The following is a 144,179-nucleotide window of genomic DNA, read 5'->3' as shown; positions in this document are numbered from 1 at the left end:
GAGCCCATTATATTGGGTCCTTAGTCTACTTCCAGAACACATTTCCTATGCCGAGCAGTCCCTAAAGCCATCATTGCCGTAGTGATCCCTTCTCTTTCCCAACTGCCTTCTCCTCCAGCACTTGAGGCAATTTTACAGCTGTGGACCAATCTTTCTTGCCCTTGTCTTTACTGTCCTTGGATGTTAGTCTCATATTATATTATCTTATATTCCACAAATGAGTGCATTCATTCTATGACTGTCCCTCTCTTTCTGACTCATTTCTCTTAGCATGATACTCTCCATGTACATCCAAGTATAAACAAATATTTAGATTCCATTTTTTACTAACAGCTATATAGTAAACTATTGTGTAGATGTACCAAAGTTTCTTTAACCAATCGTCTATTCTCTGGCACTCTGGTTGTTTCCAGATTCTGGTTTTTGTGAACGGTGCTGAAATAAACATACAAGTGCAGATATAATTTCTACTGTGTTTTTTTGCATCCCCCAGGATATATTCCCAGAAGTGGTACTGCTGGGTCACATGGAAGCTCAATTTCTATTTTTATTCGAGGAATGCCTGTATTCTTTTTCCAAAAACGTTTCATCAGTTGGCATTCCAATCAACAATAAATGAAAGTCTTTTACTCGTGCCCATGCCAGCACTGTTTGTTCTTGTTCTTTTTGATGTGTGCCAGTTTCTTCGGTGTAAGATGATGTTTATTTATTTAATAAATTAATTTTATTGAATCACCATGTGGAAAGTTACAAGGTTCTCAGGCTTATGTCTCAGTTATACAATGCTCACACACCCATCCTTTCACCAGTGCCCATATTCCACCACCAAAAAAAAAAAAGTATACCTCCCACCCCCCACTCCCCCTGCATAACTGATAAATTTCACTTCCTTTTCTCTTTACCTTGATTACATTCCATATTTCAACACAAAACTCACTATTGTTGTTGGAGTTTCAACACAGAACTCACTATTCTTGTTGGAGTTTATCCCTCAAGAATATGGCCCTATTGATAAGGAAACATTTGATAATTAGTTTTCCACTAATGAGAATGAAGAGATATAAAGTCTTCATTTAGGATTTCTGTATTTTAGTAATTAAGGATTTCTGTATTTTAGTAATTAAGTCAAGGGAGATTTAAGTTGGAAATTGCATCATTTCCCTTCCTGGAGCAGCATGGAGCAAAAGCTTAGTTCACAGTCTGGAGACATGACTGCAAGCACTCGCTTGGACCCCAAGTAATATATCTGGCTCTGAATCCTGGTTGTTCAGCAGCAAAGCAGCTGTGCAAAGGCATGACCACCCAGGTCAAATCTCGGCGGAGCTCGAGCCAGCACCGGCCCCGGCCCGAGACTGCCCAAGCGTCTAGCTGTTTCAAGTTCAAAACACATTTTTTTTCTCCTGCGCCACCAAGTTCATACCTGTTTAAAAGTTCCATAAAATGGCGGACGCCATACCGCTTCTTCCCGGAGGCAAGAAATATTAAGGGAGAAGGATATTTCCCCCCTTAGCTGGCATGGGGCAAAAGCTTAGTTCACAGTCTGGAGACATGGCTCTAAGATGATATTTAATTGTTGTTTCGATTTGCATTTCCCTAATGATTATCAATGTAGAGTATTTTTTCATGTTCCTTTTGTCCATTTGTGTTTCTTTTTGGAGGAAGTTTCTGTTCATTTCTTCTGTCCATATTTCATTGGGGTTGGATTTTTTTCTTGTAAAGTTCTACAAGTGTCTAATAAATCTTCGATATTGACACCTTATGTGATGGGTATTGGGTAAATAATTTTTCCCGTTCTGTGGGAAAAATTTTGGTACAAAGAAAAACACAAACCACTACTTCAAGAAATAAAAAGAGGACATGAAGAAATGAAGAGACATTCCCTGCTCATGGATCAGGAGAATGAACGTTTTCAAAATGACAATGTATCCCAAAGCATTATACAGATACAGTGTAGTTCCTATAATGTTACTGATGATAATTTTCAAAAGAATAAAAAAAAACACTCCTGAAATTCTTATGGAAAAACCAACCCCCACAAATAGCTAAAGCAATCCTTGGAAGAAAGTAGATGGGTGTCATCACCTTCCCCAGCTCAAATTGTACTATAATGCAGTAGTAATTAAAACAGAATTGCATTGAAATAGAAATGAAACTGAAGACTAATAGAATAGAGCTAAATAACCTGACACACACTCTCAAGTATATGATCACACAATCTTTAATAAAGGAGCAATAAAGGTAAAGTGGAGCAAGGAAAGTCTCTTCAACAAGTATTTCTGGGAAAACTGGACAGATACATGCGAAAAAATGAACTCAGGACTCTGTCTAATGCCAGGTACAAAAGTCAGATCAAATGGATTATAAACTTCAACATCAGGTCTGAGTACAAAATGTACATGGAGGGAAAATGTAATAGAACCCTCTATTTCATTGAAGCTAAAAGCATCTTTAAGGATGAAACATCACTGACCTAGCAATTTGCAACAAAGATAAACAAATGGACAACATTAAAGTAAGAACCTTCTGCACCTGAAAAGAAACAGTGATCAAAATGCAATATAATATTTTTAATTGTAGCAACACTAAGTGCATATAATAAATGAACTGGAAAAGTCTGGTTTCTTATACCAAGAATAGGTTGTCATATCCTCCGTATTATAGGCCTTATAATGATCTTTTATTAGATTTCTTTCTTTCTCATATATATGTGTATATATACATAAATATATTTATGTATATGCATATATATAAATATATAAATATATAAGTATATATAAAAATATTTGTGCTACACACACCCATGGACAGGGCTTTTTCCTGACTCTGTACTCAGCAACAGGGTAGGTGCTCAGAGGACCTTAAGGGTTGATAGGATCAAACCCTAATTGTTTGCATGCAAGGCAAGCTCCCTACCACCTGAATTATCACTCTGGTCTCTGTCTCAGCCATCATAAGCCCAGAGATGACTGATGTTTTTGTTTTATTTATAGGAAAGAGAGAAGAACTGCCCCATAGATACTCTAGTTCTTAGCCACATTGACTTGATTATTTTCACTCTTACATCCTCCAGCTTCAAAATCAAAATGATAAAGTTGTCTTTTTCAGTTTTATTCAGACCCTTGGTGGGATTCCTAACTAGATATTTGAATTAAGGCCAATTCTAGAACAATTAGTAATAGGGTAAATAAATGTACCAAGAACCTAGGGTTCTATAAAAAGTTTTTCTGTAAACAATCAGGATCTACAAATAACAACTATGTTTTAGGATTCATTTTACAATTCTTGTAGTTCCCTCAATGCACTGAGTTTCTGGTGGTACCAAGGGCTACAGTTGGTATCTTCTTAATATATTCTATTCCTGACAGTAAAATATTAGGGTAGTTCTTTCTTTTTTTTTAGTGTAGGTCAATATTAATTTCTAAAGCAGTTCATCTTTGGTCTTCCAGTCAAGGTCTAAGTAATGCAAACAGTTTTCAAGTTATCTAGTAGAGAGAAATATTTCTTCCTGGATTTTAACAACCAATAATTCTTATGTCATATAAAACAATTACATTTTCTGAAAACGTCACAAAAGAAAAGACAGTATTTTAATATTTCTCACTTTAAAATATAATCTGCCAGTTTTCTGAAGGTCATAGCTCAAAAAGAAAACATTTGAGTTCAAAAAGGAAATGTTTATAAGTCAACAATATGGATGTATAAATACATAAATAGACAAGGATTTTTTTCTATTTTCAGATGTAATTTCAGTTTTGTGTTTTTCAAATCATTTTAAGTACTGTGGTTTAAAAAACTGTGACTGGTATGTTTCATATATAAAACTTCCAGCACCACAACCTCCACCTATGTTTACTTCCCTCCACCTTACTCCCAGTACTTTCCTCTGCCGCACTCCACTTTTTTTCCGGGTGGTAAGCTTCCTACTGGAAAAGGTTCTGTTTGTTTCCTTTGCAAATATGTTATCACACTACTTTGTTTCTTCATATCCCACATACAGCAGAGATCACTCTGTCTGTCTCTCTCCTTCTGACAAACTTCACTCATCTAGAAAAAAATTCAGCTATTAGCAAAATAAATCTTTTATTTAGAAGGGTGTGGCGGCACTTGGTATGCTCAAGGGTTTTCCTGGCTCTGTGCTCAAGGTTCACTACTCCCCAAGGGGTCCAGATGCAACGCCCTGGGATCGAACCTGGTCAGCTGTGTTCAATGAAAGTGCTCCACCCACTGTGCTATGTCTCCAACAAAAAGTCATTAAGATTATACTTATTGTAAAGAATTTAACTTAGTTACACATAGAAAATCTTAATTTTATTAAATTGTGCTTCATAATCTCTATAATTATTATGTTGTTTCATGACAAATCTATACTCAAGTGGGTGGCAAATTATTCTTATAGACATGACAAAGAATTTGAATAGTTATGCAAATGGAAATCACTTTATAATGTTTACAAGTAAATATTTACTTTAATTGTTGTGAAATACAATTATCTAGAATAATACCCAGAATTAGCTAGACCATATTAGACCTTCAAGAATTCCATATAATTTTATGGAATTTATCTATAATGATAATGTTGCTCTGTTAAAAATTTAATTCATTATAATATTATTTTATTATAATTAGTTTTTTATTATAATTATTATAATATTAGTTTCCTTTCTTGAAGTTCTATTACATTAAAAAATTATGAAAACAGGAGAAAATGAACACATTATTCTTTTTTTAATTCATAAGAAATGTCTATTCAAATTAAATGAATTCCAGAATATTGTTACTGTCATGGTCACTGTCATCCCATTGCTCGTCGATTTGTTCAAGCAGGCACCAGTAACCATTGTGAGACTTGTTGTTACTGTTTTTGGCATATTGAATATGCCACAGGTAGCTTGCCAGGTTCTGCCGTGTGGGCGGGATACTCTCCAAGAGGGGCGGAGGAATCAAACCCGGGTCAGTCGCATGCAAGGTGAACACCCTACTCCAAGCAGCCAACCTGGGTTCGATTTCCAGCATCCGATATGGTCCCCTGAGCACCACCAGGAGTAATTCCTGAGTGCAGAGCCAGGAATAACCCTGTGCATCGCCAGGTGTGTCCCAAAAAGCAAACAAACAAAAAAAATCCCACAATATTAATGAAAACATTTATCAGATGACCCCACTCATGAGAATTTACCGAAGTGTTCATTTCTTTAGAGGTGAGAAAATAAAAATGCTAAAATTATGGGGCAATCCCCAATTCTCCCAGAAATTTGTAAATAACACAGTAGGACATATGAACACAAACAGCAGTTTTGATATGCACATGTCTTGTAAAATGTACTAAAAATGATTACTTAAGAGTTTATTAATATTTATTATGGCATGGCTTATTAAGAAAGAGGAACAAAGTTCAATGAGATAGTACAGCAGATATCTTCCCTGCACACAGATGGTGACATGCACACATGTAGTCCCTAAGCACTGGTAGGAGTTATCTCTCAGAACTAGGAGTAAGCCCTGAGCATTACCAGGTATGGCCCAAAATAGAAACAAAAAGGGAGAGAGAGCCAGAGAGCCAGAGTGAATACAGTTGCCTTGCATGCGACTGACCCAGGTCCAATTCCCAGAATCCCACACAGTCCCTTGAGCACCACCAGGAGTAATTCCTGAGCTCAGAGCCATGAGTAACCCCTGCATATTGCTGAGTGTGGCCTAACCTACCCCCCCCTGCAAATCAGGCATCAACAAACTATGTGTATGAAGATGATATATTTTACGTTAAGAATGAGGGGGGGGTTACTGTGGTTCTTGGTGGTGGAATATGTGCACTGGTGAAGGGATGGGTGTTTCGAGCATTGTGTAACTGAGACTTAAGCCTGAAAGCTTTGTAACTTTCCACATGGTGATTCAATAAAAAAAAATAAATAAAAGAAATATTCATTTAGATTAGGGTATATATACAAATAGTATTATGTCCAGTGTTACCATGTATCTTAGAACTGTAAAGGACATTTTACAGAAAAGGGGACATATGTGATTTGGAAGAATAAGTCTCTCAAATAGTGCTCAGTAAGCCATTGAGCCTGTCCCCAAAACCCTTGGTCAAGTGATGCTCAAGCTTACCCTTACTGCATTCTATCAGTGCCACCCTAAAAGTGTTAAATGGAATTATGTGGTGTAAGAAATATAGTGCATGTCAGATATGCATTCCAGCCCTTTGAGAAATTTCCCCAACCTCATATGAGAATAAAAACAAAAAGTTCAAGTCTTAATTTTATCTGAACAATTAAAATTATTTTATTTTTCTTTTAGGCCACACCTGGTGGTACTCAGAGGCTACCCCAGTTGGTCCTTAGGGAGTGAACCGAGGACTCCAGCATGCAAAGCATTCACTATAGTTCTTTGACTATCTCCCTGGTTCCAGTGACAGTTTTATTAATATGCATTGTGCCAAAAATTTTCATAACCACTAAACTTTTCTTGAATAAGTTTATATTTGAGGTTTCCTTCTATTCAGTTATTTCAATATAAAAAGCAAAGGGTGTTTTACATGGCTATGCATATGCGGGAATAAATCTATTGAACATTTTACACTTGTGGTAGGAAGGAGTTAGAGGTTTGGGAGAGTAGAGAACAGAACATTCATAAATGCTTAGACTGAGAAAAAAGTTAAGAATAACATGTTAGAGGATAAATATAATGCCAAAATATACTTATCATGTGAACTGGCAAACACAACTTTGAGCATTGTACTATTCTTATAGGGAATAGAAATTAGGAAGATAAATATTTTTAAACATTTTATTGTACTTGAGGTGGCATTTTAATTATATGATATTTATAAGAATTTGAATACACTTTATTTAAACAATCTTCTATAAGAAATGTAGATGATTATCATTTTGAGAACTATTTTGTGATGTATTTTAGCTATAATGTACAGATTGGATTTATTTTTTTTCTCTAACAAAACAATCATTTAAGCATATTAATGAATTATGGAAATACTATTTCCCTCTATAGTTTTCATTTGCAAATTTCATTATAACATGATATGGTTATAATCTGCTGTTTCTTATATAACATTATAGTCAGGTTTTCCAGCTTTGAAATGACAATATTTCAAAGCAAAACAATAGCAACCTGAGTGCGCAAGGACAGACAAATGGATAAAGAAACCATGACACGTCTACACAATGCTATACTACGTAGCTGTTAGGGAAAATAAAGTCATGAATTTTGCCTATAACTGGATGGTCAGTGAGTGAAATGAGTCATAAGGAGAGGGACAGATATAGAATGATTGCATTCATTTGTGATATAAAAATGTACATAGTAGAAAATTAATACCCATGACCAGGGAAAACAGGGGTCAGGAGAACTGTTGACCAGTTGGAACTAATCATAAATGTGTGTGTTGGGGGGTGAGGGTACGTAAGATAGAGAAGAGACCAACTTGAAAATAATTGCTGTGAATGATCATGCTGGACAAGATCTGATGGTTAAAAGTAGGCAAAGGGATATTCCTGATAACCTTTCAGTATCAATATTGCAAACCACAATGCCCAAAAGGAGAGAGAGAGAGAGAAAGAAAGAGAGAGAGAGAGAGAGAGAGAGAGAGAGAGAGAGAGAGAAGTGCTTACCATAGAGGCATAGAAGCAAGCAGGGGATGGGGGTGGGTGGGTGATGGGAGGTCAGCCTGGAGACACTGGTTCTGGGAAATGTCCACACTGGTGGAGGGATGGGTGTTGGAATACTGTATGACTAAAATCCAATCATGAGCAGATTTTTAAGGGTCTATCTCACAGTGATTCAAAAAAAGTTAAAAGAAATTATAGGACTTTAGACTTTACGACAACTAAGTTAAAAAGCTAATTTGATAAGTTTGTAACTAATCTCTTAAAATCCAATATAGTTTAAAAATTTATGTGAAAATTCTATCTTTATAATTCCAACATGAATAATAAGCATAAATTAAACTATACTTGTATTTTACAAATGTGTTATTTACATGAAATCATGTTCTCAGAGAGGACATGAATTATTCTTCTTATATTTTACCATGACCCTGAATTATACATTTTAAGTAGCATTCTCAATCAACACCTTTTAAAGATAAGTTATGAAATTGTGACATGTTTACTTTAAATATTATCATTGTATGGTGCATTTCAGAATGATGTTAACTGGAAAATTGCATCATCAACCCGGATTCCATCCTCAGCACCCAGTGTGTTCCCTGAGTCTTGCCAGGAGTGATACTGAGCACAGAGCCAAAAGTATGCCTAGTGCACAGCCTCCTGTGGCCCTCAACCCCTAAAAATGTCATAAATAAAATTACAAATATGATGCCATGTTGAGAAGTTTATTCACACCATGTTGAAACAAATTAAGAAGAATAATATCGGGACTGTAGTGATAGCACAGCGGGTAGGGCGTTTGCCTTGCACTCGGCAAACACTTGTTAGATTTCCAGCATCCCATATGGTCCCCTGAGCACTGCCAGGAGTAATTCATGAGTGCATGAGCCAGGAGTAACCCCTGTGTATTGCCAGGTGTTATCCAAAAAGAAAAAAAAAAGAAGAACATCACAACAGTGTTCTAAGGTGCACTGAATTTTCTTCTCACTAATGCACTTAATTTTCTTCTCACTAATTATTTCCCAAGTAAACTTTACTCTGTCAAATTTTTGATTAGAGCACAAGGCAAAAGAAATAGAAGTAGAAATACACATTTTTCTATTCTGAACTATAGCACAGTAAATTTATGTTGGAATATTAAACATTCCTGTAGTTTACAAAATATCTTTTCTTTTGGTAATAATAAACCTCAACTTTGATACTTTATATACAACACGTTGAAAAGTTTGTTAACAACATGTTGAAACAAATACACTTGCTCTACCTTAGTAACATTTAATTTTTAAATGGTGACAAATATTTTTTGGAAAATTTATTATTTCAAAAGAAAAAATAAAGACATTAAAGAGACATTAAAGACATTAGTGTCTTAATTTTTCTACTTTGAAAAATATGCATAGTGAAATGGGTATATTGTCAATATTATGCATATTTACCCATAGTTTGGTTAGATTGTATGAACCTAGTAAATAAGTAAATTTAGAAAAAAAAATACATTCCTTTAATAAGCACCAGAGGCTACACATAAATACATAGGAGCACTAAATTGGAAGGAAATAACCTTGATAAGGAAAGACGAGACCACATCCCACCAAGATCTCTCCAGAGTCCATCTTGGCAGTAAGTTGAGGAGGAGAGATTCAAGCGACATTCAGAGTGTATTAAAATAAAACACCGTTAGACTACCTTGGATACCATGGGATAAAGCACAGAACCTCACCATGAGGAGTGGATGAATATCGGAACCCTCAAGCCTCAACAAGAAAATACCCACATATACAATTTCTCTGATATAGATTTCAGAGACAAAACAAGAAGTTTTGTGAGCTCAAAGAAATAGTGGAATGGACATCCAATAAAATATATGAGGATATGAGAAAAACAGTGGAACAAGCAGTCAATAAAATATAGTAGGAAATGAGAGAGGAAACAAGAAAACTACAAACAGAAGTATCATTAACAAAATGTTATAGATGAAATGAAAAACTCAGTGAGTGTCTTCAATAGTAGAGTTAAAAACAGCTAAAAAGAGAATCAGTGAGCTTCATAATAAGATGCAGAAAACATCCAGGCAACAACATTAGATAAACTAAGACCTCGAAATAATTCAAGGGTTGACAAAAGAACTACAGGACAAATTAAAGAGAAACAATGTAAGAATCATTAGAGCTCCTATGTGGTAACAATAGTTAAAGACATCATTGCTGAAAATTTCCAGGAGCTGTAGAATGCAGGCATCCAAAACCAAAAAGCCAAAAGGGAACCATCTAAAAGAGATCCCTATAAAAAAGATTCCAAGACATATCCTAATCAGAACAATGGATACCATAGATAAAGATACAGTACTGAAGGCAGCAAGATCAAAGAAAGAAATTATATACAAAGGAACATCCCTTAGATTTACTGCAGACCTATTTAATGAAACCCTCCAGACCCTAGGCCAATGTCAGGATATAGTAACATAACTTAATGAAAGGAAGGCCTCACCAAGAATACTTTACTCATCTATACTCTCATTCAGATATGAAAGAATAACCACAATTTCATGGATAAACAATAGCTAAGGAAGATGATAGGGTCAAAACTAATTTTGAAAGAATTACTGACAGGGCTACTGAAAGTCAAGACAAACCCCACAAACACAACATACTATAAAGAAAGATGGCACAAAACCCCAATTATCTCGCTCAACATCAATGGTTTAAAGACACCAATTAAAATACAGAGATTGGCAAAATGTATTAAAATATTGAATTCAACATTATGCTACATACAAGAAACACACTGGACTAGTAAGAGCAATCAGAGACTCAAAAATCATAGTCTGGAAAACAATTCCTCAAGCAAACAATTCCATTAAACAAATCGGGATGACTGTAATAGTATCTGATGTCAAAGATTTCAGGCTAAAAAAGCTCAGAAGAGACAATTAAGGTCATTTATTAATAAACAAGGAATATGTATATCAGAAAGTAATTATACTCCTAAATACACCCAAAGAGAGACCAACAAAATAGTTAAAAACGATTGTTAGTAGAATTCAAGAAGGACATTAGTAGCTACACAATAGTAATCCGAGACTTCAGCATCACTTTGCCACCCCTTGATAGATCAACGAGACTGCCCACTGCACTATCATTCCAAACCTTCTGTCCCCCAATTTTTAAAATAAGGGCCTTTTACAAATTATTAAATGACTGAGAAACAACTCCTATCTGTAACTGACCTGAGAGTGCAGGCCCGATGATTTTGTACTGAAGCCTATATGTGAGCTTCTCTAGGGTAGTAGTACTTGTGGAACATCATAGCCATTTAGAAGTGAACCTCTTAATGGCCTTAATCTTCACTGCCCTAATTACATTATTGCTATGAGACATATTGCTCAAGGCCATATAGTTTATCATTTTTAAGATAGTAAGCACAAATAAATTGTCAAAGAAGACCACTATACTGTGAATAGCCCTTCCATGAATTCAAATTTAAGTAGCGGGTTTTAAGTCAAAGACTAAGTGGACAAATCCCTAGATGGTCACATTTATGATTCCCAAATTCCCAAAACTTGGAAGTTAATATATCTATGTTATTTATAATTCATAAAATCAAAATCATAATTTAGTGCAGGATAATTCAGAACTAGATAATTGATATATGAAAAATGTGAATCAAAATATGATACCAAGGTATCTAAAATTATTAAAAATGTGTGAACAAACTTTGGGAAGAAAATCAAAAAAGAAAGATACTGAAAAATTGCTTCCTAAATGAAATAGCCTTTAGATTTTTGCCAGTTAGAGAAAAAGTGAAGCTTGTCCAGACAAAAAGTTAAAGGAATATTGGTTTTCTACTACTAATATATGTATGTATATATCTGTATATATATATATATACAAACTAATTGAATGACAGATGAGATGATGAATGGAGTAAGCTCTGTTTTTCAGTGTTGGAATGGGAGGTTAAAGAAGTTTAAGATAATACCTGTGTAGTAACTGGAATTGGAGATTTGTATTCTTTTATGGTTAGATTCTAGGCTAAAAAGTACTTAAGAAATATAAGCATTGTGATTAGCTTACATTTATAATTTAAAGGTTATAAAAGCATAACACCAAAATTTAGTTGTGTCAGTCAGAACCTTATAAGAAAGTACAAGAATAAGAGTGATAATAATGGCAATAATGTTAATGATGATGATTATGATGATGATGATGGTAAAAAATTCCATGAGAACTTGTTAGCATAATTCTTCCATCAAGTATGCTTAGAATTTAAAAATGTTATAAGGGGGAAATAAAATATTATAAAGAAGTGTGTATTCAAAAAACAAATATGAAAACCCATGGCGCTCTCTCTCGAAGCCTGTGTTTGGTGGTCTCTAGCAGCTCCCCCTACCCCAGGGCGGCCGATGGTGGTAGCAGATGAAGGAGGGAACAAAGGCAAGGCTGGTTGGTCTCAATTTCAGTTTATTCCATCTGCATTCTCTCCTGATTCTCCTTCCCCTGATTCTCCTTCATTCCTCTCCCCCAACCCTGTTCTTTCATTCTTCTTCCCAATTTTTGCTGATTCTTCTGGATTCTCCTCGATTCTCAACCCCTACCACTTTTACAGACCTAGTTATATCCCAAATCATGAGGGGTTGGGATTACACATAGGTGTGGTCATACAATTACAATTACATAAAGGTTTGGTCATAAAATCAACAGATGTAAAGTCCTTCCCTCAGGGGAAGCTCTTTCTAGGACAGATTCTCATTCAGCAAGATGACCCACCTAAGGGTAAAATACCATCTGTGGGTGTGTTTCTCCTTCCCTTAGTCCAACAATCATATAAACATTCATCTTTTTTCTACTTCTTAATAATTTTAGTCATTTATTATGGGCACAGTAAGATATACAATAAGCTTATAGGGTGACTCTCCTGGGGACATCTCTCTATAGATACTACAGTGCTCAGGCCAGGTTTATCTCCCATAACCCTAGCAGGGTCCTAATCCAGTTGTTACTTTTTGGATCATGACAGAATTTGTCCATGATCATGATATTAGCTTATAGCTAAGTATTATGGTGTTTTGGTCTGGCCCATTTTGATGCCAGGATAGCTCACAGCTTGCCTTGGGTCCATCCAGTCCCTTGTTAGGATCCTGCTTTTGGGGTGCTAGAAACTAAGGCAACTGAGGCTCAAGTCGATAGAACAGATGCTCGGGAGTGAATATTATCTGGAGTCAATTAACTCCCAAGTTACAAAAGCATAGCATTAACTGTCTTCCTGTGTCTATACAAAAAGGACATTTCTCTAAAGTAATTATGCAAAGGACATAATAAGAAAAGAAAGTCAATATTTCACTTATGAATACAAGTCCAGTGTTCTTAGAAGGATATTACCTTACAAGTTAATAAAGTCTGATTAGGGGATACAAGTGATTGACAGGTTGGGGAAGCAGAGCACAAAGAGGTTACAGATAAACAAAGAGGAATGGGAGTATTTCATGGATATTACTCAGTAAACCTAACTCTCTGTAGCTAGGGAGAAAGGACATACCAATGTTAAGCCTAAAATGTTTACAGCTATATTCCAACAAAAAGTAAAAGAAAAATACAGTAAAAAAGAAAAATATTTTTAAAGATGAGAGGATAGCTCAAAATAGTAGAGTATTTGCCTTGCAAACATGAGACTCCAAATTCTATAACCAGAACCCCATAGTACTTGAAGAGGCACACATATATATTTATATATATATACATATGTATATACATGCCATCAAGTAAGAAACATAATTTCAGTATCTGTCTCCCTCCCCTGTCACCAGGTTTTCTCATTCTTATATAGGCCCTGACAATTTTATGCCAAACTGATATCCATCCTGGCCCAGATCTGGAACCAATAAGTTTTTAAAAAACTAACTCAGGATCACCATCTTGGTAGCCTATTCTTGTTTATTTGCAGTATAATTTCTCCCATTCAGAGGTGTCCTCTTGGGTTGGAGAAATGAAGACTCTAACAAGTATCTAAGCCCAAATTTTGATTCTTCTCACACCAATGGACAAGATTGTCTACCAGTCAGGCAGATATTTCAGTGACATTAGTATCACAATCAACACAGAATGAAAAATGATACATATAGAAGGTAATTGAGGAAAAGAACTAAAATAATGTGTAAAGTATAAACTGTGCTAAAAGAGTAAATTTTCAAATTATTTCAATTTAAAAATAAAGTATAATACATCCTAAGATATTAAGCAAATCTATTTTCTTATACTTTTCTTATTCCATTTATAGTTTCTTCTTAGTTTCTTAGTTAAGTATATCATAGTTTATAAAGATGCATAATTTACTGAATCATTAGCTCACATACACTTGTGTTGCTCACATATGAAATTTTTAATTTATTCATTGCCATTTTAGCCTATATAAATTTGGAGTTTGAAAAAAATATAATTATGTGATACATAATGTATGTGCTTCCTTTCTGTGCAGAAGAGAAAGTAACATAAATGTTTGTTTATTCTGGCTTGCTTACATGTCTGCTACTTTGTTGCAAACTGTGAATCTATATCAATTACATTAAAATTCCATGTATTAGTATTTATGTGGATCTAAAATAAAAGAACCCTGAACATAATTTAATGGAGACATGTAGATTTTATACAATGTTTTCAAAGTAGTTTCAAAGTAAGTGCACTTACTACTCTAAGTCAGTCTTTCGTGATTATTGCTGAGGTTTTCAACATTTTTCTCATTAATAGATTTTACCTGAGGACTATGTAAACAGAAAAGCAATCAGGATGGCAAAATATTAATATAGCAAATATCCTATTGCTTCACATATGTTAGAAATAATAGAAAACTAATTTCTTAAGTTAATCTATGCCTAAATTATTTAAGTTGTATTCTTGAGCAACAAATATAAATTCTTTTTTAGATATTATTTCCTACCTCTGGTGTATGATAAAGATTAAGACACTAAATGACCTTCCGCAGAATGTGTATCATTTTTTTTTCATGAATTCTATCTGCTATTAGATCAGTGTATCACTGTATAACTGTCATCCTATTGCTCATTGATTTGTTCGAGTGGGCACCAGTAATGTTTCCATTGTGAGACTTGTTACTGTATTGGGCATATAGAATACACCATGGATAACTTTCCAGGCTCTGCTGTGCGGGCAGAATACTCTCGGTAGCTTGCCGGGATCTTTGAGAGGGACAGAGGAATCGAACCCTGGTCAGCCGCGTGCAAGGCAAACACAACTTACCTGCTGTGCTATTACTTCAACCCTGCTATTAGATATAAGCTCATATCAAATTGTGATATTATCTTATAATATCTTATCTTTAAGATAATATATTATCTTATAATATCACATTGTGGAAACATTCTTTCAATTTTTTGGCTAGGAGATAACTTAAAGCATTGAATATCATGATTTGCCTGCAGGAGTCCAGGTTTGAACCCTGGAACCTCATGTCCACTAAGAACTGCTGGTACTGACCCTTACTCACCAAATCAGAAATACTTACTGGGAACTGTCAGGTAGTATACAAAAACAAAAATTACCTTGGACTGTAACATCTTTTACTTTAAGGGAAAGAGATTACAATATCCATTCTATATAATAAAACAATTACATTATGTAAAACATTAATTTTCACAAAGATGTGTTTTAAAATTTATTTGTGAAAAAAATGCTAACCTAATCATTATTTTTATTGCTTTAGCTTATATTTCAAGTATAATTAAATATTTATTTTGTGAAAGGTGTAATTCCGGTTCAATGGCTATGACTCCATTTGAATTCTTTTACTCCAAAAACTAAAGAATGTTATAACATGAAAAACTAAAGCAAAACAAACAAAAATAAATAAAAACAACAAAAAGAATAAAGATACTGGTTGTTATTTGGGGCAGAAATTCTTGAGTTGAAATTGGAAAATTATCTTTTAAATTATCTAATGTCTCTGAAAACTAAGTGAGTTTATTGAAAGGAACCAACAGCTAATGGAGAAGAACAACTAATTAAGAGGCGAATTGTGTGTAGTTTATTCCCTGAAAAGCTCAATCTGCTTTTCTTTAATTAGGCTACTACCCTTTTAAATACTTGTTTTTCTTTCAAATTTTGGGCTGTTATTATGGCCTTTCAACTTTTCTTTATTTAATTAAAGATCCATGATTAAAAACATTGATAGTTAGGTTTAAGCATATGACATTTCTTAATATGTGAAGATATATTACCCACCACCTGAGCACCAGTGTCAACTTCCCTTGACCAGCGTTCCCATACCCCGTGGCACCCGACCCAACCTGTCACCTTTTCAGGCACATTACAAAGTTCAGTCATTTCACTTAGATTTCCTGTGTTCAGTGTTGTTGAGTTCTATATAGTGTTTTCAATATATAGTTTTGCCACTGTCCCTCATCACCAATATGCTGAAGGCCACTGGACCCTGTTCCTTTATTCTCTTCTTCATCTTCTTCATTCCTATTTTTACTTTTCCTTTTCTGTCATTTTTCTCATTAAACTCTGGGGTAATGGTGATCCCTAGGTACCCCTTCTTTACTACATTACCTTTTCTCATCCAGTTATTCCATATTCACAGGTATTTGAGATTATCCTGTCTCTGTCTCTTCTGGCTTACTCCCCTCAACATAATATCTTTGAATTCCAACCAAGTTTCATCAAATTGCAATGACAATATCATTTCTTGCAGCTGTGTTTACCACATCTTCATAATCAATTCATCTGATTTTCAACACCTGGGTTGATTCCGTATCTTAGCTATTGTACTAAGTGCAGCATTGAACAAAAGCATGCATATGCTGTTTTGTATTCAACATAAAGGGTTGATATCGATGTATATAAATTACTCACAAAGGTAAAAGAAGCCAAAAACTATTAAAAATGGATATAGTTAATAGACCCTTCTCAAATAAAAAGAAAGACAGGTAGATTGCCAGTAGGCACATGAAAAAAATATTCAGCATCACTTGTTAGGGAAATCCAAATCAAGATGTCAATGGGATTTCTTCTCACATGACTGAGAATGCCACACACCAGAATAGTAGGAATGATCTGTGTTGGTGGGTATGTGGTGAAAGAGAAACTCATCTCTGCTAGAGGGAATGTTGCCTGGATCAATCCCTGTGAAAAACAGTATGGAGACTCCTCTATAAATAGAATTGATCTGCTATATGACCCATATATCAGTTCCACTGTTATGTTTAGGACAGAGTTAGGTCTTTTAGCTTATTTCTGGCTTACTCATTTTTTCTGGTAGATATCAAAGCTTGGGCTTGTTATTTTGTGAAATATAGGAGAGGTTTGGGCATTTCAAGTCAATATTTTTCTATAGGTTGGAATACCTGTCAAAACAGGATAATTTAGAATCTCTACTTGTCTATGTATTGATGCATACTTGACAAACTCAAATATACATATATATATATATTCATACATGTAGCCATATATATTAATTTTAAGAATGCCGGTTTTTAATGCTGTTTGGTAAGCTTTGTGGTAAGCCAACGTTGTAGTAAGCTTTCATGCATAAGATATTCCAGCATCACACCCTCCACAACAGTGTCTGCGTTTTTCCAAATTGTTCCAGTGTCTTCCATGGGCCCATCCTATCTTCTGCTTCCATAGCACCTGTTTTGATAGGCTTCTCACTGAAAACCAGTGTTCAGTTTCTATTGCATTTGGGCATTTGCTATTTCTCTACTACTTCTCTTTATATCAAACATGTGAGAGATTATTCTGTGTCTTTTCCTCTCCTTCAGACTAACTCCTCAGTGATAGTCTCCACTCTGTCATCTCACACCAGAGAGACTGGTGTCTCCTGAATAAATTTTTATTTTTTTAATTCATGAAATACAAATAATAAAAACAAATATGACACAATAAAACAAAAAAACAATATGGACAATCTGAAAAAATCTAGAAATTAAGTTGCATATGACCTAGAAGTTCCATTTCTTCTCATATACCTGAGAACTCTATTAAATAAAAAGACATTTATAACTGTAAGTTTATTTAAGCACTCTTCACAACAGTTAAAATCTTGAAACATTCCAAGAGTTCAAGAACAGAAGAATAAATAAACTGTTGTAAACATACACAATGGAATATCACTTGAGTATAAGAAAAAATTCAAAAATCATGTAATTTCTTGTTACATGGTTGTATCTAGATAGTATATTGCTGTCTTTTTAAACAGGACAAGTCTACTCAAAACATCATTTTCTTCTCTTAATTGTGAAAATTGCATCTCATTTTTCTGAAAAACATGAAAAATCCTTATTTTTGCCACATTTTTCTAACATTAAAGACTTAGATCTTTCAATATTTCCTCCAAATCTATAAGATAGTTTTATATCTGAGATCTGATCTATAGTGTTATATCTATGCATAATTATTTTATCAAAAACATTTGGATGAATATCTAATTGACTGAGAAAAGAAAGTTCAATATGGAAGAGTATAAATAAATGCTAACAAGTTTAAATTTATGCATTTACTGTCATCATTTTTTTCTATTTGGACAACCCCATGATTATTGCAATTGCTTACTCTCCACCTGTCATACACTGTTTTTTTCTTTTTTGGTTGACTCACCTTGAATTACAAAGTTTAAAAGATTTGATTGAGTGTAGGAGTTCATTATTCCAACACCAATCCCTTCACCAATTCCCACTGTCCCCAGTTTCCCTCTGACTCTACAGCTGCCTCTGTGGCAGGAGCGTTTCCCCTCCCCAGTGTGTTAGTATTCCCTTCCTTAACTTATCCCCACCATCCCAGTCCTAGCGCCATGCTTCCTACTGAAGTTCAGTGTTCCTGCACTTCATTTCTAATGCTATAAGGCATTTAAAAACACCCTAAGAGGGTTTATTATATCCCACATCTGAGAATTCATTCTGAATATATTCCTCCCCCCTGATAATTTCACTCATTATGATACTCTCCAGATTCATCCACTTTGCAGCAAATCCCATGACTTCACTATTTCTAGAGGTGGAGAAATATTCCATGGTGTATATGCACTATCATTTCTTTATCCAGTCAGATACTTGTGGCCATTTGGGTTGTTTCTGTATTTTACCTACTGTATGTAGTGCTGCAATAAATGTAGAAGTGCAAATGGCATTTCTGCTTTGTGCTTTTGGGCCATTGGGAGCATATTCCTAGTTGCTGGGTCAAATGGAAGCACAATTCCTTGGTGGTCTTTTTTGGCTGAGAGGTTTGTATTTGTTATTCTCTTATTTTGAGCTTTGCAGTTTTGAAATTTTTTTCTTTTTTCTTTCATTATTTTTTGAACTGCAGTGTCTTATGTTTTTTAACTTTTTTGTTGAAACACTGTGAAATAGACCCTTACAAAGCTGTTGATGATTGGATTTCAGTCATACAATATTCCAACACCCTCAGCAGTGTACATGGCTCATAACCAGTGTTCCCAGGTTCACTCCACCACTTTCCGTCCCCCACCCCTGCCTGACTCTTTGGCAGGCACACTTTTCTTCTTCTCCCCCTTCTCCTTCTCCCTCTCCTTCTCTTCTCTTCTCTTCTCCTCCTCCTCCTCCTCCTCCTTCTTCTTCTAATTCTTCTTCTCCTTCTCCCTCTCCTCCTCCTTCTCCCTGCCCTCCTCCTTCTCCCTCTCCTCCTCCTTCTCCCTCTCCTCCTCCTTCTCCTTCTCCTTCTCCCTGTACTTCTCCTTCTCCCTGTCCTTCTCCTTCTCCTTCTCTTCTCCTCCTCCTCCTCCTTCTTCTTCTCCTCCTCCTCCTACTTCTTCTCCTTCTAATTCTCCTTCTCCCTCTTCTCCTTCTTCTTCTCTTCCTCCTTCTTCTTCTCCTTCTAATTTTCCTTCTCCTTCTCCTCCTCCTCCTCCTTCTTCTTCTTCTCCTTCTTGTTTTTCTTCTCCTTCTTCTTCTTCTTCTTCTCCTCCTCCTCCTCCTCCTCCTCCTCCTCCTCCTTCTTCTTCTTCTTCTTCTTTCTTCGTGAGATTCAGCTGCAATCCAACCTTTCCACACGTAACGGTCAAAGTCGGCTAGCATTCATGCCGCTTGGCTGATATTTCATATTATGAGACTGATGTCACCAGTGAAAAGGAGGTACTGTAGTTGCTGACCATCTATCTTCACTACCATTCATTCCCAATCCAGTTGTCGCACGATATTCTCAAGGCTGGCACTGAAGAGTTTTGGTGAAATGGTGTCAACCTGCTGAACCCCTCTCTTTATGTTGATGATCACTTTTTTTTGTAGAATGGTGAGATCCTGGTGGTGAATCCATAATAAAGCTCATGGCAGATCCTGATGTACTGTTTGAACACCCTGTTTGGCTAGGGCTTTGATGACTGCTTCAGTCTCAACAGAATCAAAGGCCTTCTTTAAATCAATGAACATTAGACAGAGCAACATCTTGAACTCTAGAGAAACCTCAATGAGCTTGGTCACCATGTGGGTATGGTTGATCGTGCTGAATCTTTTTCGGAACCCGGCAAGCTCACATGGTTATCCTTTGTCTAGTGTTCTGGCAATCTTATTCAGAATGACTTGAGTGAACAGCTTGTAGACAATGGACAACAGGCGTATCGGGTGATTGCTGATTTCGTGGATGTCTCCCTTCTTGTGCAACAGAAAGGTCCTGCTGGTTTTCCATTGGGATGGAATTTTATATTTAGACAGGTACGTGTGAAGAGCCAAGCCAGTGTATTGGCTCAAGTACTGGCAGCAGATTATTCAGGTTTTCGCGTCTGACCTTGTCTGGACCAGGTGCTCTACATTTCTTTACCGATGAAATGGCGTGTTGGATTTCAGAAGTGAGAACACTGGGAACGACATATCCATCCTGTGGAATTTGGTACGTGGGCAGGTGGATGTGGCTGTCAAAAAGATCCCAGTAGAAGTCGTGGATAACCTTTTCCATTTGCCCTTCTGCAAGATGTGATAGATCCATACAGTTGAATATTCTTCCATCACAATCTCAAATATATAATGACTTAGTCTTCAACCCTATTCCATTGGTCTGGTATCTCTCTTTATTCTAACACCATGCTGTTTTATTTATTTATTTATTGCCACTTTGTATTACAGTTTGAAGTTGGGGAAGAAGATGCCTTCCCTCTTTTTCATTTCCAAAAATTGCCTTAGCTATTTATTGGGGCCTATTGTTCCATATGTATTTCAGGAGTGCTTGATCAATTTCTTTGAAAAATGCCATTGGTGTCTTTACAGGGATCACACTGAATCTGAATGCTTTGGGGAGATTTTGCCATGTTGACAATGTTTATCCTCCCAATCCAAGAACAGGTGGTGTGTTTTCATTTCCTCCTGTCCTCTTTTATTTATTCAACTATTGTTTTGTAATTTTCTTTGTACAGGTTCTTTATCTACTTCGTTATGGTAATTCCCAGATATTTGATTTTCTGAGGCATGATTGTGAACGAGACCTTTATATATCACTTTATTTGCATATAGAAAAGTTATGGACTTTGGATATTGATTTTATAACCTGCAATTTTACTATTCAAGTCTATTTTTTCTAGAACCTTCTTGGTAGAGGCTTTATAATTCTCTTAACTATAGTATCATGTCATCTATAAATAGGAAGAGCTTGATTTCTTCCATTCCTATCTGGATGCCCTTATATTTTTTTCCTGCCTAACTTTTATGGCAAGTACTTACAGTGTTATATTGAATAGAAGTGGCAAGACTGGGTATTCTTCCCTCAAGATATTAGAAAGAAGAATTTTAGTTTCTTTTCCCATTGATGATAATGCTTTCTATGGACTTGTATAGATGGCTTAGACTACATTGAGGAAAGCTCCTTCAATCTCCATTTTGCTGAGAGTTTTCATCATAAATGGGTGATGGATCTTTTTTTTTTGCTTTTTTGGTCACACCTGGAGATGCACAGGGGTTACTCCTGGCTCCGTACTCAGGAATTACTCAGGAATTACTCCGTACTCAGCAGTGCTCAGGGGACCATATGGGATGCTGGGAATCGAACCCGGCTCAGCTGCATGCAAGGCAAACGCTCTACCCACTGTGCTATCACTTCAGCCCCAGTGGGTGATAGATCTTGTCAAATGCTTTCTCTACATCTATTGATGTGATCATATGATTTTTATCTTTTCTTTCATCATTATGATGGATTATGTTGATCGATCTGCAAATGGTAAGCCATCCTTTAATCCCCAGAATGAATATCACATGATCATGGTGTTTAATGATTTTTTTTTGATGAGCTGTTGGATTCTATTTGCTAATATTTTGTTGAAGGTCTTTGCATCCATGTTCATCAGGGATATAAGCTTGTAATTTTTTTGTAGTGTCTCTGGTATTAGGGTGATATATGCCTCAAAGAAACTGTTGGAGCATGTTTCTTTTTATTGAGTTTCCTGGAAAAACTTGAAAAGGACTGACAATAGGTTCTCTTTTAGTGTTTGAAAGAATTCACTAGTGAATATATCTGGCTTCTGTTTCTGGGAAAACTTTTTATTAGAGTTTCAATTTCCTTGATAGTGATAGGTCTATTCAGGTATATCAAATCCTCTTGGCTCAGCCTTGGGAGACTATAGGGATCCAACTTTTCTTCTAGGTTCTCATGTTCTATGGCATATAGATTTTTGAATTTCTTTGGTTTTTGTTGTGATGTCCCTCTTTTAATTTCTGATTTTGTTTATTTTATTTAATTTTTATAATGGATCCCCTTGAGGTGCAGTTACAGACTTACAAACTTTCGTGGTTACATTTCAGTCATACAATGCTCATGTACTCATCCCTTCACCAGTGCCCATTCTCCACCACCAATGATCCCAGTGTGTCTCCTCCTACCTCATCCCTCCCCCACCCTGCCCTGCTTCTGTGGCAGGGAATATCCTTTTGGTCTCTCTCATTTTGGGTGTTGTGGTTTGCAATAGAGGTATTGAGTGGCCTTCATGTTGGGTCTATAGTCTATTTACAGAATGCATCTCCCATCCTGAGTGGGACCTCCAAGCACCCATCACTTGATGGTCCCTTATCTATCTGGACTGCCTTTCCCCTCAGCGTGTGGGACAAGCTTCCAAGCTGTGGAGCAATCCTCCTGAGGCTCATCTCTACTATTCTTGGGTGTTAGTATCCCTTTCTGTTACTTTATATTCCTCAAATGTGTGCAATCTTTCTAAATCTGTCCCTCTCTGACTCATTTCACTTAACATGATACTTTCCATGTTGATACACTTATATGCAAATTTCATGAATCAATTTTTTCTAACAGCTTCATAGTATTACACTGTGTAGATATACCAAAGTTTCTTTAACCAGTCACCTGTTTTCGGGCACTCAGGTTTTTTTCCAGATTCTGGCTATTGTAAACAGTGCTGCAATAAACAGACAAGTTCAGATATCATTTTAACTATACTTTTTTGCCTCTTTGAGATATATTCCCAGGAGTTGTATTGCTGGTTCAAATGGGAGCTCAATTTCTAATTTTTTGGGAAATGTCCATACTGTTTTCCAAAATGGCTGAACCAGACGGCATTCCCACCAGCAGTGAAAGAGACTCCCTTTATTCCCACATCCGAGCCAAAACAGGATTTCATTGTTCTTTTGTATGTGGGCCAGTTTCTGTGGTGTGAGGTGATATCTCATTGTTGTTTTGATCTATATCTCCCTGATGATTAATGATGAACAATTTTTCATGTGCCTTCTGGGCATTTGAATTTCTTCTTTGAAAAAGCTTCTGTTCATTTCATCGCCCCATTTTTCTGATGGGATTGGATGTATTCTTCTTGTGGAGTTCAACCAGTGCCTTGTATACCATTAATATCAACCCCTTATCAGATGGGTATTAGGCGAATATCCTTCCCCATTCTGTAGATTGTTTTTGTATTCTGGTCACTGTTTCTTTGGAGGTGCTGAAGCTTCTTAGTCTAAGATAGTCCCATTTGTTTATCTCCTTTTCCACTTGGTTGGTAAGTGGCAAGTCATATTTGAAGATTCCTTTAGCTTCAGTGTTGTAGAGGGTTTTGCTGACCCTGTCTTCAATGTACCTTATGGATTCTGGTCTGATGTTGAGGTCTTTAATTCATTTTTATCTGACTTTTGTGCATGATGTTAGGTAGAGATCTGAGCTCATTTTTTTTTTTGCATGTGGCCATCCAGTTTTTCCAGCACTATTTGTTAAAGAGGTGTTATTTAATCTATTTCACATTTCTTGCTCCCTTATCAAAGATTAGGTGATCATATATTTGAGGATGTTTGTAAGGATATTCAACCCTGCGCCATTGATCTGCAGCTCTGCCTTTGTTCTAGTACTATGCTATTTTAATTATAACTGCTTTGTAGTATATTTTGAGATTGGGGAAGATGATGCCTCCCATATTCTTCTTTCCAATAATTGTTTTAGCTATTCGTGAGGGTTTGCTGTTCCATATGAACTTCATGAATGTTTGACCCATTTCTTAGAAGAGTTTCATGGGTATCCTTATAGGCATCACATTGAATCTGTATTATGCTTTGGGGATTATGACATTTTGACAATGTTAATTCTTCCAATCCATGAGCAGGGGATATAATTCCATATCACCGTGTCCTCTTTTATTTTGTGAAGGAGGATTTTGTAGTTTTACTTGTACAGGTCCTTTACCTCCTTAGTTAAGCTGATTCCGAGGTACTTGATTTTCTGAGGCATGATTGTGAATGGGATTGCTTTTTTCATGTCACTTTCTTTTTTTGCATGTAGGAAAGCCATGGACTTTTGGGGTACTGATTTTATAGCCAACGACTTTATTGTACATATATTGTCAATAGGAGTTTATTGGTGGAGGCTTAAGGGTACTCTAAATATAGTATCATATCATCTGCGAATAGCGAGAACTTGATTTCTTCCTTTTCTATCTGGATGACCTTTATATCTTTTTCTTGCCTAACCGATATTGTAAGTACTTCCAGTACTATATTGAACAGAAGTGTTGAGAGTGGGCATCCTTGTCTTGTCTCTGATCTTGGAGGGAAGGTTCTTGGTTTTTCCCCATTGATGATTATGCTTGCCATACAGTTGTGGTTGTGGTAGATGGCTTTGTCTATATTGAGGAAAGTTCCTTCAAAACCCATTTTGCTGAGAGTTTTCATCAAAATTGGGTGTTGGATCTTCTCAAATGCTTTCTACACATCTATTGCTATGGTCAAATGATTTTTATGTTTTCTTTTGTTGATATAATGAATTATGCTGATTGATTTCCGAATGTTAAACCATCTTTGCATACCCGGAATAAATCCCACTTGGTCTTGGTGTATGACCTTTTTGATGTTGGATTCTATTTGCTAATATTTTGTTGAGGACTTTAGCATCCGTGTTCATCAGGGATGTTGGTATGTAGTTTTCCTTGTTAGTGGTGTCTTTGTTTTCTTTTTGGTTTTAGGGAGATATATGCCTCATAGAAACTGTATGGGAAGTTCCTGTTTTTACAATTTCCTGGAAAAGCTTGAGAAGAACTGGCAACAAGTCATCTTAAAAAATTTGGAGGAATTCGCTAGTGAACCCATCTGGACTAGGGCTTTTGTTTTTGAGAAGACTTTTGACGAGTGTTTCAATTTTCTTGATAATAGGTTTATTCAGGTATTCCTAGTCTTCTTCATTCAATCTTGGGAGATTATAGGAATCCAAGAATTTATCCATTTCTTCTAGGTTCTCTTGTTTCATGGATTACAGACTTTCAAATTAGTCTCTGATGATCTTTTGAATTTCTTCAGTTTATTGAGATGTCTCCCTTTTCATTTCTGACTTGGTTTGCTAAGGTTCTCTCTCTCTTTCTTTGTGAGTCTTGCTAGTTGCTTATTAATCTTGTTTATTTTCTCTAAGAAACAGCTCTTGGTTTTCTTGATCTTCGGATTGTTTCTTAGGTTTCCATGTCATTAATTTCTGCTCTATGTTTTGTTATTTCTTTCCTTCTGCCTGGTTTGGGCTCCTTTTTTTGGTCTTTTTCTAAGATCTTGATTTGTGAAGTCAACTTATTTATGTAGGTCCTTTCTTCTTGAGAAACACTTGCAGAGCTGTAAATTTTCCCCTTTACATGGCTTTAGATGCATCCCATAGGTTCTGGTATCTCGTGTCTTCATTGTCATTTGTTTCCAGGTATCTTTAGATTTCTTCCTTGATTTCCTCCTTGACCTACTCATTGTTCAAGATTGATCTGTTCAGTTTCCAGGTGTTTGATTTGGCTCTCTGCTTCTATGCATCATTAACTTCTATCTTCAGTGCATCATGGTCTGAAAAGATAGTTGATGCATTTTTTATCTTCCTGATTCTGTTGAGGCATCTTGTTTGACCCATCACATGGTCTAATTTAGAAAATGTTCCATGTGTACTGGAAAAAAAATGTGAATTCTTTCCTTCTGGAATGTAAGGCCCTGTATAGACCTATTAACTCTCTCTCTTGTATTTCTTCCTTCTAAGCCAGTGTTTTCTTGGTGAGTTTTAATCTTGTTGATCTATCGAGGGGTGATAAGGTGGTATTGAAGTCTCCAACTACTATTGTGTTGCTAGCAATGTCCTACTTAAAATCTGTTAGCAGTTTTTTTAAGTATTTAATGGGTCCTTCATTAGGTGCATATACTTTTAGGAGTGTAATTTCTTCCTGATGTGCATATCCCTTGATTTATAAAAAGTGGCTCTTGCTGTCCCTTCTAATCTTTTTCAACCTGAAATTTATGTTGTCGAATACTTGTATGGCCAACCCTGGCTTTTTTGAAGGAGTTGTTTGCTTGCAGGATTGTTTTCCATCCTTTGACTTTGAACATGTGTTTGCTTTGACCGTTCAGATGTGTTTCTTGTAGGCAGCAGAATTTTGGTTTCAGACTTTAATCTATTTTGCCAATCTGTGTCTCTTAATTGGTGCATTTAGCCCATTGACATTGAGAGAAATTATTGTCATGGAGTTGGTGTCATCTTTCTGTAGGGGTTTCTTGTGCTTATAGGGTGTTGTCTTGTCTTACAGTGTGGGTCTAGTGCAGCTTCAGGGAATTTGTTCCTTTATATTAGGTTTGTTCTGATTCCTGTGTTCACAGTTATTTTGGTGATTCCTCATTTTTTTTTCTTTTTGGGTCACACCTGGCGATGCATAGGGCTTACTCCTGGCTCATACACTTTTACTTTTGGTGGTACCCAGGGGACCATATGGGATGCTGGGAATCAAACTGGGTTCGGCCACATGCAGGCAAACACTCTACCCACTGTGATATCACTCCAGCCCCCCCACCATTTAAAAAAAGTCATATTATATTTCAAAATGACTGGACCAGTGAACTTTTCCACAAACAGTGAATACGAATCCCTTTCCCCCCACACCCTCACCAACACCGATTTTTGTTATTCTTTTGTTGAGTACCAAACTCTGTGGCATGAGATTGATTTGGTCTTCCCCAATGATTACTGGTATGGATCATCTTCTCATATGATTTTTGGCCATCTGTATTTCTTTTTTGATTAAGTTCCCATTCACCCCTTCTCTTAATTTTTTGATAGGTTTTGATAACTTTAATAGTTGAGTTCCGCCAGTACTTTGTACATTTGGATACTTAGATTTTGTGGGATGGGGTGGGCAAATAATTTCTCTCATTCTCTTGGATTTCTTTGTATTCTGCTTATTATTCTTATTGAAGTTCAGAATCTTCTTAGTTTAATATATTCTCATTTGTTTATCTTAGCTTCTATTTGCTTGTTCAGTGGCATTCATCCTTAAAGATTCCTCCAACTCCAATATCATGGAGAGTTTTACCTATATTATCCTCTATATAACTTATAAATTCAGTCTGATACCATGGTCTTTAGTCTATTCTGATAATACTTCCCAAATCATTATAGAGAGTCAGTGAAGTCCCTAAAATGGCACACATGACATTTTTAAAAGAAACAGTACTGGTTGTGGAATCAGCAATGCAATATTTTATGTCTAAAACTCAACTATAAACAACTGTATATCTAAAAATAAAAATAATTAAAGAAAAGAAATAGGTCAAACACTCCTGAAATCTATATGTAAAATCCACCTGCATCCTCACTACTTGAATATCTAAGCTATCCTTGGGAATAAAGGAGATGAGGGGCATCACTTTTCCCAATTTTAAACTGTTCTATAAAGCAGTAGTAATTAAGACAGTGTGTACTGGAATAACAACAGACTTTCTGATCAATGGGACCGAATAGAAAGCACTCAGGCATGCTTTCATTTAATCTTTTATAAAGGAGCAAAAAAATATGAAGTGAAGCAAACAAAGCCTTTTAAAAAATTATGGTGATCAAACTGGTCAGTCATATGCCATATACTTTAATTATTGGTTCACAAGCAAAACATTTGCAAGTTCACTTTGGAAAGTTCACAAAATCCACCCATGTACTATAGAAAAATACTGTCATCTGTATTAATAACAGAAAATTATGTTCTCCTTTTAATCCAGGTTATATTTCTTGGGAGTATTTATTTTATTTTTACTGTGTCCCGCATAGATTTTTGTAGAGTGAGTCTGTATTTACATGTATGAGCATATAAATTTTGCAACTATTGAAGAGGCGGTGTTCTTATGGTAATACAATTATCAAATGCAGTTTCATATTTGCCTTGAAGGCAACTTTCAGGTTAGGGAGTCATACAAAGATCTAACATCTGATTTTGTTTGCTACATTTATTGACTCATGGTAATTTCCACTTCAGTGATCCAGCACCATTCAGGAGATCCAGTTATCTAAAGAAAAGTAGTTCAAATCAAAAAAGTTATGACAGTTACACACAAATACATCATTGTACTTGATATGATGAGAATTGTACCAAAAGCATGTATCAAAGTGTAATAAAAATAAAGATTTTTATTAAAGGAAACAATAAAATAATCCAAAAGGATTAGGTATTAGCATTAAAGTGTTATTTGACATTTTATAAAACAATGAAGAAAAGTTAAATCAAATAAGAACAGAGGCAGGCAAAGACAATATCAAAATTAGGGCAAGGGCATCTGAGTGTGTGGAGAAAGTGTTCTCAAACTATGCTGCCTGGTCTAGAGTATCTATGTCACAGGAACTCTAATAGAGATGCAAATTATAATTCATTCCTGACCTACTGATAAAGAAAGTCTTGAAGAAAAATTAATGATTATTGCATTTTACTCCCAAATAATTCTGAAAGTTCGTTAGATTTGAGTACAGTGCATGTGTAAATAAATAAATGTATATATTTTATGTTTCCTCAAATGGGAGGATATGATCCAGAGCTACAGTCATTTCTTTCTTTTTTTCTAATTTGGATCAATGGATTATGGAAGTGAATTTCTTTGATGTAGTATGTCATTTTATGCCCATCCTCTCCAAATAAAATCCCGTTGTTCTGTTGTGGTGGAAATTACATTGGTGAATCTACTCAGGCAATAAATATAAAATTCTTTTTAGGGTGGTGTGGGTGGGGTATTAAATACCTGACAGTTTTTAGGACTTATATCTGGCATGTTTGGAGCCTACAAATGAGGACCCAAGTATTGAACCCCTGCCTGCTGCTGTACTATCTCTCTATTTCCAATGATATGTGTAAATTGTACAATGTAAATTGTACAATCAGGTGAGAAGTTAAAATGAATAATGTATAAAAATAAAAAGAAAAGGCGCAGGCGAGGGAAAGGACGCCTCACCGCACCGAGCCAGGCACAGGGCCTAGGGCAGCAGCTGTCTCTCCCGCCACCCGAGTTCGGTAGTCTCCGGTCGCTTCCCCACCCCGGGGAGGTTGATGGCAATGATGTGGCAGGCGAAGGAAGGAACGGAGCCAAGATGGTTGGTCTCACTTGCAGTTTATTCCAATCTTCCCTCTATACACTCTCCGCCCCCTCACCTTCTCTCTGAACCCCTTTTATTGATCATGGCCCTTCCAAAGGGCGCAATACATTGACATCAACCAAAGGCACCAAAAGATCTTACAGGAAGAACATTGAGGCAACATAATTCTCTTGTATCTGCAGGCCGTTAATCTAGGCCCTCGGAAAGAAGATACAAAACCAAAACCAAAGCATTCCTTGGGCTGAAAGCACTCGGATTTACATCCCAAAGACTAGGCTGGGCCAGAGCCTGGAATCTACAATGTCAAGTCAAGCCTGGCTAGCACCTAAGATCTGCGTGTCAAAGATCAGCTAGGTTTCTGTGACAAAAGGGAAACTGCCTCTGAAATTAAATCCAGAAGGCAGCTGAAAAAGGGGAAATATTCCAACAGAATAATCCCTTTACTAACTCATAGAATATTTTTTATTGGTATGGAATTCTAAAAGTTTCTCATTTTTGGTTAGTAGTTAATACCAAACAAAGAAAATATTTTTCTTACTGTCGTTTATTTTTTTTTCTTTCAACATGAGTGATATAACACACACACACATATATGTACATATATATATGTATGTATACTATGGAACCAAATTTATAAAATTTTGGATAGCAAAATTTAGGAGCATAGTTTCATCATATCAGCATAAAAGTTGTTTCTAGAAAATTCAGATTTCCTAATTTATTTTCCTATGATCTTCAATATATTTGCTTATATTAAAAGCTTAACGAATAAACCTAAATAGCTTTATTTATTTCCTTTTCTTTTTTTTTTCTTTTTGGGTCACACCCAGCGATCTTCAGGGTTACTCCTGCCTCTGTGCTCAAGAATTGCTCCTGGCGGTGCTCAGGGGACTATATGGGATGCTGGGAATAGTACTCGGGTCGGTCACATGAAAAGCAAATGCCCTATCCGCTGTGCTATCACTCTAGCCCCACTATTTCTACTATTTTAGCTTTTATTTAAGTTATAAATTTAAATTCAATTAATAAAACTATTAATTGAATCCTAAATATGTCATATTCAATTACTAACATTCTATTTTTTAATGAATGTATTACAAAAAAATTCTGACCTAAAACAAGTTAGTGAGACTTTAAATATTTGCAATTCTTCCAGACCCCAGACCGGGCCAACAACACAGGGGTGCCAGATGGGGAAGGTATAGCCAGCATGCCTTCTCCAGATGGAGCCCTGGCGACACTGAGCTTTTGCTAACACGACTCCGGTATGCGGGACTGGACATCTCCAAATCTCGGGGGGCGAACTGGAACAGGGCAGCGCCAGCCAAATTTCCAATTTGCCCCGGCTGCCAGAAGTCATGCCCTCGACCTGCCCTTGGTGCCATCTTGCCATAATCAGCAGTGAAGAATCTCGGCCATTCCACGAGAAGGATTCACTGGCGAATTCTTCCAAACATTCAAAGAAGACCTGTTGGCAGTGTTCCTCAAGCTTTTCCAGGAAATTGAAAAAACAGGAACTCTCCCAAACAGTTTCTATGAAGCATACATCTCCCTAATACCAAAAGCAAACAAAGACGCCACTAAGAAAGATAATTATAGACCAATATCCCTGATGAACACTGATGTGAAGATCCTCAACAAAATATTAGCAAATAGGATCCAACAACTCATCAAGAAGATCATACACCATGACCAAGTGGGATTCATCCGGGGGATGCAAGGATGGTTTAGCATTCGGAAATCAATCAACATAATCCATCATATCAACAAAAGTAAAGATAAAAACCATATGATCATATCAATAGATGCAGAGAAAGCATTTGGCAAGATCCAACATCCTTTCATGATGAAAACCCTCACCAAAATGGGGTTTGGAGGAACTTTCCTCAAGATAGTCGAAGCCATCTACCACAAGCCTATGGCAAGCATTATCCACAATGGAGAAAAACTAAGGGCCTTTCCTCTAAGATCAGGCACAAGACAAGAATGCCCACTCTCACCACTTCTCTTCAATTTAGTACTGGAAGTACTCTCGATAGCTGTTAAACAAGAAAAAGAGATTAACGGCATCCAGATAGGGAAGGAAGAAATCAAACTCTCACTATTTGCAGATGATATGATACTATATGTAGAGAAGTCCAAAGCCTCTACTAAGAAACTCTTAGAAACAATAGACTTATACAGTAAAGTTGCAGGCTACAAAATCAATACCCAAAAATCCATGGCCTTCCTATATACAAACAATGAGGCAGAGGAAAGGGACATGAAAAAAGCAATCCCATTCACAATCGTGCCCCAGAAAATCAAGTACCTCGGAATAAGCTTAACCAAGGAAGTAAAAGACCTCTACAAAGAAAACTATAAAACTCTACTCCATGAAATAAAAGAGGACATGAGGAAATGGAAACATATACCTTGCTCATGGATAGGGAGAATCAATATTGTCAAAATGGCAATACCCCCCAAAGCATTATATAGATTAAACATGATCCCTGTAAGGATACCCATGACATTCTTCAAAGAAACAGAGCAAGCAATCCTAAAATTCATATGGAACAACAAACGTCCACGGATAGATAAAACAATTCTTGGGAAAAAGACGATGGGAGGCATCCCCCTCCCCAACCGCAAACTTTACTATAAAGCGGTAGCAATTAAAACAGCATGGTACTGGAACAAAGGCAGACCCGCAGACCAATGGAACAGGGTGGAATATCCCTACACACAACCCCAATTGTATGATCATCTAATCTTTGAAAAGGGAGCAAGAGATGTGAAGTGGAGCAAGGAAAGCCTCTTTAACAAATGGTGCTGGCACAACTGGACAACCACATGCAAAAGCATGGGCTTAGACCTTGACCTGACACCGTGCACAAAAGTCAGATCAAAATAGATTAAAGACCTCAACATCAGACCACAAACCATAAGGTACATTGATGACAAGGTCGGCAAAACCCTCCACGATATTGAAGATAAAGGTATCTTCAAAGATGACACAGAACTAAACAATCTAGTAGAAACAGAGATCAACAAATGGGACTACGTTAAACTAAAAAGCTTCTGCACTGCAAAAGACACAGTGACCAGAATACAAAGACTATCTACAGAATGGGAAAGGATATTTACACAATACCCATCAGATAAGGGGTTGATATCAAGGGTATATAAAGCACTGGTTGAACTCTACAAGAAGAAAACATCCAACCCCATCAAAAATGGGGCGAAGAAATGAACAGAAACTTTCCCAAGGAAGAGATACGAATGGCCAAAAGGCACATGAAAAAGTGCTCTGCATCACTAATCATCAGGGAGATGCAGATCAAAAGAACCATGAGATACTACCTTACACCACAGTGATTAGCACACATCCAAAAGAACAAAAGCAACCACTGTTGGAGAGGATGTGGGGAGAAAGGGACCCTTCTACACTGCTGGTGGGAATGCCAACTAGTTCATCCCTTTGGAAAACAATATGGACTATTCTTAAAACATTAGAAATCGAGCTCCCATTTGACTCAGCAATACCACAGCTGGGAATATATCCCAGAGAAGCAAAAAAGTATAGTCCAAATGACATCTGTACTTATATGTTCATTGCAGCACTGTTTACAATAGCCAGAATCTGGAAAAAACCCTAGTGCCCTAGAACAGATGACTGGTTGAAGAAACTCTGGTAAATCTATACAATGAAATGCTATGCAGCTGTTAGAAAAATGAGGTCATGAATTTTGAATATAAGTCGATCAGCATGGAAAGTATCATGCTAAGTGAAATGAGTCAGAAAGAGAGAAACAGATATAGAAAGATTGCACTCATCTGTGGAATATAGAATAACAGAGTAGGAGACTAACACCCAAGAATAGTAGAAATAAGTACCAGGAGGCTGACTCCATGGCTTGGAGGCTGGCCTCACATTCTGGGGATAGGGCAACTCAGAGAAGGGAACACCAAGTAAAATGTGGTCAGAGGCCATGTGGGGGAAAGGTGATGCATGCTGAATATAGACTAGAGACTGAACACAATGGCCACTCAACACCTTTATTGTGAACCACAGCACCTAATTAGAGAGAGAGAACAAAAGGGAATACCCTGCCACAGTGGCGTGGCGGGGTTGGGGGAGATGGGATTGGGGAGGTTGGGAGGGATGCTGGGTTTACTGGTGGTGGAGAATGGGCACTGGTGAAGGGATGGGTTCTCAAACTTTTTATGAGGGAAACAAGAGCACAAAGATGAGTAAATCTGTAACTGTACTCTCACGGTGATTCACTAATTAAAAATAAATTTAAAAAAAAGAATCTGGGCCATTCTGGCAGCACCGCAGGCCGGAGAACGCTTCAGACCCCAGACTGGGCCAACAACACCAGGGTGCCAGACAGGGAAGGTACAGCCAGCATTCATTCTCCAGATGGAGCCCCAGTGACACTGAGCTTCTACTAACACGGGTCTTGTATTCGGGACTGGATATCTCCAAACTGCATGGCCACTTATGCAGCCGCAAGACCTTTCCTGATACACAAAAAATATATTCAGGAATGGCTCCGCCACCCCTGAGCGTCCATTATCCCAGAGGCACAGAAACCAATCTCAGAATGCATTGGCTGCTGGCAGATATACTCCTGGACTCTGAACTAAGCTATGGCCCCGTGTAGCCCCAGGAGGGGAAGGGTCTCTGTCTCTCGGCCTTTCCCCCCTGCGACAGCATGGCGACCGCCACCATTCAGAATCAGCTGGACAGAGAGGTAGGAGTTCGCAGTGATGGGAGGGGATGCATGGGGAGTCTTGCGATGGGGGAGGCAGAACCGGCCCTTCCTCCTGCCCAAATGAAACCCCGAGCAGTTGCCCATGGACAGCTCCTCCGCTCCTGAACAACCATGATCCTAGTGCCACAGAAACCAATCTCGGAATGCAGCGGCTGCTGGCAGAAATACCTCTGGACTTAATACCAGAATTCCAAATCTGGGCGGCTGCTTCGCGACCGTGCAACATCATATGCTCTTTGTTACCAGCAATAGAACACATGCAATCTAATGATGTCATTCCCACAGGTCTGACTCTTGGGAGTAAAATACCAAATAATGATAGTGAGTTTCCTGTCGAAAATTGAATGTAATCAAAGTAAGGAAAGAGTAAAGTGGTAAGCATCTGCCACACAGGCAGAGAGGGAATGGGGGCGGTATGCTGGGGTTATTGGTGGTGGAACATGTGCACTGGTGAAGGGATGGGTGTTTGAGCATAGTATGACTGAGACTCGATCCTAAAAGCCTTGTAATTGTTCTTACGGTAACTCAATTAAATAAAAAAAATTAAAAAATAAAATAAAAAGTAAAAAAAAAGCATAAAGTAGAAAAGAAAGAACATAGTAGAAGAGAAAGAACATGCCATTCATTCACTTAACTACTTTCTACCCAATTTTATATATGAGGTAGTAATATATGCAAAACCCTCTGCAAGGCGTTATAGATACTCTACTGAGTCAGAGTCATGTGTGTTCAGTCTCTAAGAAACTTGAAATTTACACGCAAGTATTTAGGGTTTGCCAAAACTGCTTTTGAAATCACACTTAACAGACCACAGAAAGTGACTAAATTCTGATACAACTGCTTCTCATTTGTAAAGCAGTACTGCCCATCTGTCTCTTCGGATCACTATGATTTTTGTGTGACATAAAAAAAAATAAAATGTCTGAGATTGAATAAATGGCTGCAATTTTCTTGTTATTGATGTTTGTTATAAGCACATACTCGAGTATCTAACTTATAATTGGGGTTATTGAAAGTGTTTCTTCTTTTATTAATAGTTTATTTTTAATTAGTGAATCAACATGAGGGTACAGTTACAGATATATACATTTTTGTGCTCATGTTTCCCCCATACAAAGTTCAATAACCCATCCCTTCACCAGTGCGCATTCTCCACCACCAGTAAACCCAACATCCCTCCCACCCTCCCAGTCCCGTCTCCCCCCACCCCACCCTGCCACTATGGCAGGGTATTCCCTTTTGTTCTCTCTCTCTGATTAGGTGTTGTGGTTTGCAATAAAGGTGTTGAGTGGCCATTGTGTTCAGTCTCTAGTCTATATTCGGCATGCATCACCCTTCCCCCACATGGCCTCTGACCACATTTTACTTGGTGTTCCCTTCTCTGAGTTGCCCAGAATGAGAGACCAGCCTCCAAGCCATGGAGACAACCTCCTGTTACTTATTTCTACTATTCTTGGGTGTTAGTCTTATAGTCTATTATTCTATATTCCACAGATGAGTGCAATCTTTCTATGTCTGTCTCTCTCTTTCTGACTCATTTCACTTAGCATGATACTTAACATACCGATCCACTTATATGCAAACGTCATGACCTCATTTTTTCTAACAGCTGCATAGTATTCCATTGTATAGATTTACCAGAGTTTCTTCAACCAGTCATCTCTTCTAGGGCACTCGGGTTTTTTCCAGATTCTGGCTATTGTAAACAGTGCTGCGATGAACATATAAGTGCAGATGTCATTTCGACTATACTTTTTGGCTTCTCTGGGATATATTCCCAGCAGTGGTATTGCTGAGTCAAATGGGAGCTCGATTTCTAATGTTTTGAGAATCGTCCATATTGTTTTCCAAAAGGACTGAACCAGTTGGCATTCCCACCAGCAGTGTAGAAGGGTCCCTTTCTCCCCACATCCTCTCCAACAGTGGTTGCTTTTGTTCTTTTGGATGTGTGCTAGCCTCTGTGGTGTGAGGTGGTATCTCGTGGTTGTTTTGATCTGCATCTCTCTGATGATTAGTGATGTAGAGCACTTTTTCATGTGCCTTTTAGCCATCATATCTCTTCCTTGGTAAAGTCTCTGTTCATTTCTTCGCCCCATTTTTTGATGGGGTTGGATGTTTTCTTCTTGTAGAGTTCAACCAGTGCTCTATATACCATTGATATCAACCCCTTATCTGATGGGTATTGTGTAAATATCCTTTCCCATTCTGTAGATAGTCAAAAATATGGAACGCTTCACGAATTTGCGTGTCATCCTTGCGCAGGGGCCATGCTAATCTTCTCTGTATCGTTCCAATTTTAGTATATGTGCTGCCGAAGCAAGCACAAAAGTGTTTCTTCTAATTATTTTTCATTTAATTCTCATTGAAGTTTCACAGTAAGGTCCTACTTCTTATATTCCATCTATATGGATTATGTGTATATGTATGCATCCTTATAACCACAAAACAGCTCAATATATTAGAACATTTTCAATATACAAAGGCTTCTTTGGGGCCCCTTCCTAATCAAAATCTACCATGCCTCTCCTGACACAGTGATTTTCTAACTGCTCTCACTATCCATTAGTTTTGTTTATTTTTAACCTTCACAAAATAGAATCATACGTTTTGCAGCCTTTTAAGTCAGACTTCTACTGATAATCCAGACATTCACCGATCTCATTGTTTATAGCGTTATGTCACCATATTCCTGTATAGTTTTTCAATTTCAGAAAATTAGTGAATTTACAGTAGTGTATTTATCCTTTAATACTGACGGACAGTTGTATACATTGATTTGTTTGATTTGCCTAAATGAATAAAGGTTCTCTATGAACATTAAAAAATAATATTTGTAGTTCTAAGTCAAGAAGACTCAAGATTCCCTTTAAAAAAGGGAAATACTTAGCTGAGACATTAATACACAGCATATTATAAACTTCTGTGTTATTGTTTACCACATCAATATATTTGAAGCTACAATAGTCTTCCTTTGAAAATAGTATATTTAATATTTTTTGAAGTGCTGGTTAATACGTAACAATGAAACTACTATTGCTATCATTCTTAATTTAAAATGTTTCCTTCACCATATTTACTGTCTCAAAAGTATAATGTAGAAGTTCAAAAAATAAAACTCTAATGGCTGTATAGTATTCCACTGTGTCGATGTACTATGGTGTCTTTTACCAGTCTTCTCTTCTCAGGCACTTGGGTTGTGTCCAGATTCTGGCTATTGTGAACAGTGCTGCAATGAACATACAAGTACAGATGTCATTTCTGCTGTGTCTTTTTTTGGCCTGGGGGTATATTCCCAGAAGTTGTTGTCTTTTCACTAAACATAATACTGTATATATATTTCTATGCAATTTTATAGATATCATTATATAGATACTGCTGGAGAGTATCATGTTAAGTGAAATAAGTTCAGAAGGAGAGGAACAGACATAGAATGACTGCACTCGTTTATAGGATATATATTAAAAAATCAAAAACAAAAACAAACATAGTAGGAGAGCTATGTCCAAGGACAGTAGAAACAAGGGCCAGGATGAATGGTCCATGGTTGGAAACCTGCATCAAGAGATGGGTGAGAGGGCAGTTGGCATAGAGAAGGGGCCATTATGACTATGATGGTTTGAAGGAATTACTCTGGATGGGAGATGTATGCTGAAAGTGGGTAAAGGATCAAACATGATGACCTCTCATATCTTTACTGCAAAATCAAAATGCCCAAAATGGGGGGAAGAGATAGAAAGAGAGAGAGATAGAGAGGGAGAGAGAGAGAAAGAGAGAGAGAGGAAGAGAGAGGGGGAGGGAGGGAGGAAGAAGAAAAGTACCTGACATAGAGGAGGGGAGGTGCAGGAGGGATACAAGGGGATGTTGGTAGTGGGATGTACACTGCTGGAAGGATGGGTGTTGGAACATTATATGACAGTAACTCTATAACAAAATCTTTGTGTTTTATGGTGATTCAATTAAGATAATAATAATAATAATAATAATAAAAACTTGTGAGAAAGAAACAGAAGATGTAATTACTGAAAATTTAATTGCAGAATGAAAATGTTCCCCAAATCTCAAAACTATTCATTTATTTAACCACATAATTTTTTGTTGTTATATTTTATTTTGTTAGAAATGATGTTTCATTTATTCTTGGATCTTTTAGCTTCCACTGTACAGTGTATGTTCCATTAAAATCTAAACTGTACCCTAAAGTTAGTAATCACTACAATTAAAATTGTATCTATTGGGGCAGGAGCAGTAGTTCAGTTGGTAAGGAGCTTGCCTTGAATGTGTTAGAGCTTGGTTTGAGAACCAGTAACCCATTTGTTAGTCCAATCCCTCCAAGAGTGATCCCTAAGCTCAGAGCCAGGTTTAAGCCGTGAGTACTGCTAAGAGTAGTCCAAGACCAACAAACAAACAAGCAAAATAGTATCTCTCCAATAACAATGTAACATTAATAAATACTACCACTAATTTAAGTATGAAAATGTAACCCATTGGTGCCTGACCCCCCCCCTCCCACTGTCTTGCAGGTATTTGGCATTTCCCCTTGGAGACCCCTCCCCACATGGAGAAACTCTCCCCTCGTCCCCTGCCAGCGGTTGGGGGTCCGCTCGGAAGCCCCCAGCCCCAGCTGGCAGCTCTCAGCCATCTCGCGCCGCACCCTGTCTGAACCCCGCCCAAATCCTGCAGATTAGGGGCGTGTCCTGTCATCAGGGGGCGAGGCCTATTTCTGGAGTGGCGGCTGCAGTTATTTCTTTCATTCCATGCATTGTGCCTGGGTACAGTCAGTATAACCTATTCCTTTTAAGATATCTGGTCATTTTAGTCACTATATGCTAATAGTTAAATAGCCTATCCCATCCTAATTTCAAAAACTCTTCAGTGAACACATCAAGCGCAACAAAAGGCCATTTTAAAGACATCATAGCCCCACATCTTCAATTGAGATCCCTCATAATCTAAGGTAGTGCGCCTGACATTAAAGCCCATAACAACATGAAGAAACAGAGAAAATCCCCACCAACAGGAGAAATGGGAGAGACGATCTCAGAAATCCCAACAGGGACTTCTGAGAAATATAATCTCCTCTCAGATAAAGAATTCAGAGAGGAAATCGTCAAGATGGTTCACAAACTCAAAGCAACTATGGAACGAATATCCAATAAATTAAGGGAGGATATGGATGCAGCGTTGGAATGGGCCACTAAGATAATCCAGGAAGAAATGAGAGCAGAAATCTCAAAGCTACGAACAGAAGTTACACAATTAAAAGAATCGGTAGATGAAATGAAAAACTCAGTAGGAGCCCTCAATAATAGAATGGCTACAGCCGAAGACAGAATCAGTGAGTTTGAAGATGACTTGCAGAAAGCATATAGGCAACAGCAAATAATGGCAAAAGATCTCAAAATGGCTCTAGAGCGAATTAGAGTCCTAGGGGATGACCACAAGAGAAGCAACATAAGAATCGTTGGAGTGCCAGAACCACAGGAAACCAATCCCAATGAAAAAAACACAGTCAAAGACAACATTGCTAAGAAATTCCCAGAGCTAGACAATGCAGGCATCCAGATCCAAGGAGTCTGAAGGGTGCCAGCTAAAAGGGACCCAAATAAAAAATCCCCAAGGCATATCATAGTCAGAATGATGGATGCCGTGGATAGAGACACAATACTGCAAGCAGCAAGATCAAAGAAAGAAATCATATACCAAGGAGCACCCATTAGATTCACAGCAGACCTATCAGAAGAAACCTTCCAAGCCTGAAGACAATGGTGGGATATAGTGAAAAAACTTAATGAAATGTATGCCTCTCCAAGAATACTTTATCCGGCTAAACTCTCAGTAAAACTTGAAGGAACGATACACTATTTCACGGAGAAACAATAGCTCAGGAACTTCATAGACTCAAAACCAAACCTAAAAGAAGCACTAAGGGGGCTTTTGTAAGACAAGAAGAACCCCTACAAGCACAACAAACCGTTACACAAAGATGGCACAAAATCCCATAACAATAATCTCCCTTAATGACAATGGTCTCAATTCACCATATAAGAGACACAGGCTGGCAAAATGGATTCAGAGACTCAACTCAACATTCTTCTGCCTGCAAGAAACACATCTGAATAGCCAAAACAAACACAGACTCAAGTCAAAGGATGGAAAACAATCCTGCAAGCAAACAACTCCCTCAAGAAAGCTGGGGTGGCTTTACTAGTATCGGACAACATAGACTTCAGGTTGAAAAAATTAGAAGGGATAGTGAAGGCCACTTTTTATTAATCACGGGATATGTACATCAAGAAGAAATTACTCTCCTAAACATCTATGCACCCAATGAGGGACCAGCTAAATACCTCCAACAGCTGCTAAGAGACCTTAAAAAGGACATTGTGAGCAACACAATAGTAGTTGGAGACTTCAACACCGCCCTGCCTCCTCTGGACAGATCAAGAAGATTAAAACTCACCAAGGAAATACTGGCTTTGAAGGAAGAAATAAAAGAGAGAGGGCTAATAGATATATACAGGGCTTCATATCCCCATGAAAAGGAATACACATTCTTTTCCAGTGCACATAGAACATTTTCCAGAATAGACCATGCACTGGGCCACACAGCATACCTCAACAGAATCAACAAGATAGACATTGTACCAGCTATCTTTTCAGACCATGATGCACTGAAGATAAAATTTAATCATGGACAGATTCAGAAAACCAAATCAAACACCTGGAAATTAAACACCTCGATGTTGAACAATGAGTGGGTAAGGAAAGAAATCAAGCAGGAAATCAAAAGGTACCTGGAAACAAATCAGAATGAAGACATGAGCTACCAGAACCTGTGGGATGCAACTAAAGCCATTTTAAGGGGAAAATTTATAGACTTGCAAGCGTATCTCAGGAAGGAAGAAAGGGCCCGCATAAATAACTTGACTTCACAGCTCAAGAACATAGAAAAGGACTAACAAAAAGAGCCCAAACCAGGCAGAAGGAAAGAGATAATAAAACTTAGAGCAGAAATTAACGACATGGAAACCCAAAAGACAATTCGAAAGATCAATTAAATCAAGAGCTGGTTCCTTGAGAAAATAAATAAGATTGATAAACCACTATAAAAACTCACAAAGAAAGAGAGAGAGAGAACACTTATAAGTCGAATCAGAAATGAAAAGGTGGACATTGCAAAAGAAACCAATGAAATTCAAAAGATTATCAGAGACTACTTTGAAAATCTGTATGCCACAAAACAAGAGAACCTAGAAAAATGGATAAAGTCCTGGATTTCTATAATCTCCCAAGGCTGAACCAAGAAGACCTGGAGTTCCTGAATAGTCCTATTAACAACAAGGAAATTGAAATGGTAATCAAAAGTCTTCCCCCCAAAAAAGCCCAGGTCCAGACTGATTCACTAGTGACTTCTTCCAAACATTTAAAGAGGACCTATTGCCAGTTCTTCTCAAGATTTTCCAGGAAACTGAAGAAACAGAAACCCTCCCAAACAGATTCTATGAGGCTCATATCTCCCTAATACCTAAAGCAAACAAAGACACCACAAAAAAAGAAAACTACAGGCCAATATCCCTGATGAACACAGATGCGAAGATTCTCAACAAGATATTAGCAAACAGAATTCAACAACTCATCAAAAAATATCATACACCACGACCAATTGGGATTCATCCCGGGAATGCAAGGATGGTTTAACATTCGGAAATCAATCAACATAATCCATCATATCAACAAAAGAAAAGATAAAAATCATATAATCATATCAATAGATGCAGAGAAAGCATTTGACAAGATCCAGCACCTGTTTATGATGAAAACGGTCGCCAAATTGGGTATAGAAGGGACCTTCCTCAATATTCAAAGCCATCTACCACAAGCCTATGGCAAGTATCATCCTCAATGGGGAAAAACTAAAACCCTTCCCACTGAAATCAGGGACAAGACAAGGATGCCCACACTCTCCTCTTCTGTTCAATATAGTACTGGAAGTTCTTGCAATTGCGATTAGGCAAGAAAAAGATATTAAGGGCATTCAGTTAGGAAAGGAAGAAATCAAGCTCTCACTATTCACTGATGATATGATGCTATACTTAGAAAACCCTAAAACCTCTGCCAAGAAACTCCTAGAAACAATAGACTCATATAGTAAAGTTGCAGGCTATAAAATCAATACCCAAAAGTCCATGGCTTTCTTATATGCAAATAGTGAGAGAGAAGAAAGCAACATGATAAAAGCAATCCCATTCACAATTGTGCCTCAAAAAATCAAATACCTCGAAATCAGTTTAACTAAGGAGGTAAAGGACTGGACTTGTATAATGAAAACTACAAAACGATACTTCAGGAAATAAAAGAAGACACGAGGAAATGGAAAACTATCCACTGCTCATGGATTGGAAGAATTAATATTGTCAAAATGGCAATTCTCCCCAAAGCATTGTACAAATTCAACGCGATCCCTATAGGGATACCCTTGTCATTCTTCAAAGAAATGGAGCAGGTGCTCCTGAAGTTCATATGGAACAATAAGCCCCCACGAATAGCTAAAGCAATTCTTGGGAAAAAGCAAATGGGAGGAATCAACCTCCTCAACTTCCAACTCTACTACAAAGCGGTAGTCATTAAAACAGCTTGGTACTCTTGGTACTGGAACAAAGGCAGAGCAGCAGACCAATGGAACAGGGTTGAATACTCTGACACATCCCCCCAAGTATATGACCATCTAATATTTGATAAGGGAGCAAGAAATGTGAAGTGGAGCAAGGAAAGCATGTTTAACAAATTGTGTTGGCAAAACTGGACAGCTACATGCAAAATAATGGGCTTAGACCTCCACCGTCACCATGTACGAAAGTCAGATCAAAATTGATTAAAGACCTCAACATCAGACCACAAACCATAAGGTACATTGAAGACAAGGTCGGCAAAAACCTCCACAACATTGAAGCCAAAGTTATCTTCAAAGCTGACACGCCACTGGCTAAGCAGGTCAAAACAGAGATAGATAAATTGGAATATCTCAAACTAAGAAGCTTCTGCACCTCAAGAGAAACAGTGACCAAAGTACAAAGACAATCTACAGAATGGGAAAGGATATTTACTCAGTACTTATCCGATAAAGGCTTGATATCAAGGATATACAATGCACTTCTTGAACTCCACAAGAATAAAACTGCCAACCCTATCAAAAAATGGGGTGATGAAATGAACAGAAACTTTCCGAAAGAAGAAATCCGAGTGGCTCAGAGGCACATGAGAAAATGTTCCACATCACTAATCATCAGGGAAATGCAGATCAAAACAACCATGAGATATCATCTCACACCACAGAGACTCGCCCACATCCCAAAAAACAAAAGCAACCGGTGTTGGCGTGAATGTGGGGAGAAAGGGACTCTTCTTCACTGCTGGTGGGAATGCCGACTGGTTCAGCCCTTTTGGAAATCGTCCATATTGGACGATTCCCAATATGGACGATTCTCAAAAAATTAGAAATTGAACTTCCATTTGACCCAGCAATACCACTCCTGGGAATATATCCCGGAGACGCAAAAAGGTATAGTAGAGACGGCATATGTATTTCTATGTTCATTGCAGCACTATTTACAATAGCCAGAATCTGGAAAAAAACAAAGTGCCCCAAAACAGATGACTGGTTAAAGAAACTCTGGTACATCTACACAATGCAATACTATGTAGCCGTCAGAAAACATGAAGTCATGAAATTTGCATATAAATGGATCAACATGGAAAGTATCATGTTGAGTGAAATGAGTCAGAAAGAAAGAGACAGACATAGAAAAATTGCACTCATATCTGGAATATAATGTAACTGAAAAGTACAAGTTGGCAATGATGCAACTTCTGGCAGATATCTCTCTGGATTTAGTTACTAAAATACTAAAATACAGAAACCCAAAACTGAGAGGCCGCTAAGTGTGGTCACTCGACCTCATACCTCTTCATCCTCAGCAATGAAAAACAAATTATCTAATGCTTCCTTTTCAGCAGGTCTGACTTTAGGTGAGAGACTCTCCAAACAATAATAGTGAGTTTTGTTGAAATATTGAATGCAATCAAAGTGAATGTAAAGTGAAATTTATTAGTTACACAGGCGGGGGGGCTAAGGGTGGGGGGCTAGGGGCGTGGGGGGTTAAGGGTGTGGGGGTGCGGGGTGGATCTATACTGGGATTCTTGGTGGTGGAATATGTGCACTGGTGAAGGGATGGGTATTCGAGCATTGTATAACTGAGATTTAAACCTGAAAACTTTGTAACTTTCCACATGGTGACTCAATAAAAAAATTAAAATTAAAAAAATAATAAATAAATAAATCATATATGTTGATTGATAAAAAATAAAATAAAAAAATAAAAATAAATATAGTATCATATCATCTGCAAATAGTGAGAGCTTGATTTCTTCCTTTCCTACCTGAATGCCCTTAATATCTTTTTTTTTTGTCTAATCGCTATGACAAGTAATTCCAGAACTATATTGAACAGAAGTGGAGAGAGTGTGCATCCTTGTCTCATATCTCATCTTGTATGGAAGGTGTAGGATAACATAGCCTTAGGTAGCTTAGGCTTATTTGGGTAGTTCCTTTCACAGTGCTCCCACTACTCTGTGTTTATTTGTAATTTCTTTCTTTGTGTTCTGTTGACTTGTAAATATTGTTTTTCTCTTCTCCTTGAGTCCTTTGCATAGTTTATTCAGAGCCATGTCCTTTTGTATGGACACAGGTAGACTGTAGCAAATGCTATGCTTTTGTAACCTGGGAGTCATTTGACTCTGCATGATATTTTCCTCCTGGGCATCTATTCTCTCAACCTAAGCCTCAGCAGTCCTTACTTGCTAGCACCCCCAAAAGCAGGGTCCGGACATGGGATGGAACGGACCCAGGGCAAGCGATGAGTTGTGTGCTACCCTGGCATCGAAATGGGCCTGGTCAAAGTGCCTAATGCTTAACTATAATTTAAGATCGTAGTTATGGACAGATGCTGTCATGATCCAAAAAGTAATAACTACATTCAGACTCTGCTAGGGTTAGGAATGATTAATCTGGCCTGAGCGCTGTAGTCCGAGTCTGTGGCAAGATGTTCCCAGCAGAGCTGCCCTACAAGCCTCAATGTATCTCTTACTGTGTCCATACAAAAATAATTAGTATTAAGATGTCAATGAGTGTTTGGCTTATGGAAAGGAGAAAAACACTGTAAGAGGTATTTTTCCTGATGGCAGTCAGGAAGGGCTTTGGAATGCCCCTAGGTGGTGTTTCCTTTGAACCCAGTGGCCCTCAGGAAGGGCTTTCTTATGCTGATTTTGCTACCAGACTGTGTGTAGCCTAGAGGACAAGGTAGAGAGAGAAAAGTAGGGGGAGATACTAGGGAAGAGAGGGAATCAAGAGAGCAGGGATGAAGGAATGAGGAGCTAGGAAGAAAGAGTGTGACAGATGAGAGACAGAAGATTGAATATATGGTAACTAATCAGCAACCAGCTTGGTCCTCATTCTTTCTTCACGTGTCCATGGCCAATAGCCGTCCCGATCCAGCCCACATATGGCGGTTTGAGAGCACCGAATTCAGGCAGTGAGACAGAGCCGCCTGGAGAGCCCGCAAACACATACCTTTTGGTGTGCATAGTTTTTATAGGAAGGCTCTTAGTTTTTCCCCAATGAGGATGATGCTTGTCAGAGGCTTGTAGTAGATGGCTTTGACTATATTGAGGAAAGTCCCTTCTATACCCATTTTGGCCAGAGGTTTTTTTTATCATAAATGGTGCTGGATCTTGTCAAATACTTTCTCTTCATCTATTGATATGATAATATTGTTTCTAGCTTTTATATTTTTAAAATTTTATTGAATCACTGTGAGATAGTTACAAACTTTCATGATTGGGTTACAATCAAACAATGATCAAACACCCATCCTCCACCAGTGCACATTCCCCACTACCAATCTCCCTGGTACACACCCCCTTTTCCACCTTCCCCCTGCCTCCATGGCAGACAATATTCCCCCTACTCTCTCTCTACTTTTGGGTATTATGGCTTGCAACACAGACACTAAGAGGTCATCATGTTTGGTCTATTATCTACTTTCGGCATGCATCTCCCATTCCGACCAATTCCTCCAGCCATCATTTTCTTAGTGATCCCTTCTCTATTCCATCTGCCTTCTCCCGTCTGCTCATGAAGCAGGCTACCAGCTATGGGGTAATCCTCCTGGCCCGTCTATCTACTGTCCTTTGATGTCAGCCTCATGTTATGATATTCTATACTCCAGTCCTTCTATGTCTGTCTCTCTCTTTCTGATCCATTTCACTTAGCATGGTACTCTCCATATATATCTATTTATGAGCAAACTTCATGACTTCATCTCTCCTAACAGTTGCATAGTATTCCATTGTGTAGATATGCCAAGTTTCTTTAACCAGTCATCTGTTCTAGGGCACTTGGGTTGTTTCCAGATTTTGGCTATTGTGTACAGTGCTACAATGAACATATAGGTACAGATGTCACTTCTACTGTGTTTTTTTGCATCCTCTGAATATATTACCAGAAGTGGTATTAAGCTTTTATTGACATGATGGATTATGTTGATTGATTTCTGAATGTTAAACCATCCTTATATCTCTGGGATCAATCCCACTTGGTCGTTGTATGATCTTTTTAATGAGTTGTTGAATTCTATTTGCTAATATTTTATTTCATTCGTGTTCATCAGGGATATCAGACTGTAGTTTTCTTTTCTTGTGGTGTCTGTTTACTTTTGATATTTGGGAGATACGAACTTCACAGAAACTGTTTGGGAGGGTTTCTTTTTCTTCAATTTCCTGGAAAAGCTTGAGAAGTACTAGCAATAGGTCTCAAATGTTTGGTAGAATTCACTTGTGAATCCATCTGGACCTGGGATTTTGTTTTTGGAAAGACTTTTGATTACAGTTTCGATTTTCTTGATATTAAAAGGACTATTCAGTATTCCAGGTCTCCTTGATTAAGCCAGGGGAGATTATAGGAATCCAGGAATTTATCCCTTTCTTCTAGGTTCTCTTGTTTCATAGCATACAGACTTTCAAAGTAGTCTGATGATCTTTTGAATATCTTTGGTTTCTGTTGTGATATCCCCCTTTTCATTTCTGATTCGATTTATTAGGATTCTCTCTCTTTCTTTGTGAGTCTTGCTAGTGGTTTATCAATATTGTTTATTTTCTTGAAGAACCAGCTCTTGGTTTCATTGATCTTTAGGATTGTTTTTTGGGTTTCTTTGTCATTGATTTCTACTTTAAGTTTTATTATCTCTTTCCTTCCGCTCGGTTTGGTTTCCTTTTGTTGGTCCTTTTCTAAGATCTTGAGTTGTGAAGTCAAGTTATCTATGTAGGCCCTTTCTTACTTCCTGATGAATGCTTTCAGAGCTATAAATTTTCCCCTTAACATGGCTTTAGCTGCGTCCCATAGGTTCTGGTACCTTGTGTCTTCATTCTCATTTGTTTCAAGGTATCTTTTGATTTCTTCCTTGATTTCCTTCCTGAGCCATTCATTGTTGAACAATGAGTTGTTTAGTTTCCAGGTGTTTGATTTGGTTTTCTGCATCTGTACATGAATAACTTCTACCTTCAGTGCATTATAGTCTGAAAAGATAGTTGATACAATGTCTATCTTCCTGATTCTATTGAGGTATGTTTTGTGGCCCAGCATATAGTCTATTCTGGAAAATGTTCCATGTGGACTGAAAAAGAATATGTATTATTTTTTTCTGGAGGGAGGCATAAAGTTCTGTATAGATCTATTAGATCTCTCTCTTCTATTTCTTCCTTCAAAGTCAATATTTCCTTGCTGAGTTTTAATCTTCTTGATCTATCCAGAGGTGATAGGGCGGTGTTGAAGTCCCCAACTGCTATTGTGTTGCTCAAAATGTCCTTCTTAAGGTCTGTTAGCAGTTATTGTAAGTACTTAGCTGGTCTCTCATTGGGTGCGTACAGGTTTAGTAGAGTGATTTCTTCCTGCTGTACATATCCCTTGATTAATGAAAAATAGCCTTCATTGTCCCTTCTAATCTTTTTCAACCTGAAATCTCTGTTGTTTGATACTAGTAAGCCACCCCAGCTATTTTGAGGGAGTTTTTTGCTTGCAGAATTGATTTCCATCCTTTAACTTTCAGTCTGTTTATTCTGACTGTTCAGATGTGTTTCTTGTAGGCAGCAGAATGTTGAGTTCCGTCTCTGATTCCATTTTGCCACTCTGTGTCTCTGTATTGGTGAATTTTGACCAAATGACATTGAGAGAGATTATTGTTATGGTTTTTTTTTGCCATTTTTCTGTAAGGGTTTCTTGTGCTTGTAGGGCTTTTTTTTTCCTTGTCTTACAGTAGCCCCTTTAGTCCTTCTTTTAGGATTGGATTTGAGTCTATGACGTTCCTGAACTGCTTTTTATCCACAAAATAGAGTATTGTTACTTCAAGTTTGAGTGAGAGTTTAGCTGGATAAAGAATTCTTGGTGAAGCATTCATTTCATTGAGTTTTTTTTCACTATACCTCACCATTTGCCTTCAGGCTTGGAGGGTTTCCTCTGATAGGTCTGCTGTAAATCTAAGGGGTGCTCCTTTGTATGTGATTTCCTTCTTTGACCTTGCTGCTTGCAGTATTGTGTCTCTATCTGTGACATCCATCATTCATCTATGATATGTCTTGGAGTTTTTTTATTCAGGTTTCTTTTAGCTGGCACCCTTTGGGCTACTTGAATCTGGATGCCTGCATTCTCCAGCACTGGGAACTTTTCAGCAATGATTTCTTTAACTGTGTCTTTTTCATTGGGGTTGCTTCCCTATCCTTCTAGTACTCCAATGATTCTGATGTTGTTCCTCTTGAAATCATCCCCTAGGACTCTGATTTGCCCTAGAGCTATTTTGAGTTCTTTTCCAGTTGTCTGTTTTTGCCTGTAGGCTTCCTCCAGCAAGTCTTCAAGCTCACTGATTCTCTCTTCAGCTGTAGCCATTCTACTGTTGAGGACACCCACTGAGATTTTTATTTCATCTACCGAATCCTTTGTTCACGACACTTCTTTTTTGAGCTTTTATATTTCTGCTCTCATTTCTTCCTGTATTTTCTCAGCTGTCCTTTCCATTGCTTCTTTCATGTCCTCTTTTAATTTACTGGATGCTTGTTCTATCGTTTCTTTGAGTTAATTGAACATCTTCAGCATTTCATCTCTGAATTCTTTATTGGAGTGCTCACATTTGTGGGTAATGCCTATTGAGGCTTCTGGACTCTTTTCATCGTCCTCTCCTCGTGGTGGGGATTTGCGTTGTTTCTTCATCTTGTTGTCGTGGTATGGTGGAGTGACCTTCCAGTTTACAATCCCTATCCCCTTTGTTGCAGGTGAGGATTCTGGATGAGCTTGATCGATGGTGGTCCCCTTTTTATTTTCCCCTTCTAGAATATGTCCTTCCTCTCAGGTGTTCCTCTGTTCCTTATGTGAGGACTCCAGTGAAGCTTTCAGAGAATGTGCTCTTTTATATTGGGCTTGTATAGCTGCTTGTATTCATTGGTATTTTGGTGAAATTGGAATAGACTAGCAGCCTATTGGCCCACTGTGTTTGAGAAAGCTAGGATGTTACTCATGGACTTAGGCAATGAAGATGGAGATGTGACACCAGATTACCGGGTATGGGGAAAATAGCTGTGTCCACGCCCACTTCTGTAGAGGCCATGCCCCCTATCATAGTGGCCACCCCTACTGTGTCACTGTAGATGGGGGGCTGGCTAAGGGAGGTCACACACCTGGGCTGGAAGAAAAAATGGGAACAGTGCTGGGGATCCAAGTGCTGCCCACTAGGGCAGCAGTCGGGGAGGAGGACTGGGATGATCTGGGTCTGTAAAACTGGCTGGGACACAGGAATTGAAAAAGATCATTCTTATAATACATTTTTTCACTTTGAGATTATTCATAATATGTAGGATGTATTTCACATTACTAATGTAATAACATGTTATGATTATGTAATAACTATGATATACAATAGTGTTATAACTATATAATTATATAAGTATGCTGTTATAATTCTATCATTGTCACTGTCATCCCATTGCTCATCGATTTGTGGGCACCACTATGGGCACAGTAGCATTTCCATTGTGAGACTTGTTACTGTTTTTGGCATATCAAATACACCATGGGTAGCTTGCCAGGCTCTGCTGTGAGGGTGAGAAACTCTCACTAGCTTGAGGGGCTTCCTGAGAGGGGTGGAGGAATAGAACCTGGGTCAGTCACATGCAAGAAAAATGCCCTACCCGCTGTGCTATCACTCCATTGTTTATCTTTACACTGCAATTATTTTTAAATAAAAATATGGTAGCATTAATAACACATAATATAGAATCAATATATGCTCTAGATATTGAAAGCTCTACATTTTCCTTTTCCTTTGAGAAAATAAGTAATATGTTTCTGTATATGAATAAAAATCAATCAGTATTTAAATTTTAAACTGTGAAGCATAGTGTGTATCTTACTTTCAAGTGTTTCCTTTTTGCAACTGCCAATATCCTAACCTTGAGTTTTAGTCTAAAATTAACAATGAAATCAATTGATCCAAAATGTAAATGACCAATCCTTACCACTTGTCTCTTATAAATGCTATGAAAATAATCATCTTATTTTTCCCTCTTAAAAACTAAAATTTAAGAGTCTCTTGCCCGCACCTTTGGCTGTTTTCCCCGGGGCCACTCGGAGGGGATGGGTTCCAGATTTCCTCCCCACCCCGAGCAGAACTCCTGACAGCCGAAGACCACCGGAACTTAGCCACAGCCATGCTCAAGGCCCCTCTCCACACGTTCGGACAAGCCTCACGCATGAAAGTACTGGCAGAGGAACCCAGGTATGTGTAATCCCATCAATGGCCAACATCCAGAGACTTAAAAGCAAGCTCCCAGAAGCAATATCTTAGAACCTACTTTTTCCCTCTGGGAGAAACTGGCAAGTTACTGAGAGTTTCCTGTCCACATGGTACAGCCTAGAAAGCTTCCCATCGTGTATTCATATGCTAAAGCCAGTAACAAGCTGGATCTCATTCCCCTGACACTGAAAGAGCCTCCAATGTGCATCATTGGGAAATGCCGAGTGGAGAGAGGCTTCTAAAATCTCAGGGATAGGACGAATGGAGAGGTTACTGAGCCCGCTCAAGAAATCAACAATTAACGGGATTTCATGATGTGAAACTAAAATTAGGGGCTGGAGCAATAGCATAGCGGGTAGGACGTTTGCCTTGCATACCATCAACCTGGGTTAGATTCCCAACATCCCATATTGTCCCCTGATCACCGGGAGAAATAGTTCCTGAGTGCATGAGTAACCCCTGTGTATCACTGGGTGTGACCCAAAAAGCAAAAATAAAAGACTAAAATTAAAATAACACAGAAATAAACTCTTTCAATCACTTACATAACTCTTCCTGTACTTCGCTGTTGAATCTGGATGCCCAAAGGATTTTTTTTCTTTCAACATCATAAAGTCTATTTTCTTTTTTTTTTTTAATTTTAAACAATTTTTATTACACAAAGGTTGTCACATAATTGGATAGTTTTCTACTTTGTACACAATTATTCTTACTCTCCACAGAAAGGCTCCTTCTTAACTTCTCATCTGGTGATGGCAAGCACTAAAATCCTGAGTTTAACAGAATAGTAGTAAAAATGCCTCGTGATTTAAGTTGAAAGCAGTACATTGGTACATGGCTCTTGCACTCAGTCATCAGGAATGTACAAATGTCTTTTTATTCAAAAATACAAAATAAATTATCTGTAGGCATGGACAATGACAGCAGTAAACCATTATATGTTGTCAACTGAAACCAGTAACTGATGATTATAGCGATTTTCTTAAAACATCAGCCAGCCTTTTCTTCAGTGTTTTTCCTTCAACTGACTTCTCTGAAGTTATAGATGAGGAGCACCTGCCTTGAGCTTCCTCTCACAGTTCATTAATAATGGTAAAGCACTATTCTATGAATTAGAACATGCCACCTCCCATCCCTCCTCCCATTCCACCCATTCCAGCCATCCCAGGGTTTTTTTCTTCTTTAGGAATTTCAGTAACTACAACTTCTGCTGTAGTTAACAGAGAGGCTACTCCAGCAGCATCCAGTAAAGCAGTTCTTACAACCTTTGTTGGATCAATGATTCCTTTTTCCACCATATTCACAAAATCTCCAACCATTGCATCATAACCAATTTCTGAGGAACTCTGTAAAATCTTCTCAACAATCAATGATCCTTCAACACCTGCATTCTTAGCAATGGTCATTGCAGGAATCTTGAGTGTTCTTTTAATAATGTCTATCCCAATTTTCTGATCTTCATTAGCGGGCGATAATGAGTCCAAGGCTGGAATGCACCAAAGCAGAGCACAACCCCCTCCCAGAACAATGCCCTCTTCAACAGCAGCTCGAGTAGCATTGAGGGCATCTGTAACTCTGTCTTTTTTTTCATTCACTTCAACATCACTTGTCCCACCAACTTTTAGCACAGCCACACCATCGGAGAGTTTTGCCAAGCGTTCATTCAGTTTTTCCTTTTCATATTCACTGGTTGTGATATCTAACTGCTCGATGATTTCTTGAATACGTTTTTCAATTTGAGCCTTGTCACCTTTTCCTTTCAAGAGCATGGCATCATCTTTGGTCACAATGACCTCTCCAACTTTTCCCAAATCATGTGGCTGAACATCCTCAAGATTCAGAGTTAATCCTTCTTCTCCAAATACAGTGCCACCAGTAGCAATAGCCATGTCTTTAAGCTGGTTCTTCCTATTGTCACCAAAACCTGGAGCTTTGACTGCTACAACTTGAAGACCCACTTTTAGCCTATTTAAAACAAGTGTACTCAACGCTTCTCCATCAACATCTTCAGCAATTATGACCAGGGGCTTCCGGTGAGCATTGGCAATTTCAAGAGCAGGTACAATGGACTGGACGCTAGAAATTTTCTTTTCACTCAGCAGAACGTAGGCATCTTGGAATTCACATTTCTGGCCTTTTGAAGTATTAATAAAATATGGAGAAATATAACCTCGATCAAACTTCATCCCTTCAATAATTTCTAATTCATCATTCAGCGTTTTTCCATCCTTTACTGTGATGACTCCCTTCCTTCCAACCTTCTTCATTGCATCAGAAATGATGGTGCCAATTTCTTTGTCTCCATTAGCAGAAATAGTAGCAACCTGAGCAATTTCTTCAGGAGTTGTCACTGGTTTAGACTGCTTTTTAAGTTCAGCAATTACTGCATCTACAGCTAGCATCACACCTCTTCTGATTTCCACTGGATTAGCACCTTTGCTAATCTTTTCGAAGCCTTCCTTGGCAATTGATCGTGCCAATATAGTAGCAGTAGTGGTACCATCCCCAGCCTCTTCATTTGTATTATTGGCAACATCTTGAACAAGTTTGGCGCCAATATTTTTATATTTATCTTTTAAGTCAATGGACTTAGCAACAGTCACACCATCTTTGGTTACTTTGGGACTTCCCCAACTCTGTTCAATAATCACCGTTCTTCCCTTTGGCCCCATAGTAACAGCTACGGCATCGGCTAAAAGGTCTACACCTTGAAGCATTAAGGCCCGGGCATCTGCACCGAATTTGACATCTTTGGCATAAGCCCGAGTGAGATGAGGTGCCAGTGCCCTGGACACCGGTCTGATCTGGCGAAGGACTGCTGGTAATCGAAGCATTTCTGCGGGGCAGCGGCGAGGCAGGCCGTCGGCGGCGAGTGAGGGATAAAGTCTATTTTCATATGTAGTTGTTGGAATAGTTGGAATATCCAGTGGTACAGGCACTTCATATCTCTTATTTTTAGGATCATTAATATACAAAAGGGAATTAAAAATTGATACAATTTTACTTAACTCTGACATATTATAAAATATAAAAGATAAATACAATGATTTTAAATCAATTTTTCAATCTTTCTTATATAATTTTTAATTCTATATGTATGACTCCCAAATAACTATTTTGCAATTTGTTTTTCATGTAATAAAAATTGAAATTGAAATATTTAAACTTAAATCTAAAGGCAAATATTTAGATACATTTTGAAATATTTTGGTCATATGATAACATAATGACACAGATTAATATGTCTTTGTTTGCTTAATAAATTGATTGGAAGTGAGAGTAGCATAATGTAATAAAATATGTAGGGCCTTTAATAACTAATAGTAAACTGTTACCTGAAATTACTCCCGAAATTACCAATCTCATCAAAACTGTATTCTAGCATAAATTTAGGCTAAATATGAACTTTTTAAAAAAATTCATTTATTTCCTTGATGATAAGAATAAAATGACTGTTCAACTTAGATCTTCCATTTTTCCAATACGTCGTAGGCCCAGGGAAGTACTTGTCTTCCATGTAGCCAGGTAAGGTGCAATCCCGGGTACAACATACAGTTCCCTCAGGCCACTAGGAACAATCACTCCTGAGCACAGAGCCATTAGGAAGGCCTGAAATCAGCCAGGATGTGCTTGGGCCCCACTCAAGAGAAAAGGCCTCTTTTCTTCTGGTTATTAAGTTTTCTTATTCATTTAGTTAGTTAGCTACTTAGTCATTATTTTTTTACCAGTAGTAAGAATGATAATATTTTATTTGTAATTAAAATTAAAAACTTACACATAAACTTTCTAAAAGAACCTGTAGAAAATACTATTTAAAATAGAAATATTTTTATCCCAGAGATGCAAAAAAGTATAATCAAAACGACATCTGCACATGTATGTTCATTGCAGCACTGTTTACAATAGCCAGAATCTGGAAAAAACCCGAATGCCCTAGAACGGATGACTGGTTGAGGAAATTTTGGTACATCTATACAATGGAATACTATGCAGCTGTTAGAAAAAAAGGAGGTCATGAATTTTGTATTTAAGTGGATCGGCATGAAAAGTTTCATGCTAAGTGAAATGAGTCAGAAAGAGAGACAGACATAGAAAGATTGCACTCATCTATGGTATATAGAATAACAGAGTGGGAGACTAACGCCCAAGAATCGTAGAAATAAGTACCAGGAGGTTGACTCCATGGCTTGGAGACTGACCTCACATTCTGGGGAAAGGGCAACTCAGAGAAGGGATCACCAACTACAATGTAGTCGAAGGCCATGCGGGGGAAGGGAGTTGTGGGCTGAATGAGGGCTAGAGACTGAGCACAATGGCCACTCAACACCTTTATTGCAAACCTCAACAACTAATTAGAGAGAGAGAACAGAAGGGAATGCCCTGCCACAGTGGCAGGGTGGGGTGGGGGGAGATGGGATTGGGGAGGGTGGGAGGGATGCTGGGTTTACTGGTGGTGGAGAATGGGCATTGGTGAAGGGATGGGTACCCGAACTTTGTATGAGGGAAGCATAAGCACAAAAGTGTATGAATCTGTAACTGTACCCTCACGGTGATTCACTAATTAAAAATAAATAAATTTAAAAAAATAGAAATATTTATACATTGTATAAATGATATTGAAAGAATTTTAAGTTTTACATATAACATCATTCCTACAGTTATCAGTATTATACACATAAACATTAGTGTAGCTAATATGTTAATTGTTCTCATATCACAATGCTTTGTGTGTGTGTATGTGTGATTTTTTAAAAAAATTTTTATTAGTGAATCACTGTGAGGTACAGTAGTTACAAACTTATGAAATTTTGTGTTTGCATCTCAGTTGATACAGTGATACAGTGATGTGTTTTTAATTAATTACTTTTTTATTGAATTGCCATGAGATACACAGTTACAATTCTGTTCATATTTAAAATGTGTACTTCCTTTTTGGCTATGTCTGCTAACAAGGTCCAATATTTGTTTTCAGTAATCTATATGTGAGCTGGATCGAGAGCACAGTGGGTAGGGCATTTGCCTTGCATGTGGCTGACCTGGGTTCGATTCCTCCATCCCTCTTGGAGAGCCAGGCAAGCTACCAAGAGTATCCTGCTCGCACAGCAGAGCCTGGCAAGCTACCCGTGGCATATTGGGTATGCCAAAAACAGTAGCAACAAATCTCACAATGGAGACATTACTGGTGCCCACTCAAGCGAATTGATTAGCCATGGGATGACAGGACAGTGATACAGTGGTGTATATAAATTATATGCAATGACGTATATAATCCTGCAACAATCATGGATGGATCTAGTTTTTTTTTGCTCAAAAAAAGTAGTCAAAGAAACACAAACACCATTATTTCATTCTGATGTAACATATACATAAAACAAGGACAATAAATAATAAAAATAAATTCTCAAAACTCTAAGACCAATTGGTTTTTACGAGAAGTGAAGAGGAATTGCAAGATGGCTAAATCAGGTCAGGTAAAATCAGTTTTCTGATGTAGAGAAAACAATCGAACTTTTATTTGCAAAAATATTTAAAATATTTGTAAAATATTGATAAAATATATAAGATATTTCTTAACAATATAGCATATATGACAATTTCAATGATGAAAGTAACATGTTACAATGCAATGCTATTTTCAAAATAATAAATGAAAAAGCAAAAATTAATAACATAAAAGAACATTCATGTAAATAAAATGAGACACAACTTACTGAATACTGATTTGAATATCAAACTATGAGAGAATTATTGGATTTATACTTTATGTGGTTTTCTGATAATAGCAAATAAAAGCTATTTGTATAAGAGTGACATCATGTGTACATAAAATAATCAGTAGCTTTGGAAAATGAGTAAAAGTAAATAAAATATGTAAGTGAAATTGATTTTTTATCACTACTGTTATTTTTGGAAACTATTTTTAATTTATGAAAAGGCATAAAAAAGAAAGATCTCTCCTTTTTTGTGTTAATTGTAAACATTTGTACCTGTGCTATCATAAAAATTGAAAACTTATGGGGCTGGAGATGTGGCTCAAAGGATAAAATACATGTTGCATGAATAAGGGCCAAAGCTCAATTCTTGACTCATACGTGTAAAGTGTATGAAAATGTTGAAAATCTCCGGTGTAACCCTGCTTATCCCTAACAACACGGGGTTGGAACAGCACCACGTTAGTAGGCCCACACACCTAACACTCAGGTTGACACTGATGGACCTTGTATCACAAAGACTGGTTTCCACGCATAGATAAAACTCCTCCAAGGAAAAAAAAAAAGGTAATAAAATGAAAATGTCAAGATAATCACTTGTTACTTGTATCACTTGTCATCCCGTTGATCCTCGATTTGCTTGAGTGGGCGTCAGTAACATCTCCATTTGTCCCTGTTGAGTGCTAGTGTAATCCAATGATAGCTGCTCATTCCAGGAACAGGAAGAGCCTCAAATCATTCATTCAGGGTTTTGATGAAGAAGTCTGACCATCTCCTTGGTGGGCAGCCACGCAGTCTTCTGACGTCTTGTGAAATCCAGTCGGTAACAGCTCTAGTCCAGCGGTCATCTCTGAATCACATTACATGTCCAACCCATCTGATTTTTGATGCCTTGGCAAACAAGACAGCATCCCTGATTCTTGACCGTCGATGGAGATAATAATAACTTTAAAATATTTTGCTTGAGATTGTATGAAATTAGCTTAAAAGTACTGATTTATCTAAAATGAATTAAATTTTAAAGTATTTTAAATTTTAAAATATCCATTTAGATGTTTAGTACTTTATTTTTTATTCTTGGTGTGGGGGCAACATCTAGCAGTGTCCAGGGCTTATTCATGACAATAATCATGTTAGCAATTCCAGGAATCTAACTAGAGTTGTTCATATGCAAGAACTTAATTCCTGTACTTTTTATCTTTCCTATTAGTGCTTATCTAACATCTATTTAAACTTTAATAATTTCAAGAAAATATTTCTATTGTTATGATTTTTAATCGATTTGATTGATTTCTTAATATGATTTGCTAGTAGAATTTGAAGCTTTAGTTTCTATATATAGAAAAATGCTTAATTATAGCATAGATAATATTGTGGCAATCATTTTAACATTTATATTATTGATATTAAAATTTCTGCAGAAAAACTTCATTTGGATATAATTTCACACTTACCCATTTTGCTAATCTTATTATGTCAAAAATAACATTATTGTAACTTTGCTAAAATTATTATATCAATAGTTTTTAGAAACAGGTCAATGGGAACACTTAAGTTTTATAAAAATGGTAAGTATAACTCTTGAAATTGATTATCTTTTATATCCCATATTCATTGTTCATAAAGTCATGAAACTTATTGAAATAAACATCTTGTTGAATTAATTTTTGTTTTGTTTACTTTAGTGAAACCACCAAAAAATGTCCAGTTGTAGATGGTTTGCTACTTCACAGTATTTTTAAAAAATATATTCTAGAGAGAAAGACTAATATATATTCACAAAATTAACTAAAATAAGAACCTAATTATGAATATTATAGGAAAAACAACCAAAATCCATTGTTTTATTTATTTTCTTTCTTTTTTTTGCCACTCCCAGCAATGATGGGGGTTTCTCCTGGCTCTGTGTATAGAAATCACTCCTTGGGATTGCTCAGATAATCATAAAGTATTCTGAGAATTGAACCCTGGTTCACCTCATGCAAGGATAATACCCTACCTGATGTACTACTGTTCTGGCTCCCAAATATTTTTCCAATAAATAAAACATCATCAAATCAATTAACAATATTACATTAAAAATCCAAGCAAACAATTTATTAAAATATCTTTTTGTTTGCTTATTATACCACTTCTAGTAGTCTTATGGGCTTACTCCTGGCTCTGCACTCATGGATCATTCCTGGCAGGACTTGTGGGACCATATGGGGTGTTGGAGATTGAACCCTGATGGACTATGTCCAAGACAATCTCCCTACACACTGCATTCTCTTTAGTCAAAAATAAAATTATTTTGAAAGATAAGACATTTGTTAGGCAATAGTTTCTAATAAGCACACCTTAAATTTTAGCATGTCACTTTTGTGATATTTCACCTCCACACGGAGAGTTGAGATAGGTTCAGAAGGCATCTTTATTCAAGTATTTGCATTACTCAACTGGAGATCAGCTGTTACACCCATTGTTGAGTAATGAATTGACTTAACTAAGTAAGAGTTGCATTGTCTAGGAAAATAACACTTAGGCACTTTGGATCTGAGATTCTTTAAAAAAAAACAAAAACACAATGTATTTTAATTGTCAGATAATATAAGCATTTCAGTACTTGACTCATAAAAAGATAAGGCAGAAATCTTGATTCTGAGCTTGTTGGACTGATTTGTGTGAAAGCTATAAGAAAGTGCTCACAGCACAGCCTCCTTGATAGAATCCATCTAGAAACATGCAAGTGAAGAACCTGAATAGCCTTGTGCCAGAGCCATTTTAGATTTCCTTCCTGGAACAATGCAGCCAAATCTCACACCTTTCTATACCAGATGGAAAAACATGGGTACTCAGCAAAGTCTGCCTATCTAGACGACTGGTCCTTCTAAATTATGGAACCCAGCTCCCATTGTTTCTCCTTTGAGTTTCTAAGTCCTACTCCCTCCCATCCAACATGCTCAGCAGGATCCTGGGTGGGCATCAACTGTGTGGATTACCATCTTTAACTGCAGGTCTGTTACTACAGACTACTAGAGACTACTGCATCTATCTGACCTAACATGCAGGGATAGCCTGGCTCCCAATCTTTCCAAACCAACTTGGTCATAGAAACTTGAAGAATGAAGTCTGCTGACCTTCATCTCTCATCTCCACCTACATAGTTACTACCATGAAACAGAACAATGAAAAATCCAAGGAATTAGCTTTTATCACACTACACAGCACTGCAGTCCAGGGTATTCCTCAAACCCATCAAAATTTGACATCATTTAAGTATAATGTCAGATCCACTATCTACATGAAAATGGGGGGAATGAGGATAGCTCTAGAATAGAAATTCAATTAATTAAAAGAAAAGCTGATGAAAGTATTTTTAAAATAATTTACCTTGAATCTGCAGAAAACCCAGGTATACGGGACTTGTGACTGAAAACTTCAGGTTGAAAAGAACCAGGGATGGGTAACCCTCCATCTCCCCTTGTTTCCAGCAATATGGCAGTCACCCTCACAAGCCACCTCTGGCTGGTGCCACATAATCTCATCAATGGTCATGGTCCAGAGACTCAACAATACATTTATCAGAAGATACGCTATATTCATGCCTCCAGACCCTGTGCTAGGCTGTTTCATTTGGGAAAACCCAGAGGGGGTGGGTGAAGCCCCTCCCCGCCCCAACAAAGCCAGTTCTGGCAGCCAAAACACTTCAGAACTCAAACTCCATTATGCTCATGTCTGCTCTCCACACGTCGGGCCGAGCCTCACCCATGAGTAAACCTATTCCTGGTCTCATACTTTACACCACTAAATTCCAAGAGCACTTAATTCCAAGAGCAGCATACCATATCTAATGGGGTTTAGAGTAGAAGGCAACCAATCTCATGGGGAAATATGCACATATATGTATAAACATGCATATATATACATATACATACGAAGATATGTATGCACACAAGTCTTGACCTTTAACAACATGCTAGTAATCTCTTATAGAAGGGCTTAATGGCTTCTGGGTGAAATACATCTTCACACACTTTCCTCTAAGAAACCTTTTTTTTTGATCATTTTTAGTGGATTATTCATAACAAACAGTACAAAATAAATTATTTTGGTCTGCTTTGGGGGCAAGGGTTGGGGTTCGAGATGATTGAAACATCCAAAATATGGTGGTGGTCAGGTGTAATGTTGGTGGTATTGTTGTTGAAATATTAAATATAATAAAACACTGTGAACTAGTTTATAAAAATAAAATTAAATTTAAAAAATTATCTGGAATTTAACTAGATAAGGAATGTAGTACCAAGTAATGACAACATAATTCAGAATACTTAACAATAAGAGCACCCCAGAAAGGGGTGGTTGAGACCCTTCCCTGTCCCAAGGAACCCAGTCCTGGCAGCCAAAAACCTCCAAAACTCAACTGCTGCCATGCCATGGATGCTCTTCATATGCTCAGGCCACGTCCTCAACCACAATTGAATCCGCAGAAAAGCCAGGTATGCAGAACTTTGTGACTGAAAAATCTGGGTTCAACAGAAGTGGGTATAGGGATTCTCTTCCCGTATCGCCCTATTTCTGGCAACTCAGAAGTCATGCCCATAAACCACCTCTGGCTGACGCCAGATAATCTCGTCATTGGCCACAATCCAGAGTCATGTCACATGTCTTTCTCTTAGGAGAGAAGGTTATGATACACACCATAACCATGCCACAGGAACCTGCATCAAGCTGTTTCATTTGGAAAGCCCCAGAGGGAGGCCAGTGAGACCCCTCCTCGCCCCAAAGGACTAAGCCCCAGCAGCTGAAAACCTCCAGAAATCAACTGCCGCTATGCTCACAGCTGTTCTCCACATAGTTGGGTCGAGCCTCACCCATGAGTGAACCTATTCCTGGACTGCATGGCCGCTCTTGCAGCTGTGCGACAACTCATATCTTACACCACCCATACTCCAAGAATACTTCACCACTTTTGATGGGTTTTAAAGTAAGATGCAACCAATCTTAGAGGGGAAAACTTTATATATATACATATACATATATGTATGTGTGTGTGAAGCACACAAGGCCCAGCCTTTAACAACATGTTGGTGATCTCTTATAGAAGGGCCTAATGACCCCTGTGTGAAATACAGCAATATTAACAGTCTTTCCTCAAAGGAAACTTTTTTTGTAGCATTTTTAGTGGTTTTTGTAACAAACAATACAAAATTAATTACTTAAATTCTGCTTTGGGGCAGGGATTGGGGTTCAGGATAGAAACATCTGAAATATGGCGATGGCAAGGTGTAATGGTGGTGGGATTGATGTTTGAATATTAAATGTAATCAAATATTGTGAAATACTTTATAAAACAATGTTGACAAGCTAATATAAACTACGAGCCACTTCAGAACACAATTAAAATGCCTACGTATCTGTTCAAATACTTCTAATTCTGTGTGCCTTTTATTGAATGTTCTGTATGTGCTGTCCTTAAAATTTTCTACAGTACAAATAAGCATTCATCATGTGACCTAAAAATAACAATGATGAAAAAAATATTTCCTCAAAAAATAAAAGATAGAAAATCCTTTAACTATACTCAAAGAAAAAATAAAGTGCATAAGTATATGATTAGAGATGAAAGAGATTATATCACCTTTGAAAAATCGAGGTATCATGAAATGGTAGTTTTCATGATGTATAACCTAGATGGGATGGATAGATTCTTAGAATCATCTAACATCCCAAAGGTGAGCAAGGTGAATATATGAAACTTGAATGGGATAATCACAAGCAAAGGAATTTAAAGAGTAATTAAGATTCCCCATAGGCCTACTTATCACTACTTCCTGAGTTATCTGGGAACATCTGTCTGGGCTCCAGCCCAGGGATTAGTGTGGCACTAAAGCAGATTTTTTTTTAAAAAAATAACAAACCAAATCAAACAGTTCATTGAAAAATTCATATGCGTGCTTAATCGGGATTTATACAAGAGATTCAAGTATGGCTAAATATATGCAAATAAATTAAGGTGATTTTCCACATGAATAAAAGTAAACATAGGTATAGGTCATTCACCTCTTAGTTAAACTGTTTTCTAGGTAGCTGATTTTCTGTGGCACAAATGTCAATGGAATTTTTTAAATAAATTTCTTCTCTTTCATTATTTGTATATAGGAAAGCCATGGACTTTTGATGAGATTTTGGTTATTGATTTTTGTAACCTGCCACTTTACTATATAAATCTATTATTTTCAAGAGATTTTTTGTAGATTCTCTATGATTTTCTAAGTATAATATCCTATCATTTGTAAATAATAAAAGCTTACTTACTGCTTTTCTGATCTGGATATCTTTCTCTTGCCTAACTGCTATAGCAAGTACTTCCAGTACTATGTTGAATATGAGTTGCTAGTGTGAGCAAACAATCTTGTACCTTAGTTTTTATCCATTGAGAATAATGCTTGCTGCGGGCTGCAGTAAATGATTTCGACTATAACAAATAAAGTTTCTTCAACTCTCATTTTGTTGAGAATTAATAGAGACATATTCACTACTCATGGACATTGTCAAAAGAATATACACCCATTACACAGATACAATACTTACCCTATAAGGGTAAAAATGGCATTTTTCAAATAAATAGATGTAGAACTCCTGAAATTCTTATGGAACAATATATCTCCACAAATTCCTAAAGAAATGCTTGCGAGAAAGAAGATAGGAGACATCACCTGCTCCAATTTCAAACTATATTACAAATCAGTAGTAATTAAAACAGCATGGTATTGGAATAAAATCAGATACACAGATCAAAGAAATAGAGTTGAACATCATTATACCAACCATCAAATACATGAACCACTTAATCTTGATAAAGGAGCAACAAATATGAAGTAGAGCAAGAAAACCCTCTTCAAAAAGTGATGGTGTACAAAAACAATGAACTAAGACCTCTTTCTAAGGCTAGGCACAAAAGTCAGATTAAAATTAATACAAATTCAATGCAATCCCTATAAAGGATACCCATGACATTCTTCAAAGAAATGGAGCAAACACTCCTGAAATTTATTTTGAATAATAAGCCCCCACGAATAGCTAAAGAAATTCTTGGGGAAAAAAGATGGGAAGAATCACTCTCCCCAACCTCAATCTCTACTACAAAACAGTAATAATTAAAACAGCATAGTACTGGAACAAAGTCAGAGCATCAGACCAGTTGAACAGGGTTGAATGTCCTGACACACACCCTCAATTATATGATCATCTAATCTTTGATAAGGGAGCAAGAAATATGAATTGGAACAAGGAAGGCATATTTAACAAATGGTACTGGCAAAACTGGACAGCTACATGCAAAAAATTGGCTCAGACCTCTACCTAACACTATGAACAAAAGTCATATAATGGATTAAAGACCTCAATGTCAGACCAGAATCCATCAGGTACATTGAAGACAAGGTTGGCAAAACCCTCCAGGACATTGAAGCTAAAGGTATCTTTAAAGGTGACATACCCTTGGCCAAGCAAGAGGAAACAGATCTAAACAAATGGGACTATCTTAACTGAGAAGCTTCTGCACCTAAAAAGATACAGTGACCAGAATACAAAGACAGTCTGCAGAATGGGAAAGGATATTCACCTGATACCCATATGATAAAGGGTTGATATCAAGGATCTACAAGGCACTGGTTGAACTCCACAATAAGAAAACATCTAATCCCATCAGAAAATGGGGCAATGAAATGAACAGAAACTTTCTCAAAGAAGAAATCTGAATAGCAAAAAGACACATGAAAAAATGCTCCTCATCACTAATCATCAGGGAGTTGCAGATCAAAAACAACAATGAGATACCACCTCACACCACAGAGACTGGCCCACATCCAAAAGATTAAAAGCAACCAGTGTTGGTGTGGATGTGGAGAGAAAGGGACTCTCTTTCACTACTGGTGGGAATGCTGACTGGTTAAGCCCTTTTGGAAAACAGTATGGATGCTTATCAAAAATTAGAAATTGAGCTCCCATTTGACCCAGAATTACCACTTCTGGGAATGTATCCCGGGGAGACAAAAAAGTATAGTAGAAATGACATCTGCACTTACATATTCATTGCAGCATTGAACAGCAGCCAGAATCTGGGAAAAAACCCAAGTGCCCGAGAACAGATGACCTGTTAAAGAAACTTTTGTACATCTACACAATGTAATACTATGCATATGTTAGAAAAGATGAAGTTATGAAATTTGCACATAGGTGGATCAACATGGAAAGTATCATGTTATGTGAAATGAGTCCGAAAGAGAGGGATAGACATAGAAAGATTGCCCTCAATTGTAGAATATAAAGTAACAGAATGGGAGACTAACACCCAAGAAGAGTAGAGATAAACCAGAGTAAACCAGGAGGATTACTCCAGAACCTTGAATGATGGGGGAAAAGGCAGCTCAGGTAGAGAAGGGCCCACCAAGTAAAGGGTTTAGGAGGGTCCGTTTAGGATGGGAGATGCGGGCTGAAAGTAGACTCTAGTCCGAGCATGATGGCCACTTAATACCTCAACTGCAAACCACAACACCCAAAAGGAGAGAGAGAGGAAAAGGGAGTGCCCTGCCACAGAGGCATGGTGGGGTGGGGGCATGATGTGGTGGGGGTGGTCGGAGGGATGCTGGAACCATTGGTGGTGGAAAATGGGCACTGGTGGAGGGATAGGCACTCAATCACTGTATGACTGAAATGCAAGCATGAAAGTTTGTAAGTCTGTAACTATCTCATGGTGATTCACTAATAAATTTTTTTTTAAAAATGACAACACCCCCAAAACTTAAAACTAAAAAGCAATAAAAAATATAAAAAGTACACATAACAAAGTTTTTGCTTCCATGCATGGTGTCAGGTCGAGTTCTAAGCCCATTTTTTTGCATGTGGTTGTCCAGTTGTGCCAGCACCATTTGTTAAAGAGACTTTCCTTGCTCCACTTCACATCTCTTGCTCCTTTATCAAAGATTAGATGATCATACATTTGAGGTTGTGTGTGGGGATATTCCACCCTGTTCCATTGGTCTGCAGCTCTGCCTTTGTTCCAGTACCATGCTGTTTTAATTGTTACCGCTTTGTAGTAGAGTTTAAGGTTGGGGAGGGTGATGCCTCCCATCATCTTTTTCCCAAGAATTGTTTTAGCTATCCGTGGGCGTTTATTGTTCCATATAAATTTCAGGATTGCTTGATCCGCTTCTTTGAAGAATGCCATGGGTATCCCTATAGGGATCACGTTAAATCTGTATAATGCTTTTGGGAGTATTGCCATTTTGACAATGTTTATTCTCCCTATCCATGAGCAGGGGATATGTTTCCATTTCCTCATGTCCTCTTTTATTTCATGGAGTAGAGTTATATAGTTTTCTTTGTAGAGGTCCTTTACTTCTTTAGTTAAGCTGATTCCAAGATATTTGATTTTCTGGGGCACAATTGTGAATGGGATTGCTTTTTTCATGTCCCTTTCCTCTGTCTCATTGTTTGCATATAGGAAGGCCATGGATTTTTGGGTATTGATTTTATAGCCTGCGACTTTACTGTATAGGTCAATTGTTTCTAAGAGTTTCTTACTAGAGCTTTTAGGCTTCTCTAGGTATAGCATCATATCGTCTGCGAATAGTGAGAGCTTGATTTCTTCCGTTCCGATCTGAATCCCCTTAATATCTTTTTCTTGCCTGATGGCTATTGCTAATACTTCCAATACTATATTAAAGAGAAGTGGTGAGAGTGGGCATCCTTGTCTTGTCCCCGATCTTAGAGGAAAAGCCCTTAGTTTTTCTCCATTGATGATAATGCTTGCCCTAGGTTCGTGGTAGATGGCTTTGACTATCTTGAGAAAAGTTCAGTCAACATCAGACCACAAACCATAAGGTACATTGAAGACAAGGTCGGCAAAAACCCTCCACGATATTGAAGATAAAGGTATCTTCAAAGATGACACGGAACTAAACAATCTAGTAAAAATAGAAATCAAGAAATGGGACTACATTAAACTAAAAAGCTTCTGCACCGCAAAAGATACAGTGACCAGAATACAAAGACTATCTACAGAATGGGAAAGGATATTTACACAATACCCATCAGATAAGGGGTTGATATCAATGGTATATAAAGCACTGGTTGAACTCTACAAGAAGAAAACATCCAACCCCATCAAAAAATGGGGAGAAGAAATGAACAGAGACTTTACCAAGGAAGAGATACGAATGGCCCAAAGGCACATGAAAAAGTGCTCTACATCACTAATCGTCAGAGAGATGCAGATCAAAACAACCATGAGATACCACCTCACACCACAGAGACTAGCACACATCCAAAAGAACAAAAGCAACCAGAAGGGCTGAACCAGTCGGCATTCCCACCAGCAGTATAGAAGGGTCCCTTTCTCCCCACATCCTCTCCAACAGCAGTTGCTTTTGTTCTTTTGGATGTGTGCTAGTCTCTGTGGTATGAGGTGGTATCTCGTGGTTGTTTTGATCTGCATCTCTCTGATGATTAGTGATGTAGAGCACTTTTTCATGTGCCTTTGGCCATTCGTATTTCTTCCTTGGTAAAGTTTCTGTTCATTTCTTCGCCTCATTTTTTGATGGGGTTGGATGTTTTCTTCTTGTAGAGTTCAACCAGTGCTTTATATACCATTGATATCAACCCCATGAAAAGTTTCATGCTGAGTGAAATGAGTCAGAAAGAGTGAGACAGACATAGAAAGATTGCACTCATCTAGGGTATATAGAATAACAGAATGGGAGACTAACACCCAAGAATTGTAGAAATAAGTACTAGGAGGTTGACTCCATGGCTTGGAGGCTGGCCTCATATTCTGGGGAAAGGGCAACTCAGAGAAGGGATCACCAAGTATAATGTAGTCGAAGGCCATGTGGGGGAAGGGAGTTGCAGGCTGAATGAGGGCTAGAGACTGAGCACAGTGGCCACTCAACACCTTTATTGCAAACCATAACAGCTAATTAGAGAGAGAGAACAGAAGGGAATGCCCTGCCACAGTGGCAGGGTGGGGTGGGGGGAGATGGGATCGGGGAGGGTGGGAAGGATGCTGGGTTTACTGGTGGTGGAGAATGGGCACTGGTGAAGGGATGGGTTCCCGAACTTTGTATGAGGGAAGCATAAGCACAAAAATGTATAAATCTGTAAATGTGCCCTCACGGTGATTCACTAATTAAAAATAAATAAATTAATTAATTAAATAAAAAAATAAAAATTAAAAAAAAAAAGCAACCGCTGTTGGAGAGGATGTGGGGAGAAAGGGACCCTTCTACACTGCTGGTGGGAATGCCGGCTAGTTCAGCCCTTTTGGAAAACAGTATGGACGATTCTCAAAAAACTAGAGGTTGAGCTCCCATTTTACCCAGCAATACCACTGCTGGGAATATATCCCAGAAAAGCCAAAAAGTATAGTCGAAGTGACATATGCACTTATATGTTCACCGCAGCACTGTTTACAATAGCCAGAATCTGGAAAAAACCCGAGTGCCCTAGAACAGATGACTGGTTGAAGAAACTCTGGTACATCTATACAATGGAATACTATGCAGCTGTTAGAAAAAATGAGGCCATGACATTTGAATATAAGTGAATCAACATGGAAAGTATCATGCTATGTGAAATGAGTCAGAAAGAGAGAGACAGACATAGAAAGATTGCACTCATCTGTGGTATATAGAATAATAGACTATAAGACTAATGCCCAAGAATAGTAGAAATAAGTACCAGGAGATTGTTTCCATGGCTTGGAGGCTGGTCTCTCATTCTGGGTAACTCAGGGAAGTGACCACCAAGTAAAATGTGGTTGGAGGTCATGTGGGGGAAGGGTGATGTGGGCCGAATACAGACTAGAGACTGAACACAATGGCCACTCAACATCTTTATTGCAAACCACAACACCTAATCAGAGAGAGAGAACAAAAGGGAATTCCCTGCCATAGTGGCAGTGTGGGGTGGGGGGAGACGGGACTGGGGAGGGGGGGAGGGATGTTGGGTTTACTGGTGGTGGAGAATGGGCACTGGTGAAGGGATGGGTTATCGAACTTTGTATGGGGGAAACATGAGCACAAAGATGTATGGATTTGTAACTGTACCCTCACGATGACTCTCTAATTAAAAATAAACTAATAAATTTTTTTTTAAATTTAAAAAATTTAAAATTTAAATTAAATAAATACATAGTTTAATAAATGCAAAAAAAAGTTTTTGCTTCCAGAATTTCATCAATTTTTGCCTATAAATTTATCAAAGTCTTCCTTGTCGCTAAACTCAAATGTCAGTTTCCAGTTCTTATACTAATGACTTATAAGCATAGATTGCACAGCTGAGAATTTCTTTTCCATTTTGAAATTCTAAGTTATTTACCTTTTAGGACACATTTTCTTTATTTTCAACCTAATTCTTTTACGATTATTTTTAATTTTTTTCCTTTTCATTTTCCTTACTAAATACTGGAATGATTCAGAGTTTAGTTAATTTTTTAATGCTTACTGAATTTTATCTATACCCACTCTTTGCATGATATTATCACATTACATGGTTATAAGCGTCTTTTATATCATTCTAAAGTTTTATTACACTGATACATTAAACTCAGTATGTTAGACTCAATTTAATTCCTCCTTTCCTCTCTCCCTCCCTCCCTCGTTTCTTCCCTCCTTTCCTTCCTCTCTCCCTCCCTCCCTTCCTTCCTCCTTTCTTTCTGATTCTGCATTAGGGTAGACTATAAGCTACATCAAGACATTAAATTCTGTAATTTTGTCCACAGTATCTGTAGTATATTCTCAATAAATATTTATAAAATGAACCCCTAAATAAATAGTGTGGTCTAAATATTTATTAGAAATTTTGTCTATTCCAAGATTTATTACTTTAAATAAACTTTTTATGCCCAATATCTTAATATCATAAAGAGAGTCCAATATAATAAAGAGAGTCTCTTTTCCTCAAGTCTGGCTGTCTTCCCCGGGGTCCCTCGGAGGGGATGGGCTCCAGCTTCCCTCCCTGCCCCGAGCAGAGCTCCCGTGGCTGAAGACCTCTGAACGACCTCTGAAACCCAGCCACATCCAGGCTCAAGGCCCCTCTCCACATGTTTGGATGAGCCTCATGCATGAAGGTACGGCAGAGTAACCCAGGTGTGTGGACCCGGGGCTGAGACCTCCAAGCCTACTTGGATCAGAACTGGGCCTCTTCCCCACAAATCTCCCATCTTCCAGTAGCTAGGTGGTCACACCCAGGGACTGCCCCCAAGCTCTGTGTAATCCCATCAATGTCCAATATCCAGAGACTTAAAAGCAAGCTCCTGGAAGTGCCAGGAGATACCTTATAGCCTACTTCTCTCTCTGGGAGAAACAGGCAAGCTACCGAGAGTTTCCTGCCCACATGGGAGAGCCTTGCAAATTCCCCATGGTGTTTTCATATGCCAAAACCAGTAACAAGCTGGGTCTCAGTCCCCTGACCCTGAAAGAGCCTCTAATGTGGCATCATTGGGAAGGATGAATAGAAAGAGGCTTCTAAAATCTCAGGGCTAGGACAAATGGAGACATTACTGAGATCGCTCGAGAAATTCAGAAATTCGACGATCAACGGGATGATGTTTTGTTTTTACTTCTTTAGTTTTTGTACGTTGGTTCCATACCTAGTTCTCAGGTGTGGAAAATATGCATTTTGTTGTTACTTCTGGCTTTGCACTCAGGAATAACTCCAGATAGTGCTCATGGGACCATATGGAATGCAGGGAAGTTAATCCAGGTGGGCTGTGTGGAAGGCAAATCGCCTACTTGCTGTACTATCACTATAACCTCCAATCACCTATTGTATGATTAAAAAGCTAAGTATAATATCTAATATGAGTGAAATAAATGGAACACACTATTTGATTAAAGTAATTGATAAATCAACGAGCCTGGAAAGCAACTGACAATTTCATTTAGTCTAACATTTCCTTTTATTTATTTGGAAAATTAATTAAAGATAACATGCATCTTAAAAACTTGTCTAAAATCCACGTTTCCAAAGATTAATTTAGCATATATACTATAGAATAAAATTGTTCTATGAATTGGTTAAATTGAAATTCTTATATGAAATTTTAATTCTGTTTTATATTTTCCATAAACATCCATGTTCTTCACATTTTTCTTTGGTTTCAAGGTAATTGTCTGGGTCAAATTTGATTCCATTGAACAGAAAAGTTTCTTCCAAGATTTAACTTGAGATTATCAATTATGAGACTCTAAAGAAAGAAAACATTAAAGAATATTTATCATTACACATTTAAAGATTGCTCAACATTGATAAATATCAACAACCAGAGTAATTCTTAAAATAAAATAATTAATAGTTATAATGTTAAATAGAAGGAATAAAAATATCATGACTCATAAATGACTAAAATTGCAAAGAAAAACTTTGAAAAGTTGCAGAATATAAATGTAAAGCACTGTCTTATAATCTTTACATGAATTCAGTTATCAGTTATGTTATTTAATGCTCATGAATCTCTGGAGAAACCACCCACCATAGATTTACTTTCTGAAAGCCTGGGATTAATGGCCACTACCAGAGTAGATGCTAGACAGAGTCAATGCAAATTTTAATCTGCATAAAAGTACACTACAGGATCACTGTATCACTGTCATCCTGTGTTCATCAATTTGCTCGCGCGAGCACCAGTAATGTCTCCATTCGTCCAAACCCTGAGATTTTAGCAGCCTCTCTCACACTACAGGATACCTAGAAAAATACCTGGGACATACTATATATATTTAAAAATCAATATTATCAGAGCTGAATCCATAGTACAGGGGGTAGGCTGTTTCCCTTACATGCAGTTGACCCAGGTTCAATCCCTGGCATCCCATATGGTTTTCTGAGGACTGCCAGGAGTAATTCCTGAACATCACCGGGTGTGACTCAAAAGTCAAAAAAAGTAGTATTAAGAAAATATATAGAGATTTTGGGGCTGGAGCAATAGCACAGCGGGTAGGACGTTTGCCTTGCATGCGGCCGACCTGGGTTCGGTTCCCAGCATCCCATATGGTCCCCTGAGCACCGCCAGGGGTAATTCCTGAGTGCAGAGCCAAGAGTAGCCCCTGTGCATCGCCAAGAGTGACCCAAAAAGCCAAAAAAAAAGAAAATATATAGAGATTTTATATAAAATATGGAGGAATTGATATTAAAATTCCAGATTCAGAGAAAAAATATTTCTCAATTTCCCCCCCTAATATTTCTCTCACACAACACACACTCATAGGTATTTAATAGGAACATCACAGCAGTGCTGAGTAGGGGATTAGGAATCATTCCTAGAAGTACTCAACTCAGCACTGTGGGTCTGATGGTTTTGTGCTCAGGTCTATCAATAAGGTAGTGTTTGGGTTGATAGTGGTTGGGCCACTAGAGTGTCATAGGCAGTGCAGGAAGATGAGAGACTATAGGATACCTGGGATAAAATTTTCAAATATGAGATAGGTATCTCTATCTTCTTAACTATGCGCACAAAATTTGGAAAGCATAGAGAGGATATAATATGGTATTGCACATGGGAATTATGAAATTGCTTATATTTTAATATACAAATACTTAGACTATTGGAAATTTGCAAAATTATCTATTTATTGTTTATATATCAGGAGTAATATGGATAATCATAACCTATATTTCATTGCATATTGATTTTCATACATATTTATATAATATTTCATTATTATACATTGAGTAATAAAAAGTTATATAAAGATATTTCTAAAATTGAAAGGTTCCTGGATAAATGTTTGCATAAATATAAATAATAGAAATAAAACTGAAAATTCTAAAACCCAATTAGTACATTTTGTGATTATAAATTAGTAACTTTGTTAATGATATATTTCTAAGTTGGTATCACTACATCTATATTAGCTGCAATATAATTTGTATTTTATTATGGTACTAGGAATATTAAATTATAGTATATATTAAATGAAAATGTTTAACCAATATATTTTTAAAAACTGGTAAGGGAACATTTCTAGGCTAGGGTTTGTAGCTATTTAGCCAATATTCTATACCTCAATTATAATTTGTTTGCATTGCCTTTGCCAATAATTTAGCATTTTATGAATAAAAATTTGAAATAATATCATTTTTGGAAGCCTCCAAGTGGTATGCAGTATACTTGGGGATCCTCCTACTGTTCCTCAGAAAATCTTAATACTCAAGCTCTGTGGTGCTGAGCCACCCTCAGAGCCCAGGAGCCTCCAGGTTTCTTCTGGTGATTCCCCGGGGCCACGTGGTGTTGGGAATTTAATCAGAGGTGACTACATGCACAGCATGTACCTTTACCACTGTACAATATGGTCCCATGGAGAAAATAAAATGCCAATCATGGTGATAATGATGTATTAAATTATTTTAAATTATCCTTTTAAAATAGTCAACTTATTTCCACTAGCAAAATTATGATTTAACTATTACATTTTTACAGTGAATAATCATAGATTATTTTTAATCTCTAAACAGATTACATAGCTAAATTTGTGTCCTATTCTGCAATATTTTTCCCATGGCAATACACCTATTAATAGAGCAATTATAAAATAAGAAATTCTCTATAAGGAATAGAAAATATTAATCAAAAATATTGAAGGTAAAATATACAAAAAGGACTCTGACTGTAATCGTTTGTAAAAGGAAGGAGAATGATTGAAAAAATAATTATATTAATAGTTTAAAAATAGCACTGTAGTAGTGTTGTCCCGTTGTTCATTGATTTGCTCAAGTGGGCACTGGTAACATCTCCATTGTGAGACTAATTACTGTTTTTGGCATATTGAATACTCTCGGTAGCTTGCCTGGCTCTCTTAGAGGGATGGAGGAATTGATCCTGGGTTGTCGGCGCTCAAGGCAAACGCCTTACCCACAGTGCTAAACCATTAAGAATCTGTGTTTTATACAGATAAGTAGATTTCAGGAAAGAAGATATTAAATATAGAACATTTAGAATGTTTCAAATAATTTTTATCTGGGATAAAATGAGACAGAGAGGAATAATGAGTCTATTGCTGCCATACATACTGGAACAACAACCTAAAATTAATAGCTAAATAGAAAAGAATGATATAGTCTTCAAAATAAAACACTTAATCTAGAATCTGAATAGCTATATAATGTTAAATGCTATAGAATTCTAGTTAAAATATGTTAAAGTGTTATATTTACCGTATTGGAAGCAAAATAAGTAAAATTGCTATGGGCAATTGATTGATTATTTTCCACCACTGCAATTTGTGTAACGTTTTTTGTCAAACCGAGGACTTTAACAGTCTCAAATGCTAAAGTTGTTCCTTCCTGATATGATGAATGTGTACATGTAATGTCCAATTTGTTCTGGAAAAAAAAATACAGAATGTTTTAATAGCACGTAGAAAACCATTGAATACAAACCACTGGATACAATAACAACAGTGGTGAAAATTAAAAATAACCAAGCATATATTCTGCCATATGTAGGAGTAATTCACACCCAAGTACAATATATAAAAAACTCACTAGATGACTCTTTTTAAATTTTTAAAAATTGTTAAAATTTTTGTATATATTTCAAGAATTTTTCAGAGCTACTTGAAATTTTCATGTGACAATCCACAGAGAAGCGGCAGGCATTCTGGTGAGCAACGCGGCCCGGACAATGCTCCGGACCCGAATCGGGGCCAGCAACACTGGGGGGCCGGAGGGAGGAGGTGCCGCCAGCACACCTTCTCCAGATGGAACCCTGGCGACACTGAGCAGCAACTAACACGGCTCCAGGATTTGGGACTGGGACAGATCCGAGCTGCGCGGCTGCTAATGCGGCCGCGCGACCTTTTCTAAAACCTGAAAACATACAATCTTTGAATGGAAAACTAATTATCAATTGCCTCCTTATTAGGGTTATCTTGTTTGGGGATATAACTCCCACAACAATAGTGAGTTTTGCGTTGAAATATGGAACGTAATCAAGGTGAAGAGAAAATAAAGTGAGGTTCATCAGTTATACAGTTGGGGTGGGGGGCGGGGGGTATACCGGGGATTTTAGTGGTGGAATATGGGCACTGGTGAAGGGATGGTGTTTGAATACGGTTTAACTGAGACATAAGCCTGAGAACTCTGTAACTTTCCACATGGTGATAAAATTTTTAAAAAAATAAAAATTAAAAAATAAATAAATAAATAAAATTAATTTTCATGTGAAACTCATAATGTAGCAACCCAAATGTTGAACAACAAAGCAATGATGAAAGACTGTGACATCTATATCTATATGTATATATACACACATATGTATATAAATTATACATATAAATGAGAAATACAGACTTCTTATTTAAGTCTGAAGTCAGTAATATCTTGGTTTTTATAAAAATTAAATGGTCAAGAAATGCACCTTCTATAAAAATGATCACCATTACTTACTGGAAAATTAGCATTGTAAAGAAGATTTTTATTCCCACATCAAATTCATGCAAATGTTTCTGTGACATATTAAAAATTTTCAAAACCGTTATTGTGCTCCTACAACTTGTTACTTATACATAACATAGCACTTATTTTAAGAATTATAAAGGAAGCTGGAGCAATAGTACAGCTGGTAGGGCATTTGCCTTGCACGTGGCCAATCCAGGTTCAATTCCCGGCATCCCATAGGATCCCTGAACACCACCAGGAGTAATTCCTGAGTGCAAAGCCAGGAGTAATCCCAGTGCATCACCGGGTGTGACCCAAAAAGCCAAAAAAAAAAAAACTATGAAGGTTTTAATGAATCAATTTTATCAGAAGTAATTTCCTTTCCTATATTTTATATATAACACATAAATTATTAAATTTTAATCTAATTTTAATAGAAAATATGGTGATAATATTACAAAAATTAAAATCTATAATGAAGAAAAAATAGCATATTAAATGGTGTATCAAAAGAGAATGCTTACATTTGAAGCAGAAAATGTATAAAATATATAGTTGCCACGTTCTATGGAATCTGAAATGGTAAGAAAACATGAAGTTATCAGGTTAATATATACTAGTTAATTGTCTTGCTTCTTTTTAAGTTACAAAATACATACTTAAAAATACACTAATGAATCAACTAAAATATATCAATTCCTACTCTTACTATTTAATATAAAATAAGTTTATTTGGTATTTCATTGTTCCAATAAATAAACATAGGAAATGTTTTGCATAGTAAATTTCTTCAAAGCTGTCATATATATCTTATATATCTATGTGAGATATATATTATATATATGGTATATATATCACACAAGAATTGTTGCTGGATATATGGGATAAAGGAATCCTCATTTATTGTTGCTGGGAATGTCAACTTCTCAATCCCCTATGAAAATATCATAGAAATATCTCATAAAAAGTAAGAAAGAAGTTTGCATTTGACCCAGCTATCCCACTTCTTAGAGTCTATGCCCTCTCCCCTGCAAACACAAAAGCATCATTTAAAAAAAGACATATGAACATCTATGCTCACTTCAGCTTTTAGTAGCAATGCCTGGATAAGGTAGTAACCCAAATGTCCAACAACAGAGGAATCATGAAAAACTGACATACATATGCAATATATGTACATATAAATAATTCATATATAAATACTAGGTTGTTTCATAGTATGCATATATGTGTAAATGTATATAATACACACATATATATGAATACTATGCAGCCATAACAAAAAATAAAGTCATGCAGTTTGCAGCATCGTTGAAGGAATTTAAAGATATCATGCTGATCAAATAAACCTGAAGAAGAATGACCAATACATGTGATACCATTCATCTGTCATAGATTTTAGAAAATCAAATTTATTGTTAATATAAAACAATAATAAGCCTTGAACTAGAGAACTGAGAATGCTGGGGTGTGTGGGTGGGGGTGTGTGAGAAGAATTAATAGATTGACTGGAATTAACACGAACATAGCATAGGCTAGGGAGCACATGGATAGTGAAAACATATAATTGTGTGCAACAAAACCATAATTGCCAATCAAACCATGGGGCTATTGGAGGGAGAGAATCAAAATCAGACCAGATATGCCTTTCACAGAATGGGTGGAAGGGCATGTACATCCTGGTGGTGTGCAGTAAAACTGAATTGATACCATAAACTTGAACACTATTGTAACCCTAAACTATAATGACAACATTTTAAATTTAATTCTTAGGGAAAAATTTAAATCTAAATTGAATGTAACTTATTCCTTCCAAATCTAAATGTATATAAACATATAGATACTATAGTACATCACTGATTAATCCTATGTCAATATTTTAAACATTTTCTGTATAAAAATTATTAATCTAAATTTCAAATTTTGATATAAATAAATTTGGAAATAATTTTATAAGTAAATATTTGAAATTAATCCCACATCCCACCATTAGAGATGTTATGTCTACAAAATTGCTCACTTGACAAATTTTTAGCTTTCCTGAATTTTTAGCTTTCCCTTACTGATCTTTAATGTAGTAAATGGTCATTAACCATTCTTATGACAAGATCCTCCACATGTGCTCACATTATTGAGAAGTTGAGAAGATGTAAGGCTAGTGTGCTGGACTAATGACAAGGGAAAGCAGAGGGTCACTGCACACTGGAGAGCGCAACCCCATGGTGGGAAAGACCAGGCTACTGATGCAAAATAACACAAGCAATCAATTATAGGTTTTTTTTTTCTTTGTTCTTCTTTTGTTATCCTCGTGTGTGTGTGTGTGTGTGTGTGTGTGTGTGTGTTTGCTTCACATCTGGTGGTGCTCAGAGCTTATTCCTGATTCTGTAATCAATGATCATTCCTCTGGTGGAATTCTGGGAGCACACAGAGTGCAGGGAATTAAACCCTAGTCTGCTGTGCATAAGGCAAGTGCCTATTTACTGTACTATCTCACACAAAGCTCCAACCAATAATATGAAGGAGGGTGACCCACTTGGGGAAACATTGCTTTATAAGATATACTATAAATAGAATAAGAGAGAAAATTTAAGAGTTATTGAATAATAAAAGAGTTAATGAATTATCAAAATCCTTAAAATTGAAAATTGAGTGGCTAGAGGATACAGCAGGTAAGAAATTTTCCTTGCACCTTACTGACATGGGTTCAATACCCAAGACCCCATATAGTTCTCTGAGTTCCACTAGATCTGATCCCTGAGGACAGAGCCAGTAATAAGTCCTGAGCACTACTCTGGGTGTGGGGAAAATGGAAGAAGAAAGAAAGAAAGAAAGAAAGAAAGAAAGAAAGAAAGAAAGAAAGAAAGAAAGAAAGAAAGAAAGAAAGAAAGAAAGAAAGAAAGAAAGAAAGAAAGAAAGAAAGAAAGAAAGAAAGAAAGAAAGAAAGAAAGAGAGAAAGAAAGAGAGAAAGAGAGAGAAAGAAAGAAAGAAAGAAAAAGAAAGAAAGATGAAAGAAAGAGAAAGAAAGAAAGAAAGAAAGAAAGAAAGAGAAAGAAAGATGAAAGAAAGAAAGAGAGAAAGAAGGAAAGAGATAAAGAGAGAGAGAGAAAGAAAGAAAGAAGGAAAGAGATAAAGAGAGAAAGAAAGAAAGAAAGAAAGAAAGAAAGAAAGAAAGAGATAGAGAAAGAAAGAGAGAGAATGAGAGAAAGAAAGAAAGAAAGAAAGAAAGAAAGAAAGAAAGAAAGAAAGAAAGAAAGAAAGAAAGAAAGAAAGAAAGAAAGAAAGAAAGAAAGAAAGAAAGAAGAGAAAGAAAGAGAGAAAGAAAGAGAGAAAGAAAGAGAGAAAGAAAGAAAGAAAGAAAGAAAGAAAGAAAGAAAGAAAGAAAGAAAGAAAGAAAGAAAGAAGAAAGGAAGGAAGGAAGGAAGGAAGGAAGGAAGGAAGAAAGGAAGGAAGGAAGGAAGGAAGGAAGGAAGGAAGGAAGGAAGGAAGGAAGGAAGGAAGGAAGGAAGGAAGGAAGGAAGGAAGGAAGAAGGAAGGAAGGGAGAGTGCAAGAGAGACGAAGAAACAGAGAAAGAGAGGAAAAGGGGAGGGGAAGAAAGGAGGGAGGGAGGAAAAGGGAGAAAGAGAAAAAAAGAAAGGGAGAGAGACAACAGTGGTGAGGCTGATAAAAAAATGAAGTTCAAATTAGACCAAGAGAATCCTAAGGTTGTGAAAGAGAAAAATAATGTCTTCACCACTCCTAAATAAAATTAATATGATCTGAAAAGATGAGAGACAGACTGAATATCTGTGCATAGAGTATTTCTTGTGTTAATGATATCTGGCTGTTTTATGTTTTCCAGATACATAAGATATTAATCTGAGTAGTGAGCAAAAAATAGAGGCTAAGCTATAATTTTGAGTTAACTGCATAGGTAACATGTGTACCTAAGAGATTTTAATTAAAAGATACATTTTCTAAGAGATATGAGATAAAGATTCAGTGATTAAATTTAAACAAATGAGTTTAAGTTTAAATGACTAAATTTAAGTGATATTAAAATTATCTTACTTAGCGACTTTTACCATAACATAGCTGCATATTAATATATACAGCTGATTGTTAGAATTCCCCGTTGTGTTGAGTTCTTCTCAAGGTTAGGGCTCATGGAAGAAATTTAGAAGCATTTGGCACTGGAGTGATAGCACAGCGGGTAGGGCATTTGCCTTGCACACGGCCAACCCGGGTTCGAATCCCAGCATCCCATATGGTCCCCTGAGCACCACCAGGAGTAATTCCTGAGTGCAAAGCCAGGAGTAACCCCTGTGCATTGTCGGGTGTGACCCAAAAAAGACATTTAGAAACAATATTTTATTTCATCTAATTTAGGCTTTACAAAAATAAAATTAAATTTTGGCTCTATGAAAGAGTTATTACTATTTCTTTGGATTTATAGTTATATTTATTGATTGATTTTGGTTGGGGGGGCCACACCTGACTGTGTTAGTGTCTACTCTTGGCTCTGCAACCTCAGTAGTGATTATTTCTGGTGGGTTAGAGACCGTATGGGGTGCTGGGGATCAAAAGGGTTCTGCTGCATGGAACGCAGCGCCCTACCCTCTGTATATTAGCTCCAATCCTGAATTCAATGTTTTATCACAAATAACTTCATAAAATACTATACTTGAAGCTGGAGCGATAGTCCAGTAGGCTTTCCTTGCATACATTGAAAAAAATTGATTATCAAGAGTCCACATGGTCGGAGCACCACCAGGAGAGATTTCTGAGCATAAGCCCAGCATTAAGCCTGAGCATTGTCAGGTATGAACCAAACACTAAAACATACACACAAAATCTATACTTGTTAAAGTTTTTACAATGAACCGATCAATATAAGTATATGCAACTTAAGCAAATCGTTAATTGTGTTAAAGCAATCTAAAATAAAAGACATTTTAGAAAAAAAACTTTTAAAAAATATCCATGACTTTTTAAAGCAACATTATATTAATAAAGGCAATTTTTTATCATCAGTATTAGAGTTTTAAAGCATATGGCTTTGAGACATACCTTTAGATTCTCCATCATCCCAGAAAAAGTCTCCTTTTGCTGTGTTATTATCAGCTAATGTAACGATCAGTCCTAAAGGATTCTTCCGGCTGTTAAGTAAATTTGGTTGCATATTACATTAAAAATGTATTTATAAGATGTGAATCCTATAACTTCGTTTTAACTTATAAAGATTGCAGGGCTACATTCTCATTAGATAATTGATATTAATAAAACTAATAAAATTCAGGCTTATTATTCATAAAGTAACATGATTTATAGCATAGAAAATTACTGATAGAAATCACAGTATCACTGTCATCCCATTGTTCATTAATTTGCTTGAGTGGGCACCAGTAACATCTCCATTGTGAGACTTGTTGTTACTGTTTTTGGCATATTGGATACGCCACAGGTTGCTTGCCAGGCTCTGTTGTGCGGGCAGGATACTCTTGGTAGCTTGCCAGGCTCTCCGAGAGGGACGGAGGAATCAAACCCAGGTGAGCTGCATGCAAGGCAAATGCCCTACCTGCTGCACTATTGCTCCAGTTCACTGATAGAAATAAGAATAAAAATACAATACTGAATTTTTCAAGGATAGTATACACAAACATTTTAAATTTTATAGTAAATGTATTTCATGTAAGAAAAAGAAAATGTATTTTATGAATTCTCAAAGAAATATGCATTTTTGGACATAACCCTAGACTGCAATGTATCGTGCTTGAATAATACATATTGCAAATAATGTATAGAGCAGTGAGATATTTACTACATTCAGTGAAATTTTAAATAATCTTATGTACATAATTCAGTTGTGAAAATGAGCTGCTACTTGAAAGAAAGATAAAATTTGATGTGACTAAGCAGTTGGATTTTTTCAGTTATATTCTTCTATAAAACATTAAACCTAAAATGATACTACTTGATTCTACAGTCCAGGCTATTACTTCATATAGAATTTATTTCCTCCAAGTTTTATTCAACAAAATCATACACTTAGTTTGTTCAAAACAGAGCCAAAATACAAGTATTATTTTAAGAATAATCAAATTTAAAAGAAAAATGCTAAAGTATCAAAATGAATTACTAGAACACAGAATTATTCATTCCAACAAATATTTAGAGTAATTAGCAGTTATTATGGGTCAAACAACTATTTTGGCAGGGACTAAATTCAAATTGCTGTCATAAGTGTATATTTCCAGCACTAAATTCCAGTAGTTGGAAGAAAATGTAAGTAACTTAATTTCAGATATTCTCAGTGTTACTAAGAAAATATAAGCAGGTATGTTTAATCTATCTATTGACATTTTGCAGAATCTGAGAAAATATATAGGAGCAATAGCACAGTGGGTAGGGCATTTGCCTTGCATGCAGTTGACTTGGGTTTGATTTCTCCGTTCCTCTCAGAGAGCCAGGCAAGCTACTGAGAGTATCCCTCCTGCATGGCAGAGCCTGGCAAGCTACCTGTGGCGTATTCAATATTCCAAAAACAGTAATAACAAGTCTCACAATGGAGATGTTGCTGGTGCTCGCTTGAGCAAATTGATGAACAATGGGATGACAGTGCTACAATGCAGATAGGTTCAATTATGATATCTTCTGTGCTCTTGTATCTGAAATGCCTCAAAATGTAGCACCAGAATTTTTCTGTGTTTTTTTTTTTTTACTGTTACTCTAAATATTTCTGGAGCTTTTTTCTTTTGTTCTTACTGAACAACTTTGTTTCTATCTTTACTAAGTAGAATTTATCATCATCAATTTAAACTAAATAAGACAATGAGAATCTATGTATTAAAAATACAAAATGCTTATTTTTGTAAAAATACAAAATACAAAATGATAAACTATTTACTAGCTTATCATGAGAGTATGAAAACTTATTTTAGTATTTCAGATTTCATTAATAGTGAGGATCTATCATACATGCTCTTTACAGATTTTTAATTCATTTTTGCAGAGGAAGTACTTTATAATTACCCTTATTTCTTTAATTATGAAGATGTAATTCATGGTATTTTGATTCTATCAGAGAGGGGACTCAAAAACAGATATCAGGAGGGTCTAGAAGCTATTCCCAGAAGCACTTGACCTGGTTGGGTTGGACTATTTCATCAGTTCTTGGGCCCAGCACGAGGTGCTGCCTGAGTCCAGAGACACTCCAGAACACCAGGACTAAACCTGTCGTGCTCAGAGGACAAGTCAGAGAAAGGATCAAACTTATGGCCTAAGACACACAATTCAGTATACTAACAATGTCCCAAAGACTTGATAGTGGTAGGGCGTTCGCCTTTCACGTGGCTGACCCATGTTCGATTCCTCTGCCCCTCTCGGAGAGCCCGGCAAGCTACTGAGAGTATCTCGTCCTCACAGCAGAGCCTGGCAAGCTACCCGTGGCATATTCGATATGCCAAAAACAGTAACAATAAATCCCACAATGAGAGATATTACTGGTGCCTGCTCGAACAAATTGATGAGCAATGGGATGAGAGTGACAGTGATAATGCTTATAGTTAATAATTATCTCCATATGTGAGCTATCTTCTAGTAAAAATGATCTTTGATTCTGTAAAATATTAAAATAATGATAAGGTTTGGAGATTGAAGAGATGGTATGATAGGCAGGGTGCTGGCTCTTGAAAGGAACCCAACTGGTTTGATCTCTGGAACCCCATATACTCTGAATGCTGAGCCAGGATGAAGCCCTGAACACTGCCAAGTGCGGCCCAAACTTATTACCCCCTCCCCCACAAAAATTAAAGTTTGATTTAATTTTTGCATTGCATTTATATAAATCTACTTTGTAAATACTACTATATGTCATCATTAATTCAAATATTATGCACTATTAAAGTGAATTATATTTTATATTTCAGTTAATGATCTTTTACCTTGCCACTGTAGTGACAGCAGGTTGTTGAGTGGGAATAATATAACCACCTCTAAGATGTAATCCTATTTTATCTGCTGGAAGAGGCATATCAACACGTTGTTTTCTCCAGGGTCGTTTTATACCCTAATGTAAAAAGTCAAAATATTGTTTTGTTATTAGTAACTTTAGTACTTTTTCAAACAATTATGCATTTATAGTTTTTTATTATGAGCAATTATTATCAGCCTAGTTAATAGTATTGTGATATTCTAATTTATAGTTAACCTTTTCAGTACATTGAAGAAGCTGTAGAAAAATAAGCTCTGGAGCAGAGAGGGTACTTGTCTTATACACAGCTGTCTGGGTTTGATGCCTTGCACCCCATATGGTCCCCCAGAACAGCCAGAAGTGATCCCTGAGCACAGAGTCAGGAGTAAACATTGAACATGTGGTTCAAAAACAATTTTTAAGTAAACTGTAAATGCAATGAAAAATTATTTTTCTTTTCAAATCATGTATAATATGCTTATTTATATTTCTATTTTCCATTTTATCATTTTGGTTTAAATTTAAACATGTATCAGGGATATTGGTGGTGGGGAATGTGCACTGGTGGAGGAATGGGTGTTTGATCATTGTTTGATTGTAACCTAAACATGAAAGCTTGTAACTATCTCATGGTGATTCAATAAAATTAAAAAAAAAATTGTAAGCCACTTTTTCTAAAACTAGCAATGTTGTATGGTGGAAGCTCACATTTTGCATGTATAAATCAGCCTGATTTTGATATCTGCCAATTAAACAAATGTATTTTCCTGTAAAAATACTTTATCAAATATGTGATAAACAATGATTTATAAATTTAATATTCTCTTAAAATGTTTTGGTTAGTTTCTAAAAAGTGTTGGTCATCAGATTTTAAAAGTATGGTGTGTATGAATGCTGCTATCTTATCATTTCTAGATAACAATGAAATGTTTTCAAATGTAATCTATAAAGCAGGAATATAATATTCAGTAATTGTTTCTTTTAATGAATAAAATTGAAAGCATATAAATATGATTCCTAAAGTTCTTCCAGACATTCCATTTTGACAATTTAAAAGCAATAAATATATTTATATTAAAAAATAAGCTCATATAAATCACATGTAACACAAGTATACCTGTATACAGATCTCAAATTTGTAATTATCATATAATAATTTGAAGTTTTTCAAAAAACAATAGTAGATATATTTGAAATAGATTTCCTGTATATTTGCAGCTGAGTTTACATGTACAAAATAAAAATTTATCTTACAAAATAAAAATTTTAAGTCTATTTTTATCAGAATTACTTACCGTTTCATAATCATACCAAGTGGCATCAGGGATATATGCATTCATAATTTCTGCTCCCTGAAATAACACAGGGTAAAATATAAATTGAAGAAATAGATATATGTTTATATATATATATATATATATACTCAACACTAAACTAAAATTTCATGTAAGATAATAATTTGAACTTTCATTGCCAAGGAAACTTTTTTGTATTTTTACAGTTCCATATAAATTTCATTCAAACTTAAAACTTACTTGATAATGCAATGAATTTTGTCTATAATAAAAGAGATTATATAATGTAAAATATAAAGAACAGGCAAAAGTGAAAGTTGATTATCATCAAATATATGAGGATTCATTTTCTAAAATACTAATATCATGTATTTTCATCTCCCTAACCTCATATCATTTATTTGAAAAGAATAAATCTCTGTAAAATCTTTGTATATTTTCAATTTTATCATTCTTTAATAATTCAAGTTGTCATTTACTTCTTGAAATATTCTTTTTAGTAAACTGTTAACTAATTTGTAACTAAGATGAATTTGAATATATAAAGTTCTCTACAACAAACAAGTAGAATTAAAATTTTAATGCCTACCTGCCTCAAGACAGGGGTAATAAGTAATGCAGGACCCCATAAGAACTGAAGGTCCTCAACCCAGCTATTTTCATCCTCATAAAATCTAAAAACAATTACAATGTTTAAAAGATGTTAGTTTATTGAAATCTCTGATTTACTGTATAATTTAAAAATTTTGATCCTGTGATCCTTAGCTTTAATTTTATTTGGTACAAAATTTCGAAACTATAATCTTACATATATGTAATACAAGTTTTATATAATATATCATACAAAAAACTATATATATGTTTTAGAACGAGGAATAGAACACAGTAGCTCACAAAAGAAAAGTCCACCACTGAGTCACATCCTTCTTGCCTAGTTCTTGTTTTATTAGGCTTTTTTGATAAAAGAGAAGAGAGGAAAGATGGAAGGGAGGGAGGAGGAAAACTAGGGAGGAAAATAGAAAACAAACTGCTTATCTTTATAGTTTAAGTTTTATAAAAAACTATTATGTTCAATTTGTATTCTCATAAAGTCTCAGAAATATCTTTTGTTTTCTTCCATTTAAGTATTTTTATAATAGATTTTCATTTTAATTTGTATTTGAAAGGTTCTCTAGTCTTTTTTTGAGGGAAGATTCAGTTCTCATGCAGACATGCAAAGGCACAATATAATTTATTTGGTTTCACCTATATTCATACATTTTATATAATATGGATAATATGTTTTCAATAATTCTACATTTTATCTTTCTTAATTATATAATTACCCTAATGAAATCTATACTTTTTACTTTTTAAGATTTATTAAAATTGTAGCATTTCTAACTTAATCTTATGCAATCTACCACATAAGCTTTACTTTCATTCTAGAGCATATAAAATTCATGCATACAAATGTGGAAACAAGTCAACTTGATGTTTTAATTTAACTCCACTAACTTCTCTGTATATTTAAATGCCATTGAAGACTCATTATTGAAAACTCCATTGAACATAGTACTCACTCATAAAGGAATGGCCTCGCTACCGTTTCTCCATAGACATGCGCTTTATAGAGCAAAGTATAGAGGAAAGGCAGCAAGGTATAGCGGATATTCAAATAGTGCCTGGATGTGTTAACCAAGAGAGAATCCTGTCCAAAATATGCTGGGTCTTGATGCTAAAGAAGTAAAATGGAGAATATAAAATAATAAAGAAAAATGTGAGTAGAAGTAAAAACAGAATTATTTTTTCAAAATTCAGAAGTTATTTATAAACATTTAAAATTATTTTTCTTTACCATCAAAATGGGCTGGAGCAATAGCGCAGCGGATAGGGCATTTGCCTTGCATGCAGCCAACCCAGGTTCAATTCCTCCACCCCTCTCGGAGAACCCGGCAAGCTACCTAGAGTATCTCACCCACACAGCAGAACCTGGCAAGCTACCCGTGGTGTATTCGATATGCCAAAAACAGTAACAAGTCTCACAATGGAGATGTTACTAGTGCCTGCTTGAGCAAATCGATGAGCAATAGGATGACAGTGACAGTAACATCGTCAAAATATTGAGCTATTTCTAATTTTATTTTGAATGTATTCTAAAAACACTTTGCTGTATATATATATATATATATCATTTAAATACACTTAATACTATGATTAAAATAATTTAACAAGAAAATTTCATGTGTGATTTCTTGCATATTAAGTTACTGATTCCAATTTTTTCCCATGTACATATCTTTGCTATTTAATTTTGCAGTTCCTACCAGTAAGTGTAATATGCATGCCCTCAATTGTTCTGGGTCCTGGAGATTGAGTATAGTGTATTAGCACACGCAAGTATGAGCATGAAGTATGCTTCTCTGAGGATTTGCTATCATATACGTTGGGATTGTTATTAGAAGAGTTATCTCGGATAGTCTAGTAGCCTAGTAGTATAGAGAACAGAGCTCTTTGGCTGGCCAGGAGACGTGTAACTTGAGAAAATCCTCCGTACACAAATCAAGAAAGATTAGCAGATCTTTTAAAGTAAGTGATACGAGAAAACCAATTTATATCACTTGATCTGAGTAACTCAGCCTCCTTAAATTAGCTGTCACGATTATAGCAAAACCATGTTTCCTTTTGACCTTTTCCAACTAGTCAAGTAGGGACCCTACTCACACCAATTCCTGGGAGATAAGGACACTTTCAATGTTCAAACTTTCCTTGAGGAACCGCCAAGGGGAACATGCACATCAAAATACATTAGAATTTGACTGTATCATGTAACTACAAGTCATGTCCTTCTTGTTCCCTTCATCTTCATCTCTAAAATATGGTGCACACACTTTTTTCTGCTAATTTTGTTTTTCCTTCCCTTTATCTTTCATTACCATTTCATCAAGCTGCCTATAATGTCCAATTTTGTCTCAGTATCTTTTTTGTAAGGCAGAAATTAATAAAAATGAAATGCAACTGACAACAGAATATCAAATGAAAGACCTTTTTGAGAGATTAGAAAGCAGCTAAAATCTCATTTATTTCTGTCCTAGCATGTCTTCTTTCAAGGCGAGTTCTGAATACCTATCCCTTTTCTTAAACAGAGCTAAAGCCCTACCTATAAACAGTTTGTGATTATTAGATACTCAGATAATTTATTCACTAGTATATGGTTAAGTGACAGTGCTTCCAACAGATTTTCCTATTTCTTCTGTAAAATAAGTTGAGAAGTCCTTGAGGGGTGCTGGAATTAAGGGTTGTCTACACATGACCTTGTTCTTCAGTAAAGCACTAGTTCTGATGCATTATTTCAAAGTGTTCATTATTTCCCCAAAACTGCCAAGACTATGGACTTCGTTGACTGTATATATCTATAATTACTTGTGTTTCCCTAATTGCAAACCCAAGAAATTCTTCTCTCTATATATTATTTTTATGGAAAAAAATGTTACCAGGAACTCGCATATCTGAAATTCAAGAATCACAAAATATACTTTGATTTTAATTTAAGATATTGTGATATAACACATGTGGATATGATTTTGATTTTAAAAAGTATATATTTATTTTGTAACTACATTCCTTTTCATTATTCCCTATGACCTCGTTTGTTTGATTTTAGACCAGACACAGTGATGCTCAGAGCTTACTCCTGTTTCTGCACTCAAGGATCACTTCTGAGAGTATTGGGGGGACATATGGGTGCCAGCCTTCAAACCCAGGTCTGTCATGTATGTGAAGGTAAGCTATTTCTGATACTATTGTTCTGGCTTCCAGTGAGTATTTTAAAGATTCAAAATTTTTGTAAGTCGAGGAGGACTTCTATATATTCTTTATTAATTGTGGTACACATTTTCAGATGTTATATTCTGCAGGTGAAACTGCAGGATTAGTTTTATTGATTGAAATTATGTTTTATTGAAAATTATGTTTATTGAAAATTATGTTTTATTGAAAATTAGGTAATAATTTGGACATACCCTATAACCTTCTGCATTATGGTTCCTGGAAAATGGATAAAATGCTCCCAATTGCATCCATCGTCTGCAAAGTTCTTCTGTAGTTTCACCCACGAACCCACAGATATCTGCTCCATTCTAATAACAAAAATATAAATTAACAAATATATATAAATTAATTACAGTTTAAAATTATCCATTTTAAAGCTGCACATTCTATGCATAATATATTACTTTTTTATTACTTACATTACTTTCATCATAAACTTTTTCAAAACCTAACCTTGCAGCTATTAAGTTTGCTATGCATTTGTTTTTACCTGCATTATTTTATCTTTTTCAAGATAGTCTCCTTTTACATTTTCTTAAATTTATGTATTTATTTTCCCTTTAATAAAATAATCATCACCTCAGTGTACAATGGCAAAATCTCTATTTTTATATCTCTATTTTTATATCATGAAGTGTATAATGGCAAAATCTCTATTTTATATCTCTTTGTATAACTCTTTTTATATCTATTCTATATCTATTTTATATCTCTATTTTTATATATTTTTATATCTCTATTTTTATATCATGGAGCAAGATGGTACAAGAGTTAAGGTCCTTTCCTTAATGGCACTCTGAACTGCCATGACTTTGGATCCCTGAGCACAGAGTCAGGAGTAAGCCCTGACTACCACCAAATGGGATACCCTCAATTCCAACAAAAATTGTTATTAATCCAATATTACCACAAATTTATTTTGCCATTTATATGCCATAATAGCAGTAAAAAAGAAAAAAAATTGCCTGCTATGAAGAATTAAAAAAAATGGACTATTCTTTCTAAAAGAATCCTCCAGAAAATCAAAAACAAATAAAAGCACTGTTCTCAGTTTAGGATTAGTGTTTGTAAGTATTTTTTTCCTAAAGAATATGTGTGCAAGTACACATCTCATACATAGTGCTGCTTTTCCATGTTTATGAATTTTATAATGGCAAGTGTATTGCACCGCACTTTTACACAAACTATTATTTTTGTGAGTCAATTTAGTTAATGTGCTTCTAGTTCTCTACCATATGCAATCATTTGATTATAAATTTTTCTAAGAAATATATGTGTTTGTTATGTGTAAAAATTATTTGTGTGTTGTATTTTATATATTGGCTTAATCTCCAGCTACACTGGGCGTTAAGCATAGTTATTATATGTGAATGTTCTCATTGTTCTATATTTCCTCCAAATCCCGATATTTTAAACTATTTGGAATAGGGGGTTTGCCACACTCAGCAGTGTCCAAGGGCTATACCTGGATCTATGATTTAGAGTGACCCCTGATAGTGCTCAGGGAAACATATGTCATGCCAGGGATCAAAACAGGAATGGCTTGAGGTCACTACTTGCAAGGCAAGTAAGTTACCTCCTATACTTTTTCTCTGAAACCTCAACTATATATCTCTTACCGGACCTGCTTATGAAACAAAATTTAGTTTTATCTAATAAAACTATCCTGAAAATTAGAACTTGTTCATATTTTTATCATCCACATTTTCTTATTTCTATAAAATAGTCTGACATATACTTTGCAATTTTCCTTTTCTTTAATTTTTTTTGCAGTTGCATAGTAGGTATTTTAAATTGCAAGCTAATTTTGTATTTTCCTCATATGTGAATATCCAAAATGCTGTATGAATGTTACTGTTATACCCATTGGAAAATTTCTCAAGTTCTCTTCTATTTATTAGAATTATATTGTCTTGCACATGAAGTTTCTATCACTGTCACTGTCGTCCCATTGTTCATTGAGTTGCTTGAGCTGGCACAAGTAACATCTCCATGTGAGACTTGTTGTTACTGTTTTTGGCATATCAAATATGCCACGGGTAGCTTGCCAGGCTCTACAGTGTGTGCAGGATACTCTAAGTAGCTTTCTGGGCTCTCCTAGAGGGATGGAGGAATGAAACTCGGGTCGGTCACATGCAAGGCAAATGCCCTACCCTCTGTGCTATTGCTCTAGTCCGCATGTGAAGTTTAGAAAATTTTATGTTTGTCAAACTTCATTTATTTTAAATTTTAAAACTACTAAATTTGAAGACTAGTTTAGGAGAATCCATATTTCTAATATATTTAAAATTCTTATCCATGAATAAAATTTCTATATTATTAATTTTTCCAGAATAATCCTTAGCTTAAATTTTATACATTTCACATGTTATTATTTAATTAGTTTATATAATATTTATTTTAAAATATACTATAGCCTACATTATTTTAAAATACATTACAACATTTTTTATATTGGGTAAATTTACTATAAATTGTTATATATTGTTCAAATTTTTACTGATATTTGACTTGGTTGTTTCTTAGAATTTTACTCTTATTGAATCAATTTATTCTAATTTCTTTATTAGTCCATTAAATTAATTAAAAAAATTTTTTCATTACAATTTTTGTCAGTTTTGCTTTGCTTTTAGTGAAATAATGTTTAGGACTGGAGCCATAGGACAGTAGGTAGGGCGTTTGCCTTGCATGAGACTGACCCTGGTTTGATTCCTCCACCCCTAACAGGGAGCCCAACAAGCTATGGAGAGTATCCTGCCCGCACTGCAGAGCCTGGCAAGCTACCCGTGGTGTATTCGATACACCAAAAACAGTAACAAGTCTCACATGGAGACATTACTGGTGCCTGCTCAAGTAACTCAATGAACAATGGGATGACAGTGACAGTGATACAGTGACAATTTTTTCCTCCAAATAAATCCATCAATATTCCATTATCTTAAGTGCATTAACTTTTTATGGTTTTCTCCCATTTGCATTCATTCTATTATTTTAATTTTTTGTATTTTTATTTGTTCAGTGCACTGTACAGTCTTCACCCATTGCCTTTGTAGGTATTGAAAAACACAGCATTGCAATGGTTCTCTCACCAACGCTATCAGTGTGGGAAACTAAGAATTTTCAGGGGTAAATTCTGTATTTATGTATTTGTCCTACCCAGGAAAATACAGAAAGAACTTTAAAACTCGGAGACACAGGTGAGGGTCTGGCCTTCCCCAGTCCGGATCTCAGATTTCTCCTAAGGCACCCCAAGAGTGATTGCTGTGCCTCTTTATTACTGAAACAAGCAAGGCTATGCTCAGGGATAATAAATCTATTTTAATAACATTACTTAAGATGTGACTGGAGTAACAGCACAGCGGGTAGGGTGTTTGCCTTGCATGAGACCCAACCAGGTTCGATTCCTCCGTCCCTCTTGGAGAGCCCAGCAAGCTGCCAAGAGTATCTCGCCCCCACGGCAGAGCCTGGCAAGCTACCTGTGGCATATATGATACACCAAAATAATAACAAGTCTCACAATGGAGACATTGCTGGTGCCCACTTGAGCAAATCGATGAGCAACGGGATGACAGTGATACAGTGATTTTTGTTTGGGCCACACACTGTAGTGTCCAAGATTTACTCCTGGATTAGCAGTCAAAGATCATTTCTAGGAGAGGTTGGGGATTTGGGGGAACATCTAGGTGTCAAGGATCAAACTTGGATCCACCACATGCAAAGCATGTGTCCTGTCCTTTGTACTATATTTCCAGGCCCTCCATTTGTTTTTATTTCATGTTCACTTGATAATATGCTCCTAATTTCAAGTTTCAGGACTCTGTGTGTATGTGTGTGTGTGTGTGTGTGTGTGTGTGTGTGTGTGTGTGTGTGTGTGTGTGTGTATGTTTGCTCTGTTTGGGTTTGAGTTTTTAACTCAGTGCATATGGAAAAAAGAGCAATGGGATTAATAAGTATCTAATAGATTTAACATATATTTTCTTTTGCAGTAGACTTCCTTAAGAGTTGACTATGATTATCGCAGAGTTCATGTATTGCTTAAAATGAAAAGACTTGTCAGATGCCTTTGTTTATAATAGTTTTATATAAATATTTTCTATTAAAATTATCAAACTTTCTCTACTCTTTTCCTTTATTTTTGATTAATTATCTAATTATTTTTTTCCCTTCCAGATGTTGCTGAGGACTTTCTCTGGACTCTGTGCTCAAGAATCACTCTGGAAGTGATTGGGAGCCATATGTCATGCTGAGGATTCTAATCAGAGTTAGTTGCACATAATAAAAGAAACCTAAATCCTCTCCAGCTTATTATTATTTTTAAAGCAGAGTAAATTACTTTCTTAAATCCCAAATGAAAACCTAGATTGTTAAATTTATTTAGGATTTGATTATCAATATATTTGAACTTTGCCATCTTATCTAGTGATACTTTTTATTAATAACCCTTTTTTGGTGTGTGTGTGTGGGTGGGTGGGTGGGGGGTGCTTGGGCGATGCCCAGCTATGCTCAGATTTTCTTCTTGGCTCGGAGCTCAGGGATGACTCCTGTCATGACTCCTGGCCCAGGGGACCATATGGGGTGCCGGAGATCGAACCCCAATTGGCAAGTGCCTTACATATTATATGATTGCTCCCATCCCAGAATTATCTTGATCTTTACCCACTCTACAGGCCTGAAACTTAACAGCATTCATATCACTATTTTTCTCATAAATTTCCTGAAATTTTCTCATGAATTTTCCTAAATAATTCTGTGACATATTCTTAATCCTCTTACCAAATATAATAAATGTACTAATATATGCATATAATTCTGAGCTTTTATAAATAACATTGTATGAAACAGCTTACAAAAGGCATTCCAAATAAGCCAAACTCCAGCATTGCTGTGATAGACCATTCCATTTGCTCCCAGGAAGCAGTATTGTCTCCCAACCAATGTGTAGCGTGCCTTCCATTTCCAGCGAAAGTTGACCGAGTTAGAATAAAGCTTCTCTTATTAGGAAAAACTTTCTCAATAGCTCTAAAAGTAAAATAAGAGTAATAAGTAAGAATTGGTTAAATATTAAAATTTAATTTCTAAAACTTTAATTTTAATTGCCCATATTACACGTCCTAAAGCCAATCAGTATTCAAAACTATTTTTATCAGTTTTGATTTTGCTTTGGTTCATTTTTGTTGTTTAGTTGTACTCAGAATTTGCTCCAGTCTCTGTTCAGGGATGACTCCTAGTGGAACTATGAGGTCCATATGTGGTACTGGTGATTGAACAGAGTCAATCACATGTAAGGCAAGCAAGGTAGTCATTGAACTATATCTCCAGTTCCTAATCTCTTATAATAAATTTGGACATACCTATACATTTTTACCTAACTGCATTTTGATAAAAAACAGAAAACTAAACTATTTAGAAGTTATTCTTATTTATTTTACTAATACGAATTGCTTTTTAAAAATTAAATTAATATTGATTATACTATTACATGTTTTAAGTATTACTATAAATCAATTTCTATATGTACTAGATTAATTTCATTTTAATAATTTATCTATATACTTTACCATTGAATTGAAAAAATATACTTCTTTTACCTGAACTATATTACCTAATTTACATACACATCTTTCTTTCACACTTTAGTATCATTCTCATCCCATTGTTCATCGATTTTCTCATGTGGGCACCAGCAATGTTTCCATTGTGAGACTTATTGTTACGGTTTTTGGCATATCAAATACGCCATGGGGAGCTTGCCAGGCTCTGCCGTGTGGGTGGGATACTCTGGGTAGCTTGCCGGGCTCCCTGAGAGGGGTGGAGAAATCTAACGCGGGTCGACCGCATGCAAGGCAAACGCCCTGCCGCTGTGCTATTGCTCCAGTTCACACTTTAGTATAATTGGTAATATAGCTTAAAAGGTGTTTTTCTTTTTAATTGCATTACATTTGTAAAATGCATTTTGATACAATTTTATGACACAAATTCATGATACAATTAAATGCATGAAGACCAGTGTCAGGGTAATAGTTACGATTATGATATTACTTACTATCGAATGAGTTACAAGCATTAGGAAATCAATTTTATTGTAACTTCAATATGTAATTTCTAAATGATTTCTACATGCTTTTTCATCAATGTGCCTCAAAAGTGAAGACTACTATTTATTAAAACTCTTGCATTTGAAAAACCATTTACAATATACTATAGAAGCACTCTTTTACTAGACTATTGTGATATTTTGTGCTGTTCATTTGTTTTTTGTTGGTTTGGTCTGGTTTTTGCCTAGCAGTGCTTTTTCCTGTCTTTGCACTTATTCCCACGGCTTTGAGGGCCATCTGCGGAGCCATTCACTGCAATCCAGTGTGCAGCATTTAAAAGTTATGCAATATGTGGTGCCTGGGACCTAATGCAGGTGAGAATGATACCCCTAATCGTGAAATTTTTGCTTAGAACAAAATCATATGTATAAATAGTAAATTGTATCTAATGATTTTTAGAGAAGTTTACATAGAACAATTTTCTAAAATAATGCAGTTAGAAACGGGAATTGAGGAGTGGGAGGAAATGGGAAAGAGCAATGTAAAGTGGAGGGATTGATGAATACTCTGTAACTTTAAAATAATGACTTTGTTACTATTGAAAACTATGATATCTCAATTTTGGAAAAAGTATTGATCACAAGTAAAAGTGTTGTTAAAAAGTAAAGTAAAATTCCACCTAATTTAGTGTACTGTGAATAATCTACTTTTTATATAGATTTTGCTATGTCCTATTCCTCACAAAAGTTTCATGTAAAATTTTATTAATAAAACTAAAGTAGGTAAAATATTCAACATAAAAATCCAATATGAATATTTTAATTATGAAACAAGTAAATTAAAAATAAGTGAATAGATGCCACATAGTCTGTGTTCTCCAAACTTTGAATGTGTAAATACATGATCTGTTGCTTTCAATGTTCTTCTTTTCATTAAAATATCTTTCTTTGCCTTCTTTATTTTCAGTTTTACATTAGTAGAAAATTAAGTGTTTTGAAAAGAAATGTGAGTGCTTTGGATTAAACTGCACTTACTTCTCTGTGGCTATGGCCATGCTGTACCCGTACAGGCTGTGGACGTCGTACTGCTTTCCCCAGTGCTGCACGGCGTCCATGCAAATGGTCTTGGCATACATGACCTTGTCGAGAATATCTTAGATAAAATGTGGAAAATATTTTAAGGACATATTTTGCCATTTCAAATTGCGTAACTTTTAAATGTTGCACACTAGAATACTGTGAAAGATAACATTTTAAATGTAACATTTGTTTCATTTCCACTTCTGTTGAAAAATCATTAGATTTGTATGTACTAATAATGACCTGCCTCTGAACTTCCGTAGCAAACAAATTTATAAGGAAAATGTTATTAACATTTCTTTACAAATCTGTACATATCTATTTTACTTCATGTGAAAATCTATTGTAAACTATCTTAAAGTTTAGTACAGATTTGTATATTTAAATATAACCTTGGCATTTAGATGTTACAGCATGTAAGATGCTTCTAGACATTTCTTACACTCAGCTGGCCCAGTTTGATACTTGACAGTAAACTCTTAGCATTGCCAGGTCTGACACAAAAAATCGTACACACACACACATTCTACACATGTAGACTTGTTAGTTACAAATCATTCAAATACTGCTGTTTAATTTTTTATTGTGTCTTAATCTTAGTTTTACATAGTATTACAGGATTTGTAAAATTTAGTGTGCCTTAAAGAGATATCTTGCCTTGGTGCCAGAAGGAAAGTACAGTGGGTAAAGCACTTGCCTGCATGCTAACCTGGGTTGAATCCCAGGGCCCCATACGGTGCACCGAGCCCATCAATGAGACTGAACACAGCCAGGAGTAAGACCTGAATGTAGTCAAGTGTCACACCCCCAGATAGAAAAACTACAAATATCTAATTTTCAAAGTACACACACATATATTCATAAATATCTATTACCCACTTTATTGATGAAACTTATTTTAGCATTCTGTGGTTTGTTTGGGGGTCATACCCAGCTATGCTCAGGACTTAATGCTTGTTCTGTGATTAGAGATTTCTCCTGGCAGTGCTCAGGAGACCATATGTTGTAGGAGAGATAGAACAGAACATGTCTACAGGTATAAAACAAGCACCTTTACCTGGCACTGTTTTTTGCCTGGAAATGTTTTTCATTTTATTTATTTATTTATTTATTTATTTATTTATTTATTTATTCATTTATTCATTTGTTTGTTTGTTGGTAGAAGGATAAGGATGGGGGTGACATCCAGTGGTGGTCAGGACTTACTCTTGGCTCTGTCCTCAAGGATCACTCCTAGCAGGGCTCAGAGGCCACGTGTAGTGCAGGGGATTGAAACAGGTATTGCCCAAACTACTTCTCTGGCCCCTGAAACTATTTTAAAGAATGTGCGGGGTATAATTATATTAGACCCCTAGTCAAATACTCATGAAATAAATATGATCAATTAAATTATGATTTTTAAATAATTTAATTTTATTAATTAATAATAGATAATTCACCAATTATAAAGATATCAACATGCTATATTGTAATACTTAAAATTTATATGTAAAATTATCTTTTTTCCTAGATATAAATATTCTCTTCTCTTATAGCCTAGTTCTCCCTCTGGGAGAACCTGGCAAGCTACCAAGAATTTTCTGCCCACATGGGAGAGCCTCACAAACTCCCCATGGTGTATTCATATGCCAAAACCAATAACAATGATGGGTCTCATTCTTCTGCCCTGAAAGAGCCTCCAATGCAACATCTTTGGGAAGGATGAGTAAAGAGAGGCTTCTAAAATCTCAGGGCTAGGACAAATGGAGACATTACTGAGACCATTCGAGAAATTTGACGATCAACGGGATGATGATGATGATGATGATGATGATGATGATGATGATGATAACAAATATTTTGGTCAAAGTTTCATAAGCATTACAATAATTTCAGGTTCTCAAAAATACTAAAGTTTGTGATTACTAAAGAAATGAAATGCAGGGGCTGGAGCGATAGCACTGTGGGTAAGGTGTTTGCCTTGCACGCGGCCAACCTGGGTTTGATTCCCAGCATCCCATATGGTCCCCCAAGCACCGCCAGGGGTAATTCCTGAAAGCAGAGCCAGAAGTAACCCCTGTGCATTGCCGGGTGTGACCCAAAAAGCAAAAAAAAAATGAAATGCAGATAGATCTATTATTCATATGTATGTAAATTTACTATTAATCTAGGAAAATTTTGCATAATCTATAGCAAATACATCAACAAATGAAATTTACCTGGAGTAAAAGGTGGATAATTTAGTTTGTTATCACTGCATCCTTTTGTTGAACCATGAACAAAGCTGGAAACTTCATTCATGTCCTTAATAAATATAAAGTTAAAAAAAGCAATTTTTCACAGTTATAAATCATATAATAAATTATTTCAAACACTTTATAAATAACAAATTAAATAAATGAAGTATGTTCAGTTTCCTCATCACATTATAATATACAGCAATGCCTATTTATGGAGAAACAATTCCATGCTTATTGTTAAAATGAGAGAGAGTCTCTTATTCGCATGCCTGGCTGTCTTCCCCGGGACCCTCGGAGGGGATGGGCTCCAGCTTCCCTCCCCGCCCCTAGCAGAGCTCCTGGCAGCTGAAGACCACCGGAACCTAGCCACAGCCATGCTCAAGGCCCCTCTCCACACATTCAGACAAGACTCACACATGAAGGTACTGGCAGAGGAATCCAGGTGTGTGTAATCCCATCGATGGCCAACATTCAGAGACTTAAAAGCAAGCTCCCAGAAGCGCTATCTTAGAACCTACTTCTCCCTCTGGGAGAAACTAGCAAGCTACTGAGAGTTTCCTGCCCACATGGGACAGCCTCGAAAGCTTCCCATGGTGCAGCCATATGCCAAAGCCAGTAACCAGCTGAATCTCATTCCCCTGACCCTGAAAGAGCCTACAATGATTCCTGAGCGGAAAAAAAGGAGTAAACTCTGAGTAACACTGGGTGTGACACAAAACAAAAAAAAAGGAGGGGGAGTAAGGCTGTTATTCTGAATGCAACTAACTAAATACATCTTTTATGATCAAAATAGGCAGGTTTAATATATATATATAACATATATAATAAAGTTATATAGGGCATGGATTATCTAATAAGTTACATTGTATAATTTCAAAGGCATTTGGTTTTATTCATCTTATTATCACTGAACTTTAGGGACTAGATAATATTTTATTTATACCACCTTATAGATGGACTAAGTTCTATGATTAATCCTATTTTGAATATGACATGAGTGATAATCAGAGAAGTTAAATAAGATGTTTCAAGATTATTTGAAGGAATTCAAACTCGGGTAAACACATATGAATCAATGTTATTGTATATAACATACAGTATGTCATATCATGATTTGTGATTCTTCAAATTATCCTACTGATTATTTGAAATAATGACATTAGGCAAGAAGTATATTTAAGATACCTTGGGACTATTTATTACCTTTATGTTGTTTCATTTCCAAAGTTTACTATTACCATCTAATCTGTACATACACAAAATAGCATCTATAAATAGATTGTATTATGTGAGATTTCATGAGGAAAACATTAAATGTTTTTTATTTTTTCTGTACTTTCTGAAAAAAATTATAAATTTTGGGTGTCCTCACTAGAGCTGTTCAGAAGCTCAGAAACCACCAGATCAAATTTTAAGGTGCTTGTGGAGTTACTTTGAGCCACCTGGAGCGTTGGGAAGGCCGAGAAGAGAGAGGCTTCTAAAATCTCAGCGATAGGAGGAATGGAGGGGTTACTGAGCCCACTCGAGAAATTGACAATCAACGGGATTTCGTGATTCGTGATTGTTAAAACATCATCATTTGAAATAGTCACTTACTTTGTGGTTTGCCTGTCAAATTGATGGGCAGGGCTGGAAGGAATTGGGATGGGGAGAGAATCTGGGATCACTTTTGTACAGAAGTTGATACTAGTGGAGTGATTGGTGTTGAATTATTGTATGCATAAAACTCAACTATTAGTAACTTTGTAAATTATGGCTCTTTAATAAAAAATTTTAAATAAAAGTCACTTACAATCCAAAGTCCATCATATTTCACCTCCTGATGGAAAATGCTGCATTCATTTGCCCACCAATCTATGCATTTTGGATTAGTGAAGTCAGGGTATACTGTTAATCCTGGCCATACCTAGAAAAATGATCATTCATGTCCATGTATTAATAAAACAAAAAAATGAAAATTCAAATTTATTGAATAGAGAATCATAGTTAAATTAGTTTATTGTTATGCGAAGTATGATACATGCATCAGTTGTTTGGAATAATCATAAGATTACTTTAAAATATATATGAGAAAGAGATATTAATGAAAGTGAGTGACATCATGAAGTCTATTGGATGAAAAAATATAAAGAATATGAAATGTGAGGTCCTAGAGAGATAATACAGAGGTCAAGACACATGCCTTGCATGTGACAAACCTTAATTCAACCCTGACACTGCATGTGGTCCCCTGAGTCTGCCAGGACTGATTCCTGAGCAGAAAAAAAGGAGTAAACTCTGAGTAACACTGGGTGTGACAAAAAACAAAAAAAAAAGGAGGGGGAGTAAGGCTGTTATTCTGAATGCAACTAACTAAATACATCTTTTATGATCAAAATAGGCAGGTTTAATATATATATATAACATATATAATAAAGTTATATAGTGCATGGATTATCTAATAAGTTACATTGTATAATTTCAAAGGCATTTGGTTTTATTCATCTTAATATCACTGAACTTTAGGGACTAGATAATATTTTATTTATACCACCTTATAGATGGACTAAATTCTATGATTAATCCTATTTTGAATATGACATGAGTGATAATCAGAGAAGTTAAATAAGATGTTTCAAGATTATTTGAAGGAATTCAAACTCGGGTAAACACATATGAGTCAATGTTATTGTATATAACATACAGTATGTCATATCATGATTTGTGATTCTTCAAATTATCCTACTGATTATTTGAAATAATGACATTAGGCAAGAAGTATATTTAAGATACCTTGGGACTATTTATTACCTTTATGTTGTTTCATTTCCAAAGTTTACTATTACCATCTAATCTGTACATACACAAAATAGCATCTATAAATAGATTGTATTATGTGAGATTTCATGAGGAAAACATTAAATGTTTTTTATTTTTCCTGTACTTTCTGAAAAAAAAATTATAAATTTTGGGTGTCCTCACTAGATGTGTTCAGAAGCTCAGAAACCACCAGATCAAATTTTAAGGTGCTTGTGGAGTTACTTTGAGCCACCTGGAACGTTAGGAATCTAAGCCAGAATCCCCTGCATACCAGACATTCACCCCAACCCTTTAAAAAAGCTAATCTTCTTAGTGTCAAGAGCTAATAATTTTTTAATAAAATTTTTCAATACAATTTTGACTTTGATGAATGCTTTAAAAATGATTAGTAGAGTAAATTTGATACTGGCAATGGGATTGCTGTCAAAATATTCTAGGCCTGAATTTAATCTAATAATAACTTTCTAAATCTTGGTGCCTTCATATCTAAAAATATGGTGTGGAGTGATAGTTCAGCAGGCAGGGTGTTTGCCTTGCACATGGCTGACCCAGGTGCGATTACTAGCATCCCATATAATCCCTTGAAACCCACCAGGTGGGATTCCTGAGTGCAGAGCAAGGAATAATCTCTGAGCATCACCAGGTGTGACCCAAAAAGCAAGAAAAAAATATGTAAATATATCTAAAATACATATTTTTAAAAAGAATAGTCTTTATTGTTGCAAAGAATGCTATAGTAAAAATGTTTTATGTTAATATTTCCTATGGTTATATTTATATAAATTAAATTCCATTTGACTAAATTAAAAGTGAAGTTGTACAAACCAATGTGTATAAGCGTTATAGATTTTAAAGTTTAGAGTTGTTTTCAAAACTATATTCATATTTATTAAAATTTAGAAAGTAGGCAGTTTCTGTAATTTGGCTTTTACTGTTTGATATTAGGAATGTTACTTGACCACTTCTAAATTAAATTTCTTTAATTAAAGTATCTTATTCTTTTATTGACAATGTTAAAAATAAACCAGAAAACTTAATACCAAAAATGCAATTACCCAATTTACATATGCAATTATTTTTATCTTTTTAGATAATATTAATAAATCAAGTTATTGGTTATACTGTGTTAGTTTTGTTTTAATTAGACATACTTTAAATTATACTAAGGTTTGTGATTCAGAAATGTATGCAAGTATTTATATTATTTAGAATTATATTATATTTAGAATTATATATAATTAATATAATTAATATAATCTCTTGCCCGCACGCCTGGCTGTCTTCCCCAGGGCCCCTCGGAGGGGATGGGCTCCAGCTTCCCTCCCCGCCCCTAGCAGAGTTCCCGGCAGCTGAAGACCACCGGAACCTAGCCACAGCCATGCTCAAGGCCCCTCTCCACACATTCAGACAAGACTCACGCATGAAGGTACTGGCAGAGGAATCCAGGTGTGTGTAATCCCATCGATGGCCAACATTCAGAGACTTAAAAGCAAGCTCCCAGAAGCGCTATCTTAGAACCTACTTCTCCCTCTGGGAGAAACTAGCAAGCTACTGAGAGTTTCCTGCCCACATGGGACAGCCTAGCTAGCTTCCCGTGGTGTAGTGGTGTATCCATATGCCAAAGCCAGTAACCAGCTGAATCTCATTCCCCTGACCCTGAAAGAGCCTCCAATGTGGCATCATTGGGAAGCCCGAGAAGAGAGAGGCTTCTAAAATCTCAGGGATAGGAGGAATGTAGAGGTTACTGAGGCTGCTCCAGCAACTGGATGATCAATGGGATTTTGTGATTCGTGATTTGTGATATTATATATGTGCATATGTATGTGAAAATTTATGCCTTTATAAAATGATTTGGGAAATACAGAAACATCCTTATTTCTAAAATTTCTTTCTTAAATTTAAGTACAATATCTACACTTAAAATAATTATCACAAAATATTTTTATGACAAAAATCAAAGCAATAAAACCTTAATTAATATCAGATTTACCTCTCCAATAAGTGCAGTAGTCCCATCTGCTTGATATACCCACACTTGATCTTTATTTCCCCTCTCATAGGTTTCATATGGTGCCCCACTGGTGCGAGGAGTTATGGAAATTGCAGGGTCCTGGTAATAGAAAGGAAAAAATTATAGGAAAACTGTTGACTTAGTAAATATTAAAGTTGTATGAATACGTAAATCATTACCAAAATTATGACATATTTCTGTCCATGGTCATGCAAATCTTTAACAAAATCAGGAAGTCCATTATATGTTTCATTGTCATAAGTAAAGTCTTTCTTGTTTTCCATGTAGTCAATATCGGTGACCTGTGTATCCTAAAAATTGACAAGCATATTTTAATGAGTTGCACTGAGAATACTAAACTTTACTGAATATTTAATATATGTAATTAAAAATTATAATTTTTTCATTTCATTTGTAATAAATAAATTAAGGATTCAATAATATCATTATACAGTTATTTTTCTAATACTATAGTAAAACAAATTAAATGATTATTCACTATATATACTGTGACATATACACTTTAAAATAAAAAAATAAACAATGTAGAAATTACACTGAACTTTTACAACACTGAAATATATATATGCTTTTAAAATAAAAAATATTTGAAAACAAAATATAATTTTGTTCATCATTAACCATATATTCTATTTTAATCTACTTAACAATCAGTCTCAAGATTTTAAATGGACATTGGGTGGCGTTTGGGCATAAAATAAACTTTTTTTATCAAAAACTAACATAATGTAGGATATAAAAAACATAGCATGATATACAACTGTGTATCTCATGATGATTCCATTTAAAAAATAAACAAGAGAAATTTAAAAAATTAATAAACTTTTATTATAATGGATAGTAGGAGAAAGGGTCAAGATGGCCAAGAAGAAGAAACTAGGTATCCATACTTCTATAATACTAGAAAATTTTACAAAGAAATAGATCAATAATACAGAAATCTACCTTGCAAAACTCTTATCAAGGGACACAAGAAAAGACAATAATATGAATTGAAGAAAAAGAGGGTCACCCTTGCCCAGTATAGAGCAGCATGATGTAATAGAGAAAACATTTTTGAAATGAATTTTGTCTTAGAGAATGGAGGGGATAGGTTACAACGAACACTAGAAACACAATCCTACAATATCATACTTATAAAACTGGATTAGTATGAAAGAAACTATGAAGCTACAAGCAGGGATTAGACACCAGCAGGCAATATCTTGGTGGTCTCTCTCAACCTGGCTGATAAGCGCCATGTTAGTGACTGACTCTAAGAGCGAAATACTGAGAACTCCACTTATCCCCAGAACATAACTGAACTAGCTAGCCTGTAAGTCACTTATCATAATTATTTTCTTACTTTAGCAAACAAACAGATCTTTCCTTTTCAGTCCACAATCTCCATCAGCTTACATGGTGTCACTCCTACCAGTAGTGCCCCCTTAGCTCACAATCAGAAATAAGCTCTGAGCACTTCCTGGTTTAGCTCCAAAGCAACTAAACCAAAGAAGTCACCTGTAGAGTTCCCAGTGAATAGCTACTTGATAAGGAGGCATCACTTCCTAATGTATTCCTTAGTATCCTTGGAGATATTCTATGATGGAAATCCCAGCTTCATCTGAAACCCACACAAACTTTGATTCTATAGCTGTTTCCAACTCTGTGTATCCAACTCAGTACTTTTTTTATCTTTGTATAAAGTTGACAGAAATCATAATATGGAGACCTCATCACCTCCAAGCTTGCTCTAATTCCGAAATCAATTAATAATGGACACTTGTGACTGAGTACCACTGGTGACTATCAGACTTATCAATCTTGGTGAACTGGTGGCCCTAGGCACTACAGTTTTGAAACATAGGATCAAACCCTAGGTCAATTTATTTATTTATTTGTTTATTTATTTATTTATTTATTTATTTATTTTTAATGTGGATAGGTCATCTTGAGGATGTTTAGGAACCAGGGATTTTTTTCTTTTTAATTTTATTGAATCACTGTGAGATTTTTACAAGCTTTCATGTTTGGGCTACAATGTCACAATGATCATACACCCATCCCTCCACCAGTGCATCCCCCACCACCAATATCCCAGGTATACCCCCCCCTTTCCCACCCTCCCCCTGCCTCTATGGCAGACAATATTCCCCCTACTCTCTCTCTACTTTTGGGCATTATGTTTTGCAACACAGACACTGAGAGGTCATCATGTTTGGTCCATTATCTACTTTTGGCATGCATCTTCCATCCCAACTGTGAACCAGGGATTTTTGAGATATAAAACTACAAAGTCTTTTTCCCTTAAAATACATATTCCACTGCTATGAACTATCTCCTTGCCTCCTACAATCTGAATGCTTGGAACTTGGTTCATAAGTGTCTCCCAAGTATCTGTGGTTTTTATTTCTTTATACCTCGCTTATTAAGCTATAATTTTGTACTAGTAACACGTCGCACCTATAGTCTTGAATCTTTGCTGTAGCTTGGAGCACCTCAAATTCAGCTCCATCGGCCCAGAAAAAAATATGTTTTCATGACATAGGGCATTTCCAAGGTTAATTATTATGGTACATTTGCTACTAAGTGCTAAGAAATGTAAATTCACTGATTATCGATTCATTGCTACACTTATTAGCACTTTATATGTGAATCCTTTGTTCCTGCATGGACTACTTGATTTTGACACTACAACTGGGCAGTAGAAACTGTAAACTGTGGGCCAATACACATATCTAATCTATAATAATGCTAATAGCTGCATCTTGTGAAATTTGTTACTGCACTTGTGACTACAAACTCCTTGTAGTCACTCAGATCCATTAAAGCAGTGGCTAGCATTTGAGATTTTTGAACCCCCGCTATCTAGCAAAGCCCACTTGAACACAGTTCCTTACCCTGCCCTTTTGTGGCATGAGGCATAGGAGGGGAAATAAAGACAAAACAAAAAACTCACTATAATTGTAGATAGTGAAGACAGTCAGGAAGGAAGGCCAAGAATGAACGAAGGGGCCAAGAAAGGTAGTACTTTCAGAAAGGACCAATGTCCTTTCCCCTCACCTCCTTACAGTGGTATGATTTCAATTAAAGATTGGTTCTCAGTTCCTGTTGCCTTTAAGTATTTATTGTTTATTTGCTATTCAGGGAAAATAATGGTACCTGGTTGGGGAAAGTGACACACTGGTGGAGGGTGTGGTATTGGAATATTTTGTCTGTTTTTTTGTTTTTGTTTTGGCATGAAATTCTGCCATTGTTAGTATTCCAAATCATGTGTCTAAAATAAAAATAAAAAGATGAGATAACAGAAAGGTGATTAAAAAGTAAAGAAGTGAGCCAGAAAGAGAGTACAAAAGAAAGGGTGTTTTGCCTTGCATTTAGCTGATCTATATTCCATCCCTGGCACCCCATATCATCCTGAGACCACCAAGAGTGATCCCTGAGTGTAGAGCCAGGAGTAAGTCCTGAGCACCACCGAGTGTGACCACAAAACAAAACAAACACGCAAAAATAAAGAGGAGAAAATAAGAATGTATTAGACAATAACAAAAGAAATAAACTCTTAGGGACAATAGGAAATACACAAGGGAAGACAGATTAAATAAGGGTGAATGGTTAGAGGAGGTCTTAGCTGGGAACGTTGTTGTTTGATAGGAGAGACACACACTGAGATAGAAGGTCCACAGACTGGAAAATAAAATTAGTTCAAGCAGAACAAGCAGAACTAATACAAATTGCAAACTAAATGATAAATAACCAAAGTGGGAAATAGATTAATTTTTTTAAATTTTATTGAATCACCGTGAGATAGTTACAAGCTTTCATGTTTGGGTTACAATCTCACAATGATCAAACACCTATCCCTCCACCAGTGCACATTCCCCACCACTAATATCCCCTTTCGGAAAATAGATTACTTGAAGTCACAAAATAGCCTCAAATATAAGGGGAACAAAAGAAAATACACATCCCTGGAGAAGAGAAAGGAATTATAGATGTAATTACTACATGAATAGCTAAAATAATCTATTCTCCAAGATTTGAGGGAAAGTTTATTACATTTAGATGACTAACAGGTGAATGAATTTAGACAAACATTTTAAATGCATTTAGCAAGAAATAAAAAACAGCCAAATAGCCTCCTGTTTTAAAAACATTCAAATGACAAAAATGAACTGAATTCTCATAGAAAAATGGCAACAAATTTTTTCATATCAATAATTTCTCAAATGTGTCAGGCTAGAGATATATGTTAATGCCACAAGCCTTATACGCAACTGATCATACGAGTATGATCCCTGGAAGCACATGGCATCCTGAACATCGACGGATGCAGCCCTGAAAGGTCCCAAGGAATGCCCTGGAGATCACTAAGCAGCACCAAGGTGGCCAAGGAAAACCTTGCCATCACAGAGCCCCAAAAACTTTGTTCCACGGAACCTGGCATGGAATTATTGACCCAGTTGGCTATGAATTGCTAATAAGCAATCACAAGCCACCAGAGCTCTGCTTACAAGGTCTCCCTCCTAAAAAGCACTGTAGCACTGTAGCACTGTTGTCCTGTTGTTCACTGTCTCCATTGTGAGACTTGTTACTGTTTTTGTCAGACTGGAAACAACTAGAGTTTGTAGGCATGTGGTAAAGAGAAATTTTGTTCCTTCAGTATTGGTAGGAACATTGTCTGGTTTAATTTTTATTGAAAACAGTATGGACATTTTTCCAAATCAAAAAAATAGACCTTCCATATGACCCAACAACTGCGACTTCTATCATAAACTCCCAGAACACACACAGGAAATAAGTCAAAAAGTCATGTGAGTGGTTAGAGAGATAGAACAAAGGCTAAGGTGTTGTTAATTGCAATTTGATCTTCAGCACCATGAGCACTGCCAGGAGTGACTACTGAGAACAGAGTTAGGAATAAGACTTAAGGTCTGGTGGTGCTCAGGGGACCAGATAGGATGCTGGGAATCGAACTTGGGGTGGCCATATGCAAAGCAAACGCCCTACCTGCTGTACTATTGCTCCAGCCCCCAATATGACTTTAAAATATACACACATTAATACTCTTATAATCCAATATTATCTCTATTTAAAAAATTTAAATAACTGATAATATATTGGAGTAATACATATTATAAATAATAATTTATATTATAAATAATAAATGCTATATATGATATAAATGTGTATGTAAAATCATAGCATTTATGAATATCTTTGATATTTTATATAACAAATAACTTTCAATATATTTTTAAATGCCTTCATTTAACTTACATATGGTATACCGGCATCACGATTTCTTTTTACCACTTCCTTCACTACATCCAGTGACGTATAATTCCAGCGACTCAGTTGGAATCCAAGACTCCAATATGATGGCATTGCAGGTCGTCCAGTGAGCTTGAAATAAATAAATGGTTTATTAAATATAATGCATATAAAATGGAGAAGTATTAATATTTTCCCATTATGTTGTCTCTGAGTGTTTACTAAGTTTACATAATTTATGTGTCCTGGATATTTTATTAGAAATTTTTTCACCTCACTTATAATTTGTTGATCTCACTTATCTGTGCAATATAGACTACTGGATGAGGAAGTGTATTGTAATAAAAGAGAAATGCTTAGAACATCCTTGACCATAGTGTTTAGAAAGGAGACACAGAAGGAAAGAAATTAAAGGTGGTAGAAGAGAAAAAGAAGTAACGGATTAACAGACATCAAGGTTTCAGTTATACCAGTTATCTGATTGAGGGGGTATAGCCATATATCCAAAACACAAATTAAACAGAACTAAAAACACGAGAGCTAACCACTGAAACTTTGAAATCGGCCTGCAAAGTTGATAGATGGGTATTGAATGGAGGTTGGGATGCGAAAGAATCTGGGAGATTAGGAAGGCTGTAGGAGGGAAGGTTGCACTGCTTTCGGGATTGGTGTTAAATTATTGTCTGCCAAGAAAGCAACCTTGAAAATCATGGGGTTTTTAATTAAAAACAATTATAAAATTAAATAAAAAATGAAAAAAACCTAAAAATTGATTAAAAAGTAGTTAGCACTTAAAGTATAATACAATAATGTACGTTTTTGTCAATGTGTATAAAAGTCAAAGAAAATATTATAGCTCAAAGACAGGAGAAAAGGAAATTATACCATCATGTTAGTACTTCTCTACTAAAAAATAAATGAATGAATACTCCATATCTTTACTTAAATGGGGTCCAAATGGGCTTCTTTCTTTTGCTCTCCCTAGGTGACTTTCTCAAACTCACTACCAGTATCAGTGTCTCAACACATCAGAGAATATTGTGCATCTGGAAATATGGGTGCTTTTAATACTAAAATTTTCACTCAAGACTGAATATTAGCTTACCTTAACATAAGGGTGAGAGATTTGTATTCTCTAACTTAGACATCACCACATAACACATGCAAATATATAGAAACAATGATTCTTCATTATGAATATAATAAAAACTAGTATGTTATTGTAAATAAAATAATTCTATTAGCTATATCCTATATGCTATATGTAAATAGTAAACACTTTAAATTAGAGTTGAATAATATAAAAAGACAGGTTTTAAAATTTTACTCATTGGTATATTTTATAAATTATCTTCATATTGTGCATATCTATGTGCATAATTTATTCTTTTAAATTATTAGGAATTGTACATTTTATATTGCCAGGGCTCTCCTTGGGTGGTGAGGGGAACTCAACCCACCCCCTCCAAGGTGAGGACACCTGGTGAGGACAACCAGGTGCAGGGGCAAGAGACCGAATATCCCTAACTTACATATTTTTATCATCTGAGTAAAACTGAGCCCGAGACATGAGAGGTGAAAAATTCAGGAATTACCTTGAGTAAGATTCTATAATTTTGCCCACTCAAGTAAATCTACGAACAATGGGATGACAGTGATACAGTGATGCAGGGATATTCAGGTAATCAATTTTAAGACATATAATTCAAACTCTGTTCAAAATCTGTCTTTCTAAATTAGAGTTTCAAAGTCAACTTTCCTGAAGTTTGACTATTACATATTAACAAGTGAAACTAGCTTTCCTCAGATAGGCACATCCTCTAGGGCTGATCAAAATGGTGTTTGTGCCTTTCCATTATTTCTCAGCAGTCCTTTAGATAATTCACTTTTTTATGTCATCAAAATAAGTTAGATACTAGTAAATGTTTAATATGACATAAAGTAATAGTTTCTGACCTCATTTGAAAGGAGAAAGAAACATCTTAACAACTGAGTTATAAGCATTTAAATAGTTCTACTGTATAGAAAAATATACCAAATATTTAATTAGTCATATGTGAAAATGATGCAAATTACATTCAGTTATGAAAACAAATATATATTTACAAACTAATTTAAATATATCACACATTAATATTTGTGTTTAAAACACAATTCATGAAATAAAAGTAGGTCAAAAACACATTGTATAAAACAAACTTGAATCATACCTCTTGGTACTGTTGAACTACTTGTTCTGGAGTATCTCCTAGAAAGATGTAAAAATCCAGAATGCCACCAGTCACTCTGTAAGTTACGATTGGAGTAGGCTGGATAAAAACCTCTACAAAAAAAAAAAAATCGCAAAAACCACATGTAAACAGTAAAAAGATACATAGTAATATTATTATATTAATATATTATTAATATATTAATATATTTAATTTACTTAATATTAAACTATACATAAACTATACATCTTAAATGATTTTTCTAAATAATTAAGAGAAAAATGTTGAACATAGAAAGTATATAGGAGAAAAATAAAGTATCACCATCTATAAATTTTATTATACATGATTTCAGATTTTTTTACACAGTATACAAAAGTCTCGGAAATTGCATATCAACATATAAAGTATACAACCTTTTAAATTAAAAGGGCTTCCTTATTAAAATATATTTGAATTATTTTATTGCATACGTGCTAATAAATTGCATTATCCAAAGTAACTTCCAAAAATTTTATGAATATTTTAAATTTAGTTTTACTATAAGTAAATTAGTAGCTGTCTGGATAGTCATGCAAAAAATTATATGTAGTACATTTATATTTTTATCATCAATGGTATAAATATTAAATGTAGGAACCACAGTGATATTAATAAAAAATAAAAACTTCTATTATGCTTGTATTATAAACTAAAAACTTATTTTTTCTAGTTCTTAATCTCCATACTGACCTGTTTTACTGTTATTTGTAGAAATGTTAACAAACAAATCTACAGAAATGAAACATTTTTTTCTCTGTGTGTGTTTAAAGGAGCTATCACTGGAAAACAAAGTGACTGTCCCAATATGAACAACCATCTCTGTACGAGAAGCACTGGTGTGCAAAACTCGCTCCTGTATTACAAATTATAAATTGTTTATAATAATTTTAAAAGTTAAATTATTTATAAAAACTATAGAATTGGAATAAAAAGCCTAGTTAAAATTTAATTTTAATTTCATTTAGATATATTGTTAGATAAATTATTCTTACCCATTGCATTGCTGTTCATTAAGAAAACACCAAAAGACTTTCCAGATGTATCTTCAATGCCCATGAAAAATGTTTGATGGCCATATAAGTTATTGTTATTCTATATAAAAAAATTTAAAACTTGACATGTAATCATTTAAATAAGATTGTAGTTTATACTTGTATGATAAACTAAAAACTTAGTTTTTCTAGTTCTTAATCTCATGTTATCTAATTTCATGTCAATTAAAACTTGACATGTAATCTACATTAAATTAAATTGTAGTCTACAGTGATAGATTTAATTTTCTCTTTGTCCTATATGAAGCATTGTAGCAGAATCTTATTTAAATTATTGAATTGTTTTTATACTTTTATTGATAAAATTTATAGTAACATATGCATCCTGCTATGAATAAAATATTTTCATTTTGTTTTGTTCTAATTGAACTGTAGCAAGTTATTCACAATAGTAATTTTTATCCATTATTGCTCATGTTTACCCAGCATCCTACAGAAAATTCAAAGATGATACATGCCACATATAATTTTTACAGTGTGTTGGTGAGAGCTGGTAGTGGGTAAGCTGGTAGTGGATGAATGCAAAATGGAAAAGGCATTGTAAGATGAGAGAAAAGAGCTTTGTTGGTTGATTGAATATGGAGGTTGAAAAGGAAAAATGTGTATAAAATAGTTTTTAGCCTATTATTTATTAAAATAGTGATACTGTAAATAAAAATTGGTAGATTGGTAGAATATTAATAATTATATACCAAATGACAGTATTCAATGCAATTTATTAATTGCAGGAATGTATACTTGTTCACATAGGCACTTAAAATCAGAAACTGCTGAGTAAAAACAATTGTCAATCAACAATTTTTTAAGGTTAGGGTCTTTTTGATGAAGGACCTCACATTGCAGAAGTATATAAAAATATATGTTATGTACTGTCCACTGTCCACTGTGGAAACAGTGACAGTAAAACAGGGAGGGTGCTTGCCTTGCATGCAGCTGACTGGGATTCGATCCTCAGCATCCACTATGACCCCCAAACCTGCCAGGATTCAACCTTGAGCACAGAGCAAACACTGAGAACCACCAGGTTTGCGCCAAAAATGAAAAACCAAAATGAAACAATAACTGATACACTGTGATCATTGACAGTAATATTTCAACGAGGTATTAAAACATAAACCCTAATTCTGCTCTAGGGAGTTTAGGAGACAGTATTATAAGTGAAACATAAAATCAGCAGTAAGTGGCTTATATAAACGATAAAGATGTTCATGTATAATGACTATAAATCAAACAAACTTCTATTTGCATTTTTGGAGGAATACCTACATAGGAAAGAGGAAGATGTGAGTCAGATATACAATAGGATGTACAATTGATGCATATATTAATCAAAGTCATGTAAGACAGGTATTTGAATTATTTTGATATAATTATTAGCTATTACTTGGTTTGAACACAAGGATTTTTAAAAAGTAGATGATAAATCAGGGGTCAGACAGGCAACACAGCAGGTGAGGATCTTGCCCTGCACACGTCCAATACTTGTTTAATCTCTGACACTATATGTGGTCCCTAGAGCCCTATCATGAACTGATCCCTGAGCAGAGAGTAAGGAATAAGCCCAAAGTACCACCAATGTGTCCCCTAAAGCACAAAATAAACAGGTAAAACATTGAAAAAAATCGTAAGAAAATAAGCTGAAATTGGAAAATCTGTTTAAGCAGTCAAAACAATTATAGGTAACTTAGGGCATTGTTATCAATCCCTAGCCCCACAGTAAACAACTTCTGGATCAAGTATCATTGATATCAAATAGTAGTTTGATAGACAATAAAGTATGCTCAAGTTTTGTTACAACCAAAAGTAGCTGAAGGGCAGAAGTGATAGTCCAGGCATTAGGAAGCTTGCCTTCTATGCAGCCTATTAGGGTTCAACCCCAGCTCTCTGTGTATCTCCAGCCCAGCTTCTCTTCCCAGAAGCCCTGAACACAGCCATCAGGTGTGGCCCCCAAACCAAAAACAATAGCAAAACAAACAGAAAAAAGCAACAACAATAAAAGTAGTTCCTTACATCACCAGGTAGTTGATCACGAGTAAAAATCGGCCATGTTTTCCACTGTATATCATGACGAAATCTCTTATGAACATGTTCCCCGAGTCCATACATGTACTCACTGGGGAGTCTGGTTGATATCTGTAAATACTGGTCAGAGTACACGAGGGGGCCAATGCTAGTGTCAAACCTGTGCCAGGAAAGAAAGAAGCAGGTTTCCTATATGTATAAAATGTTTTTCAGAAAACAGGTCTGTGCTTGCATCTCTCAGTATTTCATTCTAAATATATCAATTCATCATTTATTAGAAAGCAGGAATTATGCTATACCCAAATAGAGTATAACTAGCACATGTATAGTTCATATTTATAATGTTTTATCCACAGTATATGAAATTTATTTATCATTATTATCTTCACAAAAAAATACGCTCACTACTTTATGGAAGGAGACATTCTTTCTGGAAAAGTCATGAGTAGTAGTAACAAGATAAAATTGGCGGGTCACTTATATGTAAATAAATGTAAAAAAAGAGGGTTACTTACAAAGTTTTATTATTGCTTTTTCTAGAAACTTTTATGCTAAATGGATTTTCAGTAACTTTCACGTCATACAATGTATTAGAAGCCGGGGGTCCTGAAAAGTCTTTTACAAACTGATGAGGAACTTCAAATCTTTTATTATTTGGATCAGTAATCTGTAAATTTTGAACAAATGAGCATACTATTACTTAAAATAGTAAGCTATAAACTTAGTAATTATATGTATTTGCTATTAATATACTCATAAGCTTGATTTTAATCTTATTCAAAGTAAACTGTATATATTATAAAAATTAAATAGAATATATTGATTTATAAAAGTGCTATATATAAATATTTTATGAAATCATTGTAATTTTAGTAAATATTTGCTGGTAGATCTAGATATTGTGACTATTCTTACTGTCTTTCAGTTCACCCCATTGGAAATTCTATGAGGATGTAGATAGTGTAACAGTTATCTCTTTTCAGACTTTAAATTAAACCATTAAAATTATTAAATGTCTTTGAATATTCTTATCAGGGCTTTGCATTAAATTGCTTACATGCACTGTATTATAATGTTTACAAAATATCTACCAGAGGAACAATTCCTTATACTACATTTTAGCAAACTCAAAAGTCACATGTCTAAATAGGCCTTTAATCATGAATTATTTTTTATTTAGAGGGAAAATGTCTCTGCAGGTAATAGATATGCTCATAGCACGTATTGTTTTTAAATAAAAACTCTGATAAAACGAAAATAGAAAGACAAACCTTGAACCGAAAACGATTTGGTGTCTGACTTTGGGTTGTGAGGAGAAGACTGGTAATATCATCGCCAAACAGTGTAGGTGAAGGTCTTCTTTTTAAATTGGCTTCAAAATCTTAAAAAGATACAAAAATCTGTAATAATTTATCACTTTAATCATAATGACCAATAATTATTACTGTCTTTTATGTTTTATAAACATAAAAGACAGTAATAATAAAAATAAAAACCGATTGGGTTCACTACAAATAAGTTAATTTTTATTTTCAAGATAATCTGCAAAAAAAGTAATAAGATCAATGTAACCAATTAGAGTTTTCTTTCGTGTGTTTGCTTCCTTGGCCACACCTGGCTTCACTCAGAACTTTCTCCTGGCTCTGAGGTCAGAAAGTCACTCCTGGTGGTCTCTTGTAACTCTCTGTTGAGTGACAAGCCCCCTACTTGCTGTTCTCTCTCTTCAACCCCTCCTTTGAACATTCTAATGTATGTGCTTATACTTTGATTCTATTTAGTTTTTCCAAGAAAAAAATTTAAGTTTTCCAGTCTACTTAAAATTTGATAGATCACCATGACAAGAACACTAAATTTAGTTATTCATTGGTTTGGTAGTCTCACCCAGTGTTGTTAAGCACTCAGGACCCGGACTCTAGATGCCAGGGTGAATCACTATACCAGCCAGATATAGTGCCCTGAGCCCACCATGAGTGATCCCTGAGCGCAACAAGATGTGGCACAAAGACCCAAAACAAAGCAAAACAAACAGAACATAAGTACAAAACAGGGCAGTGTCAGTTCTATGTGGGGTGAGCATTTTACCCACTCTACATCTTGCAGAACAGGATCAATTCTTACCTATATTTGGTTTTGAGATTTTTTCAACAATATATCCATGATTATCTGCGAAGAAGCACCAGGGAATAAATGAATAATTCAGGGGCTTCCAGCAACAGCCTCGCTTTGCACAAAGTGCCTAAAAAAGTTTGAAGAAATGATATGGTTTGTACTGTTAGTCTCTATTTGGGGAAAGGGGAGTTGTAATAACACCAGGCAGTGTTCCAGGCTTACTCCTGGCTCTCTGCTAAGGGCTTACTCCTGCTTCTGTACTCAGGAATCACTGCAGTAAAGGCTCAGGGGACCATATTGGTGCTGTGAATCAGAAACAGACTAACTGCTACAAAGTACACACCTTACCCCCATACTATGGTTCTAGTACCTCAGTATGTTTGTTTAAACATCCACTTATTCCAATAAGTTCTAGAGCAAATCCTCTGTTATTTTTAAAGAACCCTTATGTAGTGTTTTTTAATAAAACTATAAATGTAAGTTTTCAAGGGATTAAAAACAAAGTGTATATGTCTCTGCACAATTGTTTATAAAACCCATATACCTACTTCCCTATCTGCCTTGGTAACCTCAGTTCTGACCTAAGCATCTAAGAATTCATCTTGCTTAGACATTGTCTATCAATTTGTTTGGTTTCTTTATATTCTACATATACTGAAACCATTAAATTAATTTTATTTTCCTTTCTGACTACTCAAATATACTTAAATGGCTCTTATTTCTTTTATTTATTTATGTATTTATTTAATTTGGATTTGGTTCTGGGTCCCACCCAGCATGTGCTCAGGGCTTACTCCAGGCTCCGTGTGCAGGGATGACTCCTGGGAACCACGCGGGTAACCTAAATCTAACCCAGGTCAGCAGTGTGCAAGGCCGTCTTGACTAACTCCAGTCCCTCCTTTGCTATGAGATTAATAGAGATAAAACATCTGACTTTCCTAGTGCCATATAGACATATAAAATATAGATGGTGGCTATACTGATCAGACCATAAGAAGCACTTCTGTGTTCAAACCACTGAGAAAGAATAATCCAAATAGTTCTCCTTAGGCAACTTCAAGAGGAAGTACTAAGAACTATGACTGTGCCTACCCACCGTACTAAAACTCTTTCCACTCCAATTAACTGCAAAAAAAATATGTTTATTTGATAAGTTAAAATAATTACACTCTCAGAGTTTGATATTATCAGCTTAATATTTGAATGTACATATCAGTATATACTACTGTTGCTCACATGCTTTAAAAGTTACTGTCCTATGGATACTAATATTATGTAAGGTATCTATTATTTAAGGTATCTATTCCCAGTAATCAGTAGATTGACACACAATTATTTAACTTATTTTAACGAGTTTGTGTGTCAGGTGTTGCAACTAGTTTCTGTTGTTACACACCTAGTAAACCAAAGTACTGAATTCTTAATTTTCTGCTGTCTATGGAAATATTTTGTGAAGGTAAGAAAAATATTTTCTATGAAACGTTTACTCACATGGTGATACCATGTATGAACTTAGCTGCAACTAAAATTTACTTTATATGAAAGTGTACAAACCTTTTAAAAACCATATTTTAACTAGACTGTTTATCTTAAATGATTTAAAATCTCCATGATGTTTTGTAGCTGATGATATGTAACACTGTATATAGAGAAAATTATATATATATAAGTTTCTTCCTCTTTTAACAGTAAATTAAAATGCTACCATACATGCATACCCACGTACACACATGTACATGTATATTGAACATTGCAATAAATTGAATATATTTTAGGAGAGTCATTATCTATTAAAATCTAAAATGTTTGAGGCAATTTTTGTGTAGGTATTTTTAATTCTCCTAGAAATACTTCAAATAAAATAGCTGTGCAAAATTTTCACATTTGGAGGGTATACATCTGACATTTCTTCTGCTTATTCCTGAACCTATACTTAGTGATCATTCCAAGTGTGGCTCAAGGAACCAGATGGGCGCAAGGAATAGAACTCAGATCAGCCATGTGCATGGCGTGCACCCTACTTGCTGTACTATCTCTTTGACCTCTAAGGTCAAAGATTTTATTAGGGGTTGTTAAAAAATAAAAAATCAGAATAAGGCATATGTTTAATATATAAAGGTAGAAAAGATTATAAAATATAAAAGCATTATTTATGCAAAAAGAAAATATCTAATATATATTATTTTATTTTTATCAAAAATTTTATAGATACAAAGTATCATGTCAATAAGGCTTCTCCGAAGACTATTATTTTCATTCTTTGCTTTATCTATACATCTTTTTTTCATGAGTCTTCATCTTTTATGAACAGCTGACATTGGATTTTGTTTACATTCTAATAGAGCATTATGTCATTTATCTAATTACATCTGCAAAAAACTTACTCTCAAACATATAGGATCTTGACAATTCATGTGAAGATGAACTGTGAAAAAATTACTTTTGTAAAACTCACAGTGTGTGGTATTTTATCATAGAATTTCAAGATAACTAACACACACTGGGCCTATTATAGATAGTTCTTACATTAATATTGTAAGTTAATATTCTTTTCTTAAATACAAATATATATTTCAGTTATATGTTCATATTGTAAGCATGATCTAGCAATATAACATTTAATATTAACAGCAGGCAACAAAATCTGAAATTATAGATTTTAGGCATTTGGATTTGATATTATACAAGATTTTAATTTTCCTACTAGATTTAATTCAACATTGTTTCAATCTTGTGTTTGGACAATATTAATAAAAGATAATATCAGGACAATTTTTCCCAGTGCGTCACAGTAAAACCTGATATCTGATTCTCTTTTCAGTAAGAAAAATATAGAATTTACTACTACTGGTAGTAATAGAAGAAAAATATCATTGGTTTGTAATTTTCATGGAAAATTAACTCGAAAAGTAAATATAGAGAGAAGCGGCAGGAATTCTGGTGAGCAACACGGCCCAGACAATGCTCCGGACCCGAATCGGGGCCAGCAACACTGGGGGGCTGGAAGGAGGAGGTGCCACCAGCACACCTTCTCCAGATGGAACCCTGGCGACACTGAGCAGCAACTAACACGGCTCCAGGATTCAGGACTGGGACACATCCGAGCCGCGCGGCCGCGTTAGCTTTTCTAAAACCTTTTAGACCTTTTCTAAAACCTGAAAACATACAATCTTTTAATGAAAACTAATTATCAATTGCCTCCTTATTAGGGTTATCTTGTTTGGGGATATAACTCCCACAACAATAGTGAGTTTTGTGTTGAAATATGGAACGTAGTCAAGGTGAAGAGAAAATAAATTGAAATTCATCAGTTATACAGTTGGGGTGGGGGCAGGGAGTATACCCGGGATTTTGGTGGTGGAATACGGGCACTGGTGAAGGGATGGTGTTTGAATACGGTATAACTGAGACATAAACCTGAGAACTCTGTAACTTTCCACATGGTGATAAAATTTTTTAAAAAATAAAAATTAAAAAAAAAGAAAAGTAAATATAAGTTATGTTACAGAAATGGTAGAATTGAGCAACTTGAGATGTTATAGTTCAATTCTTTGTGTTATGTGTGGTTGAGTGAGTGTAATACAAGTTAATATAGATCATTTACATAGAGTAGGGATTAATATTTTATTTTATCTTCTGTTATAATAAAATTAAATATGGAAAATTATTTGGCAGTTTTGGCATACTCGATATGCCAAAAACAGTAATAAATGATGGTGCTCATCCCCTGAACCTGAAAGAGCCCCCAATATGCCATTGGGCTACACTATTACGTGACAGAGACGAATGGAGATGTTACTGGCGCCCACTTGAGCAAATCGATGAACAACAGGATGACAGTGATATAGTGATGGAAAATTATAATGTTAAAATAAAAAATGATGTATAATAGAGAGTCTCTTGCCCGCAAGCCTGGCTGTCTTCCCCGGGGCCCCTTGGAGGGGATGGGCTCCAGCTTCCCTCCCCGCCCCTAGCAGAGCTCCCGGTGGCCGGGTGGCCAAAGACCACCGGAACCTAGCCACAGCCATGCTCAAGGCCCCTCTTTACACATTTGGACAAGCCTCACGCATGAAGGTACCGGCAGAGGAACCCAGGTGTGTGTAATCCCATCAATGGCCAACATCCAGAGACTTAAAAGCAAGATCCCAGAAGCAATATCTTAGAACCTACTTCTCCCTCTGGGAGAAACTTGCAAGCTACTGAGAGTTTCCTGCCCACATGGGACAGCCTAGCAAGCTTCCCATGGTGTATTCATATGCTAAAGCCAGTAACAAGTTGGATCTCATTCCCCTGACCCTGAAAGAGCCTCCAATGTGGCATCATTAGGAAGGCCGAGTGGAGAGAGGCTTCTAAAATCTCAGGGATAGGACGAATGGAGATGTTACTGAGCCCGCTGGAGAAATTGACGATCAACGGGATTTTGTGATTCGTGATGTGATTCGTGATATAAGATTATGTAGTAAAATGTATGTTATACATATACAAGGAAATTACAAAGTATAAATGTGGGTGTATAATCATTGAACTTTATTTCCATACAGTTTAGGAAAACCAAAGAACAGTTACCTTGAGAGTTATATTAATTCTTAAAATTATTATTAGTTTTCTCCATTTAATTCTCTCTTAATATTAAAATCAAGTTTTAAAAAAACTAATGTTACTTTATTTTCCCGAAGAAAGTTAGCAATACCATCATTAAAAACACTAATAAGAGAAGGGACGAATATGACGATAATAGTTGGAAATGATCACTCTGGATAAGAACTGAATGTTGAGAGTAGGTAAAGGGATATACATGATGACCTTTCAGCACCTGTATTGTAAACTAGGATGCCCAAAAGGTAAGAAAAAGAGAGAGAGATACAGACAGAGACAGAGAAGGAAAATGCCTGTATAGATATCAGCTGGGGCAGGGATGGAGTGACAAGGAAACTGGAGACATTGGAGGCGGGAAATGTGCACTTGTGAAGGGAGAGTGTTGGAATATTATGGCTGCAAACCAATTATAAACAACTTTGTAACTATGCATCTCTCTGTGACTCAATAAAAATAAGGTAAAATACTCTAATGAAATATAAATGTTATTTATCAAATGTCTATGTAGTCAAATATAAAAGTTTGATTTTAAAGTAAGTTTATAGGTATAGAATTTTATGGCGATTAGTAAAATAAATATAAACAATTTATTAAACATAAAAATTAATGCAATTTTAAATTTGAGCTGAACAGAGGTAAAGCAATGTGAATTTAGTAATCAATTATCTCTTATTCATGCAAAGTACAGTGAAAAATATAAATATAGTTTACTTGATGAATTTTTTTAACATACATAACTGATTCAACATTGATAATCTCAATTTCTTTATAATTTCACAGTAGCTATAATAATAAAATATTAATGACTTATGTTACAAACCTGTGTTGGAAATTGATCTGGAATACAATTTATTCTTTTATTTTGCTCTGTTGGACATTTTCCTAAAACAGTGGATTCCACTAAAAAAAAACAGACAAAATAAGATATTATTTTAAAAATATTATTCATGTACTACATATATTAAAGCAAAACATGCTCAAAATGAGAAATGGAAATGTTTCATTATCTAGAATCCACAACTTAACCTAGTTTTTAGAAGAAAATATCTAAATTATACTACAAAGTTGATTACACAGAAACCTCTTGACTGCTCTTTAAAAGAGAAAATAAATTCACATATCATCATGAGGTAAGGAAGAAATTTACATGCCAAATATCTTTCAATTTGTAATTTATGAATAAAAAAGAAGAAACATGGGGAAATGTGCATAGAAAAATAGAAAAAGTACATGAAAAAGAAGGGAAGAAGATTGGGCAAGGTGAACAAAAGAGAACATAGAGACACAGAACAGACAGTAGAGAGCACAATATTGGGCAAGAGCAAACTCTGCATTATGGTATGAGACAATTGCCAGAGTCGGGTGGAGGCTGGGGGAAGCCAAGACTAGCATAAAAACACTGGCAGAATACACTGGTAGTAATTGGGTATAGTAATTCTGCATATCAATAACCCTAATGCTAACAATCTACTAGGTTAAAATTATTAAAAAAATAAGATTATTAAAACAGAATGGAAAACAAAAATACTCTTTAGAAAGAGGAATCTTCTGGAAGTCAAATGTGGGTAAGATAAAATCCATTTATTTCCATGGTAATAAGCACTCAAGTACTCAAGAAGAATGTAAGCAAAAATAGTAGTAAAAAATATTATTGAAGCAGTCAGGTAGGTAGATAGGGACACTGTTCCCCCGCCCCCACCTTCTTGCCTCCACTCATCCACACTCCTCCCCTAGCCCTCCATGGCAATGAATTCCTGAGCAATTCAATGACAAAAGCAAATAGTCCCAAGGCAGAGAGATACCCTCCTCTGGACACAGGAACAAAGGCTTTGTAAGACCTTTACCTGGTGCCTCACAGACCCAGAGAATCTCCAGCAGGAACAAAAGCCAGGAAAGGAATATCAAAAATGAGCAACAGCTGTCCCCAACTCGACCCTTTTGACAACAGCCCTAGCAATGGACTGTTACCTAGGTAGAAAGCCCTGTATGGGCAGCTTGGAAGAAACCCGATAAAAGTCAACTTGAACAAAGGAAATGTGTGCAAATGCTACCCAAGACCATGTGCTGCCTGTACCCATGAGTTGCTGTTGAGCCCAAATGGTTCCGAAGTGTATGTCTTGCTACAACTCCTCTTCTTAAGATGTGTACTTTTATGCTTTCCTAGCTAATGTGAGAAGTGTACTGGGCTCCTGTCCATTCTGGAGAAGGCCTTGCTCTCTTTTGAGCACATTTTCCTCATCCTCCCTGCTGCCCTCATCTGTCCCCACCTTCCTAAACACTTGAAAATAAAATCTGTTATAATTCTCTGCCATCTACTCCTGAAATTTTTTTCTGAGAGAAAAGCAAGAATCAAAAAAAGGCCTGGTGATGCAAGCTGAAAGTAGACTATAGACCAAACATGATGACCACTTAATACCTCTACTGCAAACCACAACACCCAAATTAAGAGAGAGAGCAAAAGGGAATGCCCTACCACAGAGGCAGGGTGGGGTGTGGGGAGGGTGGGGTGGGGGTGGTAGGAGGGATGCTGGGACCATTGGTGGTCGAAAATGGGCACTGGTGGAGGAATGGGCACTCGACCATTGTGAGACTGAAACGCAAGCATGAAAGCTTGTAAGTCTGTAACTATACTTCACAGTGATTCACTAATAAAACATTTTTTTTAAAAAGGCCTCGGTAAGGTTCTAGGATTGACTTTCTTTTCCTGCAAGGAGCAAGAATTCACAGTTCTAGATTTCACAAATTGGGTTGCAAAAGTGGATAGAGAGGAAATAGCAGATTCCCTTCTTGAGACTGATGCCTCTCTGCTTCAAATAAGGCACCTAGGGACCCAAACCATATCATTACTATTAATCTAAATAAATTGCAATAACCTTACCAATTTTAATTTGATCAAAAAAGCATTGAGAATAAGGAGATGCATTAGATGTACCAGAGTACATCAACTCTAAACTGTCATAGATACCTACAGAAACATTTTTTTAAAACTCAAGTTTGTTTCACACTTCCTGTACCTCTTTAATCCCTCTAAATTTATGCAAGTTGTTTTTTTATAATGAGCTTAAAACAAAGAAAGTATTAACCAAATTTCCTACTCCACATATGCAGGCAGAGAGATGAGATGGGACCTGAACATTTTGAAGGAAAGGATGAAACAATGGAGAAAATGCCTAGTTCAGAAGTAGCCTAAAGTAGCCTAAAGGCTTGAAGACCTCCTTTGAGATGCAAATACTGAGCTTTTTAGAGATAGGAAAATTGATCCATATCCCAGATGCAGAAACTGAAATGCCACCCAAAGAAGGAATGGTCCTTTAGAAAAGAAACTAGAAGAGAAACAGAGCAACACGGCTGGAGAGATAGCTCTCCACCCCGTGCCAGGCTGTCTCACCCAGGGCACCTTGGAGGAGGAAGGGTGAGTCCCTCTTCCTGCACCAACAGAGCCCTGGGAGTTGAAAACCTTCATAACCCAATCTCTGCCATCTCATGTCTGATCTCCATAGGCTGGGAGGAGCCTCATGCATGAGAATGAAACTGCTGTAACAAAAGGGAATGCCCTGCCACAGAGGCGGGGCAGGTGGAGGGGACAGGGTGGGGGTGGTGGGAGGGAAGCTGGGACCATTGGTGGTGGAAAATGGACACTGGTGGAGGGATGGGTACTTGATCTTTGTATGACCAAAACGCAAGCATGAAAGTCTGTAAGTCTGTAACTTTGTCTCATGGTGATTCACTAATAAAAAAATTAAAAATAAATAAATAAATAAATAAAAATAAAATGCAGATACATGTTTTTGGGACCAAACTCTCCACTGTCTCAAAGAGTTGGGAATGGGCAACCTCTCCCCATCTCCCTGTACTTCCTGGACCCTGGCTGTTATGAACTGCTTCTGGTGCCATATAAGAAGCTCATTAATGGCCATGATCCAGGGACTCACAAAAAAAATCTAAAAAGAGAAAGAAAGCAACAACCCCAGAGATGCTTCTGCACTCCAAAGTCACCATCCAGTTAAAAATTTAACCTGTCTGTATCACTCTATGTAAATTTTAGAATTTCTGGACCATACAACTGCATTTGCAGCTACTGCTGTGTGACATCTCAAAATCTGCCCCACTGATGTACCAAGAGTAGCACACCACATTTGATGGGGTATAACGTAGAAGGTAGCCTATTTCAATAAACACACACACACACACACACACATATACACACAGGGAAACCTGTAACAACATGTTAGTAATCTCTTATACAAGGGCTTAATGACTCCAGGGTGAGATACAACACTCTTCACATAGTTTCCTTAGGAAATTTTGCATCATTTTAAATGGATTATTCATAACAAACAATGCAAAATAACTTATTTAGTACACAACTTATTTAGTATACACTTTGGGGGCAGGTTTTGGTGATAATGAAAAAACTCAAAATAATGGTGTTGGGGTGGTGTAATGGTGTTGCGATTGATGTTGGAATATTAAATGTAATACATTATCATGGACAACTTTAAAAATAATAAATAAATAAAACATAAAAAATTAAAAGCTCATAAAATTCTTAGGCTCTTGAGGAAAAAATTAGAGGATCATCAAGAGCATGGAGTCCAAGATTGTTTTCCTGTGGCAACAACCAAATTAACTTTTACATATGCAGAGAACTCTAGACTAAGAGAACTTTGAGAATTTCTATATAACATTCCGGGGCTGGAGCAATAGCACAGCAGGTAGGGCTTTGCCTTGCACGCGGCCGACCCAGATTTAATTCCTAGCATCCCATATGGTCCCCTGAGCACCACCAGGAGTAATTCCTGAGTGCAGAGCCAGGAGTAACCCCTGAGCATCGCCGGGTGTGACCCAAAAAGCAAAAAGAAAAAAAGAAAAAAAAGAGAATTTCTATATAACATTCCAAAAGACGGTCTCTGCTTTCCTCTCTGAAGAAGTCATGTTCACAGAAATTTGTCATTCTCTCTTCCTCTCTCTTTACATGTAAATACATTTATTTCTTTGAAAGTTAATTTGCTTCATTATTTTGTCTCTTCAAGAAACTCTTTCCTGTGAGGGAAGCTATGGAACCTGGGATGCCTGTGCGTTCCTTTTCCTACAAGGAGCGTTTCCTCACTCCATCCTGATCTCCATGGTTCCCCAAGAACTCTGAGGGTAGAGACATGCCCCACACTGCACAGAACAAATGGACTTCAGGCTAAGCTTGACACTGTCATAGGGGGCTGGCAGGATGTGACCATTTGTTCCATGTCGTTGCATGTAGCAGAATTGCCAGTTCTTGACACATGGCAGTCATCTCTCTAGTGGCAGATGGAGGTCGAGCAGAAAGGAGGAAGCACTCCTTTCTCTAATTCCTTGTCTAATTTCTTGCTTTTCTGAATACCAGGTGACCTGCAACATTTTGAACCATTTTCCTTCTAGAAGTTTTGCTATTGTTTAAGCAGCACAGTGTGAGGAATTTTTCTTAACACCAAAGCCAATAGAGTACAATGTTGCTTCATGGAAATAACTGGAATAGAATATTTTGGAGAAATTATAGAACTTACCTGAGATCTTTCTTTTTGTTTCACCTCATAGATTACTTTTCAAAGTCCAGTATTTCAGTGGACAAACTATCTTAACTTCACTATAATATTTAGTTATTTTTTAACATTAATTACCTTCAACAGCAGGTGTATTAGTTGCTAATACAGCAACTAAAGCAATAGCTATTATAGTAACTATAGCAAAGAGGACGATCAGAGATATTTCCAATCCAGTAAATTTCTTTCTTGCCATCTAAAGAAAGAAAGAATGTAGACCTGAGTCTGACATCAAGTAAACAAAGAACAATTTTAAAAACATAACTTAATAAAATCTTTAGGGTCCCTAGATATAGCCCAGCAGAAAGATGCTTGTCTTACAGGGAGTCAGCCAGGGCTGGTCCCTGGTACCACATAAGGTTCCTTTAGCCCTGATCGAAATGAGCCATAAGCACAGAATCAGGAGTAGGCTCTGATCACAACAGGCCATGGTCCAAATATCACACTCCAAAAGAAAAGAAAATGCTTAAAGACTATAATTTAAATTAGCATGTGATTTCTGTTACATGTACATTGTTTAATCATATTCAATCTTGGGAAGCATGATTATAAGGTAAACAATAAGAGGTTGTACAAAATAATATATATAGAAATAAAAGATTATATTTGTTAGAAAAAACAGCATAAAACAAGTGTACTAAAATTAAATTATTCACATGAATACTTATAAACAAAGAGTATTGCACTTCTTCATATGATGTATGTAGTAATTAAGTCAACATACTTATATCATAATAATATTAAGGAAACTTTTTTTGAAATTTATACATTTAGGGCATTTGCCTTGCATGCAGCCAACCTGGGTTTTATTCTTCTGTCCCTCTTGGAGAGCCTGGCAAGCTACCGAGAGTATCTCGTCCGCATGGCAGAGCCTGGCAAGCTATCTGTGGCATATTCAATATGCCAAAAACAGTAACAACAACAAGTCTCAAAATGGAGATGTTACTGGTGCCTGCTCGAGCATGTAACATGTAACAAGAGCAACAGAATGACAGTGACAGTGATAAATTTATTTCATTTCTCTCTTTATCTTCACTTTATTAAAAGGTAACTTGATGGCTACTCAGTAAAGAATTTATGAGAAAATATTAAACTTTTATATATTGTAACATACTTCACATATGTATTCTTTTCTAAAATAAAACACATTTAATCACATTTAGAATATTTCTTTGCTTTTAAATATTCAAACTAGTATTCTATTCCTTCTATAGAGAGCAAATAAACTAATTCTGTAGTTATTTAAAAATTAAAAACAGATTATAAAAAGGCAAAGAAAATATTTTCGTGCCTTAAAATTATTTTAGAAAGTTTCTTTCTTCTTTAGTAAAGGATATAGGCATTTAAAATGCATAGGAAAACGTGATATTATTGCTATTTTAAAGAACTTCATAGATACAAATGTTGCTAACATAAAGGGAACACAAAATTATTTATAAACATGGAAGGAACAGAAAATATGATTTGTAAACTTACCTTATTGCATAATGTGTCCTACTAACTCTGGGATAGCAAGTCAAGTAAGACTGTGCAAAAGATATGAAACAGGAGGAACTGCTCAGTTATATAGTGAGCTATAAACTTTTATTGCATCTTTATCAGCCTCTCAAATTTATATTTCTGTTCAACTTGCAATTGTAGTGTATGAACCTGAGAACATTGCTTAAAATTTTTTCGTGAATCTAAATTAATTAATAGTTGTGCTTTCAAATGGTCTTTGATAGTGTCAATAAAATATGGTTTTTTCAAAATTTTAATTTTTATTCTTTTCAATGCTGCTTTAATAAATTTCATGACAACATAAACATTTAAAACTCTCTCCAGAAGGTTAAAAAAACTTATTTGTAAAGTGGAACTTGAAAATATTTGCAGGAATAATTAGAAGACAAGTTTTTATAAAATATAATGGTTAAGTAAAGTTAGATCTTGGATCCCATTATTAAACTTAAGATTGAATAACTAACACTATTAATAAGATTGGACCATAAAAATAGATATAAATAAGTATTTAAGAAATAAAATCATTTTATTTTTACTTAGCACTGATTTAATAATTTAAATTTCATAGTATATTGTAAGCACTTTATTAAATATTATAGAACCAATTGCATTACTGATTTAAAGAATAGGTGTACAAAAAAGGGGGTCTTGCTGTAAGATTATAGGCCTGAGAAACAGAAGAAACAAGAGGTAACACACTTGTCTTGAATACCATTGACCCTGGTTCAAGTTCCTGGTAACACATTTGCTCTCCTGAGCACCACAAAGGTTCATTTTGATATCAGAGTAAACATAGTCTCTGACAACCACTAGATGTGCCCCTACTCAAGAGAGAGCAGTGTGGCAGGCTGGGATCATAGTACAGTGGCTAGGGCCTTTGCCTTCTATGAAGCTAATCTAGACTTTATCCCTGACACCACAAATGTCCTTGGTGCCCTTTCAGGAGTGATCACTGAGTGCAGAGCCAGACGTAAGCCTGAGATACTCTAAATATGTCCCCAAACCCAAAGTAAAACCAAAATTGAAAACAAAGAGAGTGGCTTGCTCTTCAAGCCCTACTCTCCCTTGAACACATATTCTGCTCACTCGACTCTCTGTTTCTTTGCTTCCTTGTTTACACTCCGGAGAAGCCTGTGCTCTCATAAATACGTACTTCTCTCTTTCTCTCGCCTCACATCTTTCTAAACAAATTTCAATAAAAACTATCATGCTTCACCAAAAATTATAATAATGAGAGGGCAACTTACAAATTGCAAGCTGTATTATATATAGCTGGCAAATTATCAGAAAGTTGGCTTATTTTTTGCAATCCAGTCACTTTATTACACTCAAAATGGAACTAGCTAACCAACAGTTGGGAGGTCACTGAAAATAATATGAGCTAACATAGGTTATCATCAGCATTGCCCCTCTGCTTTTATAAAAATAGGTAATATATGAGTTCTGCATAGAATCTTAATGGTATCTTTTAAAATAATTATGTCTTTTTAAAAATGCAAGCTAAATATGCATTTAAAGAGAAACAGTAAAAATAGACAAATGAAATACTATAAGATATGGGGATATGTAAGGAGAATTTTCATTATACAGGACACATCTAACAAGTATGCATAAATGGATAAGCTACTGATCCAGGGGTGCATAGAGGGAGAGCAAGGCACTGTGTTTCAGAAAGTAATAAAATGATCAAAAATAGAAATGCTACTCTATTACCAGCCCAAATCAAATTCAAAGAATAATTGAACATTCTTTAGAGGTCTAGGAACTGAGGACTGATAAAATTAAATGAGCTGAGAAGGCCAGAGACAGTGATTAGGGCATCTGACTTGCATGTTACAAGCCCAGGTTCATTCTTGGCAAGACATATGGTCTCCTGAGCACCATTAGGATTGATTCATGTGATACAGCTGGGAGAAAACCCTGAGAACTGCTAGGTAAAGCCTCTTAGAAGTCAAATAAACAAATAAAATATTCTCTAGATGTTGCCAGCATCAGCATGCAAAAGGATAACTCCTACTCCCTCACAGAGAGGAGAAACTTCAGGAGGAACAAAGACCCTAGTAAGACTACAAGGGCTGAAGTGATATACAGTGGATAGGTGCTTGCCCTGCACACTTCTGACCCTGGGTCGAAGTTTGGGACTTCATATGGTGCCTCAAACCTGCCATAATAAATTCCTTACTGTAGAGAGGAGTAACCCTGGAGCACTGCTGGCTTTGGCGCCCAAACCAAAACAAATGCATAAATAGATGAACAAATAACAAGAAGATTAAAGAGATAAAAAAGTTCAGAGTCATCTTTACAAAATCCTTACAAGAGGTTCTAACCTACAGATAACTAGAAACAGATGTTATTAGCAGTAGACTAACCAAACTGACACTCACCATACACTCACCAGTAAGGAAAACCCTGTAAAACCAATTTTGCAAAATAAATCAGCATACATTCTTATTTGAGGATCACTAGTATTCCAACTTGAGATGTATCAATCCTTTGTTTTACTTTATGGATTACCTTTTCTCACTCTCACATTTTTTAAACAAAATAACTTTTTCTAATTATCTGGCTCCTGAAATTCTTTTTTAGCAAGTGTAAATAATTAACCTGGGAGATATGGGTGAAGGTCAGAATTTACTTTCATTTTCTGCTAGGAGCAAGTACTGGTTCCTACATGAGGTCTCACTTTTTCACAAGGTCTTGATCCTATCTGAGACCACCCCAAAATTTGGAAGCATGGTGGCAAGAAGTTTTCATGATGAGTAGATCAAGTGGACCTCAGCTGATATGGCAACTGCCTTATGCAACTGATGGACCCTAATGTCCACAATTTAAAGGTACTCTTGGCATATTTTTATAAGTTCTTACCACTCTTGCCTTCCCTCGAAAGCCCTTTCTCAGGAAGCAAGGTGAGTCCTGTAAGATGGCAATAACACTTTCTATTATAAAAAGTGCCACCACCTTGACTTCTCACAACTCTCACCAACATCATGGTTATTTATAATAGCGAGAGAAAAGTATTAGGTGGGTTTATATCTCAAAAATATGCAGGAATTTATTATGGAAGAATAAAATATTGAAAGTAAATAAAAAAAAACAAAATGAAAAAAAGATCAGGGATATAGTACCATAAGCAAGTCAACCTATACCCATAGGGCAAGTGCATGAGAAGCTTGATGGTGCCTTCAGGCTTCAGGCTTCCTGATACCCCAAAATTGCCACTGTGCCTCTGGGTGGATCCCAACAACATGAGGCCAAGTTTTTCAAGACATTATGTAGCCAAAAATTAGGTATGTGGTAGTCACACCCATCAGTCACATTCAATGGATCAGCTACACAAGCTCAATTATTGGCCTTGCTTCAGAGATCCCTTAATAAATCTCCAAAGAAATCAAAAGCCACCATTAATCTCAGACCTGTGCAAGGCTGACTAGACAGAGGTAAATTAGTATGGATGAGTCACCCTGGTGCCCACTCAGGCTGAGCTCCCAGCAGCTGCTTGCTCCCAATAATCCAAAATCACCGCCATGCCCCTGGCCAGACTCCACAGAACTTACGAACACATAATCTGCTGAAAATTTAGGTATGTGTTTGTGACTGAAATCTCCAGGCTTCCTTTGAGTTGGGATGGGCTACTTACCCCCACCTCCCTGTACTTTGCAGTTATGTCTACCCAGTTAAAAAAATTAAGTTACTCCAACCTTACCTTACAGATAAAAATACTGAACACCCTTGAACAAACAAATTGACCTCTTAGTAGCTGTATTGAAAACCATAATGCACAAAAGGAGAGAGAGAAAGAAAAGAAGTATCTTCCATATGGGCAGGCTGGAAGAAGGGGGTGTTGAGGAATGGTGGGAGGGAAACCAGGTTCATTGGTGGTGGGAAATGTATATTGGTGAAGGGAGAGGTGTTGGATCATTGTATGACTAAAACCCAAATGGAAACAACTATAATGATCTGTCATGGATATTCAATATTTTTTTAAAAAGAGAAAAAAAAAGTTTAAGTAAATCATAAAGCAATTTTTATTTAAATACACAATAAAGTTAAGCTGTATAACCCCTGAAATTATATCTGTGTAATACAATCCCCCCCAAATTCCATCATCTAGTTATAGGATACAGATGCTGGAATTTTTTTTGCACCAGTGATTGTATTCATACAGACAGGCGGTGGCAGAGAATAGATAGAAAACAGTTTGCAGTGACATTCAGCAGATCAAGGAATGTTTGAAGAATAAATACATGACCTAAAAAGTAGTTTTTCTGCTTCCGCCTACTCAGCAGAATCAAGATATCAGTTTCCGAAATCCAATACACTATTTAAAATGTTGGTAAAGAAGTATACAGCATTCTCCACCACCAATGACCTAGGCACCCTTCCATCACCCCCATCCCATTTGGGGATCATTGTATGACTGAAACACAAACACAAAAAACACAAACAGGGTTCTGAATTCCCACTTAGAGAACTGCATGTAAATCCTTAGAAAAGGAGAAGTTATGGGAGACTCTACAGGTCATGCTATGAATATGAAAGGACCCAGAACCCAGGTGAGGTTCCTGAAGCCGCCCCCCCGCGCGCCCCAGAACCCTGTCTTCAGATCTGACTCTGTAACTGCGCCCGCCAATCAGGTACCAAGACCATCCCTTGGCCAAGCCCTCCTGTCCCTCGCTCCCTAAGAGGAAGACACTGGGGGCGTGGCCTGCGTCTTAGTGGGCGCGGCCTCAAAGTGGGCGTGGCCTCAAAGTGGGCGTGGCCTCCTGTCGGAGCGGCCACAGTTATTATTTGTTACCTCAGCTCAATTGGTACTGTGTATTTCTTTGAAAACTCACTTTTGCGATCTCAACCACTTACGCAAAATAGTTTGACACTATTAAGGCTGTCAGTGAATAAGCGAAGTTTAGCACAATCAGAGCCCTTCTTTCCACAAGAGGGAACAGGAATAAATAACTACAAAGTTCCAACTCTATACTTCCGTGACAATATGAAGAAGCAGCGAAAATCCCCTCCAAGAAGAGAGTGAGAAGAAAAGATACCAAAAACATCAACAGGGGCTACTCACATCTACAACCTCTCAGATAAACAATTCAGAGAGGAAATCTGGAGGAGAGTCGACCTACTCCAAGCAAACATGGAACAGACATCCAATAAATTAAGGGAGGAGATGAATGAAGCACTGGAATGGTCTACCAAGAAAATCCAGGAAGAAATGAGAGCAGAAATTTCAAAACTACGAACGGAAGTCACACAAATAAAGGAATCGGTAGAAGAATTAAAAATCTCACTAGATGCCCTCAATAGTAGAATGACTACAGCCGAAGACAGAATCAGCGACCTGGAAGATGAGCTGCAGAAAGCTTATAGACAACAACAAATCATGGCCAAAGACCTCAAAATGGCTATAGAGCGAATCAGAGCCCTGGGGATGACTTCAAGAGGAACAACATAAGAATCATTGGAGTACCAGACCCACAGGGAAGTAACCCCAATGAAAAAAACACAGTCAAAGACATCATTGCTAAAAAATTCCCAGAACTGGAGAAGGCAAGCATGCAGATACAAGGAGTCTGAAGAGTACCAGCAAAAAGAGACCCAAATAAAAAGACTCCAAGGCATATCATAGTCAGAATGACGGATGCTATGGATAGAGACACAATTCTGCAAGCAGCAAGGTTAAAGAAGGAAATCACATACAAAGGAGCACCCCTCAGATTTACAGCAAACCTGTCAGAGGAAACCCTCCGAGCCCGAAGACAATGGTGGGACATAGTGAAAAAACTCAATGAAATGAATGCCTCACCAAGAATACTTTATCTGGCTAAACTCTCACTCAAACTCCAAGGAACCATACACTATTTCTTGGATAAACAACAGCTCAGGAACTTCATAGACTCAAAACCAATTCTTGAAAAAAGGTCTAAAGGGGCTACTGTAAGACAAGGAGGAGCCCCATAGGAACAAAAATCCCACAGAAAGATGACACAAAACCCCATCACAATAATCTCTCTCAATGTCAATGGCCTAAATGCACCTATCAAGAGACACAGAGTGGCAAAATGGATCCGGAAATTAAACCCAACATTCTGTTGCCTACAAGAAGCACACCTGAACAAACAGAGTAAACATAGACTCAAAGTCAAAGGATGGAAAACAATCCTGCAAGCAAACAACCCCCTTAAAAAAGCTGTAGTGGCCATCTTGGTATCCGACAACATAGATTTCAGGTTGAAAAAGATTAAAAGAGACAGCGAAGGTCATTTTCTATATATCAAGGGATATGTGAAACAGGAAGAAATCACACTCTTAAACGTATATGTTCCTAACGAATGACCGGCTAAATATTTAAAACAACTCCTAACAGACTTCAAAGAGGACAACACTAACAGCACAATAGTAGTTGGAGACTTCAATATGGCCTTATCACCTCTAGATAGATCGACAAGAACAAAACTCAACAAGGAAACACTGACTCTGAAAGAAGAGATTGAAGAGAGAGGCCTAATAGACCTATATAGGGCTTTACACCCTAAAAAGAAAGAATACACATTCTTTTCCAGTGCACATGGAACTTTATCTAAAATAGACCATGTACTGGGCCCCAGAACATATCTCAATAAAATCGGAAAAATAGAAATTGTATCAACCATCTTTTCAGACCACGATGCGCTGAAGATAGAAGCTAACCACTCACAAATACGGAAAATCAAATCAAACATCTGGAAATTAAACAATTCAATGTTGAACAATGAGTGGGTCAGAAAGGAAATCAAGGAAGAAATAAAAAAATACTTAGAAACAAATGAGAATGAAGACACGAGCTGCCAAAACCTATGGGACACAGCTAAAGCCGTGTTAAGGGGAAAATTTATAGCTCTCCAAGCATTCCTCAGGAAGGAAGAAAGGGCCCACATAGATAGCTTGACTTCACGACTCAAGACCTTAGAAAAGGACCAGAAAAAGGAGCCCAAACCAGACCGAAGAAAAGAAATAATAAAAATTAGAGCAGAAATTAATGACATTGAAACCAAAAAAACAACCCAAAAGATCAATGAAACAAAGAGCTGCTTCTTTGAGAATATAAATAAGATTGATAAACCGCTAGCAAGAATCACAAAGAAAGAAAGAGAGAGAACTCTAATAAATTAAATCAGAAATGAAAAGGGAGACATCATAACAGAAACCAGTGAGATTCAAAAGATCATTAGAGACTACTTTGAAGGTCTATACACCACAAAAAAGAAGAACCTAAAAGAAATGGATGGATTCCTTGATTCCTACAATCTCCCAAGACTGAACAAAGAAGACTTGGAATACCTGAATAGACCCATCAATGTTAAGGAAATTGAAACTATAATCAATAACCTCCCCCAAAACAAAAGCCCACGCCCAGATGGTTTTACTGGTGAATTCTTCCAAACATTTAAAGAAGACCTGTTGCCAGTTTTCCTCAAACTTTTCCAGGAAATAGAAAAAACAGGAACTCTCCCAAACAGTTTCTATGAAGCACATATCTCTCTAATACCAAAAGCAAACAAAGACACCACTAAGAAAGAAAATTACAGACCAATATTCTTGATGAACACCGATGCAAAGATCCTCAACAAAATATTAGCAAATAGGATCCAACAACTCATCAAAAAGATCATAAATCATGACCAAGTGGGATTCATCCCGGGGATGCAAGGATGGTTTAACATTCGGAAATCAATCAACATAATCCAGCATATCAACAAAAGTAAAGATAAAAACCATATGATCATATCAATAGATGCAGAGAAAGCATTTGACAAGATCCAACATCCTTTCATGATGAAAACCCTCACCAAAATGGGGTTTGGAGGAACTTTCCTCAAGATAGTCGAAGCCATCTACCACAAGCCTATGGCAAGCATTATTTTCAATGTGGAAAAACTAAGGGCCTTTCCTCTAAGATCAGGCACAAGACAAGGATGCCCACTCTCACCACTTCTCTTCAATATAGTACTGGAATTATGTGCAATAGCTATTAGACAAGAAAAAGAGATTAAGGGCATCCAGATAGGAAAGAAAGAAATCAAACTCTCACTATTTGCAGATGATATGATACTATATCTAGAGAAGCCTAAAGCCTCTACTAAGAAACTCTTAGAAACAATAGACTTATACAGTAAAGTTGCAGGCTACAAAATCAGTACCCAAAAATCCATGGCCTTCCTATACGCAAACAATAAGACAGAGGAAAGGGACATGCAAAAAGCAATCCCATTCACAATCGTGCCCCAGAAAATCAAGTTCCTTGGACTCAGCTTAACCAAGGAAGTAAAAGACCCTACAAAGAAAACTATAAAACGCTACTCCATGAAATAAAAGAGGACATGAGGAAATGGAAACACATACTCTGCTCATGGATAGGGAGAATCAATGTTGTCAAAATGGCAATACTCCCCAAAGCATTATACAGATTCAATGCGATCCCTATAAGGATACCCATGACATTCTTCAAAGAAACAGATCAAGCAATCCTAAAATTCATATGGAACAACAAACGTCCACGGATAGCTAAAACAATTCTTGGGTAAAAGACGATGGGAGGCATCACCCTCCCCAACCTCAAACTTTACTACAAAGCGATAGCAATTAAAACAGCATGGTACTGGAACAAAGGCAGAGCCTCAGACCAATGGAACAGGGTGGAATATCCCTACATGCAACCCCAAATGTATGATCATCTAATCTTTGATAAGGGAGCAAGAGATGTGAAGTAGAGCAAGGAAAGTCTCTTTAACAAATAGTGCTGGCACAACTGGACAACCACATGCAAAAAAACGGGCTTAGACCTTGACCTGACACCATGCACAAAAGTCAGATCAAAATGGATTAAAGACCTCAACATTAGACCACAAACCATAAGGTACATTGAAGACAAGGTCGGCAAAACCCTCCACGATATTGAAGATAAAGGTATCTTCAAAGGTGACACGGAACTAAGCAATCTAGTAAAAACAGAGATCAACAAATGGGACTAATTAAACTAAAAAGCTTCTGCACTGCAAAAAATACAGTGACCAGAATACAAAAACTATCCATATAATGGGAAAGGATGTTTACACAATATCCATCAGATAAGGGGTTGATATCAATGGTATATAAAGCACTGGTTGATCTCTACAAGAAGAAAACATCCAACCCCATCAAAAAATGGGGCGAAGAAATGAACAGAAACTTTACCAAGGAAGAAATACGAATGGCCAAAAGGCACATAAAAAAGTGCTCTATATCACTAATCATCAGAGAGATGCAGATCAAAACAACCACGAGATACCACCTCACACCACAGAGACTAACACACATCCAAAAGAACAAAAGCAACCGCTGTTGGAGAGGATGTGGGGAGAAAGGGACCCTTCTACACTGCTGGTGGGAATGTCTACTCGTTCAGCCCTTTTGGAAAACAATATGGACAATTCTCAAAAAATATGATATTGAGCTTCCATTTGACCCAGCAATACCACTGCTGGGAATATATCCCAGAGAGGCAAAAAAGTATAGTCGAAATGACATCTGCACTTATATGTTCATGGCAGCACTGTTTACAATAACCAGAATTTGAAAAAAACCTGAATGCCCTAGAATGGATGACTGGTTGAGGAAACTTTGGTAAATCTATACAATGGAATACTACACAGCTGTTAGAAAAACGGAGATCATGACTTTTGTATATAAGTGGATCGCCATGGAAAGTTTCATGCTGAGTGAAATGAGTCAGAAAGAGAGAGACAGACATAGAAATATTGCACTCATCTATGGTATATAGAATAACAGAGTGGGAGACTAATACCCAAGAATTGTAGAAATAAGTACCAGGAGATTGACTCCATGGTTTGGAGGCTGGCCTCACATTCTGGGGAAAGGGCAACACAGAGAAGGGATAACCAACTATAATGTAGTCAAAGGCCATGCGGGGGAAGGGAGTTGCGGGCTGAATGAGGGCTAGAGACCGAGCACAGTGGCCACTCAACACCTTTATTACAAACTACAACAGATAATTAGAAAGAGAGAACAGAAGGGAATGCCACAGTGGCATGGTGGGGTGAGGAGAGATGGGTTTGGGGAAGGTGGCAGGGATGATGGGTTTACTGGTGGTGTAGAATGGGCAGTGATGAAGGGATAGGTTCTCGAACCTTGTATGAGGGAAACATGAGCAAAAAATTGTATAAATCTGTAACTGTACCCTCACGGTGATTCACTGATTAAAAATAAAAAAAAATAAATAAAAAAACAAAACACAAATACAAAAAATTGTAAGTGAACCACACAGTAATTCACTAATTTAAAAATAAATAAAATAAATAAAATAAAATAAAATAAAAAAAAAGAAGTGTATAGCTTCGGGTCCAGACAAGGTCAGACCCAAACACCTGAAGAATCTGCTGCCAGTATTCATCAATACACTGGCTCAGCTCTTCACACATTACCTGTCTGAATGCAAGGTCCTACCCCAATGGAAAACCAGCAGTACCATTCTTTTGTACAAGAAGGAAGACATCCATGGGATCAGCTTCTATTGCCTGATTTTCCTGTTGCCTGTTGTCTACAAGTTGTTCACTTGAATCATCCTGAATAAGATTAGCAGAACACTAGATGAAGGACAACCATCCAAGCAAGCCGGGTTCCAAAAAGGATTCAGCATGATCAACCATATCCATACAGTAAACAAACTTATTGAGGTTTTGTGAGAGTTCAAGATGCCACTCTAATGTTCATCGAATTAAAGAAGGCCTTTGATTCTTTTGAGATTTAAGCAGTCATTGAAGCCCTAGGCATACAGGGTGTTCAAACTCAGAACATCAGGATCCTCCGTGAGCTGTATTACAAATTCACCAGAAAGATCTCACCATTCTACAAGGATGTGATCATCAACATAAAGAGAGGTGTTCAACGGGGTGATACCATTTCACCTAAACTCTTCAGTGCCACTCTCGAGAAAGTTATGAGATGACTGTAATTGGAAGGAATGGGAGTGAGGGTAGACTGTCAGAACCTACACCACCTTTGCTTCATTGATGATGTCATTCTCATAACATGGAATATCAGCCAAGTGGAACAAATGCCGGCCAACTTTGACCGTGAGTCTGGAAAAGTCGGACTGCAGCTGAATCTCATGAAAACAATGTTCATGAGAAACTGACTAGTTCCTGATGTTCCTTTTGCTGTCAATGAGATGAACATCTCAGAATGCAGCAATTTGTGTACCTAGCTCAAGAACTCACCATGATGAATGACCTGGCACCTGAGCTGTGTGGGAGGAAGAGACTGGTGTGGAATGCCTTCAAGAGTGTCAAAGAACTTTTTAAAGGACGAAGAATCTCCAACTTTGGGCACATCTCTTCGACTGCACCATTCTTCCTGCACTAACATATGCCTCAGAGACCTGGGCCCTACAAAAACAGGATAAGAACACTACTTGGGTCTCCCAAAGAGGAATCGAAAGAGCTATGCTCGGAGTATCATGTTTCACTCAAGTCAAAGAAGGAATCCGAAGTTCTGAACTCTGTTGATGATTGAGAATCAGGGACACTCTCTAATTTGCCAAGGAGTCAAAAATCAGATGGGCCAGACATATAATGCGATTTGGAGAGCCATTACCAACTGGATTCCACGGGACGTCAAAAGAATGCCTGTCTGCCCTGCTACGAGACGGTCGGACTTCTTTGTCAACACCCCTGAACAAACGGTTTGATACTTTTTGTGTTCCTGGAGTGAGCAGATGCCATTTGGCTACACTAGCACACAACAGGTCCGAATTGAGACATTACTGGCACCCAATTAATTGATTGATTAACTCCTAAGATTAGTTGTACCCCAGAGACAAATCACAGGCAGGGTTAAGATTCTGAGAAGACAGAAAATGGATAGACCACATGAATTACAGTAAATTGCCTTGACTCTTGTGCACAGACACCTCAGTCTAAGGCAGTTTGGGGCACTGCATTCAGCTCTTGCCCACATTCTTACTATCAGTCTATAGTTAATTTACTTTGTGGTACTTTCCTTTCAATAAAATTCCCTATGTTATTTCTTGAGCACCTTAGAGCTAACCTTAAAAATATGTCTGTCTTATTACATGTTTTTTTCCTGAAATCTTTGTGTAAATGTAAGGTAAGACCAGTAACCTAAGTAGAGGCTTTGGCTGACTTTTCCTTTTTCCAGTGAAGAGCATCAGCTCATTTTAGCCTGAGAACTGGGACATTCTTCTATGTCGTGTATACTAAGTGATACTCAATGGCAGCTTGTGGTTGTCTTAATGAGGCTCACAGGGCTTCGAAGTCCACACTGTAACCACTTATCCATATTCCCATCTTGACCTTGGGAATATGCCACATTTGTAACATCATAACATGCCAGTCAGGAGTGAGAAGACTCTGCATAACAGTAGAAGCTTCATTACCAATTTACCCAAACTAACAAAGCTAACTGACATAAATTCCTGAAATGAATATAGTATGCATGACATAGTATTAAACATTGAAAAGCTATGAATATTATTTATATAACAATATAAATAATTTTATTTCAAAATAATTATTTTCCCTGAAATGTTTATTTTTTATGGTTGGCTCAAACTAATGAAGAGCTAGCTCACTTTTCTTTATTCATCATTTTAAGGGGCTGGAGTGATAGCACAGCAGTAGGGCGTTCGCCTTGCATGCGGCCAACCCGTGTTCATGTTTGATTCCTCTGACCCTCTCGAAGAGCCTGGCAAGCTACAGAGAGTATCTCACCCACATGGCAGAACCTGGCAAGCTACCCATGGTGTAATCGATATGACAAAAACAGTAACAATAATTCTCACAATAAGAGATGTTACTGGTGCCTGCTCAAGCAAATCGATGAGCAAAGGGATGACAGTGAAAGTTTTATATCTTCCATTTTACATCTATATTTTACTATCTGGTATCTGTTTTCATGAGATGACCTTTGTCTTTAGGAGTTTATTTGATTTTCCTTTTCTATATTACTTCTAACATGAGTTCCTCTTCCTCAATAATTAAAGAGGATATTGTTTCTGAATTACTTACAAGATAATTTCAGATAAAGCCACAAAATAAAGGAACTCAATTTCAGACGTAAGAGCGAACCTGAACCATAAATGGTGATAAGCATCTGTAGTAAACAGAACAGACTAGAATTATGTTTGGACTTTGCTCTACTTAGACTTTGTAATATGCATTTCAAATATGCATTTAATTATGTTGTAATTTAATGATGCATCTAAAACATGTATTGGAGGTTAAAATTTAAATGAACACAACAGAAGAGGATAATCTGATGATTACATTAAAATTGAGTGACTTCCAAATAATAAATTACAAATGAAAATGTTCTATTAATTTTCATATTCTATGGGAAAAAAATCTAAAAGGTAAAAGTAATGGGCTTCTCCAAGGCAGAGAGATCTTTGCCTGGCCTGGTCTCTAAAATCAGCTTTTATATGCCTATTCTTAGGGTTACCTTGGTCTGGAGTTTTCTGCGGAAGGTGTGAGTTGATAAGGCTCATCAGGTTGATCAAAGGAACAGCTTTGAAATTTTCTATGAATCTTCTTCAAGCCCTTAATTGCAGTCTCTGTCTCTGTTGAAGTTTTTCATCTCTATATGGAGTCAGCCTTTTATGGATCTGTTACTGGTGACAGGTGAAGTATCAGACCTTATTTCCTGCTGTCTACAAAGTAGTCTTTTTTCAGTTTCAGGGCTGTTGATTTTATTATTTTCCAGGAAATCCATTGCCATTACCATGGGGGAGTCTGACTACATCTTGGGCAGAACACATACAAAGCAACTGTTTTAGTTCTGCACTTATCTCTTTGGCCTATACATCCATATTTAAAGGACAAGTTAACATCAAATAGACTATTAAAATCCTTCTCATTTTCATTAATTCCACTAATTTTCTTCTTTATAACAACACTCTTAGTTTTCATTTCAGTATTCTTAGCTTTTCTCATAGTAAATCCATTTATTCTCACCCATTATTCACGTGATAACATATACACTTGTGACAGTGAGAAAAATGCCTCTTACCTTTATCAACTTTACAATACCACCACAATATTTTAAATAGAGATAGTAGCACTGTAGTCTCTTTGTTCATAGATTTGCTCAAGCAGGCACCAATAACGACTCCATTGTGAGACTGTTGTTACTTTTTTTGGCATATCGAATGTGCCACGGGTAGTTTGCCAGGCTCTGCCATGTGGGCGGGATACTCTAGGTAGCTTGCCAAGCTCTCCAAGAGGGATAAAGGAACTGAACCCGGGTTGGCTGCGTGCAAGGCAAATGCCTTACCTGCTCTGCTATCGTTCCAAAAAGTTTTCCCTTGTCAAAGAACAACAAAAATTACCAACCAGGGGCTGGAGCAATAGCACAGCGGGTAGGGCGTTTGCCTTGCACATGGCCGACCCGGGTTCGATTCCCAGCATCCCATATAATCCCCTGAGCACCGCCAGGGATAACTCCTGAGTGCAGAGCCAGGAGAAACCCCTGTGCATTGCTGGGTGTGACCCAAAAACCAAAAAAAAAATTACCAACCAATGTTTTCTATTTGTTTTTGTTGCTATTGCTTTGAAAAAAATTGGCAGGGATTTATTGCATAATTTTAACTTGTGCTAAGTGACTACAAAGAGGAATTGAAGATGGAGCAGATCTGGAATGAATGATATTCAAATGTGAGGTAATTTAATATCATAATGTATTTGGAACTATTAAAAGAAAGAAAGAAGGGGGATAATTTTTTAAAAAATTTAAAACACCTTGTGGTTCCCTGCCCTTTCACTTGGATCCCAACAGCCTTCTCACCTAACCCTTCCACGTTTGAAGTCCTATTTCTACATCCTAAACTTTTGTCTTGTTTGGTCATTCTCCTCATCATATTATAAATTCATACTCCACCCACAAAACACCACCAGGAAATTTTGCAATATCTCCTTCCTTCTCTGTCAAAATTCCTCACAAGGCATCATGGGTGAGAGAAATTAATACAGAAATAACACTGGCTGAGTTAGTGAATAGCATACTGGATCTGATGTAGGCAGCCAGGTAGACAGGGAAGGGCCTCCATAGCAATGGAATTTCTAGGATGTAATGAAACCTGCAGTGCCATGCTGCAAACTTAGCAACTAAGACCTGATAAGAGTTTCACCTGGTGCAAGTAACATATACAGATCTCCTAGAGATCTCCACCAGGAAAAAAAGGCCTTGGCAACCACCCTAGCAATGGACTCTTACCTAGCTACCCTAGCAATGGGCTCTTACCTAGCTAGAAAGCCCACATGGGACACCCTATAAAAGCTACATGAACAAAGGGAGGGCACATATATGCTGCCAAAGCCCATGTGCTGCTTGTGTCCACATGACCAAGCACACGTGTTGCCCACATTCCTCCTCTTGAGATGTGTAGTGTCATGGTTTCAAATCTAATACTGGGATGTATGTAGGGGCTCTTTGCCTTTTGAGAAGCTCATGTTCTCTCTCGATTGTGTTACTCTCCCTTTTACTTTCTCTCCCTTCTCCCCCTTCCTGAGCTTCAAAGCAAAATCCATTTTTATTTCAGTGCTGGTATACTTCTAAAGTTCCTTTCTGCCAGATAAAGCAAGAACCCAGTAATTTTGGATACGGCCTAGAACTGATTCTCCTTTGATGCACAGAACAAATCCCTGCTCCATCCTGAGTCCTACTCTTCCCACCTGATCCCAGGGTGAAAAACTGAAAAGTATTGAGTGCCAAGATGTAGTTTTGTAAAACCACTAGAGAATAAGTGAAAGAAAAGTTTATTTTTATTCCCTCAAGCAGTATTTCTTTAACAGCCATTTCATGGAAGTTGTGGTGGAAGAGTAACACCATGTACCATGTCCAAGTATACTTCTGTAGTGGAAACATGGTCACAGGCATAGTACATAGTAAAAGCATGTAATTTTCTAAATAGATTATTAGACAACTATAGTTTCTTTTCTATTTAAACTTACATTCATTTTTTAATTTATTTTTTAATAAGTGAATCACTGTGAGGGTACAGTTACAGATTTATACATTTTTGTGCTCATGTTTCCCTCATACAAAGTTTGAGAACCCATCCCTTCACCAGTGCCCATTCTCCACCACAAATAAACCCAGCATCCCTCCAACCCTTCCCAATCCCATCTCCCCCCCATCCCACCCTGTCACTGTGGCAGGGTATTCCCTTTTGTTCTCTCTCTCTAATTAGGTGTTGTGGTTTGCAATAAAGATGTTGAGTGGCCATTGTGTTCAGTCTCTAGTCTACATTCAGCACGCATCGCCCTTCCCCCGCATGGCTTCCCACCACATTTTACTTGGTGTTCCCTTCTCTATCTGAGTTGCCTTCTCCCCAGAATGTGAGGCCAGCCTCCAAGCCATGGAGTCAGCCTCCTAGTACTTATTTCTACTATTCTTGGGTTTAAACTTACATTCTTATAATATATAAAATGCATGTGTTGCATAGTAACCTATTACACACATATGTATTATTTTTTCCAAGCTAACCAAGGAAAACAACCCAGAAAATATAAAGTGAAGTGACTTGGATAGCCCCCGTTATGAAAACAAAACTGAAATCCCTTGTACCAAGATGTGCTTTGGTGGAACAGAAATATCAGCTTCTTTCACAAGCAGAATGTTCTCTTCATACTATATTGGCTCTTTTTAGTTATCATGATGCCCTAATTTACCCCTCAGCTTACCCCAAATAAAATCCATTTAATGAGTGACCACATTGTTACCTTTCCCAGGTCTTTTCTCTTAAATACCTCTATTCTATTAACCACATCTGGAGAATAACTAAGATGCAGATGTGATTGCTTAATTACAACTGACCATTTACTTTAAACGTGTACATATTGGTAGGGAGTTGTCCTGATAACTCAGGTCTTTATACAGATTGCTATAATTTTAAAGGATGATTCATTAAAATTACAACCTGGACATGGAGTAACCTCATAACTTTCACCACAGTCTGAAAATTATGTGAGTGCAGGACAACTACATCTACCCTCATCCAATTAGTTGAGGTATGTATTGATAATAGTTTGTATCATTACTATTTTTGTAGAAATCTTTCAGTTCATGTCACAGAAATTCAAGTAGCCAATATACATTTCAAAATCTTTATTAAAATATTATTAATATGCTTGGAATTTCACAGAGATGGAGAAAACTATTTAACAGGACAAGCTTATGACTGGCTCGCTAATCAGTGATTATTCCTGATGGTTCTCAGAAGACCATTTACAATGCCAAGGATTGAAGCCAGGTAAGCTGCAAGTAAGGAAAGATCCATAGCCACTGTAGATCTCTTCAGTACCATCAGTGGAATACATCTTATTCATGGACATGTCACCTAAGACTCTATTAAGGGTGTT

General features: G+C 36.4%; 2 protein-coding genes and 1 non-coding gene across 3 annotated transcripts; all 3 read right to left on the bottom strand.

Annotated features, from left to right (window-relative positions):
- Positions 1–36,384: 36,384 nt before the first annotated feature.
- On the bottom strand, positions 36,385–36,491 carry LOC129402765 (U6 spliceosomal RNA). The gene has a single exon (XR_008628809.1). It is a non-coding gene; the product is annotated as a U6 spliceosomal RNA (small nuclear RNA).
- Positions 36,492–51,600: 15,109 nt separating this feature from the next.
- On the bottom strand, positions 51,601–126,129 carry SI (sucrase-isomaltase). The gene is given in 30 exon segments (XM_055127725.1): positions 51,601–51,657; positions 53,927–54,024; positions 59,106–59,313; positions 61,868–61,873; positions 70,874–70,934; positions 70,936–71,000; positions 73,967–74,134; positions 75,715–75,764; positions 80,238–80,326; positions 83,111–83,235; positions 84,435–84,491; positions 85,024–85,108; positions 85,997–86,151; positions 88,436–88,552; positions 93,092–93,263; positions 95,314–95,431; positions 97,557–97,641; positions 99,370–99,483; positions 102,367–102,486; positions 102,567–102,698; positions 107,668–107,793; positions 109,872–109,984; positions 110,906–111,005; positions 112,976–113,147; positions 113,503–113,654; positions 114,259–114,368; positions 115,106–115,223; positions 120,513–120,592; positions 125,347–125,464; positions 126,068–126,129. Coding segments are annotated over 29 exon segments (3,171 nt in total). The 5' UTR covers positions 126,068–126,129.
- On the bottom strand, positions 51,914–53,939 carry LOC129402205 (60 kDa heat shock protein, mitochondrial-like). Its single transcript, XM_055127728.1, has one exon. The coding sequence runs from the start codon at positions 53,891–53,893 to the stop codon at positions 52,172–52,174; it is 1,722 nt and encodes a 573-aa protein (XP_054983703.1). The 5' UTR covers positions 53,894–53,939; the 3' UTR covers positions 51,914–52,171.
- Positions 126,130–144,179: the final 18,050 nt, after the last annotated feature.

The sequence above is a fragment of the Sorex araneus genome, chromosome 2 (genome assembly GCF_027595985.1).
Source record: "Sorex araneus isolate mSorAra2 chromosome 2, mSorAra2.pri, whole genome shotgun sequence".
NCBI lineage: Eukaryota > Metazoa > Chordata > Mammalia > Eulipotyphla > Soricidae > Sorex > Sorex araneus.
This window is presented reverse-complemented; position numbering and strand designations above follow the sequence as displayed.

Coding starts and splice junctions, on each gene's coding strand:
- LOC129402205 (XM_055127728.1), bottom strand. CDS start 53,893: ATGCTTCGATTACCAGCAGTCCTTCGCCAGATCAGACCGGTGTCCAGG.